Below are 136,387 nucleotides of genomic sequence, written 5' to 3'. Positions count from 1 at the left end.
GTTACCCCTAAAAAGTGCATTTGGATCTTACACAGAATGATTTAGAAGACTTAACTGCTATTTAGGGTCAGTTAAATGAAGAAATAAAAGAAAATTTTTGTAAAAAGTACGGGCAGATTGCGTCCCTTATTTTGATAGTGATGGATGAACAATTGATTTAGGTAGCTATACAATTTTGGGATCCATCCTATAAAAGTTTCACTTTTAATCAGGAAGATTTGATATCAACTATTGAAGAGTATTCGATTTTACTTGGTATAAAACTACAATATCTAGATAAAGTGTTTACTCGAAAGTTAAAATTAAGTTATTGCAAAAAGTTGGCCAAGCTTATGAGGGTTAAAGTGAAAATCATTGATTCATTCGCAAAGCCTAAAAGTGAACATCTCGACATTCGTTGAGACTTTCTATGAAATTTTATTCAAGAGCATTTAAATAATGATCACGACATGGCTGTGTTTGCTCTATCATTGTAGGGCTTGGTGATCTTTTCGAAGACTTTAGGTTACATTGAGATAATTGTGGTAGACTTTTTTGAGCAAATTGAAACCCAAGCAATTAATCTTGCACCAACAGTTCTAGCAAAAACCATCTGATCATTGAATTTCTATCGATGAAATGGAAATAGATGATTTATAGGATATACACCTCTATTATATATGTGGTTTAGAAGTCATTTCAAATATGGGAGGAGCGCATTCTCGAAATCGTATCTTCAAACAAAGCACCAATCAAAGAGTTCTATAAAAGTCAATGGCTGACGTTGAAGACCAAAGAAGAGTGGGTAATTTTCTTGCGAAGGCTTACTGGTGATGAAATTGAATGGATGGTACGTTGGATGCCTCATGTGCCTTTGTTGTATTGTGGAGAAAACGAGCCATGGATACCGTTGTTAGGGTTATGGGGTGTTGTGAGTTATGCTCTATTGATGGTACTTAGGCAATTTGGTACAAAATAGTTTGCTTTTGCCACTCATGGCTTGGTTTAGGTAGAATTCATTTACGGGGAACCAAATTCACCAAGAACCTCGAAGCAGTTGATCCAAACATAGAAAAAAATACGAAGAATGAGATTGGGGCCTCTTATTGACAAAGTCACCCCGATTATCAAATTTGAAAAGCAAAGTGACCTAGAGATATAATACTCCCTTTTGATGATAGCTCACATTGATTAGCTAATCTTTCAGAAAAAGTGTAATTATCATAAATTAAGCTTGTGAAGAAAGAATTAGAAGTTGAAAAAGAAAAAATAAAAAAAGAAAATTTGAGACTTCGCGAGAAGGTGGGACAATTAAAATTGAAGCAGAGATACATGGGAGCAGATTGGAAAAAGCCATAAAAGAATGAGATATGGCCAATAATAATTTGAAAGATCTGCATCAAGAAAATAAGAGGTTACGAGTTCAATTCAAAACTGAAAAAGTCACCAAGTATTACATTAGTTGACAACATAAAATGGATGAGCTCCAAGAGAAAATGAACTAATAGAAGGATAAAGCTCAAGAAAAGTAAGAGGATGCCACCATAATTTCTTAAGAATGTCAAAATTTGAAAGGGTTGTATACTATAGCTTCAGCAAGATTGGTGAAATATCAGAAAGAAAAAGAAAGGTTAAGGGCTATAATCACAAAAGAGAGAAAAAAGCACTTAAAAGTACTAAATGAGAAATAGTCACTTTACTGGATGATCCAAGGGTTGGAGCTACAACTGTAAGATCACAAGAACCATATTTCAGCAATAATAGATAGCTGGCAGAGAAGGGAAAAATTAGATCTTTACATGTGATTCAGAAAGAAATGCTCGCATGATATGAAAAACAGAAAGTTTAGGGAGGCAACAGTAGATAGAGCACATAACTGGTCAAGTTTATAAGACGATAAAAAAGGCATGAGAGATGGTTGAAAAGGTAAAAGCATTAAGACAAGAATTCAATCCTGTAAGAGAATATAGACAATGCATAGTAAACTTTCTAGACGAGGCGAAAGACCATTATGAGCAAGTCAAACGCTTCTATGGATATAATTCTAGGATAATAAATCTTATGTAATTAAAGTTGTATGGAATCAATAAAAATTTTTAATGTTAAAATTTATCCAAGAGCAAATATTTCTCACTTGCATTCCTGCATCATTTGCACCATTTTTGTTCACAAAAATAAAAATTTTCGATACATGACATTTTAATTTTTAAAAATTTATGGTAATAAAGGTTCAAGAATAGCTCGTCTTTCAAAAATTTTGATTCAACCCACTCACCATTCATACAACACCAAGACTTAAACAAGAATCATGAAGCAAGAACAGGCTAGTTGATTTGAGAGAATCGAGAAAATTCAAGAAGAACTAAGAGGGGATCTCAATACAATAATGGATATGTTCAAAAAACTTGACAAAAAAAAGTAGTAGAAGAAAATCTTAGCTTTTAAGAGTAATCGTCAGATATGGTAAATCCTGTTTACCCTCTAGGATTTGAGCCATGACTGACCCAACCTTCTCAAAGAATTAAAGTATAAATTTTTACTCTTGGTGGATATCCCAATCATTATCTAGGAATGACATCCACACCTGTTCCAAGATAGTTTCAAAAATTTTCTAATCTTATTATGACAGTAAAACCACCTGAGCCAATTTTGGTTCCTGATTTGGATGATCCCAATGAGAGAGAAAAGCTAGGGATGAAGACACTCAAGAAAATAGAAGATACCAGTGCCCAACAAAAGATAAAAGTATTAGAAGAAAGACTTAGGGTCGTAGAAAGAATGAATTTTTATAGTTCCATGGATGCAATCGACCTTTGTTTAGTCCTAGACGTAGTTATTCTACCTAAATTTAAGGTTCTTGAATTTAAAAATATGATGACACAAAATTCTCGATGACCTATATCACTATGTATTATCGTAAGATGATAGTACATGCTCGTAATGAGAAGCTGTTAATGCATATATTTCAGGATAACCTTATGAGATCTGTAGTTAGATGGTATGTCCAACTAGATAAGAATAGTATTCATTTCTGGTAAGAGCTCATAAGGACACTTCTTACACAATATCAGCATGTTATGGATCTGGTTTTAAATCGTCTATCTTTATAAAGTATGAAAAAAAAGGCAACAAAAAGTTTGAAAGAGTATGCACAGAGATGGAGAGATGTGACTGCACAAGTTTAATCTCTTTTCATCGAGAAAGAGACAACTATCTTATTTGTAGGCAATGCAACTAAAAATTTTACAGATATGGTGATATCGAGTGAGATTATTAAAAATACCATAAAGAATGGCAAGCTTGATGCAGGAAAAATAAGTGGAGCAAAGAAAAGTGGAGTTTCAAAAACAAAGAGAATAAAGCTTAAGCAATGAACTATGTGGGGTAATAGTTCAGAGGTTTTACGCCCTACCCTGTACCAATCTACCAAATCCATTACCCTTCCATAAATAATATTACATCAACTCCTCATCCATATTAACCATACCAGTCATTACTACAACTAGTTTATCCACCTCAATTTCAATCATCTTTTCAGACACCCACCTATTCGTACAATCATCTTGCTGCACTTACCAGACCAGAATGGAAACCTAATAATGGTCCAAGCGCCTCAAAAACTACCCAAGGAAAAATCACTTTTGATCTCATTCCCATGACATACACAAATTTGTATCCCCGACTTATTGAGAAATATTTACTTGCTTCTGTTATTGTGGAATCCTTGAAACCTCCATTTTCTAAATGGTATGACCCCAATACGGATTGTGATTATCACTATCAAAATCCAAGTTATTTCACTGAGAACTGTACTGCTTTGAAGCATAAAGTGCATGGGTTAATCAATAAAAGGATGTTAAATTTTGATACCAACCAACAAGAGACTTCAAATGTTAATGGAAACCCTCACTGAACCATACCAAACCATCAATAAATGCCTTAATTGATGGGCAAAAAAACCACATGAAGAAAAAAATAGATAAAGTTAAGACTCCAATGGCTAAGGTGTTTGAAGTCTTGGTTAAAGCTAACATATTGAAATCAATAGAACTTCAAAATTGTTTTGAAGTGATTAACTCAACTGGAGCTGTAATTATCACAGAGGTGCTTTCGAGCATTCAATTTATAATTGTCACCAATTTCATCAAGAGGTGCAGAAATTGATGGATATAGGCTAGATAGAGTTTTATGAAGAAAGAAAAGAGTTAGTGAAAACTGAAGTGTTTACCATTGATTCAAGGAATAAGTTTATGCGTAGACCAGTAACAATTTATTATGATGAGAAGTCGACACCGAGGCTAGAAAAACTCATATTCTAACCAATAGTGGCAATTAAAGTTTCTGGCTTTTTTTTTATATCAGAATGACAAAATAGTACTATAAAAGTATGATTGTGATGTTGTAGTCAATTCAGATACTGTAAACATAACGGGCGTAAGAGGTATGACTAGAAGTGAAAGATGTTATACTCTAGAAGCTTTAGAGAAAGTCAAAAAAAGAAAAAGCCAAGGTAAGAGAAAAAAAAGTTAGAGTAATCCTGTCATAGCCCCAAAAAAAGAATGTCAAAAGCCAATTTCTGAGAGTGAAGCTTGTGAATTTCTAAAGTTAATAAAACATAACGAGTATAGCATAGTAGAATAGCTTAACAAGATGCCAACTAGAATTTTGCTATTATCATTATTGCTAAGCTCAGAGTCATACCGTAATGCTCTACTCAAAGTGCTTAATCAAGCATATGTGTCTCATAATGCTTCTGTTGAATATGTAAAACAACTTATTGGCAATTTGATAATTTCAAACTATATCTCTTTCAGTGATGAAGAGATTCTTCCTGAATGTTAAGAAAGTACCAAAGCATTCTATATTACTATTAAATATAAAAGTTATATAATGGTTAAAGTTTTGATTGATAATGGTTTATCCATCAATGTTATGCTTATGACTACTCTGACGAAACTCACTATTGATGGATCTTATATGAAGCCTAGTCATATGATAATGAGAGCCTTTGATGAAACTCGAAGAGAGGTGCTGAGAGACATAAAAATGTCATTGTAAATTGGCCCGTGCACTTTCAACGTGAAATTTCAAGTTAAGGACATCTCTCTTTCATACAGTTGCTTATTGGATAGGCCATGGATCCATATGGTAGATGCTGTTCCATCCTCATTACACCAAAAAGTCAAATTCATTATTGAAGGAAAGCTAACATGTATGGCAGGAGAAGAAAATTTATTGGTAACTTAATCGATAAATACTCCTTATGTGGAATCAATAGATGAAGCACTAGAATGCTCTTATAGATCCTTCAAGATTATCAATGCAACATATGTGGTTGAAAGATCTAAATTGTATTCGTCACACTTGTCTACGATAATTGAAATGATTGTCAAACAGCTTACCAAAATGAGATGACGACTTGAAACTAGACTAGAAAAGAATTTGCAAGGAATCATAAAGCCACTAGCAGTATATGACAAGAAAAATAGATTCAGCTTAGGATATAAGCCAACAAGAGAGGATAGGATGAAAATGGTGAATCAAAAAAAAGATAAGAGAATAGTTAATCTTGGAGGATATGAGCTGGAGTTAAAGCCTATGGTCATTCCATATCTCTATGATTCTTTTCATTCGGAGGATATATATACCTAGATTTGCCTGAAGCCCTAAGTGCATGATTCGTGAAAGAATTTTTAAAGCTGACCATTCAAATAGTGGATGATGGAGAAAAGAAAATTTGAAGTGAAGAGCTGTTCGTGTACCCTTATCCTCCAGATTTTGAGTTGAATAATTACAAAGTTATAGTACTGCTTGTTGCCTTTAAAACTTTTGAAAAGTAATGTACTGTGAAACTTGAAATCTCTAATTGCACTCTACAAGCATTAAGAGATCTTTTGTGATGTCTCTATGTTTGTCGTTTTGATAAAAGGCTTAGAAGATGCATCCACATTTTTTTTTATTTTCACACTCATTTATCTTTCACCTTAATCATTTTCTTTTCATTATATTTTTATGTGCAATATTCTCTTCATCTCACCCTTTGTAAGGTCTCAAATAATGAACACGCAGATAATCATGACAATAATCTCATATTCGATTTTGAAAACTTAATTCATGTTGACGAACTTGATAATGAAAAAGATTTAGATAATTATACACTGCCTCTTGATTTGTTAAAATTAATAGAACATGAAGATAAGCCAATAGAGCCCCACTAAAAAATTACTGAATTAGTAAATTTTGGGGACGATGAAAATAAAAGAGAGGTTAAAGTTGGTACATCCCTTTTACCAGTTGAAAGGTAAAAACTAGAAGAGCTATTCTGGGAATATGTGGATGTGTTCGTGTGGTCTTACCAGGATATATCAAGGCTCAACACTGATATTGTAGAACACAAGTTACCTTTGAAATCAGAATGCAAGTTGATACAGTAAAAGTTAAGGCGCATGAAGCTAGAGATGCTACTGAAAATTAAATAAAAAGTGAAGAAGCAATTTGATACAAAATTTTTTGAGGTGACAAAATATCTTAAATGGGTAGCCAACATAGTGTCAATTTCTAAAAAAGATGAAAAAATAAGAATGTGTGTCGATTATCGAGACCTGAATAGGGTGAGTCTTAAGGATAACTTTTCCCTGCCCTATATCGATATTATAATGGATAATACTACTAGGCACTCCACATTTTCCTTTATGGATGGCTTTTCAAGCTATAATCATATCAAGATAGCTCGAGATGATATGGAGAAAACTACATTTGTGACCATGTGGGGGACATTCTGTTACAAAGTCATGCCTTTTGGGTTGAAAAATATTGGTGCCACTTATCAAAGAGCAATGGTGACTCTCTTTCATGATATGATGCATAAATAAATAAAAGTATATATAGATGATATGATCATAAAATCTTATAAAAAAGGAGGATCATGTAGTCAAAAAGTTATTTGATAGGTTAAAAAAATTTTAATTGAAGTTAAATCTTTCAAATGTACATTTGATGCCAAATAAAAAAAACTATTAAGCTTTATGGTTAGTGAAAGAGGAATCAAAGTTGATCCAGATAAGATACATGCTATCCAAAACTTATCTTCTCCTTGTACCTTAAAAGAAGTGTGATGTTTCCTAGGAAGATTGAACTATATTACTCGTTTAATCTCTCAACTCACTTATAAATGCGATCCTATTTTCAAGCTTCTCAGAAAAAATGATCCAGGAGAATGGAATGACAAATGCCAAGAAGCTTTTGATAAAATCAAAGAATAGTTATCAAATCCATCTGTGTTGGTGCTCCCAATCCCGGAGAAACCTTTGATTTTATACTTAACAGTACATAAAAATTCAATAAGGTGTGTACTGAGGTAAAAAGATGAAACTGATAGGAAAGAACAAGTAATTTACTACTTAAGTAAGAAATTCATTGATTATGAGTCTAAATATTCACCATTAGAGAAGATGTACTGTGCATTGGCCTGGACAGCTCAAAAATTCTGACAATACATGCTTTATCATACCACTTGGCTCATAGTAAAGTTAGATCCTATTAAGTATATCTTTAAAAAACCTTCATTGATAAGAAGAATAACGCGGTGGTAAGTTATGCTTTCAGAATATGATATTGTTTATATGATTCAAACAGCTATTAAAAAAAGTGTGATAGTCGAGTTTCTTGTCAATCACAAAATCAAAGATTATGAGCCAATGAAACTAGATTTTTCTGATGAAGATGTGATGGCCATTGAAGAAAATGAATCTGTTAAAAAGTCTTAGAGGATGTATTTTGATAAAGCTGCTAATGCTTTGGGTCATGGTATTGGGGTAATTTTAATATCTCCCGATGAACATTATTATCCCATCACAACTAGGTTGAATTTCAATTGTACAAATAATGTGGCTGAATATGACACCTATATTATGGGTTTATAAGCAGCAATTGAAAAAAAGATCAAAGTGTTAGATGTGTTTGGGGATTAGGCTCTAGTTATTTATCAGTTGCAAGGAGAATGGAAAATAAGAGATTTCAAGCTGATACGGTACCATAATTACAGCTCTAAGTTGGTTAAGAAATTTGAAAAAGTTTAATTTGAGCATTTGCTTAGAGAGGAGAATCGAATTGCTAATGCATTGGCTACTCTAGCTATAATGATTAGAATAGATGCAAATACTGAAATCCAACCCATCACGCTGAATATGAAGGATGAACTAGCACATTGTTTAGGTGTAAAAAAAAAAGTTGATGGAAAGCCATGGTATCATGACATCATACAATATATTAAAAGTCAGCAATACCCAAAACATGCAATAAAAAATGATAAGAGGACTATCAAAAGATTGGCTATGGGTTTTTTCCTGAATGGAGATATCATCTACAAAAGAGGTCGAGATCAAATGCTCTTAAGATGTGTGAATGCAGCTGAAGCAAAAAGAATTATTAAAGAAGTGCATGATGGAGTTTGTGGGGCACATGTAAATGATCATATTATGGTTAGATAAATTATGAGGGCTAGTTATTATTGGTTGACAATGGAAAGTGACTATATTGATTATGCCAAAAGATGTCATATGTGTCAGATCTATGCTGATAGGATCCATGCTCCACCAATAGCATTACACATTTTGACTTCTCCATGGCCATTCTCTATGTGAGGGCATGGATGTCATCAATCTCATCACTCTAAAAGCTTTGAATGGGCATAAATTCATCTTTGTGATGATTGATTACTTCACCAAGTGGGTGAAAACTACATCATATGTTAGCGTGACCTGATCTGTGGTATACAAGTTCATAAAAAAAGAGATGATATACAGATATGGGCTTTCAGAGATAATTATTTTTTATAATACCAAAAACATGAACAGCAAAATACTGAATGAAATATACACTCAATTCAAGATCCGTCATCATAATTTTACACCGTATCACTCGAAAATGAATGGGGCAGTGGAGGCTACGAACAAGAATATCAAAAGAATCCTGAAAAAAATAACTGATACTTACAAAGATTGGCATGAGAAATTACTTTTGCTTTGCATGCTTATAAAACATCAGTCCAAACATCTACTGGGGCCACCTTGTTCTCTTTGGTATATGAAATGGAAGTTATACTACCGATCGAAGTGAAAATTCCTTCGTTGAAAGTCTTGATGGAGGTAGAGTTAGAGGAAGCTGAATGGATTCAAATCGCTATGAGCAATTGAACCTCATTGAAAAAAAAGACTAGCAGTATTTTATCATAGTCAATTATATCAAAAGAAAATGATGAGAGCATATGACAAGAAAATTCATCCTCGTCGTTTTAGGGAAGGAGACATAGTGCTGAAAAGATCTTCCCAAATCAACATGACAATAAAGGAAAATGGATACCAAATTCGAACGGTCCGTACGTGGTAAAAAAGGCCTTTTTCAGTGGGGCATTAATTTTGACAAAAATGGACGGAAGTGATTTACCTATTTCAATAAATTCAGAAGCTATGAAGAAATATTTTGCTTAAAAATAAAGAAAAAAATTAAAAAAATTAAAAAATAAAAAATAATGACTCATCTAAGCTGAAAACTTGAAAAAATAGCTTGGATGTACTTACAACACTGGGGCAAGTGTAGTTTGACGAACTCTGACGAGTCAAAAAAGTCATCTGATTTAGTTTTAAAAAAAAATCTGAGAATATTTTGTTCATAATTATCTTCTGATCATTATTTGGGCATCTTTGTTTCAACTCAAATACTTTGCTATACACTTATTATCAGTCTAATGAAATATGTTATCTTTCTTTTGAAAATAATGCCTAACTATTCCTTTATCCTCATCTGATATTTTTGTTCACCATACAAATGAATGAGAGAAATGTGTGATTGCATTTTGTTTGTCTTGAACTTAAAATGATGAAAAAAAAATAAACACAAAAGATCTCAACATTACTTTTTTTAAAAATTGACAAAGACAAATGAAAAAAGATGGGAAAAACATGACAAGACATTGATGTTACAGACTTTTGAAGAAGAAAAGTATTGTTAAGGAAAAACACAATGGTCAGATGTTAAGAGCAGATTGGTCATATGGTAATTATTAAGAATTCTAATAAAAAAAGTAAAAACGATAGATTTTGAGAACCTTTTTACTATAATTGCATTACATGCATTGCATTTAGAGTACTTAGTACATGCATCCATGAACAGTTATAATAAAGATAGAGACTTTCCATTTCCTAATGAAAAACAAGATTTTGATATTTAGATGAAGATAATAATCAAACAAAAGATTTCAAAAGAGAAAAATTTACTTATTCAAATATGAGAACTCAATTTCGAGAACAAATGAAATTTTAAAGTTGTTGAGCCTCTGCTTAGAGGAGCTTTTTCAAGATGAGATTTTTAAAGTTGTTAAATCTCTATTTAGAAGAACTTTTTTCAAAATGAGATTTTAAAGTTGTTGAGCCTCTACTGAAAGGAGCTTGTTTTCAAGATGAGATTTTAAAGATATTGAGTTTTTGCTGAGATGAACCCTTTTCAAGATGAGATTTTAAAAATATTGAGCTTTTGCTGAGATGAACCCTTTTTAAGATGAGATTTTTAAAGTTGTTGAGCCTCTGCTAAGATGAGCTTTTTAAAAAATTTTAAATTTGTTGAGCCTTTGTTTAGAGAAGCTTTTTTCAAGATGAGATTTTAAAGTTGTCGAGCTTCTGCTGAGAGGAGCTTTTTTCAAGATAAGATTTTAAAATTATTGAGCCTCTACTGAGAAGAGCTTTTTTCAAGATAAGATTTTTAAAGTTGTCGAGCCTCTGCTAAGAGGAGCTTTTTCAAGAAATTTAAAGTTGTTGAGCCTCTGCTTAGAGGAACTTTTTTTAAGATGGATTTTTAAAGTTGTTAAGCCTTTATTTAGATGAGCTTTTTTAAGATGAATTTTTTAAAGTTGTTGAGCCTCTGCTCAGATGAGCCTTTTAAATTTTCAAAAATATTGTTGAACTCTTGGAGCCCTAAAAAAATTTTTTTTTTGCTCAATGTCTCTTCTTTCAGAACAAAATGGTTGTTTGTTTATTTTTGTCTTGTTCCTGATTCTCAGAAATAAACAAAGAAGGGCAGCTGTAAACATTATTTTTTTAATTTTTTTTATTATCATTATTATTATTTATTATTTTTCTTTCTATTTTTCTATTATTTTTCTTTTTTTTCTTTCTTTTTCCTTTTTCTTCTTCCTTATTTGATTCAAGTTGACTAAGGTATAAGTGCATTAAATGCACTGCACATCACCAAAGTCTAAAATGCCAACGGTCGCTACCATTGATAACCACCCGACATGCTACCTAACTTGACAGGGTGGATTTTAGGTTGAAAAAATGAGATTCGAATCTTAAAAAATTTAAGATTTGAATCCCAAAAAACTCTATAAATAGAGCTTGTTACCTGTAAGAAAATAAGGAGAGAGGGATAAAAAAAACTACAAAAAAATTTTTTAGAATAAAAAAATGTTATGTCAAAAAGATACCTTGCAAAATAAAAAAAAAAAGAAAAAAATCTAGAAAAACATAGTCCTCCCCAAAAAGGAAGGAACCCAACGCCAAAAGCTTTCCTGCAAAAAACAAAATCAACTTAGCTGTTAAAAAAAAAAAGAAAAAAATAGGTTTGACCGAACCTTTGAAGTTCGATCTAGGGCGTTTCAGTGAGTTTCGAGTAAAACTAGGCCTAGATCTGTGTTTAGTGAGTTAAGGAAAATTTTTAAAGATTTTTCAATCGTCGGATACTACGACCGATGATTGGAGCGACGGACAGCCACCATCCAGCAGGCTCTAGAAAGAGAGGGTCTGAGAGTGTAAAGAGAGAGAGAGGGATAAGAGAAAATGAGAAATTTTTTTTGACTTTTATAGAAAGCGTCAAAACCAAAACAACGTTGTTTCAATAATTCCTAAAATGACGCCATTTTGAGTCTTAATGATCCGTCGTCAACCCATGACTCGACCCGGGGTCCGTGCATCCGACCCGATGACCTGTTTCTCTTTCACCCTCTAATCGATTCAGTTGAACCGACCCAAACCAAGCCAAACCACTGAACTAGACTGAACCGTCGGACCAAACTGTCCGTTAACCTATCTAGTTTAGGTAATTTTTTTTTAAATTTTTTAAAAGATTTTTTATGTATTATTTTTGTTATTTTAATTATTATTATTAATATTTATGCATGTTAAAATATTTTAAATTTACTAGAATAAATTTTTGTTGTTTTATAATAATAAATAATAAATAATAAAATATAATAAAAGTTTTTGATAATTTTGAGTAAACCTTATAAAATAATCGGTAAAAAAATTTTTAATTAAATAAAAATAATACAAAATTAATAAAAAATAAGAAAAGGAAAACTTTTACCTGATGATGAGATTAAAAGGTATTCCGAGTAGTGATACCTACGAATCTCTTGGTGAAAAGATATTTTTTAAATACTATCAGTATATTAGAGTATTTATAAAAAATTTTCAATACAATAAAATTTTTTTTCTTCAATAGAATAATAAAAATTAATTAATAAATTAAGAATGAGTAATATAAATAAGAAAAAAGAAAATTTTACCCAATGATGATATTCTAAAAGTATTCCGAGTAGTAATGCTTTATGAAATTTTTAGGTGAAATTTTTTTTTTAAATATTACCAGTGTATTGGAATATTTATGAAAAATCTTTAATATAATGAAAATTCCTTTTTGTTTAAGATTTAAATTAAAAAAATTATAAAATTAATAAAACAATTAATAAAATTTCTAAAAAAGAGAATAAAATATGTGCATCAACATGGTAACATTCTGCATTACATGCATGACATAAATTTTTTACGAAAAATAAATTTGAGCCTCCAAAGTTGAGATCCTAAGGTATTCCGAGAAGCGATGCCTAAGAAAGCTCTAGGTGAGAAGGAGTTCTTCTAATGTTACTAACGTATTGGAACATTTTAAGAATTATTTCAATAAAAAGGTTCTAATTTATTTTTCTTGAATAATAATAAAAAATAATTTCTAATAAATAAAAAATAAAGAAAATTATTTTTCAAACACCGAAAATGGTACTATTTTTTATCGAAATTAAAGGATAACACGTAGTTAATTGGTATCATTTTTAAATGGGTGCTGTGGGAGTGCTAATCATTCCCCACACATAATCGACTCCTGAACCTAGACTGTTACGTAGACCATAAAATTATTCTTTTAATAAATTTTAATTAATTTTAAGATTTTATTAAAAGGATATATTTTAATAGGTGGCCAATCGCACCTAACCAAAAAAAATTGGTGGCGACTCTGTTATTTTTTATTTCATTTTCAAATTCGTCTGGCAAACAGAAAATCGTTACGTCAGTAAGATATGTCACTAACTGAGTAGCTTGAGTTAGTAAAAATTATATATTCCTTTTGTAATGTTTAGGTTCAATTCACGTTATCAATAATTTTATTTAATAAGTAAATTATAAATCTAATATAAATACTTGTTAATACTTATGATATATTTTAATTTTAAAATGAGATAATTTCTCTCAAAATTTTTAATAAAAAAATAGAACATGTCCTTAAGCGTCCAGATAGAAAGCTTATCATGTACGTTTAGGACGAAATTTATATAAAATTTTTAGATAGAGGTTATCATTCACGTTTGGGACAAAATTTATATAAAATTTTTAGGTGAAATTTGTAAAATTCTTTCTTAAAAATGATTTAACAAAAATTTTAATAAAAAATTTAAATCAATAGATTAATAAAATTTAATGTGAAGATTGATAATATATAAAAAATTTATTAAAAGTATTGTTTATAATGAAATTTGATCAAACTTATTTAACAATAAAAATTTTATTAATATTTTTATTAAAAATATCTATATAAAAAATATATAAAATTTTTTTTTTTTTTTCAAAATTTGCAAACTGAATCTATGTAACAAGATATTTTAATTTATTGGTTTTGATTTTAATTTTTATTTAATCATTTCTAACAAAGAATTTTATAAACTTTACTTAAGGAATTTCATCTAAGTCTTTCCCTTACATATTTACTTATTCTTTCCCATTTTGAAGACTTGACCATTAGGTGGTCGTTTTGGGATATTCTTTTACTTAGAAATGTAGTTGGGTATGATGGGAATTTCATGCAATCTATATAAAAAAAATCATGTTTAACAATAATTTGCTATCTTAGTTAATTCAATTTTAAGCATTTAACAATATGTAAGATGAAGATTCGAGAGAGAATGTTTTTGACAAATACATGTTCAATTTTTGAAAGAGTCGAAATAACTATATACTCATCCATTTCATAGATTAGAAAAAAATGAAAAGTAAAAACAATATAGCTCCAATGCTTAGGTAAGAAATTGCCCATTCATTCAGCCTTTCTTATCGATCAATGAATATAAAGTTAGATAGGATCGAAATTATCTCTCAAATAATTAACCAGTAATTTGCATGCAGATATATCCACCATGGCTATCTCTCTTTTATGCTTTCCCTTTTCACACATCTTGACCCACATTAATACGTTGCAAACATAGACAAATGGCTAGGTTTATATATAGCTAATTAAATACCAAATCAAAAAACCATTTTCCTTTGCCCCTTCCCTGCTCCTAGGGACCAAACAATGAAAAGGACTACCATCCATGCTTGTGGAAATTAAGAAAAGGGGAAAACCCTATCTTTTCATTAAGAAAAATAAGTAATAAAAGGGTTTTCTAGCCCTCTCCAAAGCTATTGCAAAAGCGGGAACTCTCGTCTGAATTGCATTTGCATTTCGTGTAAAGTTCTTGATGTTGAAATTTGCAATTCTGATATAATTATTTACTTTCTCATCATTTTTTTTTTACTTTACTATCCATTAAAGATATATATATCTTAACTATTCTTCTTTCTAGTCATCTCTTTTGGGTTGTTTAAGATATGCTTGACCAAAAATTTTAAGTACTATATTAGATGATTAGATGCTTCAAATTTAGATTTAGATTTTAACCGTATCCATAATTCTTATAGATAATAAAATAAAGATGTTTGTTGTGAAATCACAAATCAAAGATGTATTGATATCATATATAATTAAAAAATAATCATTTATTTTAAAAGTTTAAACTGTTAAAAAAATACATGATTAATCATGAAATTATCTAATTATTTTTTTATCAAAGCTATATTTAAACCTAATTAGTTGAATTTATGATTATATATGTAAGTGGTAACTAGCTAGTTCAACATGAAAGAACAAATTTTGATTGTGAAAATCATGCTTGCATATTTGGGATCTATTTTTAAAATATGGAATGTTTGTCATTGGGTCTTTTGGTATTTGAAGTATGTTCTAGTTTAGGTTTCATTATACAAACTTGTCATAACGTCTAGATCCATTGGCCTATTGTTAGATATTGACTTAAGGAGTCACCACAAATCTTTTTTTATTTAGGTGCGATTGGCCACCTGACTGAATCTATCCCTTTTTAAAGAGAAATTATAAGTTTGACTTAGGTATCTTTGTAAGGTAAATTCAATGTCTGCGAAATCAAAATTAGGTTTGGGAGTACAGTTATATGTGAGAAAAGTTATAGCACCCTCACAACATCCATCGAAAGATGATATCAGCTCGATTTCATGTTATCCATTAGCCTTAAAAATTTTACCAAATAATTAATTATTGAAAATTATTCTTAATTCACTCTAATACTTTTAGCAAAAAATTAAGAAAATTTTTTTACTTTAAGAGTATTTAAAAAAACTACTGTTTCTCTTGTAGAGGCTCTTCGTCGGATTATTTAACATTAAAAAAATTTTCAAGAAAGGAAAAGAAAAAAAAGGAATAATGCTTCAACTTTTGATAGAGATTTTTTTTTATTATGTTGTTTTATAAGAAAAAAAACTCATGCTTTTATACAAAAAAAATTGATACTTTCAACTTTTCCTTAAAGTATTTTGACATCTCTATTTTAAAAAAAAATTGATACTTTCAACTTTTCCTTAAAAATATTTTTCTTGAGAATTTTATTTTCTTTGAAAATTGATACTTTCAACTTTTCTTCAAAAATCCATTTTTGAAATATTTATTTTTAAGAAAAATTAATACTTTCAACTTTTCCTCAAAAATAATTTTTTGAAGTTTTTATTTTAAGAAAAATTGATACTTTCAATTTTTCCTCAAAAATATATATTTTTTGAAGTTTTTATTTTTAAGAAAAATTGATATTTTCAACTTTTTCTCAAAAATATTTTTTGAGGTTTTTAGTTTTAAGAAAAATTGATACTTTCGACTTTTCTTCAAAAATATATTTTTAGAATTTTTATTTTAAAAAAATCATTAAAAATTTAAGGATGTTTAATTAAATAAAATAAATTATTTCAATTTAATTAGTAAATAAATAAGAAATAAATAAATAAATAATAAAACTAAATAACAAAAAAACATTTGGCAAGGCTCAGCTGAGCTTGATCGGGACGTGGCTCGAGAGACAAACCGACTGAAAAGGGTCAGTGTACAACTCGGTTTAATGGCTTAATAGGGGCTGAATGAAACAGGTCAGCAAGTCAATGTGCTGTGGGTCGGGTCGGACCTTAGGTGACGTGCGGATCCTGCCTACTATTGACTTATCAAAACGGTATAATTTCGCGTTGGTATAAAAGATAGAAAATTTTTTTCCTTAGATGCTTCTCCATTCTCTCTCTACCTCTGCTGCTTCTCACTTTAGGTGATTTTCGATCATCGTTTGCCATTGAATGCGTTGAAAAAATCATTGATTTTTGGGTTTTGCCACTAAAAACTATATTTTTGGTCGAAAAGTCATCGAAAAATTTAAATTTTCACCAAAAAATTCAACAGATTTTGAAATTTCTAGAAAATTTTCAAAAAACTCGAAAAAATAATTAAAACCACGAATTCCCTAAAAACCTTCTACTAAAAAATCTTGATTCTGATTATTCCTATTTCTTCCCCTCTTTTTTGTGTGTTGCTTTATGTGATTAATGGAGTTTATATAGGGTTAATTCAAGATTGAACGAGGGTTTAAAAATTAAAATTCCTTTATCCCCTAATCTATTATTCTTGGTTTTAAAATGGGATCCCTTTATCCAGTTTCAAACTTCAACTTTCGATAGAGTTTCACTAGAACTAGAACTCTATTTTTACTTATTATTATTTTTATTCTATTAACTTTATCCAAAGCCTATCGAAAAAATAGATTAGGAAAATGGGTGTCTACAGTTGCCTCTCTTTGCATATTTTTTATGAAACATATATTATGTAAAGACGTAAACACCCATTATGACCTTATTTAAGAAAGACAACACTTTGGCATAGATTGGATCGAGTCCAAAATAGAATGACCCGAAAATGGATCTGACATAAGTCAAAACCCGAAACCAAAATGACCTAGATGGAATCGAAGTCTGAAATGAATAATCTGGACTAAACCAAAGAAAGATCTAGTATAGGTCAAAATCCAAAAATAAAATGATCTGGATGAAATCGAAATCTGAAATGAATAATGTGAACTAAGCGAAAAAAAGATCTATCATATACCAAAATCTAAAACAAAATAACCTAGACTGAACCAAAGTCTAAAATGAGTAATTTAGATTGAGTCAAAAAAAGATCTAGCATAGGTCAAGATCTAAAACAAAATGACCTAGACTGAATCGAAGTCCTAGACTAAGTAAAAATAAATCTGGCATAGGCTGAGATCTAAAACAAAATAACCTAGACTGAACTAAAGTTTGAAATGAATAACTTAGACCGAGTCAAAAAAAGATCTGGCATAGGTCGAGATTTAAAACAAAATGACCTGAATTGAATCGAAGCCTGAAATGAATAACTTGGACCAAGTCAAAGAAAGATCTGGCATAGGTCGAGATCTAAAACAAATAACATGGACTGAATCGAAGTCTGAAATATTGGACTAAACCAAAAAGATCTAGCATAGGTCGAAATCCAAAACAAAAATGACCTGGATGAAATCGAAGTCTGAAAAGAATAACTTAGACTAAGCTAAAAAAAGACTTGAAATAAGTTAAAACCTAAAAATAAAATGGCCTAGATGGAACCAAAGTCTGAAATGAATAATCTGGACTAAGCCAACATACATTAGTACAGGTTGTATCAAAAGTTTAAAACATCTACCATTTCATTCTTGATAACTCCAACCATCTGTGATGTTAAACATTTTCCTGTAAAAGCAAATGACATGTATACATGAAGTGCTATGAAATGCCAATTTTCCTGGAATGCCTACATGAAATGTTGTAAGATTTTGGGCTTATCTGATTATGGTAAAAAGATTCTCAAGCTCTTTGTTATTTTTATTTTTATGCCAATGATGGATCTTTTGACTTCTGAACATATTCAGTTAAGGAATTAAACTATAATTTTTTTTTAGTTTTGACCAAACCGATATCCCCATTTCACTAAGTTTCAATTGCCTTTGCTTACCCATGCCACTATTAGCTTTTTAGAGTAATGAAGAGAATTTTCATATCATTATTTGTCCATTCATCATTATTTCAATATAACGATAGATGTAAAGCAAATGCACATTTCTTCTGATCTGAGTAAAGGGTAGACAAAAGAAAACAAAAATAATAAAAAAGGTTAGAGTTGACATCAAAAAAGAAATATATTTTATTGATTGAATGGGATTGAGTTACAAAGATAGGCCAAAATGGGCTATCAGATAATCATGATCAAAGTAACCTGGAGCTCTTCTAAAAAATCATCCAACTGAAATCCTTAATCTTTTCGAGTTCATCAAACCACACTTGCCCATTGCGCTAAGAAAGTAATGTCTTGAACCTCTATGCTGCCTTTTCAGGCTTTTACCTCAAGTTACTATTTGTGAGTTTTCAATTTAAACTCTCTTTTTAGAACTCAAACCACCATTTATGGGTTTTCAATTTGAGCTCTTTTTTTTTTTTAACTCAAACCTCCCTTTACGAGTTTTTACTTTGAGTTTTTTTTCTTTTTTTTGTTAAGAAAAGTACTTCTTCATAGCTCTGAATTTATTGTACTAGGTAAGTCTTCTCCATCCATTTTTGTTAGGATTAAAGCTCCTCCCAAAAATATTTTTTTGACAACATATGGACCTTCTCAATTTGTAGTCCATTTTTCTCTATTGTCATGTTGACTTGGAAAAATCCTTTTTCAAAGCCAACTATCTTTCATGAAAACATCAGGGTCAAATTTTCTTGTCATATGCCTGCATCATTCTTTTTTGGTATAACTAACCATGACATAGTGCTGTCAATCTTTTCTCCTTAATAAAATTTAGTTGCTCGTAACGCTCTCAGATTTATTTGGCTTTTTCCAAATTGACTTTCTTTAGGATTCTCAAAGAAGGAATTTTACTTTTACTAGTAACACGACTTCCATCTCATAGACCAAAAAAAATAGGGTTACTTCGATAAAAAATATGTACTGATGTCCGATAAGTGTGCAAAGTAAATGACAACTTATTATGTCAATCTTTATAGGTCTCGATCATTTTCTCAAAAATCTTTTTAAAATTCTTATTTACTACTTCTACTGCCCTATTTATTTTCTGACGGTAAGATATCGAGTTGTGATGCTTGATCTTAACTAGGCACATATCTCTTTCATTATCTTGCTATTAAGATTCTTGGCATTATCTGAAATAATTCTTTTCGAAAGCCTATATCTACATATTACTTCTTTTTTAATGAACTTACACAGCATCGATTGTGTCACACTGGCATACGATGCAGCTTTAACCCATTTGGTGAAATAATTAATTATAAAAAAATAAACCTATGTTTATTTGAAGCTTATAGTGCGATGGGTTTGATAACATCCATGCCCCACATAAAAAATGGCCATGAAGGCGCTAGAACATGTAGAGCATTTGGAGAAGCATGTATTTTATCTGTCTAAATTTGGCACTTATGTCATTTTCTAGCATAATCTATGCAGTCACTTTTCATGGTCGACCAGTAACACCCTACCCTCATAATTTATCTTACCATCATGTGGCCACTTGTATGAGCTCTACAATTTTCATCATGAACTTCTTTCATAATCTTTAGTGCTTCTATTACATTCACACATCTTAAAAGAACTAGATCCCGATTTCTGTTATACAAAATATTCTCGTTAAAGAAGAAACCCATGGCTAATCTCCTAATGATCCTCTTGTCATTTTCAGTAGCATGCTTTAGGTATTTTTGATTCTTCAGATATTGTAAAATGTCATGATACCAAGGCTTCCCATTAACCTCATTTTCGATATTTGAACAATGCGTTGGGAATTCTCTTACATCAAGGTTTATGGGTTGAATTTCAATATCTATTTTCATTTTAATCATAGCTACCAATATACCTCTGTCTCTCCAAGTTTTCCCTTTTACCACACCATACTTGGTATGATAATTTTCTATGCTCTCTGGCCAATACAGCGATATATTTTTCTTGTTCATTCAACCTTTGTCATAACCTGCTTATGTAACTATTTAGCACATTATTTTTTGTTTGCACTTGGTTACTTTTTTCCTCCAATTCAACATATTCTTGCTTCAATTGCTCATTTTCATCAGTAAGCTCAGTGATTGTTATCTCTTTGGCTTTTACCTTTACACATAATTTTTTATGTTCTTGGTGTAGCTTCGTTAGGTCTTTAATAGCTGTATCACATTCTTTAGCAATCTTACAAACTTTGATTTCATGTTTTTCAACTTTATCTTTCCATTGATCCTTCTCCTCTTAAAGTTTTTAGATTTCTTACTTTAGCTTATCTTTTTCAATATCAAACTCTTTTTTCGTAAGCTCCACTTCTAATGGTATTTCTTCAAGCATTTCTCCTATTGGTCGTTGAAAATCTTTAGGAGTGAATACCACTTCCTATCCTCGCCTTGTTCTCCAAACCAAGTACTCATAAGTGACCTTATCAGTGAACGGTCCAAGCTCACCCTGTTGGGGTTTTTCCTTACTTTAATAACATCATTCATCTTCTAAAATGCTTTTAGCTCACTGTAAGAAAATTTTGGTTGATGAAGTTTATGTGTCAGAGGAATGAACTGTAAATTTGGTTGATAAAGTTTATGTGTCATAAGAATGAACTGTTTTACCTCAAACTGTCTTCTCACTAATAATGGTGCATAACTTGTTACTCCTCATAGACCTAAAATTGAAACCACGATGTTGTCTCCACACTGATATAGCATGAGTTTCCTATTCATCCATGGGACCAACCATTTTACCTTAGTGCTAGTCAACTTTTGTAAAAATGCTACCCATTCTTTTTTAGACTTTTATTTTGGCCACTCGCTTTTATATAATTCTTTAATTAGAGCTCGATTGTGAAAATATAGTTTTGAGAATGCATTTCTTTTACACTCAAAATGGCTTTTCGTCCATAAATACAATAACTGTATATAGCCTGTAAAACACCTTTCATTTTGACGACAGTAACTCAATGATCTGATAGTCTCTACCAATATCACCATTCAAGGGTTGTAGCCATTGATCACACTTTCAAAAAAGTCAACCATTACTATTTCAATATAACCCAAAACTTTCAAAAAAATCACTATTTTGTATATGGCTAAGGCAAACATGTCTAACCCCCGCTTTTCGTCAGCATATTGTACTAGAAAGTTATGAAAGAACTTTTAAGGTAAGCAAACCTATTCTTATTTTTTCTTTGTATGAGAATTCACAATTTCTTTGTTTATCCCTATAAAATGGGCTAAATTTTTACAAAATCCTAATTTGCATTTTTTAATATATATCTTATCAAAATTCTTGAAGTATAGAGCCAATAAAGTCGAATATTCTTCAATAATTGATGTCATATCAACTTTATTGAAGATGAAATACTTGTATAAAAGATCTTAGAATTGTATTGCAACTCTAATTAATTAATTCTCAACATTCACTACAATAAAGTGTGCTATATATTCATGTCTCTGGTAAAACTCTTCTTGTCTTAATGGACTCATCTTCTTTCATATATCAACCAAATCCTTTAGATTGTTTTATTTAAGAAGGATGGATATTTCTTGAGACAAGGTAGAAGCATCACCAATGGGTAGACAATCTTTCTTTTTTTGTTAGATCTTTTCTGACTAAACCTTTACTTCATTGGGTGACTCACAATGAGCTAATATCGATGATGAGTAGACTAGTTATTCTGTGAAATTCATGAAAAACTCTTTGTTGAAAATTATTTTTCAGGCAAATATTCTTTATGCAACTTTGTGATATGAGCATGAATCAGGCAAAAATGAATAAGAGAAGAGGTTAGTACACTAAATAAAAAGAGATAAATAAATAAATAACTAAATAAATTAAAACATCATACACAATAAAAGGAATGAATCTTATGCTTTTGGTCAATTCTAAAGGGAATGAGATGACTCTACCTATAGGTTAAGCATTTTTAAGGTTCATTTTATGTGGTTTAAAGGTTAAAAATCTAAAGATTCCCAAATTGTTTCTTATATCATTGTCCATCACAAACTAATAAGATACCCCAATCCTCACCCATTATAGGCTGCAAGTGAAAAAGGTTCAATTTGAGTGAGAGTATTTCACTAGCCACTACAGAGGCATTAAAATCTCACGAAAGCATAGGTACTTTACTCTTTCCTAAAAAGACAGAGCTTAGGTATAGAGCTTATGTTATGCACATGCATATGAATGACATAGTTAGCAACGTAAATAAATAAAATGAATGGAAAAAAATCCTTACAAAGAATTCAATTTTATTAGGCTTTTTGAATAACACGAATTTATTTACTGGCTTGACTCTCGATTTTTTCTTAGTGGAGTCATCAAACTGTCATAACGTCTAGATCCGTGGACCTATCGTTAGACATTGACTTAAGGAATCGTCACCAATATTTTTTTATTTAGGTATGATTGGTCACCTGATTGAATCTGTCGATTTTTAAAAAGAAATCCTAAGTATAACTTAGGTATTTTTGCAAGGTAAATTCAATGTCTGTGAAATCAAAACTAGGTTCAAAAGTATGGTTACATGTGATGAAAGTTATAGCACACCTATAATGCCCATTGAAACATAGTACCAGCTTGATTTCGTGTTATCTATTAGCCTTAAAAATTTTATCAAGTAATTAATTATTAAAAATTATTCTTAATTCACTCCAATACTTTTGGCAAAAAATTAAAAAAATTCTCTCACCTCAAAAGTATGTAAGAAAACTATTGTTTCTTTAATAGAGGTTAAGTCGTTAAATTATTTAATATTAAAAAATTTTTCAAGAAAGGAAAAGAAAAAAAAAAAGAATAATGCTTCAACTTTTGATAGAGATTTCTTTTTTATTATGTTGTTTTATAAGAAAAAAAAACTCATGCTTTTATACAAGGAAAATTGATACTTTCAACTTTTTTTTAAAGCACTTTGACATCTCTATTTTCAAAAAAAATTGATACTTTTAACTTTTCTTCAAAAATCCATTTTTGAAATCTTTATTTTCAAGGAAAATCGATACTTTCAACTTTTTCTCAAAAATCTTTTTTTGAAAATTTTATTTTCAAAGAAAATTGATACTTTCAACTTTTCTTTAAAAATATTTTTTTGATAATTTTATTTTTAAGAAAAATTGACACTTTCAATTTTTCCTTAAAAATGCTTTTTTTAAAAATTTTATTTTTAAGAAAAATTGATACTTTCAACTTTTCCTCAAAAATATTTTTTTGAAAATTTTTTTTCAAGAAAAATTGATACTTTCAGTTTTTTCTCAAAAATATTTTTTTGAAGATTTTACTTTAAGAAAAATTGATACTTTTAACTTTTCCTCAAAACCATTTTTTTGAAGTTTTTATTTTTAAGAAAAATTGATAGTTTCAATTTTTTCTCAAAAATATATGTTTTTTGAAGTTTTTATTTTTAAGAAAAATTGATACTTTCAACTTTTTCTCAAAAATATATTTTTTGAAGTTTTTAGTTTTAAAGAAAATTGATACTTTTAACTTTTCTCCAAAAATTTTTTTAAAAAATTTTTGTTTTAAAAAAATCATTGAAAATTTAAGGATGTTTAATTAAATAAATAAATTATTTCAATTTAATCAATAAATAAATAAGAAAATAAATAAATAAATAAATAATAAAACTAAATGAAAAAGAAAACCTTTGGCACGGCTCGGCTGAGCTCGATTGAGACGTCGCTCCAGAGACAGACGCGACTAAAACGGCTTGGTGTGCTGTTTGGCTCAACAGCCCACTAAATGAAGTGGGTCGATGCACTGTGGGTCGGATTAGACCTTAGGTGACGTGTGGATCCTACCCATTATTGACTTTTCAAAACAGCATTGTTTTGCATTAGTATAAAAGGCAAAAAAATTTCTTTTCCTCATATGTTTCTTCTTTTCTCTCTCTTACCTTTGCTGTTTCTCACTCTAGGATATTTTCGATCATCGTTTGCCATCGAATGTCGCTGAAAAAATCATTGATTTCTGGGTTTTACAATTAAAAACTGGATTTTTCATCGAAAAATCACTAAAAATTTTGAATTTTCATTGAAAAACTCAACAGATTCTGAAATTTTCAGAAAATTTCCAAAAAACTCAAAAAAATCTCTAAAAAAATTAAAACCATAAATTCCCTATGAACCTTCTACTAAAAAAAAATCTTGATTATGATTAATCATATTTTCTTTCCCTCTTTTTTGTGTGTTGCTTTATGTGATTAATGGGATTTATATAAGGTTAATTTGAGATTGAATAAGGGTTTAACAATCAAAATCCCTCTATCCCCTAATCTTTTTTTCTTCGTTTTAAAACAGGATCCCTTTATTCAGTTTCAAAATTCAACTTCGATAGAGTTTCACTAGAACTAGAACTCTATTTTTACTTATTATTATTTTTATTCTATTAACTTTATCCAAAGCCCATCGAGAAAACAAATTAGGAAAGTAGGTGTCTACAAAACTCAAGTGAAGAGAGAGATAATTAATATGCTGTATAGTTGCACAAGGTGGCCATGCATATAGCAGTTGTTATTTACTAATGCATGCTTTTTTATACATGATTGCCACTAAGCAGATAAGCATTGAGAGATGTGGGATATGGTTGGTTGGAAAAGATTTAAATGAAGTTTTTTGGGTGAAATTTCATATTAAAAATGAATAAATAAAAACTAAAATCAAAAATCAAAATCGACAGATTGAAAGGTCTTGTTACATAGATCAAGTTTGTAAATTTTAAAAAAATTTTAATAAATTTTGATATATTTTTTATATAGGTATTTTTAATAAAAATTTTGATAAATTTTTTACCTTTAAATATATACCAATCAAATTTAAATTATAAATAACGTTTTTAATTTTTTTTATATATTATTTATCTTCACATTAAATTTTATCAATTATCGATTTATATTTTATTAAAGTTTTCATTAAATTATTTTTTAAAAAAATTTTTAAACTTCTCCTAAAGAATTTCACCAAAGTTTTGTGGTGGTTTCTTTACTTAAAAAAATCCCAACGCCATTATCATTAATAATTAATAAAGATATACCAACTAATCAAAGCACCTTTTGAACAAAATGAGTTCCTGTAGATGTACTTTCCCTTGTTCCTTTGTTAAGCTAATATTATGGAGAAAGGGAGAGAGAGAGAGAGAATCTGTGGCTGTAGAGATAAAGACATCCACCATAGAAATTAGGTCATTGAGAAGTGACTTCTCTTTTTCTTTAATGTCATGGGGGAAGTTTCGGATTCTTTTCTTTGCTTTTTTTGCATCCCTTTTCTATACCCTCCCATTACTCATAGAATTAATCTAAGTGATCTTTTATATATTATTGCTTAACAAACATAATAACTTCAAAAAAATTGGTGAAATGAATCTCCTTTGAAACAATTTGATTAAAAAAAGGCAGTTTAATTTCTTTGCACACACAAGTTTCTGCTCCAATATCATTAATTTGTTAAATGGGTAAATTAATAAATAAATATATACATGTATATTTATATATTTTAATTATATAGGCAAAACATCTTCACTAAGTACCAAAAATTTGCATGCTTGGAGGACTCTTGGAATCCATGATATTTCCAAGTGATAATAACAAACTCATTATTAGAGGGGGAAAAAGACAAGAAATAAATGAAAATATTAATTTTTAACACCAAGAAAAGGGAACATAAATCCAAATTTACCTTGTCACCATCTTCCAAAGTCACCTTATATCGGCACCTTTTTCTTTCCAACTTGATTACACTCACAAAATATCACATAATAGATTAATTCACCTTTAAGTATAGTTAATTTATTCTTTTTTATTTATTTAATTATTAAAAATAAAAATAAAATTTTAATTTTTAAAATTTTGATAAAAAAATATATGCGTTTACGTATAATGTTTAGGTGTAAAAATTCATTTTTAATACATAATATAATTTTTAATTCCGCAACCAAAAAATTATTAGTTTATGTAATGTATGCAAATTGACTTATAATTTTTGTTTATGTTTTCTTTTTAAAAAAGAACTAAAGTTGTGCACAACTTTGTTGTACGCAATCTTTTGTGCTTGCATGGCAAAACTACGGAAACATTTGATGTTAACTTGTTCAATAATATCGGTGATTAGACCATAGAATTAATAAGATAGGATAATTCTCATGAAAATTGTTTTAATTAAAACCTTTTTAAAGGCTCATCTCCTCATAATTAACTTCTTCTTCTGGTACAATTCTTCTTGCTGGAATTGCTTCTGGGAAATGAGCTCCCAAGGCCCAGAGAGTTAACAATAGTAATGGGAATTTTGTAATGGAGTTCTTTTAGGATATTTTTAAGATTAATTAAGTTATTATTTATAGTAATATTTTATATTAAATATAATAATTGATAATTAATTTGATAATTTTTTGTTGAATAATAAGAGGCTTTCAGGTTTTACCCAATATGTCTCTTTTTTATATTGATTTAAGTAAGTTTATCTATACCAAACATAATGAATTTACGAAAAAAATTATTGTTTTTATAATTTTTAATAAATTTAAATACATACTATACATTGAGAATCAATATTACCTAATATGATAATTTTAAAAAAATGAAGAATGTGCTGGTATCACTCCTTAACAAAACCCTAATTAATAAAGCATTGATGATCGAAAGAAGATTGTTGGCTACCAAGAATACAAGTTTCAGTACTTTTCACCAAACAATATTAAAACAATTTCGAAGAAAATTCTCGTCAAAGAGCTTGGGAATCACTCTTTTCTTATACTTCAGCCAACAAAAAGTTTGGCATAGATAGACTGGTGCTTAATTAAAGCAATATAATTAAACAACTAACCTTTCAATGAGAGTTATATATATGTTCACAATGTATATTAATAAACAAAATAAAAAAAAGTAACTTAACCATTTCTTTTTTCCTGTTTGATGGTGAAAAAGTACAGAATATAAGCGGCCGTACAAATATTTCGACAAGGTATGAAGTTTAAAGAAAACTATGCTGCAATATGATACATTCAGGCATGGAATAAGTAATCAATAATTATGTTTGGTTTGATTCTGCATTAGGGTTTGTTTTTTTTTCATCTTTCAATGTATTCTTTTTCATGTGTCCTGGTCTTTGGATGTGTTCGTGGATTCTATGCTAAATTTGATGGCTTCAAAACAAGGAAAGATTTGAAGCCAGTCGAATTGCAAATGTAAAGTGAGAAAACCACTTAAATTCCCATAGTGGGGTATCTCAGAACTGGAAGGGGATTCTTAGTCTGATGTAACCATCTTAACAAAAGAAACCCAAAGTGGGAATATTCTCACTTGCGAATGTGAATGGTGGCTCTGGATTTTGCTGTTTATAGGGCTATAATCAACGAAGGTTTAGCTATATAGTACTAAGAATTTGTCGATTGTCACCTCGTTATAGGGCAGCCCCTGGAGCATTTGTGCGGTAAAAGTCCTACCAAAAATTATATCAGGATTCGTCAAACTGATATGACACTCTCTCATTCAGGGCAAATTTGAAGGGTGTCATTCGATTGAAATGTGACCTTTCACTTCTGTCAATCTTGATTAGATTTCCTTGCCCCATTCCAAAAGCCAAAAGGCTACAAGAGAGAACTATGTTAGAAGAATTTTAATATTAAATGTAATTTTGAACGCGATATAAAAATATAATATGAAAAAAATTATATATGAGTTTAATATAATTATATTTTATGTTTTAATTGTATTGATATGTTTAATATATAATATTATTTGTGTCGTATTTGTATCAAATAATAAAAATAAATTTAATATATGTACTATTTATAATATAAAAATTTTTTAATTTTATTTTAATTTATTTAATAAATAAATTAATAATCGTATTTATCATATTATTATGGTGTTTAAATATATTATAAATATTTAATTTTTAAATATTTTTATTTAAATACTAATTTAAATGATATATTTTGTTTAAATAATAAATTAATCATATTTAATCATGTTATTTGTTTATAATCGTGTCATATATTTAGATATAAATTAATTTTAAATGTATTAATTATATCGTATTGTGTGTAATATGTATAATACACATATCATGTTCGTATTTAAATTATTTGTGTCATTTAAATATTCGTATTATATTTGTGTCATATCTAAAATTATGCTTAACATAAAACACGATGTGACGACACAAATTACCAAATCTAATGTGAAATGTCCCTATTGCCACTCTTTCCATTTTCACTTCATCAATAAAAGCTCATAACAATTTTGCTTTTTTTTTTAACTTTCATTACTTATAGGATGATTCTATTACTATCAATACTCGAATCTAATAAGTTAAATTGAATAAGGATATCAAATTAGATTATACATACTTCATATGCCTTTTTCATGACAAAATGTATCACTTATCTATATATTCGGGAAATTTTTAAATGAAAATGCACATTTTTTGAAGACTTGAATTTGAATTATAATCATAAACATAGATATAAAATTTAAGAATTTGACTAATTTTAGGCATGCTCCCGTATCATTTTGCCCAAATTTAAACTTCATTTATTAAATGTGTGGAGCCTAATTATTGTCTGGACATTGATTATATCTACGCAAAGTTAGTACGTTGATGAATTTTTGCAGTAAAAATTTGCAGCGATTGCAAGTGAATGTAGGTCTCACGTTGAAAATAAACTATTATAAATCTCATGTATTCCTTGTATTCTTTTTTTCTCCACATTTGTTTATTATTTTTTTATGGAAATAAAAATAGAATTTAATCCTAAACTTTGTTTGTGCCGGTGAAAATATTATTCATTGTCTTGAATCCTGTAATCCATACAAAAGATGAAAACTGGTGATTTACTCTTGAACTGGGCTTGGCTGGGAAGACAGCAAAGCTAAAGTAAGAGTTAGTCTACAAGAAGTGGGCTTAGGCCCAGAAGAAAACGATGGGTGAAATGGCAAGATGTCTACAACTGATTGGCTCTACAGTACAAGAGAAAGCTCCTTCCCCGCCAGGAACTTCCAGATTTAACGACTTTAACGGTCAATCAATTGTTCCTTTAATTTCCCCCTCTCAAAATGGAAACAGCACCCGACTAATCAAACCACCGGGAAAAATATAATATACAAAGTAAACTTAACAAAGAGAGTGATGAAAATGAACTTGATTGTTGTTTGGTTCTTGACTTTTTTTTTTTTTTTTGTGGGTCTCATCTCATTTATATAGATATCCCACCAAATTAGCAAGGAAATCAGGCCTCGCTGTTAAGACGAGTAATCTTTTCTCTCAGTCTGTCCTGCACAAACTCTAAAAATAGGATAACAAATACACATCTACCAGTGCGGTCTTCCATCTTTCTGGCTATTCAGATTTTACTCTTTAGATGCCTTTCACCTCTCACCCTCCATCTACTCTCACCATTTTGCTTTTTCCCTATATTTTCTTGAAAATTTGATATAAACACTTTTTTGGCTGAATGTCTTTATTTTTCTTTACGTGAATTAGTTTATAGATCCCTTTTGAGTCCAATGTTTTACTTTATTTACGTTATACTGTCTGATTAGTCAACTCAACTCTGATCTGAATTGGATCATTAAGATTAAAACTGTTAATGGTTTGAACTGGTAAATCTGTTATTGATCTAGCCTCTAGGAAGTTCTCTTCCTCGAAAATTTTGAGAACATTGTGATTTTATTGATTGATTGGTGAATGGGAGATAGATTTATGATGTCTTCGAATAGAACTGAGGGGCAACAGTTTCCGCTTTTGACTAGACAGAATATTTCTCTATATAACCTCACTTTTGATGAGGTATAAAGCCAGCTGGGAAAGATAGGCAAGCCTTTGAATGCTATGAATTTGGATGAGTTAGTGAGATGTGTGATTGGAGTTGAAGAAGGAGGATTGGAGCAAAACCCTTCTTCTTCTGCATCTGCTTCTTTCTTTCGTGGGAATTTTAATTTGAATGGAACATTAAGTAAGAGAACTGTTGATGAGGTTTGCAAGGAAATTGTTGATCATGGCAGTGTCAATGCAATGGATAAACAATTTGTTCAACAGCAATTGACGCTTGGAGAAACAAGGCTTGAGGATTTTCTAGTTCGTGCCGGAGTTATCAACACCCTAATCCACAACAATTTATGGCAATTGATCCAATGGCTGTAGTTTCACAACAGGCTGATTGGCCGCAGTTCCAAATGGCTGCTGTTCAGCAGCAGCAGCAACAACAAATGATAATGATGGATTCAAGTTTTAATGTTCCAGAGTCAGCTTATGAAAACCCAGGTGTAGATGTTGGGTACCCAGAGAGCCAACTGGCTATTACAATGCTAATGCCTGCAGTGTCAGCAACATCTTCAGATCCTCAGCCAACTACTGGGAGGAAGTACATGTATTCAGCAGTGATGGAGAAGACTATCGAGAGAAGAAATAAGAGGATGATCAAGAACCGTGAGTCAGCAGCAAGGTCGAGTGCAAGGAAGCAGGTTGGTATAAATTTTATATATGAAATCTTTAATGAACTTTCTGTTTCATATTGGAAGACTGAAAAACAAAGTACATATAGATATGTGGTCTCAATAATGTGTATCTGTTTGTTTGGTAATGGTAGGCTTATACCAATCAATTGGAGCTTGAAGTAGATCAATTAAGGAAAATGAATAGCTGCCTCAAAAGGGAAAAGGTACCCTACTCGAACCATTTTCGTAAAGAAAGAATATGATTTTGTTAGCATTGTCTTCTTGATTCACTTAGTGATGGAAACCAATCTGTTTTTATTTTTTATTTTTTTTTTGTTAACCATTGATGAAATTAACAAAAAAAAAAAAAAGAGAGATAATAAGGTACTCCTTGTTTTCGAAACAATTTTAAGTTCTTAAAACAGAAAGTAGTTTGGAAAAACAAGAAAATCCAGTTTGATTATGTGCTTTCAGAACTGTTTTAAAGAAAAAGAATTCTCAAAACGTTTTCAACTCTTTTAAACAAATTTTCGTGTTCTTCAAGGAATTGTTATCCCTAGAGCTTTGAGAACATCCAGCAAGTTTTCATGACTTCAAGTCCATTTCAAGTGTCAACTATTTCAACCTAGTTTAAGAGTACTTCAATGAAGGGAGTTTAGATCAATTAATGCCCCATTATATGGCACTAACTTTTCAAAGCCATGGATTCCCCTGTAACATTTGGCATATTAGCAGTTTATCATGAATAGCGTAGAATCATATATTTGTTGATACAATATAGAACATCAGAGGGAGCTGCTAAATCAAAGGCAGCCGTTAATGAGTTCATATTGCGTGCTGCCTATCAGTTGAATGGTGATTAGCTATACCTACCAGTCAACTGATTTATAAGAATTACTCAACAGCAGCATCCCCCTCCTTTAGGTTGATTGTATGGCCACGAAACTTATGAGGATCCTTTGAAATTGGCCCTGCAGAGGTGAAAGGGGTAATCCTTGAAGATTTGTCATAGTAATATTTGGACAGTCACTACTCACTAACCACTTTTTTTATCAGGAGGCGGAGATGCTCTTGTCCTCCAATGCAAATCCTCTTTCCAAGTACCAGCTACGGCGTACCAGTTCAGCTTCATTTTAGCATCTTTCTCCATGGCCTAGGCTATTTTTAATCATGATAATAAGCTATTCTATTTATTCATTCTTTGGATTAAGCTGTCCTTTTCTTGAAATTTACTTAGACATCTAAAGTTGGACATTTTACTCATTCATCTTTGCTCCAATAAGGCTCTTAAGTTTCTGCTTTGATGGATCCTCACAGAATAGCATATATCAAAGCATGATGGGTTTCCTTTTTAAACAGGAAAAATGGAACCCAAAAACAAAGAAGAAAAGACAGATTATATGTAAGGAACGCGTGGAGCAATCTGATTCTCATTCATAGGGGAGCCCCTGGGACTGAGAAAGTGTGAATGGTATGCCACGAAGCTTATGGGACGTGTGGGTCCAACGAAGAATCATATCGTCCGACAATGTCTTCAGAACAAATGCCAATGGCATTTCTATTTCATCAGCAGTAGGGGGCTAAGGCTACCCTCCTTTTTCTTTTTACGTGCTTTGCTAGCTTTTCATCTCTCCTAAGAAACAACAGAGAACATTACAGAAGAGGGAAAAACTTGATTACTTTCTCTAATCTAATCAAATTTCACCACTTTTAACTCTATTTCTATTTGCATGGACCACCCCTGCATAAAGAAAAAAGAGTTTTTATAAGAGCATAATATGTACATTTTTATTAACCTTATATAACCTCAATTGATTCATTTTTAATTAATTAATGGATATTTATGCATAAATAGTAATGTTAAAATCATTTGTTATTGTAAGAGCATTGGAAAGAAAGAAGAGAATAACAAAAGCAAGTAAAGAAGAAAAAAGCAGCAAGAATGGTCTAATAGCGAATCCAATTCGCAAACAACAAATAATAATAAAATAAATTAACTAGACTTCCTTTCTCTCTCTCTTCAGTCCAACCTTAATTTCCTACTGTACTCGGCCCATGTGTTCATCTAACTTAACGTTGACTTAAATCTCTCCTACTCCACACGATCATAATCAGGCGGCTAACATTGAAACAAACACCCTAAGCTAAACCTTTTTAATGTTTGTACCAAAAAGAATCCTTAGATCTATATCGTCACCTGTTCTTCAAGTACCCTTTTTTTCCTTCTAACCAAGCAACCCTGCCTTTGTCTTTCTCTCTCGAAACTTCCCATTTCCTTTTCTTTCCTGTACTTCACGCCCCAACTCTTAACTTTCTCTTGTTTTCTTACATTTTCCTCACCTTTCCTGGAAAATTTTCCAAACCACCCAGAATTTTTCAGGTATATATTTTTTGTCGTTTTTAACTCGCGTTAACTGTTTCCGGCAGAGACATATCCTCTGTCTTCTGTCGTATTCTATTATGGTAACGTTGTTAAAAAAACCCATTAGCTTCTTTTTTCCCTTTTTTTTGTAATATGGAACTTTATTTTTTTAGTAAGTAAATCTTTTTGCTGTGTAGATCTGACGGTTGACATAACGGTTATCAGATCTAACGGTCATGTGATTGATGTTATTGATTTTTTTGTCCCTACGCAGATTTGTTTTGTGTTTGCCGTACAAATGGAGAACAAAAAAAGTAACGTCGAGTTGATGTTTAACCAGGGTTTGCTAACGTGCGCATGGGGAACCCTACTAACTCTACTCGCCTCCTCAGCTACGCTTCAAGCTCAGCTCTTTTCCCCTCAAGTGAGTCTTAAAATTAACGTTTTTATTTTTGAAGACTGTAATTGTTACATTGGAAATTTTTTGGTTAGTACTAGGTTTTGCTTTGGGTTGCTAGCTTGCGCCGTTGGTTGAGTACAATGTTCGGAACTGAAATGGGAACATAGATTCGGTTTATGTAAAGTTGTGTTGAGTTCCGGGACTTTGGTTCTTTGTGGGCCCACCATACACTATCTTATCTATTTTTTTAACGTGACTGAAAATTCATTTTGATGCCAAAAACAAAACCTTTTTTTTTTTTGTAACAGTAAAAAACAAAATCTTTTATTGGTGTAAAGGAAAAATCTTAGTCAAAAAAAAAAAAAAAAATCTTTTTCATGTATGCAAACTCTATTGAGAACAATCCATTAATTATGGACTGTGCCAAAAAAATTCCATTCATGGACCACGTTATAATAACTGTGTGTTTAAAGATTATTGGGCTCGGTTTTACATGGCCATGAATCAAAGGCCTAAGGCTCATTTAATATTAGCCATCAAGAAAGAAGAAGAAAATCTTAATGAAACCAACATGGCCAGATGGCCCAAAAAGAAGAACCCAATAGGCAAGGATTATTCACTTATTGTTGTTTGTTTTGTACATTTTCTTGGTGTAAATTGTAATGCATTTGCTAAGATTAAATTGATTTAATAGTTTCAGGTTCTTCTTAAGCTGTTAATAGCAACCAAAGGTGAAAATCAAGAAAGTTATTTGGGTGGACATGAATCTGAAGCAGTTGATGCAGAGGGAGATGGAGATGAAGACAATGATAAAGATGATGATGATGATGATGCTGATGATGATGGTGGATATGGAGAAGGTGATGCGGACCCTTCTGATGAAGATGGAGGAGCTGATCATGGGAACAATCCCAATGACGCTAATGGCAACTCCAAGAAGGGAACTGAAGAAGGAGGAAATGGAGATGGGGAAGAAGATGGAGAAGAGGAAGAAGAGGAAAATGGCAATGATAATGGCGGTGATGATGATCAGCCGGACGAGGGTGACAATGATGAGGAAGACAACGAAGGTGGCGATGAGGAGGAGAAAGAAATTGGAGCAGAAGAAGAGCCTGAAGATGAAGAAGATGAAGAAGAGCCTGTTCAGCCGCTAAAGAAGAGGAAGAAGTAATTAATTATAGAATTTTGAGAGCTCTCTTTTTTTTTTTTTGTTGGTTCAATAATGCAAACCAAGTTTTTTAATCACAGTTTTATGTAATTTAAATTGTGACGGAGAACAGTTAATGATTTCAATTTTAGTTCTATGCATGTTTAGGGAAATTTGAAACCTTTTTATTATAGTTTTGTGTTAATTGGATGATTGAAAATCTTTCATGAAAAGCAAAGCTATAACCTTCATAATAAATTAACAATGTAATTTTTGTTAAACAAATTTTTTCTTCTATTTCTTTTTCCATTGAGAATAGGAAAAAAGAAGATTCAATCTACCTATAAATATAATTATATACATAACATGTGATAGACACATGATTTCTTCAACTCAAAACCATGGTTTTGTCTGGTTTAAAGCTATGACTTGAGGAAATAAGCATCGGCCTAAGATACATACAGATAATAACACTATTACTTGAGACTTTACTAGATTATATATGCAATCTGTCACTTTCAAGCACTGGTCATCTCTTTGTGGCATCAATAAACATGGCTCGAGTCCAATGCTCAACATCTTCTGTTTGTGATGGTGGAGGGGGTAATGTAGGATGCTCCACAAGATCCCATTCATCAATAAGGCTTTCGTTCTTTCCAATATCAGACATCTCAGTGGCAAAAAGAAAACTGGCAGCTGAACTGCGAAGGTTATGATCAGAGAAGTTTTTCTGCAAGGCCGGCACAAAACAAAATCACAATGATTTATTCAAATTGTCAAGCATCCAAGTTAAAGTCCAAAAATCAATCTCATCATCATGGTTATTAGAATTTCTCTAGAAGTGGAGATAACAATGGGAAAAGCATATGAATTCACTATTGAAGCTAGAATGAAAATCAAGAAAGGATCCAACCATGCAAATGACTTCCAATTGAGTGGCAACAGCTGAGTAGTAGAATATATATATATATATTAGTGATATTTTACCAGGACTTCTACCTCTCCAATGATAACAGAAACATAAGACAGAAAAGTAGATAGAATAGAATGTATATATGTGCATGCTGGTCCAAAACCACACAACAGAATTCCATTGTTAATCTTGTAAATCAGAAAAGTCGACAAGTTAAAATCTCAAAAGTTTCAGTTGAACAAAGTCATAGGCAATTTTATACCATCGAAGGAAGCATGTGTGCGCTCTCCAATAATGTGCTCGATGAGATGGCAGAATTCAAATTCCATACAGATTTGTTAATTTGTTGAACTTGCTTGCCTGACCTGAAAATAATAAAAATAAGCACAACTAGGATTGTAAATAAACCGAATATGAACGAACGAATGTATGTTTGTATTTGTTCATTTGTTTTTAAAGATGTTTGTGTTCGGTTCGTGTTCGTTAAGAAATTTGCTCTGTTCGTTCATGTTCGTTCGTTTAAATAATAGGTTGTTCGTGTTCGGTTTGTGTTCATTCAATTAAGTTAAACAAGCTCGTTCGTAAACATTAAACGAATATGTTCACGAATATATTCACGAACATATATAAATGAATAATTCATGAACAATAAACAAACCATAATCAAACAAATTTAAACAAACAAACCTTAAACGAACATAAACAAACCCAAATAAACATAAACGAATCTTAAATTAGAAGTAGGGTAAAGGATAAAAATGTAATTTTATTAGTATTATAATAAATGAATAACAAACAAACAGTAAATGAACAATAAACAAACGAGTTTTAAATTAACCGTAAACGAGCTTGTTCGTGAACATAAATGAACGATCAGACAGCTGTTCGTGTTTGATTCGTTTAATAAACGAATGCACAAATAGTGTTCAAAATAATTTGTTAAGCTTAGTAAACGAACATAAACGAACAGAAACCGAACATGTTCATGAATGATTCGTCGAAAGCTCTATTCACTTACACCCCTAAGCACAATGAATAGATGTGAAATACAAAATAGATTCATACATGTGCACCTGTATAAAGAAAACAGCAAATAGAAAATAAACAACAATTCTTCTCATCTTCATCATGCCAACATTTTGCATAGTAGATTGAACACCAGCCAGAAATTAGGATTTTAAACTTATAGATAAAACTCTGTATAGTGCCAGTTCGATTCAGCTCCCTCTATGGTACAAGAGACTCAAAACAGGTCATTTTCAAAGTCTTATCCTTCACACTTGATTGTCAAGAAGAAAATTTCTATTCTGACAAGACCAAACAAAAAACAATTGGTGAAAATTAAATTACAAGCTGTGAGTAGGTTTGACAAATGAAAGAACTAAAAAACAAATGAAATGCAGTAATATGAAAGCGAGAAGGGGAAAAAATTAAATTCACATCCTACCCAAGAGACACATTTCAGACCATTTATTATCAATATGTTAGTGATCTATTCACTTGAAGAAAGTTAGAACAGGGAATAAGGTGCAACTTAAAATCAAAGGGATACTAATAAACTGATATTGACATTGGATACGAAGCACAGTAATTTGGTTTAAGTATGTAGGGTGACAGCCAAACTCTTCCCAATAATATGTTACTGTGTTCTCATTGGAACAAATTCAAATGACTCATTCATGAATCCAAATCCTGAGATTTCCAACTTTAAGTATGTAGGGTGACACCCAAACTCTTCCCAATGATATGTTACTGTGTTCTCATTGGAACAAATTCATTCATTCATGAATCCAAATCCTGAGATTTCCAACTTTAGCTATAATTTTCTCAAAATTTATTTTGTAAAGAAAACCCAATCTAAAACTTAAAAGTACCATCTGAAAGATAATTAAAAATACTCTTAAGAAATACCAAACCAAAGTTGTTTTTATACTTCAAAATTTGCCAAACAGTAAAACTTAAACATGATTCAGCTCATAGATCAGAAATAGAAGGCAGGATGTACCTTGAACAAGCCATTTTTAATGACATAACAGATGGAACTTCCTTGGTTGAAGATAGCGCAGCCAATAATTTCGAAAATGCTTCAAAGGTAGATGCTTCAGCAGGAACATCTAAACAGAGTGAGTTGTAGCAGTAAGCGGTTATGCATGCCACACTTTTCTTCAGAAGAGATATCCCTTTCTGCAAGTCCTTGTGTGTTTCAACAGTGTGTGGAGAGGCAGGAGAATAATTAAAGCTATTACTTCCAGATGAATCCAGGCGGAATCTTCTCTCAGATTCCATTGAAGCAACACCAAAATTACTAGAGCTTCTATCTGTCCATGAATTATCCCCACTAGTCGAGCAATAATTTTGGCGTGGTATAAAAAGCGGATATTCATTGCTGCAAAACACAAACTATATTCAGTTCCACAAGAGAAAAACCTTAGTCAGCCACGTTGAATAACATTTCTGGTGAGATACCTTCGAGAAGAAGGGCGTGCATTCCAATAAGAATCTCGTTGCCATATTCGTGAGCAAGACCCCTGAGGTGAAACTATAACATGATGAGTATAACAATAATGGAGGTAAAATAGATCTCACATTCGCTTGACTTTGTTGCTTATCATTATAGAAACCAACATCCTCCTCCTATGTGAAACAGCAGAACTTCCAAAAGGGGACATATTTCAAAAAGATTGTTGCTAGTACACATTTCCAACCACCAGAAGCACAAAATGAGAAACCAACAAATTTAAAGAAAAAATCAGAGGAAAAAATACCAGCACAAAAACACAAAGAAGCAAAAAACTTTTTACCATTTTTAAAACCAGAATTGATTTGAAGGATGAACAATCATTTTAATGCTTTTCAGCATAAAAAAGACACAAACTTTGAATTCTTTGATAGTCATTCTGGAAACCAGAAAGGTTGTTGAAAAATGAAATGCAAATTACTTTTATACTAAAATCAATAAATTTTAAAGATGCAAGTTATCCTAATAGAAATGAAGAGATATTTGAGTAGAACTGGTAAAAATGAACTACATTTCAAACTTTAAAAAAATCTAAGAAATGCTTAAGAAAATAGATAAGAAGGATGAACTATTCTTATACTAACACTGTCTAAAATAATTTTTCTTTGGTAATAGTCCATTATGATTTACATTTTTAGACCTCTTTAAGATTACCCACAGGAAACCCAAATGACCAAAAACTAAAAAAATACAAAAAATCCAAAACCAGAAATTTCAAGAAATTTTTTAGACATAGCATTCGAGTATAATCAGTTCTTAGTTCTTACCGCAAAACCTGAGTTATGAAGTGCAGGAGCAGCCAAGTTATGAACAACAAGATTCAGAAGTTGCACCATGTATCTAATTTAAAGTGGCTACCAAAGTGTCAGAAACTGGAACATAAATGCTCATTAATAACTCAGTTAACGAAGAACATTTAAAACTAAGGGAAGGGCCGTCCCAATGTCATATTACCCAAAGAGGTGGAAATAATTGTAGCAGTGCTACGTCATATAGCCTTATAGAAATAAGCAAAAACATTACCCCAATGACGCAGCAAGCTCCTCTGATGGAACAGAGTGGGGATCAAGCCCTCTTGGCAAGCGAGCATTGCAAATCAGATCATACTGACCACTAGATCCATCTCTTCTCTCCCCCTCTAAATTTACCTGTGAAAATAGAAACAATTTAGCTTACTCAAAAGCAACATGATTTAAACTAGAAGAGTTAGTGCCTAGAATAGGAAAGCTGAGGGGCAAGGGAAGTGAGCCATTTAAGTTTTGGGCTAAATATCCTCATCTTATCCACATTAGCTAAATCTTTAAGTTCTTATAAAAGCAAAATGTCACCCTAGATTTTTGGTTAAATCTCTGTAACATGCATAATCAATTAAGATTGTAAAGATACAGCTCATAACTAGAAGAAGCATATCAAGCACGCTTACTAGTCAACAGTCTCTATCCGGGATCATAACAAATTTAACATAGAAGCACTTACATGACGTTGGGGAAACAATTTGCATATCTGTTTTATAACCACGGACTGCTTATGAAGACGATCAGAGGTAATTGCCCTCTGCAACTCAGAAAATGTCTTAAGTCACAACTTTTAGATAAAATAAAAGACATTCTAATTAGAAAAAAAAAAAAAAAACCAAAAATCCGACATAAACATAAATCTAACTCCTCAAAAATAACACAAACATCAAAAACAGTGAGTCCTCACATGCCCCGAGCTTAGTGTGACAATAAGGTTGGGATAGAACTTCTCGAGCTGTTCGACACGATTCTTTTCCAACTGCAAAGAGAAAAAACACAATGCATATAGTTAATGTTCATACAACTTCCAATTCTCGCAAAGAAACCAAAATGGATCAAAGTTAGTACCGTGCCACGAACAGATTCAAGCATTCCATACTTAACCTTTAAGTCATGAGACACTCTCTCAATTTTAGCCTTACCTACAAATAAAGCATCATTTAGGATAAACCTAATGAATATAAACATGAAAAAAAATAGTAATAGTAACTAAGGAGCAAGCATCAAAACCTTGAGCTAATTGTTCTTTACTGCGACGAAGCTTCTCTTTCAAGTTAGTTAGCTTCTCGTTTTGACGAATTTTCCAATTCAGTTGATCATCAGTTTTCCCCTAATAATAACACAAATTAAAATTAAACAAAACTCAGGAAAGTTCTTAAAAAAAATTTCAAATTAAGTGAAAGAAATCAAACCTTTGCGGCAAGCACTACGGATAATTTTGAATATAAAAGATCACGACGGCTTTCCAGTGATTTTAAAAAAGAATTATATTCATTTAATCTGCAAAGAAGAGTTCATCAGAACAACAAAAAGTTAACAGCTTAAAAGTTTAAATTCAATAAAGTTTTTACCGACGATTTTATAAATATACCTGTAATTGACGCAAACGGAGCAGATAGAAGCGCGATTTGAATTGTCACAAATAGCGCAGTTGCTGGGTTTTTTGGACATCATAATAATAACAATCTAATCAAAATCTTCTCCTTCTTCATCAAAAGAATCGAAAATCGAAATCCCTAAGAAGAAAATTAAAAAGGAAACCAAAAGGTCGTGTTTGACAGAAAAATCTAATAGAGCTGATTAAAGTGGAAGGATTTCTTACGTCATTTGTTTTGACAAATTTTTAACGAGATTTCAATTATTGAACTTCCAGGGTCTCACTTTTGTTATCTGAAACGGTGTCGTAATTAGATAGCTTAGTGGTAAAATGGTCTTATTATTTATAACCGGCCGTTGACCGACATTTTGAAAGCCTCATGGTAACTAGAGCAAAAAGATTGGAAACTGGGCCTTTTTTTTCGCGGGAATTTTGAAGAAAGCAAAAGCTATAACCAATGCTTTCGTTAACGTTAATCTCATCGCAAGTTACAGTCTTTCAACAATCTTCCTTTTTCACCATTCAAAATCCATCATTACATTATTCAAATTCCCGAAACGAGTTCAAACCCAGAAACACCAAAAACCCACCCCAATTTTCTTGCATTTCTTCCAAGGACTCATGTTCTTTACCCGAATTCGATAACTTAACCAATATTTCAACTTTCCGTGATAACCTAGATGCCTATTTTACGGATATAACCCCACCGTCGGTTTGTCGAAGAGTCGACTCTGATGAGCTGTTAGCTTTGCTTCAATCTTGTAATAATTTCAGACAAGTTAGGAGAGTTCATGCGGTTGTTTTGAAGCGTTTAAAGAACCCGGTGACCTATGTTGAGAATAATTTGATAAGTTTGTATTTAAGATTTGGGAAGTTAATGGAAGCTCGAAAGGTGTTTGATAAAATGGCTGAGAGAAATTATGTTAGTTGGACGGCGATGATAAATGGGTATTCGAAGATGGATTTTGATGATGAGGCTTTGAGGCTGTTTGGGGATTCGATCTTGAGTGGGGTTCAAGGGAACGGGAAGATGTTTGTTTGTGTGATGAATTTGTGTAGTAGAAGGGTGGATTTTGAGTTAGGAAGACAAATTCATGGTTGTATTCTGAAGGGGAATTGGAGGAATTTGATTGTGGATAGTGCCATTGTTTATTTTTACGCACAATGCGGAGAGTTGTTGAGTGCTTTTCGTGTGTTTTGTGCAATGGAAGAGAAGGATGTCGTTTGTTGGACAACTATGATATCTGCTTTCTCCCAACAAGGGTACGGGAAGGAGGCTTTTTCAATGTTTTCGAGAATGCTAAATGATGGTTTTTGGCCTAATGAGTTCACAGTTTGCAGTGTTTTGAAGGCTTGTGGAGAGGAAAAGGCATTGAAATTAGGGAGACAATTACATGGTGCTATAATCAAAAAGATGTTCGAGAATGATGTTTTTGTTGGGACTTCTCTTGTGGATATGTATGCAAAATGTGGGGAGATTTTGGATGCTAGGGTTGTGTTTAATGGGATGAGGAATAGAAATATGGTTACATGGACTGCTATTATAGCAGGGTATGCTAAGAAGGGGCTTGGTGAGGATGCCATTAGTCTTTTTCGAGTAATGAAGAGACGAAATATAATTGCTAATAACTTGACCATAGTAAGCATACTCATGGCTTGTGGTTCAGTTGGGGACTTACTCATGGGCAGGGAAGTCCATGCACAAATAGTAAAAAATTATATCCAAACTAATAAGTACATAGGAAGCACTCTAGTATGGTTCTACTCTAAATGTGGGGAGTACAATATTGCTTCCAAGGTCCTCCAACAGATGCCACTGAGGGATGTTGTCTCATGGACTGCCATGATTTCTGGCTGTGCAAGCTTAGGGCATGAGGCCGAGGCTCTCGATTTTTTAAAGGAAATGATGGAGGAAGGTGTAGAACCCAACTCTTTTACCTATTCTTCAGCTCTGAAAGCTTGTGCTAAGCTTAAAGCTGTTTCACAAGGGAAGTTAATTCACTCCTTTGCAAATAAAACTCCCGCCTTATCTAACGTGTTTGTCGGTAGTGCTTTAATCCATATGTATGCCAAATGTGGTTTTGTATCAGAGGCTTTTCAAGTTTTTGACAGCATGCCAGAAAGGAATCTGGTTTCTTGGAAGGCTATGATCATGGGTTATGCAAGGAATGGAATATGTCGAGAAGCTTTGCAGCTTATGTATCGGATGGAAGCAGAAGGTTTTGAGGTGGATGATTACATCCTCACTACAGTTCTTAGTGCATGCGGAGATATTGAGTGGGACAAAGAGCCTTCCTCAGAAATATTATTGGCGACCTAATTGGCCTAGTGCGCATTTCAGATGTAAACTTGTTTGTGGAGGCATAGAGTTGCACTTGTCAAAATTACTTCCCTTAATGCAGGGTATATATAGGATGGACAAGCATAAAACTGTTTAAATGAATGTTATACTGATATCTGGTTAAGCCATGGCCTGCCCCTCCTCTTGTATTAAGAAAGTTATGCCAGAAGAATAGCAGAAGATGGAAAATGATGGCACCGGTGCTGTTCTTGGGAGCTTTATATTGGCACAGGCTTTGGATCATCGTGCTGAGCAATGAGTATAACTTCAGCAACAGGAACATATATGTAATGTATGTTCTTTGTAAATCCCCTGTAAATCTACATTCATACTCCGAACTTAAAAATGATTTTGTTTCCAAAACGTTCTCAAAATTCATCCTCTCCTTGCACATTATTATTTTTTGTGCTACTGTTATTTGTCATGTATTATAACTATTCTACTCAGCCAACCGGGTCATCCTCCTCTTTTTTTTCTCTCTTTCATATGAATTTTGAAATTTCCCAATGGATTATTTATGAAATGAGTAAAAAATCTAGCGTCCTTTCCCATTAGACGGAAGAGAGGAATTTTAGATCATTAATGGATTCGAAGACCTGTTGAAGGACCATATGCTAGGAGCCTGCCTTAGTGCCTTTCATGTAATCGTCACATGCATTGCCTGAGAAACCCATTGGTACTTTTCATGAAGCAGTTGCACTCAAGATATTTTTCACGTCTTTGACAGATACTTCTACAATTATTCTAGACGACAAACTTTTGTCAACTTCATAATGGTAATCCAATCTCTTGAATGACACAAAAGTACTGTGGATACAAAGTGATCATTTTAAAAATCACGATATTTATACATAATAATTAAATCATTATGTTTGATAAATATTTGATGATTTTACGTGATAGTAATTTTAGATCATCAAAAGTAATTAAATCATTATCTTAAAAGTGAATTAATTTCCACATAAAATGATAAAAAAATTTTATTGCCCAAATAAAGTAATGTAAAATTAATAATAGTAAATTTTACTAATTTAATATGTAAATAAAAAATTTGTTGCATCATAAAATTATAATTATTTTATATTATAAATTTTATATTTTTAAATTAATATTTATTATAAAAAAATTAAATTAATTTACGTATTTTTAATTTATTTTAATATTTTATATATAATATAATTTTTTTAATAAATTTAACAGATTGATTTTATTTTTTAATTTAAATAATTTTTACATAATTTATATTATAAAAACCAATTTACCTATGAATAAATATATTTATTAATTTAATAATTTAATTATTTTTATTATAATATAAATAAACATTACTAATATTTTACAAATTATTATCTTTAAACAATTATATAATTGTTAATTTGTATAATTATTACAATATGTATGATTATTTTTATACCTTTTAAATAAATTAATATTTGATTTTTAATAATATCAAATACAATAATATTTATTTTTTAGAAATTAACAATTATTAACCAAATAAAATAATTTAAAATCATAAATATTTAAATCACTTTAATAATAAAATTACTTTGATAATTAGATTATTATAATAATTTTATAAAAGATATCAAATACTACCAAAAAAATATATTAAAAAAGCAAAACATTGACATATCGCATTCAAGATGATTATTAAGAGAAATTTGAATTATCATATTTATCGTGTCAAGTGTGAAATTAATTTTTGTGCGTCATATGACTTTTCATTTTGAACATATCTTTCATCAAATTTTCATGAATTTTTAATTTCATCTAATAAAATTTAAAATATACTACTATTTAATAATGATATTCTCGATATTTGTATTCCTAAATTAATTTAGACCGTAAGATTTTTTCCATTAGAAACAAAATTTCATAAAATGTGTCATTGTCTTTGAAAATTTCCACAACTTAAAGCATTAAATTTACAAAAACAAAAAAAACAAAATCAAAAGTTGTGCCATAGTCTCATCAAGTTGGGTTGAATCGGTTGAACAGTACACTCTATATAACCAAGTTGTGTCAAAGCTACATCTAATCCAAATTGACTTTCAAAACGTGGATTGATTTTTCATGGCAATTAAAAAAAGAAAGTTAGGTCGATCCGTAATAACGTGAACAAGGAGGGGGTTGATTGCAAAAACGCCAAAAGAGTTGGGTGTCCAAAGTAGACAAAGAGGATAAGGGGTCCTGAAGTCTAAAAACAAAAAAGTGGTACAAACAGAAGGAAAAAAAAAAAAAAACCAGCCCACGGACTTCCCGCTTCTCCCGCTTCTCCCGCTTGAGCTTGTCTCCACTCTCTGAAAACCTCTCCCTACTCCTTCCTACGCTTTCATTTCCCCTTAAAAAAAAAAAAAAAAGAGAGAACCGTAACTCCAGAATTTATTTATTAATTTCCTTTTTTTGTTGTGAAACCCTCTCCAGATCTTTTCTTTTCCTATATCTCTTTCTCTTAAGCCAAACACCTTCTTCACTCTCTCCAGATCTGTAAGCTCTCTCTTTCTCTCTATTCCTTTCTGTTTTCCGATTTTCATCTTTTCCTTTACGACTAACTTGCAAAACCCTAATTTCTTGTTTATCAATTGACGATTTTGTAGGGTTTTTTTGTCATTTTTTGAGAGCTAAGTAGTTTGATAATGAAATGAAAACTTGATCAAGTGTTAGAGTTTAATCTTTTTTTTTTTTTTGTTAGCTTGATTTTCAAAAATCTGAAGTGGAAAAAAATTCTTGGTTATTTGATTTAATCTTCTGTGTTCTGGTTAGATGAGATGCATTTGTCTGCTATTGTTTTGCCTTTGACCTTTATGTTTTTAGTATTATATTAGTATGCGTAGTTATTCCTGCTTCTTACATCATGGTGGGTTTAGGATTGACCCATTCGTTTGACTAAGAATGGGCCGATAATCAAAGCTTCATGGCTTGACTTCCTTGCTAGATTTCAGCTAATGGTTTAAGACAATTTCTCATCATGACTGCTTTGTGAGTTCAATATTTGGTTAAATTTGTCTGCTTGTATTTATGTTTCTGGTGTCAGAATGTTATAAGAAGTTAATGTCTCTAGGAAGATCAATGAATAAGCACCGACATGCCCAAATTCAGATGCTGATTATTTTGTAAGATTGATCTTGATAGGCCATCCCGGTTTTATGATATTTTTTCCTGTTTGCTCTGATTAACAATTTAAAACTGTTTAAATAGCTTAAAAATGGAAACTTGAGATCTTATTGTTTGACAAGTAGTTTTGGTATGGTTGTCTGCTTTCAAATATGACTCTGTCTATGAGATCTTGTATTCAAATTTTATACCTAATGGAATTGGTCTTCTGCGGAATTTGGCTAAACAGGAATCTGCAAAGAAATCCTTGAATTCTAGTGTGCAACAAGTACTAGAGCAATTAAAAAGTTTAAGGGCCATGTTTTAGCAAGTTGGATGACAAAATTTGTGTAACTGACCCTATGGAAAAGGACAACACCAGTGATAAAAATATAACAGATTCTTCCATTGATGAAAAACTAGAGGGAAATACTGATGGAATTCACAAAGAAGATCAGGGGAAACCCATGGAGGAGGTGCAAAGTCTGAACATCAGAAAGGACGATGTTAATAAGTTAGATGATTGTAATGGACAAGACAGATTGGGTGACAACAGGGATCAGAACAGAGTCTCGGAATCTAGAGATGTTGGGGACAATTTAGACAATGATGATAAACATGTTGAACAAGGTGACAAGATGAATAAGGATTGGGTTTTAGATTCTAAAGCACAAGAAGAAATGAATGAGACTACAAAAGAAGTTCTTGCTGAGGAGGAGCCTGAGCCTATCTTTGATGGCACAGAAGTTCCTGGGATGGAGGCTAACCGAAGTTCGTCAACTCGTTCCTTGGATCCGGATCCAGAGGAAGAGGGATCTGTGTGGCCTGAGAAAGCAGTGGCACTTAAGAATTTTGTGAAGGAGAAGGGTACAGTTGCAGTGAGCAGTGTCCTGCGTCGCCTTTCTTTTAAGAGATATGAAGTTGAACAGGCCCCTGTTGGTGTAGATAAGGACACTTCAGATTATGGTAAGCTTGGGGAACAAACTGCAATGTCTCCAAAAACTGCAGAAAGATCTGCTTGGAATCCCCTAAACTACATTAAGATGTCGCATGATGGTGATGGAGAAAGCAAAGCTGAGCAGGGGGAGAATATCATTGAAGAATCACTTCTACCTATTGTCACAAAAGGAAGAATTATACTTTACACAAGGTTAGGATGCCGAGATTGTAGAGAAGTTAGGTTGTTTCTGCGCAGGAAAAGGCTTAGATATGTTGAGATCAACATTGATTTATATCCCAGTAGAAAGTTGGAGCTAGAGAAGTTCTCTGGGTCTTGTGTTGTTCCTAAGGTCTTCTTTAATGAAGTATTGATTGGAGGCTTGAGCGAACTCAAAGACTTAGACAAGTCTGGCAAGCTTGATGAGAAGATTGATTTTTTGATTGCTGAAGTATCATCTGCTGAAGCTCCTTTACCACCTCTTTCTGGTGAAGATGATGTGTCCAGTAATGGGCCTGTTGATGAACTAGCTCTAATTGTCCGCAAAATGAAAGCAACTATTGTTGTTAAGGATCGGTTTTACAAGATGCGCAGGTTCACTAATTGTTTTCTAGGTTATGAAGTGGTGGATTTCCTATCAGAAGATCAGTACTTGGAAAGGGAAGAGGTTAGTTGGGATTTTTATTATGTTTTCCCAGACTATTATAGTGAAAATCAGGTGATAATTGTGATAATTGTTTACCGTATGGTCTTGTTCCTCTACTACTACTATCATTGTTCTCCATTTGGAGTTAGGACCAAAGATTTCCTGAATCAGAACACTCTTGCAGTGGTTTCCTATGGTGAATGCAAAGTTAAGCCAAAAAAAAATTGTTTACATTGTATTAAATGTTCTTCCTTTGAACTTGACAAATGGTATGAACTTCTCATTATTGTAGATGCTTTCAATTTAATCCTTGCACATCAAAAAGTACTCTTCACTAGACCTTTTAGTGATATTTATTCTAGTCTGATTAAAAGATGCAATAGTAGACCTTTTACTTAATTTCTGAAAATGCCTTTCCCTTCTCTTTTCCCTTTCAAGCAGTCAGATGAAAACCTGGATAATGAATGATAAGTAGGCGTATTGTGGATTATGGATGTCAATTTTATCTTTACCATCATATCTTACGATACTACCATATCATAAAAGTTTCGAAGAAATAGTAATACATATCGCAATAACAACTCCTCTCTTTCCTTATCCTCTTTTTTTTTTTTTGTTTCAAATGGATGGTTTTGGAATATTCTATTTATTGCATAATTCTTAGTTTTTTACTGATTGAATCATACTACCGCTGGTTTTATGTTTAAAATTTGACATATTCTGTGCTTGCTCTGTTTATACATGTTTGGATGTGATTATATCACCATTGACTCTCCCCTTCCTTTCCTTTGTGCTTGCATTTTGGAGTAGGCTGTTGAATTTGGAAGAAAGCTTGCCAAGGAACTCTTCTTTCAGCATGTTCTTGAGTGAGTCCACATCCTCCCACTTTATTCTGTTGTGTAACACTTTTAATCTATAGCTGAAAATCCTTATTTTTTATTCTATGATGCTTTATAATAGTGAGAATCTATTCGAGGATGGTAACCACTTGTATCGGTTCTTGGACGATGATCCTACTGTGTCATCTCAATGTCACAACATTCCAAGGGGTATAATTGAACTGAAGCCTAAGCCCATCACTGAAGTTGCATCAAGGCTGAGATTTTTGTCCTATGCCATTTTTGAAGCCTATGTATCAGAAGATGGTAGACATGTTGATTATAGAAGTATTCATGGAAGTGAGGAATTTGCAAGGTTTGACGCCTCCTAGCATATGATATTGCTAAATCTAGTATCTTCAAATTTTTATTTGCTTTTCTTTTTAACACTTAAGTATTCATTATTAATGGCAAAACATTTTTAGGTACTTAAGAATAGTTCAAGAGCTCCAAAGAGTAGGAGTGCAAGACATGCCAAGGGAGGAGAAGCTCGCCTTCTTCATAAATTTGTACAATATGATGGCCATCCATGCAATATTAGTGCTGGGTCATCCAGCTGGTCAATTGGAACGAAGGAAGCTGTTTGGAGACTTCAAGTATGTTGTTGGTGGGTGCACATACTCACTTTCATCTATTCAGAATGGCATTTTAAGGGGCAATCAAAGGCCGCCATACAATCTTTTGAAACCGTTTGGTGTAAAAGATAAACGTTCACAGGTAGGACACTGGGTAAAATTGATGTTTACTGTTACACAATGATTCTAGCCACTGTTATAGGCTTGTATTTCCGGCTTAACTTATTTACGTGTTTTGATGTTAATTATGAAAACCAGTGAAAATAAAAAGCTTATATTTATCGGTGAACACTATTGAAATGAATAGAACCTTTGGAATCTGTGCAGAATATTTACCCATATCTTTAGAATTTGGCATTCTTTTCAATTTACCCATTGTTTCAGAAGGAAGAACCGAGGATAGTGCATATGAAGTGACCTCACAATGTTGTGTTGGGTAGTTGATTAGGTTGACTTCACGTCACAATCCTCTCCTGGGCAGTTAATTAGGTTGACTTCAGGCTTTAGGAGATTAGCCAGAATAAGTTTTGTTAAAACATATCTCATCATCACGTACCAAAAAAAAAAACATATTTCATCATCAAGATTTGAATGTCTCATGTGGAAATTCAGTCTTGCTCATTCCGTGATATATGTTTTTATCAGGTGGCTCTACTCTATTCGGAGCCTCTAATTCATTTCGCCCTGGTTTGTGGCACCCGATCTGGGCCTGCTCTTCGATGCTACTCTCCTGTGAACATTGATGAAGAGCTGATGGATGCAGCTCGGGATTTCGTAAGAGCTGGTGGACTTATTGTTGATTTGTGTGGCAAGGTCGCATATGCTAGTAAGATCCTCAAATGGTAAGTTATTTCAAGAGAGGTTCTGAGTGCACAAATTCATATTTCTCCCCAGAGACCTTAATTTTCTGTTCAGGAGATGAAATCAGATTTTGAATTTTCTCTAGACACTAGCATGCAGAGATGCAAACTCCCACTCCCACTAACATACACATGCATGCACTCTAAAACTCTTTGGCATAGGCAAAAAGGAACTTCCAAACGTGATGCCTTCTTTTCAACTTATATAGCTTCACAGAAGTTCTTAGTCGTAGAATTATGTAAGTTTTTGTTGCCTAAGTTGGGTTCAGAAGCAACAGAAATGCAGGACAATGTTGAATTTTAAACCTTAAAAACCTATAACAAGAAAAATATAGGGATGAAAATAAGGAGTTACAGCTGCCTTTTTCCTTGAAAGAGAGATAGTAGAAAAGTGGGAGTTGATAAAGATTTAATTCAAATATGACCTTAATGAGACCAATATACTCGTAACATAATATGACTTGTTATTGTCTTTTAGAACTTTTTGGTAAATTAAAATTTGAGTAGGTAACAGTGGATACGAGTCAGAACCTCCCTTTATATATTAATATAAGATGAAGTTCACTTCAATGACAAACAAAAGATATGAAAGATACCATGCATACAGCCACCAACCACTATGCTTTAGTAAAGTGATATTCTTAGAATTAGTAAAAGATAGGATGATGCAAATGCATACCACTTGGTTATCAAGAGATTTTCTAAATGTAGTCAGCTTGTAAACTTTTGTTGCTTTATTTATACATTTCTTCTGGGAAAATAATTTATGTTGCATGATATTAATCAACAAACAGGTTTAGCGTTGACTTTGGCAAGAATGAGGTAGAGGTATTGAAACATGTCTCAAATTACTTAGAGCCAACTGACTCTGAAGCTTTGCTGGGGATGCTTGCTGATGTTCAGTTGAAGGTGATATACCAGCCGTATGATTGGGGATTGAACTGTTAGGGTTAGACTACTTTTTTTCTATAGTCCTTATACTTGATCATAAAGGTTTCCCTGATTTACAAAATTTTCCCGAGGGAATTATCAATTATTATGTTGCAAAAACTTGAAGATACATTCAACTTTAGATATCTGTCAGGCTACAGTTTTATGGAATTAAAATATGGTTCAAAGTTTCTTGTTTTATTGGGTATGTAGAATTCCAATGTGATTACTTTTACCAAATGAAAGTATCAAATCCATAGTTTAACTTACATGTATCTTGGGCAAGGATAGTCTGGAATGGATCATAGTGCATTATCATTTAGCCTCCTCCATGTCTCTTTGGTTCAGAAGTATTACATTCAATTTCATTATCTAAGATGGTTTTCACTGGCATCTACTTGTGCAATTTCATTATCATATTGATAAACCATCTATCTATACTTTTAATTTTACTACTACCTCCCACTAAAAGAAAGGCATTTTCGTCCACAAATAATTTTTTAATTCAAGCGTAAAAACGCTAGGAAGGACATTTAACTTGCTTGGTGCAAATTGATCGGGCCTCCTTGGCCCAAGAAGCCATTCTTCTATGTTGTATTCCTCTGCCTAACTCTTGATAGCCTCAGGATATTCACACTTTGCAGCAGCGAGGTACGTAGGCAGAAAAAGAGAATAGCATTAGGTGCTAATGGGGATTAAGTTGGGCTTGTTTGCATGAGATTCGAAAAAAAGAGATAGGGATATCAAAACAAACTTGATAAGTCTAAAATCTGTAAGGAGTGCACGCCTTTTAGTTACTCTCCAAAGCTTGATTGCAACCCAAGTGCCTAACTGACTCACTGACTTATATTCCCATACAATATAACACATGTTCTCCTCAAAACCCTTGCCTTCACCATTGCCATTTACCACTACTAATTTTCGTTTTGGACACCCAAAATGTGGCCTTATTCTCATTTACTTTTGATAGAACATGAAAATGAAAGAAAGAAGATAGTTTGGCGTGGTTTGACCCTTTCCTTCCATGGAGTTTATGCATAAGATGGCTCTTCTTCTTCTTAAATGTATGTATTACCTACCAACTAATATGACACTGACTCAGCTTGGCAATTTTTGAGGCTGCTCATTGAGGGAGATTGCAGAAAAGCTGATAGCCGATGGTGGCCTCTGGTTGACTCTCAATAAAATAAGATAGGTTGGCGTCGAACACATCATAATAAGATCTTAGATGGTAAGTTACTCCCAATAAAACCCTTTGATGAATTCATCTACATCTCTCTAGATCATTTTATGCATACTATGTTCGACTTATTTCATTATAATAATGTCTTTTTAGGTAAATTTTATAAAATAAAAATAGAAGTGAGTGAAAATTATGAATATTTCAGTTTTTATATGATATAATTGAGATTCACCACTTATTTAAGATTCACAAATTGTGTGATTTTTATCAGAGGGAGGTGAAAGTGAAGGAAACATTTTCTTTTCCAAAACTGCATCAGGGCAGTATTGATCACTGATGCACCATGTTCAGCAAACTGTCAAGTACTTGGACTCTGCTTAATTTCTTCCGATCTGCAAAATTACTTTCATAAATTTATAACTGTTATTGTGCTATCCATTGATAATTCTTTTCATCAAACATCAAGAAAACTACAACACATCGCGTATACAAATGCACAATCATCACATACAAGCATGCACAATAACTAAATCTGTACTTCATTATCCTAATAAAGTTCATTATTTTGATTGTCCAAGCCTATTCTGATCATGCTTGAAGCTCTCATCCAATGAACTCGATCATAAGTACTTCAGGGGCTTATGGTAGCTACTGGTTTAGTGTTATAAACAGGCAACTTGTTTCTCCTGGAAACGTTTTCTGCTCAAATGAAAAACATTTGACCTATACGATCCCTTCATTACCTGCCAAGATTGCATACTTGTCTTTCCTTGTAAGATCGGTACACTCAAATCCTAAAGCTGTTGCAATCTGATTCTGCACATGATTGGCAACTTCAAATTTTGATTTCTTTCCACTATTATGTGTTTCGCAACTTGGTAACTTGTTGATAATCTTGACCAAGCACTTAGGATTTGGATTCATGAGGTGAAATGTTGTGTCAAAACATTTAAGTCCGGTAGCTGTTGATCCGAAGAACATGCTAACCTGCAATTTTATAGCTACAGGAACTATTTCATCAGTCATCTCTGTCAATAATGGACTAAATCTTAGCAGATAAGGTTCTCTGCAATTGGTTCCTTCAGGGCAAACCACAAGGTCACCTTGGCTCAAAAGCTTCTTCATCATTTTCCCATCTTTCTCTCGATCTCTTGTTAACCGGGCTGTCTTGATAGGGGAAGTTACCTCACTGAACCTGCTAATGCTGTAGGTAACAGCAGAGACAGACTTCCTGAGAGCCATAGTTACATAAATTGGGCCCAGCAAAGTTCTGTGGTTGCACACGTAGAGCATGCCTCCTGGTTTTCCTTCACCATTGATTGAAGCAACGAGAGGTTCTGCTTCCGATACGGTAGTTAATCACCCCATACAAGGCCAATAAAGGTGCCGATAACTTGTAAGGTAATGATATGAAAATAATGGTTCTGGTGATGTTCAAGAGGAAGCCAAATGGAAGCCAAATGAACATAACTAGGGCGGCTAATGGGGTTGGCCTAAAAGCCAACCTCCCATCATGGAAGATTAATGGCTTTGGGTATTTCTTAGTTGGAAGGACTTGCCAATTCTTCTTTTCTGCCTCTGTCACCGGGTAAATTTCCTGTTGCAACAGAGGTTTTGTTTACTCTCCGTCAGTAAATAAATTACTAATCGAAATCAATGAGAGACAGAACAGTAGGGAGAGCTTTTACCTTACAATGTGAGAAAATTTTCAGGTCTGGAGATTTTCTGAAGCAACCTAAACCAATTTGATGAGTACACATTTTCTGGTTTATAACAAGTCCAGCATCCATCTTTTCCTCCATTAAACCCAAGAAGTATTCGTGAAATTCCTTCAACTCTCTTGCAACAACAGCATCAATTCCCAAGTTGTCTCTTAAGAATCCTTAAACCATGATTTTAGGCATTCCAGTCACGGCGACCTAGATTTTTATAGCTCATCACCATATCAAAGCCTTCACAACCGACGTCTTCCAGGAAGAACTTGGGCAAAATGGTAGTCCCAGCTCTAAACTTCTCCTTCCTAATACCAACAAAGCTCATAAAAACCAGAATCCTCAGTCCAAGCTCCCTTCCAACCAACAAAACAAGAGGGTACAAAAGAAGCAAGATAAGAGCTCTAAAGAGCACTCCAGCTTCGAAAGCCACCAGCATGAAGTAAGGAAACTGTGAACATGACTTCAAAAGTGCACCCTCTAGGTGAAAAACCAATGTTCATCTGTTATCTGCACAAATGAGGAGTGTTTAAGAAATTTGAATTGGGTTGCAGGGCCGCCATTGCTAACCTTGAATCCAAGGTAGTGCTGCTTCCCTGATGTTTTAAGCAGGATTTCAAACAACAAGAAAAGAACTTTTAGTGGGAAGAGCTTCTTAATCTTTGCCATTTTTGCTTACAATGTGACAGAAGGGCTGAAAATTTATAGTAAACGAGTATTGTTATTTGTTAGCTGCATGGTTTAAAGACAGAGAATGGCTCATTAATTCCTCTATCCGTCGCCATTCTTGATTCGTTGATCCCTTATTGACAAAAGGTTTAGATAATTGGCTAAATGTAAGTGAACATTTACGTACTTACCAAATTTTGAGCACCCAAAATTGTCCCACAGCACTAATTGGCCTTTGAAAATTGATGTAAACCAGCCAGCTGTCCTGCTCCTGCCTTATTGAATTGAGTCACTATTTTCATGTTCTAAAGAATTGAGGCACTATCATTTCTCACGTCATTAACTAATTAGGCAACTTCGGGTGGGTTAAGGAATAAGCATTTGCTATGTGTGGTGAGTCTTGAATAATGAAGAAAGGCAAGAAAAACTTGAATCATAGACAAATAAAATATATATATATATATGCTTTTTCTACACTCCAATCCCTGTATTTTATTAAGTTGGTTAATAATTCATTTTCGACAATAGTTGATGGAGTAGGGATGTTATTGCTGAATTGCTACTTGCTTGGTTCAAGAATTGGGTGGTAGATGGTACTTAAGGCCCCCATAACTGACAAAATGGTACGCCTGCTTTCAGTCATGGCTAAATATGGCATAACAGTTGGCGCGTACTCTCTACTCATAGCCAACAGTCGAACAACATTTGAGGTAATCTTGACTTGACCTTTCGCTGTTTTTTAAATTTGTATGATACTGGAAGAAAGAGATTTTAGCTCTTCTCTTTATAATTTTTCTCACTTCTCTTCTCTTTTTTTATTTTCTTCTTGATAGCCAGCCATTAATTTCCACACAATCAAAGGCATTGAGCAATGAACCTCTAACCTCTATGGATTATTGCAGTTGAGACTTAATCTACTTAGCGCATGCTGTCATCGAAGTTAATGCCATCACTTATAATTTCTTTTCCTATCCTTTCATTAAATTACGATCTTCTTTGTAAAAAAGAGACCTAAATTCTGTTTACATGTCAATTTCCATCCATCAAAATTCCTAAATAGAGGTCTTGCTCTTAAGTATTGAAGTGTTACAATTGAACAGCAAATTTAACTCCTAGCCAAAAATAAAATTAATGTCTCTCTTCTCCCATTGAAATTGAGTCATATGTTATTAGCTCTGGATTATTTTTTATCCTTGTTCTACACCATCATTATTAATGTTATTTACTAAGCCAGTTGAATTTTTCTATATATGGGAACAAATATTGAACTACTAGCCAGAGCCAGAGCCAGAGTCACCTGTGCATGGAAAAAAAATTTTATCAAACACATTATGGTTTTTAAACAAAATTAAATGAAATTGATATTTCTTGCCAACATGCACCTCTTATTAATAATTTCTTGGCAACTAGATAGGAATTAGCTAAAAAACTCCCCTACTTTTGGTGTTAGGAAACAATTACATGTGACAACTGACAAGCAATGTCAGTTGCTGGTTTCTTGTCTTTTTAATGCATTCTCAGTTTGCATGGAGAATAGATGAACAACTGAAGAGCAGGGGACAATTTTGATCCGAGACGAACTATTAACTCACAATCTGACACCTGTAAACAGAATTTTTCGCTGATGTTCCTCATTTAGGAGAGAAATATATGCCCTAGCAATACCAACACATTGTATATGGGGAAAAAGGTTGAGCAATTATCTCTTTGGCTGCACCTCTCAACTTCATCTTTTGCCACATTGATGAGCACCTCTGTTACTATTTAAGAGATGGTGAAGTATCGTTAACCAGCAACTTTTTAATCTCATTCTTCATATTGCTAAAACCAAATTCAACCATGAAGAGTGTGCAAAGGCTGTCACTGAAAAGCAACAACCAATTTTCTTCAATACTAATTCCATTAAGATCCATTGAAGCAACACAGTTCTTTAATACTTATAATGTTTTCTCAAGAACGACACACCAGTTTGATTTGTCATAAAACTTATCAACGATCACAGCATTATCCATTCCAGATACCAACCTACAACAAATTTATGTAAAAAAAAATGAGCAGAAAATATTTATCTACAAGATGTATATGGCAGTAGGTAATTTCCATTCCAATCATCAAACCTCAACATCGTACTCTAAAAGCAACAAAGGAACTAATTGATTTTAGTATGATAAAAGTATGGGCTTGAACAGGTTCTTTCTTAACCCAAATCATCTAAATCCCTTTGACATCACCTCCCAATACAATTATTTACTTCGAATTTTGACTGTTTTAAACCATTTCCATCCCCTAGTGTAAAGAAAACATTTACACTGAGCAACTCTTACTGGGAAAACATAAATTTCAGCCACATCTTAAGTTCATGGTAAGCAACTTGGTCTTGAACCAAGGGAGAAGATAAAACAGCTGTTTGCTATAAGCACTTACTTGACATGGGCCAGTGGTTCAAAAAACTTTCCACTATTGATTCATGGTATCATGCCCAGCTAGCTTAGTAAAATTAAAGTACATTTAAAATGCCAGTTAGATAGGTAAAATTCTTCAGCAATCAAATCATCTATCTAGATCAGAAGCCACATTCACACCAATTTTGAGCCAATTGAATGGGGGAGGAGGCTTGACCCATGTGCAGTATATTTCAATAAATAAATGGGCAAATAGAACTGCAAGCATTTGCAAAGAAGATATTACATACCTCTCAAGCTCACCTTCACCAAACACATGGTAATATCTGTTGTAGACTACAGCACCCTTCTTATCATCTTTCTTTGCCAAACCAGTTGCAAGAGCAACAGCAGAAGCACCACTAACTTCAGCACGATGATAAGGTAAGTGCCAAGGGACAAAATATTCCTGTTGACTCCTCCCATCTTTAGAAACCAATGAATCATCTTTATTTTGGGGGTTTAAACATGCTGATTGTTGCATATCCTCCATTAAACTCTCCCTAGAATCTTTCATATGCCCACTCAAACCATTTTCCTCAGTTTCAGGAATGCTTTCTAAAGAGAAGGATGAAGGGCAACGAACACAAGGACTACGTGGTCCTCTCCACTCTTCTACATGCTTTTCGGTAAGTGGAGTCCATTTTGTTAGTAATGACTTATCCTCTTGTTCTACAGCCCAGACGGTTATTAGAACTAAACCACCCTTTCTGACTACTCGCACTAATTCTTCAATTGCTTTCTTTCTCCTATTCTCCGTACTTAAGTGATGTAACACAGCAATAGAGATTGCTGCATCACCAAAATTAGTTCTGTAAGGAAGATTAACTGCATCTGCAACCAAAGCTTCATGCCCTTTATCAACACATATTTTGATAAGGGGAGGACTTATATCACATCCAATAAAATAGCAGCTGGAATTTAACCCTAGATATTTCCCATTTCCACATCCTGCATCCAAGACAAGAGAGCCAGTAGGCAAAGATTCCAAGAAAGCAGCAACCTTTGGCCACTTAGCAAAACGGGTGGAACTAAAATGGGGGGCAATAGCATCATAAACACGATGGACGTATTTCTTTTCTATTTCAGGGGTAGATTTCACACTTACAGATGAACACTTATGGTCCTCACATACAGACTGGATATGGGGTTCTCCATCAGGTACAAGAGTACACCAAGTAGAAGCATCTTTTACTTTGATTTCCTTCATACGGCTGCAAATTACTGGATAGCCAAATGCACAAAAACTATCAAGGGATAGAGTGCTTGTACCCCAAAATCGATGGATGTATCTACCAGCTCTCAGAGAATTAAAAACCATCAGCCTTAAGCATTGTGCCTAAGCAAGTTTGACCTTCATAGAAACCATACATCAGAACACACTCAATCAGCCCATAAGAAACTGCGTGAACTGTAAACATAGTTTAACACTTCCAAATCTTAGAAGAACATTTTGCATCGCCAATCTCAATCTGCTATCTACAGCAAGGGTTTAGGACACATTATTAAAGGAAACATAAATGTGATGGTTCTAAAATACTAGTGAAACACCGAAGCAACATTCAGGCAAGAACAGATGCCGGAGTTTTACTAACTTATCTGTTTGAAATTCAGCAATGTAATTTCGTGCTTTTCAGCTGATTAATTCTACCTAGTTTAATACAGCAGAAGAAGCCCAGAAATGCACTGGGATAAAATCAATTACTTGAATATTTCTTTGATTGAAGCACTTTTAAACTTTAATTAAAACAAACACTAATTTCATATTTAGCAAACTAAAAAGGGGCATTAAACCAAACCAGCAATAACATCATTCACCCACATTGATATACAGAATTTCAACCAAATTACGATTCTTTTTTTCTTAATAAAGAATGAAGAAAAAATTTCCAATCTTACATTTTCGTGTATATAATTAAAAAGACAAAACAGAGCTTAAGAAAAATATCAGTATTACTGAAAAACACTAAAAAAAAAACATTAATTATTCAAGAAAATTTAAGAAATCAAGAGATTATGGCGGCTTACATGATCCATCGGAGATGGAGAAGAGAATGATGAGAGCGATGGGGATTTCATTTTATTTTAACGGATTTTGGGAATTAGGGTTTTGAGAGGTACGGAAAATAAATTTATGGACAAATGTTAAGAAGAGGACAGGTCTATAGTAACCAATGTGAATCCTTCAATAATCGCCGTTCGATTATTCTATTTTACCATTCTGCCAATTAAATCTATAACGTAAACAGAAAGTAGTCGTTCAGGTTGATAACGTAAACAGAAAGGGTTAACTTCTAATTTATTTATTTTTTTACAAAAAAAATGCACAATACCAATAAATAAATTGTGGAATTTTTTTTTTTTTTTGCCTGAGACTTTTTAATGTTCGATAATTATTTTGAGTTTTAATTAATATGAAATTTTTGATTAATCTAGAATAGAAAGAAGGTAAATTTTTTTAAATATATTTTTTTATTTAAAAGATTCAAAATTAAAATTTTATTAAAAAAAAATTAAATTTTTTATTATTCGGATCATCAGATGTTGATGTTGTCGAATTTAATTAATGTTTAGTTTCGTACACAATAACCCGCCTACAAGACCACGAGCATGTATTACCGCATATCAATTCCAAAAATAACTAATATTTAACTCTGTTCTTTTTTAGCAGCCAAGGAAAAAAGAATTATAATTGACAGCAGAATTTTGATGAGAAGACTATGAACGATATCAAACATCCTCGATATATTATAAATGTTTGATACTCCATCATTTTCAACTTTGTTATTTTGAAAAGATTGCCTACCAACTTGCAGAATAGTTTTGATATCAAACATGTTGCATTGTAAGTATTTGATACTGCATTATAATAAACTTTTGTCATTTTGAAAACATTTAATATACCATGATTCGCTGTTGTTATTTTGTAAATAATTCTTATAAAGTTGTAAAATACACGAATGGTATTATTTAAAATTATAATTATTAAAATTAATCATTCATCAACCAGGTAATAATTTTGGTATATATGTGTCAAAATGTGCATACTCGTTACATCAGAAGTATACGAGTGATTAGCCACTTGTTTTGCTCTAGCTGGCTTTATGTTAGATGATGTAATTTTTCTTGGCTTCTCCCATGCAGATGCTTCTGGGATCCAATGTGACAGTGGCTGTGCAGGACCCTTCTTTTCCAGTAAGCTTATCCGGGCTTTCGTTTACTAATCTGTCTTCATTCGTCGTGAAATGCATGAAGTTCCCTAGCCTAATTTTATTTCTGGGTACCATGCACCCACTTGGCTTGAACGTTTTATGGTGGCAGGAATGCGCCTTATATATACATATATATATATATGGGTACATTTTCCAGGATTGAGTTCTTGGAATGTAAGTGAAATTCTTGAGAAAACAAACATAGTGACTGTTCCAGGAAAGGGATTTGGTCCTGGTGGCGAAGAGTATATCAGAGTCAGTTCATTTGGTCGAAGAGAAAGAATATTAGAAGCTTCGAGGAGACTGAGAATTTTCCATAGGTGAATTCATATCCGTCACTGACTAAAAGATGAGGAAAGGGTTTCTTTTCCAATTTTCTTTGAAGAATAATGTCTAGATAACAGTGGCTTCGTCCACCTAATGTTCCCGGAATTAGTTGAATACTTGAAGCTTGTATTCTTTACTGGTCAGTAGACTAGGAATATGTTCAACAGTTTTGAGTGCAGCAGGCTAAATGAACTTCAAGAAAAATAAACTTTTTTAACTGAGTGCAGGGTTTTAGAAATTGAATTTTGTCCGAATTTTTTAAGTAAATTAAATTGGATCTCGGTTTTATCAAGTTCAAGGGTTGAAACCCAATTTCTTTTTCCAAGCCTGGGCCCATTGTTTTATTTTTACTTTTATTTTGTTATACAATTATATAAAATAATATTAATTAATTAATTAATTATTAAACACAAAAAATAATTAATCCAAAAAAACACAAAAGAAACAAAAAAACAAAAAAGACTAATGACAATGGGCATCGTGCATAACACCACCACCACTCACTCTTCTAATCCCCCCCCCCCCCCCCCCAAAACATTCTCCCATGAGCACTGGCTACCAAACCCATCTGAGCCCCTAATTACCTTGCATCATGCCACACTCTACCAAACACTTGCTCCCATATCTAGTCGCACGTGCCGCCATCATTTGGCAGCTGAAGTTACAGCCGAAACTCTATAAATAGAGTTTCATGAACACCAAACAATGAAAGACGGAGAACTTGCTTAAAAGCTTGAAAAAGAAAAAAACAAAAAAAATCACTGCTAGAAAGAGCAAACAAAAAAAGAAAGGAAACCTTACCCAAAAAGGTCATGTTAAAAAAAAAAAACCCACTAAAAAACTTTGCCAAAAAAAAAAAAAGAAGGGTAAAAAGCCCAAAAAAAAAAACCTTTTGAAAGTAATAAAAAAAAAGTTCTATTGAAAATACAAAGAACGATAAAAAAAATTACCCAAAATAAAAAAATTTCCACTGCCACAAAAAAAAAGAATAAATTAACACAAAACAATATATATATATATATATATCACAATCCCTTGGGAATGGGAAACTTAGTGTCAGCTTAAAAAAAAATCAATAACAAAAAAAAGTTTTCGGAACCGAAGGGTTTCAAGGTGAATCAAGGTTGTTTGGGGCATTTTGGATGAAAAGGATGTTAAAATGGAAAAGAGAGAGGTGAGAGGATCGTTTTGGGTGCTTTTTGGGTTTTTTGATCACTAGCGGCAACTGGTGATGACAACCAACACAATCGACAACAATCTGCTTTCGAAGATCAGTCGACCCCTCCTGGATTTTGTTTAAGAAAAGAAAAGAAGTTTTTTTTTTTTTTTTTTTAAGGGGAGATGAAATGGGTTAAAAAATATAGTTTTATATATAGGCAATGGAATAAAAAAACGAGGTCGTTCTGAAACCCCAAAATCCGCACATAGACCTGTGACTCGACCTAGGGTCCACATGCCTAAGCCACTAACCCGACTTCATCTCCTATTGATTGAACCAATTGAACTAGTCTTTGACCATTTTTGAATTGCCCGACGTTGATCGGTCCAATTTGAGTTTTTTTTGTAATTTTTAAATTTAATTTTTATAATATTATTTTTATCTTTTTGAGTTGTTTTATCATTATTTATGCATGTTTAAACTTTTAAACTTGATAGAATAAATTTTAATAATAATAATAATAATAATGAAAACAAAATGAATAAATAAATATAAATAAATAATGAGTAATAAAGTTAAAGTTTTTGACAATTTTGTAAAAAATTTTAAAACAAACCTTATTAAATAATATAAAATAAAAAATAACTAAAAATAATAACAATAATAAAATTGAAAATGATTTCAAAATTTTTTTAAAATTTGAAAAAATAATGAAGAATAATACCCAAAAAATATAATTAAAAAATTAAAAATGTATAAAAAAGTGATAATGAAAATAGAATAATAAAAAAAGATTTTTTTTCCTACCTAGATGATGGAAGGAATAAAAATTGTCTTTTAAAAAATAACAATAGTAAATAACTCTACCTAGATGTTGATGAATTATTAAATAAAAAAACAAATAAGTTATAATAATAATTTTTTATAAAAAAGGAAATATATGAAAAATTTTAATAAATTTTAATAAAATTATAAAAACCAAACTTGCTTCGAAAGTTCGTCTAGATATTAAAAATTTTTAGAGTTGTTCGTGTTCTTATAAAAACCCTCCAAACTCTAAATCTTGAACCCTAAACCTTCCAAACTCAAAATCTTAAATTTTCAAACCTTAAAATCCAAACCCTAAAAACTTCCAAACCTTTGGAACCCTAAACCTTTAAATTTTAAAATTTTTAAACCTTAAACTCTCAAAACCCTAAAACTTTCCAAACCATAAACCATTGAAACCCCAAAACCATCAAAACCCAAAAATCGTCGAAATCCTAAGATTTTTAAACCCTAAACCTTGAAACCCTACAATTCAAAACCTTAAAACCCTCTAAACTCTAAAAGCCTTAAAATCCTAAACTTTTCAAACCCTAAACTCCAAAACCCTAAAATCTAAAACCCTAAAACTCAAAACCTAAAACTCCAAAACGCTAAACGCTAAAACCATAGACCCTTAAAATCCTAAAATTTCAAAACCTTAAAATTTAGAACCCTAAAATCCAGAACCCCAAACCCTAAAATCCAATACTAAAAAATCATTCAAACCCTAAAATCTTGAAACCCCAAAAACCTAAGCCTTAAAGCTTTAAAACGCTAAAACTTCAAAATCTTAAAAATCCATCAAGGCCTTAAATCTAACCTAAACCCTAAAATCAACACACAATCTAAAATCATCACCAAACTTTAAAGTCTTGACCTAAACCCATACTCAAAATCATTCCAAAATTTCAAGGATACATTTGAATATATCATGTGAAGTAATTTATTCCTAAATATCGCCTAGAAGATGGAGTATATAGAAAATTTTATTTCACTAAATTATTAGCACGACTTTGTGATTATAATAATATCAAGATTAAAAATAAAAAAAATAAAAAATAAAATCTTAAATATAAATAGTCATACCTAAACTTTGCTTAAAGTGGGGGAGTCTGAGTAGTCTCATTATGTTTAAGAACCCAGTTTCAAAATTGCATATTATCATCAAGCATATCATCCATTGGCATATATGCATTTGTTTATTATTATTTACATTCATTTCGCATGTTTAGACCTTTTACTATTGTTTCTTAGTTAATTGTAACTTCATTAGTTTCTTCGCGTAAAATGTTTTAATGAAAAGTATTATTCCAAAAAATAGATTTTTAAAATAAAATAAAAAAAACATCTTAAGGGAAATAATTCTTGATACTCTGCCTAGATGTTGGAGAGTCGCCAACAATTATCTTCTACAAAAAATGTTATTTTCATTTTTAATTAATGTCGTGGTGAATCTTAGTCAAAGAGTTATCTTTAAAGCTTTGCATAAACATTAAAGAACTTTAAGGTAGTTTTTTAATTTAAAGATTTCTACAATATTCCTAAACAAAAACTTTCAATAAAATTGATTTTTTTTCAAAAAATAAAGAGAATTGTTATTAAATTTCAAATCAAAACTATTTCATCTAACACCAAAAATAACATATGATTAATTGATACCAATTTATGAGCATGGTAGGGTGCTAATCCTTCCTTACACTTAACCGACTCTTGAATTCAATTTGATTATTTTTGTAGATCAAACTTTATTTTTTGATAAACCTTAAACCTATTTTTATGGTTTTATTAAAAAGATAAACTTTTAAGTGACCAATTACACTTTAAAAAAGATAGGTGGCAACTTCTTTTTATTTTTCTTGATTTAAAAATATTTTTCATCTAACGATCCCAAAACCATTACAACAATTTAGCAACTCTACTAGAGAGACTTTTAAGAGTCATGCTAAAAATTAATCATACGTTATCCCATGTTTTGGATTTAATGGTTCAATTGGTATTTAATTTTAATTTTTTATTTTAATTTTTTTGAAAAATAGTGCATGTTACTTACATCTGTACTTTGATTTTATCATTTTTTGCCTTTACTTATATTATTTTATTTGTTATAGTTCTCCATACACTTTGCATAGGTACTTGCATGCATAAGCTCTAAACTCGAGCTCTTTTCCTATTAGGAGGAAGTTAAGTAGCTATGTTCTTGTGAGATGATAACATTTATATTTGCTAATGAAACACTTTCACTTAGATTGAACCATCTTATTTGTAGCCTATCATGGGTGAAGATCAAGATATCTTACTAGTTTATAATGGATGATGATGTAAGGAATAATCTGAGAACCTTTAGATGCATAAATTTCCAATCCAGTATATAGTGAACCTTAAAAGACCAATTTTAGGTAGAGCTATACCGACCCTTTCTATAGAATTACTCAAATTAAGACACATAAAGAATACTCTAATACAACCTATACTTTGGGGGTCATAATAATGCAAAAAAAAAAGAAGAAAAAAACGTTTCCAATAAAAGTTTTCTTTTGACATGCTATTTGGTTTGTTTAATATTTGTCTATGAATTGCATCTTCAAAGAAAGTACTTTTGTTCATTTTTTTTTCAACAAAGAGAAAAGAAAAAACCATGAAAAAAGTAAAAATTAAAAAAATTAAAGGAATTTTTCTTAATTTCTTTGCTAGCCAAATAAGGATTAAAAGCGTAAGAAGTAAAAAGTATTGAAAAAAAGAGATTTTACCCATTTTGCTTTAACCCAAATATTTTTTTGAATGAATTTAAAATTAAGTCGTTTTGTATTTTCAATGTACCGACATTTTAAAATAAAAAAAAAAAGCTTTGGAATTGATCAAGTCAATTAATGGAGGTTGCAAAAAATGATCTGGTAAAAAAAATCTAAAAAAATACAAGAAATAACAAAAAAATTTTTAAAAAAAGGGAAAAATAAAAATTTTTCTTAATTTCTTTGTTGGCCAATAAAAAATAATAAAAAACACTTTTGAATCATGATCATTCCATGTGAAATAAAATGAATATGTGTGTTTTTGAATTTTTTTCCTTTTTAAAAAATAAAAAGAGAGTCAATGTTATTTCATTTCTTACATTTCATTTGATTCTATTTGCATACATTCTCATATTTTTAGAGTTGGAAAAAATAAGATAATATATACATTTCATTTCATGTGCATATTAATAGATAGTAATATATGCATTTCATCTCATACACATCTTAACTAGATAGTATTTATATTCTATCTCATGCACATCTTAATAGATAATACATGCACTCAATCTTACATTAATGATAGTGTCAAATTTTTAGGCTTGCATAATACATGCATTGTATTTTGTATAAACATATCTTGTCATGCTATGACATACCAATACATTACATATAAGTATGCTTCATCAGTTATATACATACATCTCATTACTTATGTAATGTGTCATTGTGTTTTATGTTTATACATTCATAAATGATATGATTCTAAACTTGTATTATACATGCATTGCATTTTATGTAAACACATAATGAAATAGGACATTACATTTCATGTGCATATACTCAAAAATGGTACAATTTCTATCACACTATATAGTAGACACATTTTATTTCATGTAAATACGTCTGGTTATTTGATGTACATACACGGATAAACAATGTGATTCTCATCAAACCTGAATGGTAGGTGTATTGTATTTCAAGAAAATATGCACCACCTTTATTGCACACGTTCACAAAATTCATCATAAAAACATTATGTCATTCATGCATTTATTTAATTGTTCTCTATGATATCCCATCATTTGTTGAATAAAGAACATTCCCTTTGGTAAAAAAAAAAAAATTCTAAAGTTCTTGCAAGAGAAAATCATGATCATGAAAATTTGATAGAGCCAAAGTCATCCTCCAACTAGTTTACTTTCTTTTTTGTCTGAGTTTGGCAAAAACTTGGAAAAGTTGAATATTGGAAATGATTAAGCATGTCAAACTGAATGGGTCTAAAATGAAAAACAATATTGTGGAATGGATGGTGTAATCATTTATTGCAAATAATCTTTGGCCTCTCTAGTGTTGTGCATAATTTTTTTTTGAAAATTCTAGAAAGTAGACTATTATGTTTTCAAAAAAAAAATTATTTTTAATTTTTAGACTTTTTAACTATTAACACATTGACTGGTTAGATTGGATTTGTAAATTTTATTTTTATATACTTTCTAACTCCTATTTGAAAAAGATTCAAAAACATTGATTTGCAATGATTTGAGAATAAAGCCTCATATAAGCAGTTTTCAAGATTATGAAGGGAAACTAGGATAAAAATGAAGCAAAATTTTGAAAAAAATAGATTTTTTCAAAAACAAAAAGAAGAAAAAATTTATAAAAAGTGACAAGAGTCTTAAAAGAATTGATGATTACTATTAGAAATAAACCCATTTAATACCTTCATAATTCTCCAAACGCTTTTATGTTCCAAACCATTTGCATGATTTGCTTATCCACCATAATCCCTTAAGAGATATAAATTGGAATTCATAAACCTTATCTTTACTTGATCATGTTCCTAGGCAATGATTAATGAGATGTTTGATTTGAAAAATAGAAGAAAAACTTTTTGGATTTATTGAAAACCAAGCAAACATGATATTTTTTTTTTACTATCCAGATGTGGGTAGTTTGATGTGTCAAGATTATGCCATAGTCTCAAATGTGCCAAAACCAAAATAACCAAATTTTATCAAATGATTTTGAACACATAAAAGCCCTAATTCTCATCCTACCTTATTCCATGTTTTTGGGCAAATCAACTAAAAGAGTAAAACCACCCATTGACCTTGAGACAACTTGATTTGTGCCACAACCTTCTCTTTCATTAAATGACATAAACCGTTTGAGACCTATTTTGAGTTCATCGATGTCATTGTCATTTAAAATGTCACATTGAAATGGGACATTGAAATTAATCATGCTTGGCAAAGTGGATTGATATGTGAGTTATAAGGGCATGAAAAAAAAATAAAAAATGATTGTGGCATCATTCACTTAAGAAGTTTAATCAATCTAATCAAAAACATAAAAAACATAAAAAATAAAAAATAAAATTTGTAAAGGCAACCAAGATAAGCCAAAATAGAAATAGACCCAAAAGAGAAAGGAAAAAAATAGAAAAATCCTAAGGAAAAAAATCTTTAAAAAGCCTTTCTTTTAAATTCATTTTTATAAAAAAAATTACTTTTTAACTTAAGTGATTATGCTTGAGATGACAAATGGTCATATTTCATTATTCTTTCACAAACAAGAAAATTATTCCCTTGCTATCCCTTTAAGTCTAATAAATTCTTTTTAAAAAAACTTTAATCAAGGATCACACTCTATGTTAAGAACAAAAGAAGGACATATTTAAGAATCACGTATGGTGAGGTTCTATTCTAGATATAAAGAAACAACCCTACATGCCAAGGGATAAATGTCTAATAAATTGAGTTCCTAAAAAATTTTGAACTCACAAAATCAAAGGTGGATGTGTGCAAAGAAATGTAAGAAAAAAAAGGTAGAAAAAAAAGGCCAGAAAAAAAATAAAGCAATATTGAATAAAAGAAAAGGCAAAAAAATGATTGAATAACCAGTGTGAAAAATGAAAAGACAGAAAAAAGAAATCCTAAAAAGAATCTTATATATGAAGTGAAATGATCCTTAATTTAATCACCTTTAAATATATTTTGGGCCTATTTATCTTTTTTTTCGATAGCCCCAAACCTTGGCCTATATTACATCATTAAAAAGTCCATATTGGATTAGGCATGAATGCTTAAATTGAGAAGCTCTTTTTTAATGAACCGTTATAAAACTTGTGAATTCTTTGTTTGCTTTCATTGCCAAGACACCTATTTGATCTAACAACTCATTTTAAGATAAAATCAGAATTCTAAAGTGCATGGTGGAATGATCAACAAAAAAAAAAAGGTTATAGGGTGAAAACCTTAAAAAAGATAGTCTAGAGGAAATTTGAAACCTTTAAAGCCAATCTTGTGCATAGGAAGTAAGAGAAGTAAGTATGAAGCTACTTTGATTTTTGAAAGATCCAAGAATGTTGATGCTTTAAAAATTTAAAACCTATCGAGGGATTAATTTTGAAAAATTAAGCCTTTTTCTCTCATTCCTAAATGACCTTTCAAAATTTCAAGCCCATCATAATTGACCTTGACATTTATCAAACTGTCACATTTGAAAACTAAAGAAAGTGTTGAAACGTATGGTTTTTAAAAGATTCCTACTTTAGAAAAATTTATATCTCATTTGTGAGCCCAAATGAAAAGTATACATCCCTTTTGTTCTCTTCAAGTGGTGAACCTTTCTTGAATAAACTAAAACCTTGGCATGCTGAACCATTCAACTCATCATCACCTTTTTCATTTCTAATAGGGAACACCAATTTTCAAGAAACTCTAAAATCATATTTGCTTGGACATTTTATTGTTTGTGACCATAGAAATTTAATTATATGGGAAAATTTTGTTAATCATTTTAGACAAATTTTGAATAATTAATCTTGTATTTTTGTGAAAAATAAGAAAACCTTGTTTTGGTGTTAAAGAAAATTCTTAAATTGTGAGAACCTTTAGACTAGTTTGGATTCAATAAAGGAAAATGTCTTCATTAAAGAATTAACAAAAAAAAAAGAAAAAAGATTTTTTTAGAAAGAATGTAGTGGTTGTCTTTTTGATTTTGTGATCAAGTCTAAAATATATATTGCATATTGTATGAAAATGAAAATAAAAAAGAAAATGTGTTGAAAAATGAAAGGAAAATTGATAGAACATGTTTGTAAAAAAAAAAAAAAAAGAGCATAAATTCCTGAAAAAATAAAATGAAAACAAGTGAAAAGATAAGAAAATGATAAGTTTGAATCCTTTTAGAAAAAAGTTGAAAGATTTGATTTGGTGGATAACAGGGAATAAATAGAATTGGGAAGGAAAAATTTTGAAGAAAGGTATTTTTTAGCAGTAGTATCTTTTAATGCTCATCTGCATCACTATCGTTATACAATGGTGTTTGTAAAAAAAAAAAAAAGAAGAGCAAAAATTCCATAAAAACTAAAATGAAAACAAGTGAAAAGATAGGAAAATGATAAGTTTGAATCATTTTAGAAAAAAGTTGAAAGATTCGATTTGGTGGATAACGGGGAATAAATAGAATTGGAAAGGAAAAATTTTGAAGAAAGGTATTTTTTATCATTTGCATCTTTTAACGCGCATCTACATCACCATCATTATACATTGGTGTTTGCATTTACGTTAGGGCATATGCATCCTAAAAGTCTTTACATTTACATTAGCACTTTTGAAATGAAATTTCATAATTGTAGGCAGCATTCACATTATTGAAAAAAAATTTTGAATTTGTAAATTTGTGTTCATACATTTGGGTTATTTGTATCATACATAAACATTCACATTTGTATTGGAAAAAGGGCATTTGCATGTGAAGAATTTGTTATTGCATCTTTGTTGGATGTATTTGTGTCATAAAAAAATTTACATTTACACCATTATAAGGGCATTTACATGAAAAAATACTAACTTATGCATTATAGGAATAAGTTGGGCATCTGCATCTTTATCAGGTATGTTTGCACCATAGAAAGTCATTTGCATTACAATCACAAAAAAATTTTTGCACCTATGATCAGTTGCATTGGTGTAAAGATATTTATATTTTACCATCTATTTTGGGATCAAACGTTTGTATTGTAACTTCATTTGTCAATTTTGCAAACAATAAAAAATTAAACAATGTAAACGTTTTTTTAAGTTTTGAAAAAAAAAAGAGAAAATGAAATTATCAAGGAAAATGTTTGTCAAAAAAAAAAAAAGAGAGAAAGTCTATAAAAAAAAGAGAAAAAAAGGGAAAATAAAACAAAAAAAAAGAAGATAAAGAAGCCTATCATGGAAAAGTGAAAAAGAAATTCAAAAAAGAAAAAATAGTTTAACAAGAAATCAAAATATCAAAAAAGTTTGAAAAGTCGAAAGAAAAAGATTTACAAAAAACAAATAGATTGTTGAAACAATGATTAAAAAAGATGAGATAAAATGCAAGATAAAGTGTAAGCCCAGTTTAGATAGCATGTAGGTTCTTAGTCTAGTTTAGTTGGTACTAAGATTTAAGTTCAGTTTAGCTGGCACATGAATTTGAAGCCCAATTTAGATGGCACTCAGATTTAAGCCAAGTTTAGATGGTACTTAGATTTAGGCCCAATTTAGTTGATATTCAGATTTAAGTCTAGGTTTTGCTGGTATACAAATTTTAAGTTTAGTTTAGCTGGCAAACAGATTTAAGCCTCAAAATAACTTGCACGCAAGCTCATATTGGAAGCCACCTTATTTGACCTGCAGTTTAATCTCGATCACCTCATTTAACATGTGGTTTAACCCTAGTTATCTTTATTCTTTGACTTATGGTTCAGTCTTAGTCATTTATATATTTTGACTTGTAGTTTAATCTTGATCATTTTTTATTTCTCAACTTGCAGCTCAATCCTGATCATCTTTATTCTTTGACTTATGGTTAAGCCTCAATCATTTTTATCTTTTGATTCATGGTTCAGTCGTGATCATTTTTATTTCTCAACTTGTGGTTCAATCTTGATCATTTTCACCCCTTAACTTGCTGTTTAGTCCTTATCATCTTTATCCTTCGACTTACGGCTTAGTCTTGGTCATTTTTATTATTTGAATTGCTACTCAGTCTCGATCATTTTCATTTCTCGACTCGTGGTTTGGTTTCAATTATCTTTATTCTTTGACTTATAGTTTAATCCCGATCATCTTTTATTTTTTGACCTACAGTTTAGATCAGATCATCTTTATTCGTTGACTTGTGGATTATTCCTAATCATTTTCATTTTGCTAGCTTACGGTTCAGTTTCAATCATTTTTATTCTTAACTTACAGCTCAGTTCTGGTTATCTTTATTCTTTGACTTACGATTCAATTTCGGTTATTTTATTATTTGACTCATGGTTCAATCATTGTTATTTTCATTTTTTGACTTATGACTTAGTCCCAATCATCTTTATTTTCTGACTTAGAGCTCAATTTTGATCATCATTATTCTTTAACTTGCGGCTCAATTTCAGTCATCTTTATTCTTTGATGTGTAGTTCAATCCTGATTATTTTTATTTCTCAACTTACGGTTTAGTCCTAGTCATTTTCATTTCTTAACTTATGGTTCAATCATGAACATCTTTATTCTTGACTCGTGGTTCAATTTTGGTCATTTTTATTTTCAGACTCATAGTTCAATTTCGATCTTTCTATTTTTCAACCTACGTCAATTTATATCATCTCCAACATATCATGTTTTTTATAAAAAAATTGAAAGAATTCTTGAGTTGGCTCTGAATAAAATTATTGTCTTTGTCTTTGCCCTATTCTTAATTCTTGGTAATGTGCAAAGAAAAATAGCTATAAACATCGAATTTTGTTTGAATTTTTTAAATAAACCAAATTGGGTTTCGATTTTAAATTTACTGGTTTTATTAAGTTCATGGGTCGAAACCCAATTTTTTCTAGGCTTGGGACAACTATTTTATTTTTACTTTTATTTTATTATATAATTATATACAATAATATTAATTAATTAATTAATTATTAAACATAAAAAATAATAAATAAATAAAATAAACAAAAAAAGAGGTCAGTGGCAGTGGGTGTCGTGCATGGCACCATTACCACTTATTCCCCTGAACCTTTTTGGCACTCTCTTGGCTACCAAACCCACCTAAGCCCTTAACTACCCTGCATCGTACTATACCTTGCCCGACACCTACCTCTTGACTTAATCTCACTTGCTATCATCACTTGGTAAGGGGAGTTGCAGTTGGAGCTCTATAAATAGAGTTTCATAAACACCAAACAAAAAAAAGGAGACTTGCCCAAAAGATTACCAAAAAAACAAAAAAAAAGCAAAAAAAATCATTGCTAGAAAAGACTAAACAAAAAAGAAAGGAAATCTTACAAAAAAAAACCACCAGAAAACTTTGCAAAAAAAAAAAAACGTAAAAAGCTAAAAAAAACCCTTTTAAAATAACAAAAAAAAAGTTCTACCGAAAATACAAAGAACCATAAAAAAATCTACCAAAAACCAATAAAATCCCACTACCATTAAAAAAAAAAAGAAAAGAAGAAACCAACACAAAAAAAATTATCGCAATCCCTTGAAAAAAAAGAAACCCAGTGCCGACTTAAAAAAAAATCAATAAAAATTTTTTTTTGGAATCGAAGAGTTTCAAGTTGGATCTAGGCGATTTATGGTGTTTTTGGGTGAAAAAAGGTTGAAATGGGAAAGAGAAAGGCGAGAGGATTGTTTTTGGTGTTTTTTGGGTTTTTGATCTACCGACTTCTGGAGATCAACCGATCCCTCTAGGTTTTGTTTGAGAGAAAAAAAAGTTTTTTTTTTTTTTAAGAAAGACGAGGAAATGAGTTGAAAAAAAATTGATATATATATATATATATATAGGCAAAGGGGTCCAAAACGATGTCGTTTTGGAATTCTAAAATCCGCGTGTGGACCAGCGACCTAACTTGAGGTTCACGTGCTCGACTCACTGACTTGACTTCCTCCCATGTTGATTGGTCCAATTGAACCGATCTTAAATTGCTAGATGTTAACCAGATCATTGACTGGTTTGGTTCAAGTTTTTTTAAAAATTTTTTGATTTAATTTTTTAATATTATTTTTATCCTTTTGTGTTGTTTTATCATTATTTATGCACGTTTAAACATTTAAACTTACTAGAATAAATTTTTTTTAATAATAATAATAATGAAAACAAAATGAATAAATAAAAAAATAAATAATGAGTAATAAAGTTAAAGTTTTTGATAATTTTGTAAAAATTTTAAAACAAGCCTTGTTAAATAATATAAAATAAAAAATAAAATAACTTAATAATAATAACAAAAATAAAAATGAAAATGATTTCAAAAATTTTGTTTTTTTTTTTTAATTTGAAAAAATAAAGAAGAATAATAACCAAAAAATATAATTAAAAAATAAAAAAAGTATAAAAAAGTGATAATGAAAATAGAATAATAAAAAAGAATTTTTTCTTACCTAGATGATGGAGGAAATAAAAATCGTCTTTTAAAAAATAACAATAATAAATAATTCAACCTATATGTTGGAAAATTATTAAATCATAAAAACAAATAAGTAATAATAATAAATTTTTATAAAAGAAGAAATATATGAAAATTTTTAATAAATTTTCATGAAATCATAAAAACCAAACTTGTTTCGAAAGTCTGCCTAAATGTTATGGATTTTTAGAAGTGTTCATGTTCTTTTAAAAACCCTGCAAACCTTAAACCTCTAAACTTTAAACCTTCAAAACCAAAAATCCTAAATTTTCAAACCTTAAAACCCTTTAAACCTTCGGAACCCTAACCCTCGAAACTTTAAACCCTTGAAATTCTAAAATTTTTAAACTAAAAAACTCTAAACCCTAAACTCTCAAAAACCTAAAACCTTTCAAACCTTAAACCTTCGAAACCCTTAAAGCCATCGAAACCTTAAAACCCTTAAAACCTTAAGATTTTTAAACCCTAAACCTCAAAACCTTAAATCCTTTAAACCTTAAACCCCTTCAAACACTAAAACCTCTAAACCTTAAACTTTAAAACCTTAAAACTCAAAACCCTAAACCCCAAAACTTTAAACCTTAAAACCAAATACCTTTAAAATCCTAAAATTTCAAAACCTTAAAATTTAAAAACCCTAAAATTCAGAATCCCAAACCCTAAAATTTGAAACTTAAAAATCATTCAAACCTTAAAATCTTAAAATCTCAAAAACCCAAACCTTAAAACCTCGAAATCTTAAAAATCCATCAAGGTCCTAAATATAACCTAAACCCTAAAATCAATACACAACCCTAAATCATCACCAAACCTTAAAGCCCTGACCTAAACCCATACTAAAAACTATTCTAAAATTTCAAGGATATGTTTAAAAATCTCACGTGAAATAATTTGTTCCTAAATGTCACCTAAAACATGGCATATTTAGGAAATTTTATTTCACTAAATTATTGGCACGAATCCTTAATTCACAATAATATCATATTTAAACAAATAAAAAAATAAAAAAATAGATCTTAAACATAAATAGTTGTATTTAAACTCTGCCTAGAGGTGGGTGAGTATGAGTAGTCTTATTATGTTTAAGAATCCGATTTCAAAATAGCATCTCATCATCAGGAATATCATCCATTGACATATATGCATTTGTTTATTATTACTTGCATTCATTTTGCATATTTATGCCTTTTACTATTGTTTCTTGGTTAATTATAACTTCATCAGTTTCTTTGCATAAAATGTTTTTATGAATTATTTTCCAAAAAATAGACTTTTAAAATAAAATAAAAATAACATATTGATAGAAATAATTTTTGATACTTTATCTAAATATTGAAGAGTCTCTAATAATTATCTTCTATAAAGAATATTATCTTTATTTTTAAAGAATATCGTAGTGAATCTTAGTCAAAAGAGTCATTTTAAAGTTCTATCTAAACGTTGGAGAACTTTAAGGTAATTCTTTAATTTAAATATTTCTACAAAACAAAAACTTTCAATAAAATTAATTTTCTTCAAAAAAATAAAAAGAATTATTATTTAAATTTCAAATCAAAACCATTTCGTCAAATACAAAAAATAATATATGATTAATTGATACCAATTATGGGCGTGGTGGGGTGTCAATCTTTCCCCACATGTAACAGACTTTTAAACCAATTTGATTTTTTTTTGTATATCAAAATTTATCTTTTTAATAAATCTTAAACTTTTTTTTATAATTTTATTAAAAAAATAAATCTTTGGATGACCAATTACACCTTAAAAAAGATTAGTTGTGATTTTTTTTTTATTTTTCTTGATTTTTGAAAACCTTTTTCGTCTAACTGTCCCAAACCATTATGGCATATAGTAAAAATTTTCAGTTTCACCATCAAATTTTTTGCAATTATTGATTTTAGATTTCTACAAAATCACTTCAAACAATTTTCAAAGAACTGTAATTTTGGATTCAGGAAAGTAAGGTGGAGCAAAAAACCAAAACAGTGTATAAGAAAATGCCAAGATTGCAAAATTCCAAACAGCATGGCAACAACTAAAAAAAATTTAAAATGTCACAAAATCAGCAAATCTAATATTATGCCTTGCGCACCAAGGCTAATCGTCAACCGTCCAACAAAGACAGCACTTTACACGTTCCTTTTTCATTTTCTTGTCCTTGTCTAAAAACATTCAAAGCCGCCATGAAATAGTCAGCAAAAAGAAGAAATATTTATGCTAGTAGTCAGCTCCTGATTTTGTGCTTGCTTGATTCCCAAGCTGATACAAACCGCTATAAATTACTTGCCCTCTCAATCTCATCATTTGCATAAATCTGAGCCTCTAGGCCATGGCAACTCCTGGATACGAACTTGCTGAAGTTTACGTGATGCGGAAGCTCCATAAAGATCAAATGAAGAGAAAGGAAGAAGATAAGAGCAAAGACAGATTTGCAGTGAAAAAATCTAGTGGTTGTTTTTCATCACTGTTCAAGAAGATACATCCGAATCATGCATCAACATTGGAGAATGGGAGAAAAGAAGTAGAGAGTTGTGACCAGAAAAAAGGTTAACTGGAATTATCATACTGTAACATCAATCGGAGGATTCCTTTGAACTTGCAATTAGCCTTGTATTAATCGTATGACTATGTTTATTATGTTTCGCCTGCAGTCAGGTTGGGGTGATCGATCTTGCCGGATCATGCTTGAACTTGTATATATAGCAAGCAGCCTTTGTATAGTTAAAATGGGTTGTTTATATTTATCCGCCCCCCAAAAAAGGAAATTAAAAATAAAATGGTTTGTTTGCTTTCTTTAATAATTTCTTCATCTTTATTTGCAATGTTTATGTCAAAGTATTGGTTTCTTATATTCACTTGATCAATTGCAAAGAAACAATATGGATTTGAATTATTTCATTATTCAGTGCACTTTTAAGGGTGCAATTGGACTTAGAAGCAACCCCAGTGAAACTGCGTTTAACGAAAAAAAAATTTTCTATAGACATTAGCATGTATTTGAATGCTATTAATTTTATTAATTTTTACTTATTTCTAATAAAATTATTATTTGATATTAAAATAATTTAATAATTTTTAATAATTTATTAATTTTAATATTAAATAATTTAAAATTTTTATTATATATAATTTTTAATTTAATATCCTTAATAATAATTTTTTATTATAATTTAATTCATTATTATTATTGCATTTACATCTGAAATCTTTTCTCACCATTAATTTTAATTTTATTATCACATTAATTAATTTTACTTCTATCATTATTTTTAATCAAACCAAAATTAATTTTATCTAGACACAAAAACGTGAAACAAAAAATTTCTGAAGGCGTGACCATCCGAAGAAAATGCATGATCCACATTTATAGTCAGCTGCAACTAAATCAATCGAAAAAATCACTCAAATAAAGATTCATTTAAATGGATGATAAATTAAAAATAACAATAAAAATTATTATAATTATAATTAAAAAAAATTAACAAAAATTTTTACCAAATAAATCTCACCATAATTAATATTTAAATTTAACTTTTAGTGATTAAAACTTTAAGGAATACCTGCCTTGCCTAGAGGTGTAGTACATCTAAACTCTCACTAAATCTAAACTCCAAGGAAAGTGCAAAACAAAACCAAGCATGCCACATCATTGCTGACGCACGCCAACTTCAGTTAGTTTTTACTTCTTACAGTTTTCTGTAACACATTCGCTGACATCACTCCCGCAAAAAAAGGTAAACGAAAATGGAATCCAACACGTTCTCAGAATCGACACCACACAAAAGAATTCAACAATTTCAGCCCTATCGAGTCCTTAGCCACCAAGTCACGGCAGCAGCCTATAAATTTCCCAAGCTCCTCAGAAAACTTCTTTCCAATCCCAATTGTGCTCTCAATTCTCAAGGACAAGCCTAGCAGAATACATCATCAACTGAATCCTTGGTTCCATAAACAAGTTTTTATCAGTTTAGCAATGGCAACGGCTGGAGTCGGTTTAGCAGGAGTTGGTCTAGCAGAGGCTTACTTGATGCGATCTTTACATAAGGAGAAATGAAGAAAATGAAGAAGGAACAGGCTAAGAGTGATGATAAGGTTTTTGATGAAAAGAAAATCCCTGCTGGTTGTTTCTTCTGGGTATCTAACAAAACCCTTTCTGCCAAGGTTTCTTCTGCTGATTCTTCAGAAAAACCCATTTAAACACCATATGGAATGACAAAACTTGTCTTAAGTACCATGTTGTTGTTCTTTTAATCACGGGCTTGGTCCTTAGATACTTGTTATTATTATTATTTTTTTGGTTCTTGAAACTTTTAGTTTGATATCATGGCCAAAAAGAAAACCTTTTAGCTTGATAAAGTAGGCAGATTGGGCAAAGCATGGCATTTGTGTGGTGAGAAACTGATGATTATGTACCCTTATGATTCTTATTTGTACCAAAAAAAGGAAACAAAACAAAAGCTAGATACTTCAAAATTTTGTTTATGTATATAAATTCAGCATCAATGTATAGTTTATATATACTATTAACAATATAGGTGTGCATATTTTTAATATTTATTTATTTATTTTCATAGTACTAATTTTTTATTTTAATGAAACGCAGTTACATTTTAATTGTTTATGAGTTATGAGAATCAAAATGGGCCCACAGTTAAGTTTGGGCCTCTTTGTGTTGGGCTTAAGAGTAACATTATGAATTCTTGTTTTAACAATGAAGTTACAGTAAAAAATAATAAAAAAAATTACAAAATTGAGATTAAAATTCAGTTTTATTAAATGTTATCATTTAATAATAATTTCATAAAGAAATTAAATTTCAGATTCAATATCATTGCAATTTACGAACAATCAAGTCTTTTCATAAAAAAAATAAAATAAAAGTAGATAGTCTAACTAATCATCTGTTCATCTCACATTTAATCATGTCAAAGATTGATAATTTTTAGTTTATGAAAAAATGACAATTAGAAATAGATCTCCACTTTAACCACCAAATATTGTCTTTTTTTACCTCTTTTTTTTTTTTTACTAATTAAGGTCAAGGAGATTATTAATATGATAACGAAGTTAATATAGAATCATGATCTAATAATAAATACCATTGTTTCTAATGTAAGATCTGTTCATGTGAAGTTGGCTTGACCTAAACCCATAACATGAAAAAAAAGTAATACTACAACTATCAAATCACATGCTAATCCATAAAAAATGGGGCTATCACGTGCTTCTTGGTGTATCACGTGCAATGACCACGTGATGATGAAGTGTCTATAACGTGATAAAGTGGGTCAACAGCTTTAGCTTGGGTGTATGACAAAATATCATGAAAACTCTTGACTTGGATTTCAAAAAAAGAAGAGACTTAAACCATAGCAAAGGCAAGTGCATAAGGTCCATTGAGGCCACTGAACATGACCCCACGATGACAAATTTCCATGCCAGAATTCATGCACTCCTTGCTCTCCTGGACCAACCTAATCATGCATCCAAACCCAATGCTTCATCTCTACACATTTCTATGGCTGCTACTTTTATTGTTGGCTATCTCTACAACCACTTCACTTTGTTTGGAACCATATAGTAGACCATTGTCAATAAAATCATGCTATAGGTTTGAGCTATTAACAAATGATAGTCTCACCATATTCTCTTCTAGCTCATATTAAATCTAAAATTCTTAGAAGCATTAGAGAAACAAAAGCATTAAATTTGATCCTATTCAATTTGATGAAATTAAAATGCAGATAATGACAAAATTAGATAAAATTTAATATTATAATAATAAGATTAAAATTAATATTAAAATATTTATTCGGATATAAACACAACCATAATAATAAAATTATTTATGATAGTTAACTGTCCCATTAAGATAATTGACTGTCATAAATTTTTTTTATTTTTTATTTTTATACTAAAACAATCAAATGTCTTAAAATCTAATAATTTATTGAACTATTCTCTGTCCAATCAGATATAGAAGAGGCTTTGGAGTCACCTGCATCATGAGATGTTATAGTGTAATTAACCCCCTAAAAAGTGACTTGAATTTCAACGCACCCTTGATACGACAAAATCCAAATTAACCTTATATTTTAGAATAAAAAATCAAAACAAAAAAAAAAAACATGAAATTGAATTACTTTGTTGAGCTTTGGTAGAGCATGTGAAGCAATACAAGGAAATTATAGTACTAAATAAAACTTTATCAGGCTGTTTAAAAAATCCTTCAATTTTTGTTTTGCAAGCCAAGTTAATATAAAGTCAAGTTATGTTTCAATCACAAATTGAAAGTTCCAATCACTAGGAATAAAAAAAAAAAAAAGAAATAAAACATTATTAGGTATGAAAAAGCAAAATTTCCAAAGTAAGCATTGAAAAAAAAGATTAAAATTTCTAACCGTTTTGAGTAAGTCATTGTGGTCCAAAGAAATATTGATCCCCCAAACAACCATCAAATTCAATTAAATTGTAAATGCTCCAGCTATATCTGAAGTGGAAATCAGTCCAATAATCATTGCTGAGTCGATTAAATTTTTAAATATCCGAAAACTCCAAACAAAGCTTAAGCTAAATCTGTAATAAAAAAAAAAAAAAAACAAAAGAGGAGGATTTTTCAGTAAAATCAAAAGACTCAAAGCCCACAAAAGTATATTCATAACTGCTTTTTCTTTAAAAAAAAAATTAAGAAGGGTCTAATTCATTTCAAGATCAAAGAATTTATATTAGGTTTATAAATTATTAAAAAAATTATTAATAACAAAAATCAAATTTAAATTTGAAGTATTTTATTTTTATCAGTTCAATTAACGTCTTTGATGTTTATAATTGCCTTTTAAATTATAATAAATCTTTTTAATTTTATTAATTTACTAATTATGTGCACATTTATTACACACGGGAAAATAATTATTTAAAAGTAAAAAATATCAAACTAATTTTAAAATATTTAAATTTAATTAATACTTTTAAAAAATAATAAAAAATAAATATAATACAATAATAAAATATAAATATAATATAAAAAAACGTAAATAACGACTTAAAATTTTAATAATAATTATATATAAATTTATTAAAATTTAAAAAAAATATTTTATATTTTTATATTTATATTAATTATGATATATAATTTTTATATAAAATATTATATAAATATATAAATTTTAATATTTTATATGAAACGAATATATAAATTATCAGATCTAAAAAAAACTTAAATACCTTTAAAATTTTATATATTTTATATTATTTTTCTAATCTTTTGATAATTTTATAAACTCAAGACTTTTAAATGTAGTATAAATTATAATTAGTATAACAATTGACGACTTCAATCTTTGGCGGGATATGTCTTTTCTACTAATATAAATCAAATCCCATGCTTTGAAACCTGGAAGCTGATGTTTTACCTGCAAACAAACCTCCATTTTACCTTATTGATTCTCTTCTTAATCTCTTTCTTTGCCTTTGTTTGTTTGTTTTTTCTTAAATCGAAGCAAAACCCCAACATTTTCCCTTTACTTACGCCAACTAAAACACGCTCTGCCAAAAATCCCACCCGACAATAAGTTTTCAACTCACAAAACACCCGCACAACAAACATTAAAAAAGAAAACCCAACAGTTCAAAACTATAAAAAAAACAGCGTTTTTCTTCTGTCTCTCTCGAAACTTGCTTTTTTTTTTTTTTTCCTACCCTTGTTCGCTTTGTTTTCGTCTGAAAAACACCTTCCTTGTCAAGATTCCTCTACTCTTTCTTTCGGCTTAAGCACCTGCAGATCCGCTACTGAGTACCTACCCTCATTGCTCATCTGCATTATTTTATTGTGTATTTGTTATTCTTTTCTTTGAGTGGTTAAATGGACTAAAAATGCCAACTTTTTACATGGATTGTTTTTCTTTGCATTTATTAACGTTTTCTCAATTGGGTCAGTTTTGGTTTCTGTTTTTCCATTGATAAATCTGGGTTTTTTTTTGTTTTGTTTTTTCTTTTGATGTTTTCTTAAAAGAAAAAAAAAGAGGAAAAACTAGAGTGGTGATGTTTTGAAGCTTTGTTATATGTGCTATTCCTTTCCCTACATTTGGCTGTGGCATTTGTTTTTGGATTCTTTTACTCTATTCCTTTTTCCTTTTTGCGTCAGTCTTTTTGAAGGGGATTTTTCGCTTCTTTGTTTCTTCTAAGTGTGTGAAGTGGCATTTTCTCTTCTTTGCTTTTTTGTCTTTTTTTGAGGTTAAAAAAATTTGAAATTCACTGTTTTTTTTTTTTTTTAATTAAAAAGGGTTTGGATCCGAGAATTTTCGAGTCAGCATTTTGAAGTTTGTTTCTGGGGTTTCACATTTTGGGAAAGTTTTGCCTTTCTTTGAGCAAGGTATGTTCTGGAATTAGCGATTTTCTGTGTCTCTAATCTGGCTTTTAGTTCAAATATTCTCTTTATACTATCTTCTATTTGGATCTTCTATTGGTTTCTGAAGTAATGATGAAGTCAAACTCACTAGACCAGGTCATTGAACTAAGCATAGTTTAAGGTTTTGATTTTTTAGTTGTTAACTTGGAATTGCGTTTAATTTGGATTCCTGTTAACTCAACATAAACCTTGATGTAAATTGATGTTATGTGCATTTGGGGGTTTATAAAAACTCTGTTGTTTGCTCTTATATTTTGCTGTGAAGTACAACACTTAGTCATGGGATCTCAATGCTTCCAGTAGGCTTTGGATTTCTAGCGTGTTATACTTGCAATTGAACTAGTTTTAACTGGTCTCAGCTGTCTAAGTGAAATGATATAGTCCTTTTTGGGTTGTTTTGTTATAAGCAGGGACAGTTTAATCAGAGGGAGATTGTTATGTCATACAGCTGGTGATTGATTTGCTGGTAATGTCGAGGATAGCTAAGTGGAAGATCGAGAAGACGAAAATAAAAGTTGTATTCAGGTTACAATTCCATGCTACGCATGTAAGTTGCATTTTGTAATTTTCAAATTTTGTGGCACATGTTTTTTCTATTTGAAGTTAATCCCTTATTGTTCTCCTCAGACATAAGATTAAATTAGAGGTTGATGAATTGGTATATTAGAATTGATTTAACAACAAATGTGTACCAAATTGAACAATGTGGCTTATTAAGGTGAATCGCGAAATCTGATGACAATGCATTGAATGTATAACTTCAGTTCTCTTATATGAATGTTCTAAGATGCTCTCAACTCACATAGATTGTGATTTTATCTACTATGTTACTTCTATCATTTGACTACATTTTCATGTAAATTGCTTGCATTTGATAGGAAATATGTATTTTAAAAGCAAAATATTGCTGTTGAGTCTTTGGCTAGTGTTTGCCGTTAAAGAGTCTTGGGTCAACCTTGTTAACCCTTCAAAAATATTTTCCATTTCCCAAGGAAAAAATAGGAACGAAAGTTTATAAAATGGTTGTAGATTGTTCAATATCCGGGAGTTTTAGAAGGTCAACTGCTTGAGAGATTAATTTTTATGCAGTAGCCATGAATTTAGTCTTTTCCAGAACCTGTTCCTTGACTGCAGATTTAGTTTATAATATAACCACCTATGGATTCAGTACCATCATTGCTATAAGAGAGTGATATCAGTCCTCTTGCTTCTGCAATTGACACGTGATCATCTTGAGTCCTGCATTTGGGCCATTGTGTATTAAAAAATTATAAAGATTTTAAGAAGGTATAAGACCTACAGTGGTATATATGATATCATCCATGTAATGAGAGAAAAAAAAGCAAGAAATTTATTGTAACATCCATCCATAAGATGGAAATTAGAATTTAATGCTTTAATTGGTAATAATGTCAATGCTTTAAGTTAATGCTTCTTTTAGCTTTGATGATTCATGTTAACCATCCATAATGCCTGGAGAAGAATTAGAAGGTTTAATGTTAGTCCACTAGACTTCAATCCTAAACTACTTGAATCAACCAAGTGAGTACTTTTCATCCATCATATCCGGTCTGTGCTTAAATCTTATGTTTCTTGTTAATTTGTAAGCTTTGTGTTGTATGCCATTTTTTCGGCATTTAGTTATTCATATCAACCACAATATAGGGAGAAGAATATGATGGTTTGACTTTTGTCAACTACACTTCAGTCCTAAACTGGTTGAACCGTGTAAATGAATCTTTTCCTCCATTATATCTGGTCTGTGCTAACAGCACTCTGAAGTTCCTACTATATGTATTGCTAATCTAGTATTTGATCATTTGTCCAATTTTCATCGCTGGAAAACATATGCTGATGCATCATTCATCTTGATTGCTGCAATGACTGCATCCTATGTATACTTTTTTTGAACAATTCAGATTTCACAAAGTGGATGGGATAAACTGTATATATCCTTCATTCCTGCCGATTCTGGAAAAGCAACTGCAAAGACAACCAAAGCAAATGTGAGAAATGGAACTTGCAAATGGGCTGATCCAATCTATGAGACTACGAGGCTTCTCCAAGACATTAAAACTAAACAATTTGATGAAAAACTCTATAAGCTTGTTGTGGCAATGGTTAGATCCTAATCCTTACACTGCAGTTGCAAAACTTGAGGACACACATGCACTCTTAATATGATCTAAATGTGAATTGCAAATTCCCGTGATCTATATACAGTTTATTCCACACCCGTAGTTGTGGTCAGAAGTCAGAGAAGATTTTTCTTACCACCTTCTTGTTTTATCTGAGTTTAACTATGCTTTTCTCTTAATCTGATTGGCATCAGGGTTCTGCACGATCCAGCTTTCTTGGTGAGGCTACCATCAACCTTGCTGATTATGCTGATGCATCAAAGCCTTCTGTTGTTCCATTACCACTTCATGGCTGTGATTCTGGAGCTATATTACATGTGAGGACTTTTGATTTTCTCAGACCATTCTGGGGGATTTTTTTATTGCTTGTTGGATTTCTTGGGTCATACATGTAGTTAGAGGCTAAAATGTTTTTGTGTAGCTTCCGCTGAAAAGTGTGGAACTCTTCCTACTTGCTGAAGTTTCTTGTCTGCTACTGGAGATTTGTATTTTTTATGTCTAAATAATCTTTCATTTGTATTCAATGACAGGTTACTGTACAACTGCTAACCTCTAAAACTGGTTTCAGGTATTTATTGAAAACATGTAAACTTCTTGCTTCAGCTGATTTCAAACTGCTTATCTGTAATCATGCTTGGTCTCAGGGAGTTTGAACAGCAACGAGAACTTAGAGAGAGGGGATTGCAGGTGGGGCCACATCAAAATGGTCCTGATCAGTTGTCTTCTGGAAAAGTGTCAGTTTCTGAGGTGATCGCCAACAGTTGTATGGATAAGGTTCAGTCCTTTGTTTCTTTTGGATTCCTAGATATTACTATATGTGTTGTATTGTAGTTAAGGTTGTTTGCTTTTGTTTCATACTTATTGAGCTCTTTACACATATACTTACAGATACACGCTCTTTGATGGAGATGCTCAATTAGTTATAATTCTTTTCTTTCGCTTACAGTTCTTCATTTATTGAAGAATTGAGATTGCAACATATATTCTTCCTGAAAAAAGTTAGTGATTTTAAAGTCTATGGGATCACTTATTGAATAGAAGCGTGGGCGTCTATTCCCTGTTTGAATTTAGAAGAATATTAAAATCACAGAAATAATGATTCTATAGAGCTTGTTGTTATTAAGAATGCCATCAATATTTGCATGGATTTTATGGCTTTGCTGTAGAAACCATGGAAGAAGTGTGGCTTATGAGCCAATGTGAAGATGTTACTGAAAAGTCAAGAGGGTTAGATGAGTCGAAGATGAGTAAAATTCATATTATAAAGCTCCTTAGAAGTTGCATGCTATATACCAATATACTGCAAGTACTTTCAATGTATCTTTTAAATAAAATTTTCACACGTGTTCAGGTTTTTCTACATTTTAGGCTCTCTAGTTGTTCCAAGCTTTTTTATGAATGTGCAGCACTTGCGTTCCTATTGTCTTCTAAAATAGGGGATAATCTAATCTTTGTCACCTTTTCTTCTGTATATAGGTCAATTCAAGGATTAGATTTAAAGAAAAATCTAAAGAACACCCTTTGCTTGAAGAAGATATTGACTTGAATAAAGACTTTGGAGACACAGCCGTTGGGTTTGATGGCTCTTCAAATACCTCAGAAAGTTTATATGCAGAGAAGCATGATACGCCCAGCACTCATGAAATTGACAGCCTAAAGAGTACAGCCTCCGGTGATTTGGCAGGACTTAGTCGCAGCCCTCAGCGAGAGAATGGGGATCCCTCTGATCATCGGTTTTTGACACATGGGACTAATGATTGGGTTCAGGGCTGGAGTTCAGACTATTCTGGGGATAATGACTTAACTGTTGCTTATGAAGAGAATAGTAGACTCAGAGGATGCTTGGAAGTGGCGGAGTCATCTATTCAGGAACTTAAGATGGAAGTATGCTTGTTACAAAATCATGCTAGTCAAATAGGTGTTGAAACAGAGAAGTTTGCTGGGCAACTTGTTGCTGAGATTACTTCAGGAGAAAGGTTGGTGAAGGAGGTTTGTGCTTTAAAATCGGAGTGTTCAAAGTTGAAGGATGAGCTTGAGCGGATGACAAGTTCTAAATTATGCCCTCCATTGACCAGCAAAGAGGCTATTAAAAAAGACCAGGATCACTTATTTCACGACTTTGAGGTGATATGGTCAAAGGGGCTTTTAGTTCTGGAGGATAAGATAAGGGAACTTCAAAGCAAGACATACCATGAAAGAGACCATAGATTCCTTCATGCAGACTTGGAGGTATTGCTTGGCATTCTGCAAGATCTCAAACAAGGGACTCAAACAGAAATATCTATTCTCAGATCAGTACCAGTTGACAGATGCAGCATGGAGGGTACCAAAGAAACGAGTTTAACTAATGGTGAGCCTTTTACGCCAGAAACTAGTTTTGATGCAGAGCTTTATCAACCAGAACTAGGCATGGTTCCATGTGTTAGTGTGCCTGGTCTTATGTCACATGAACCTGATTCTGTGGGCGCTACTAATGCAATGCAAGGCAAAATTGTTGAACTTCTGAGAGAGTTGGATGAATCAAAAGCTGAGCGGGAAAGCCTTGCAAAGAAAATGGACCAGATGGAGTGCTACTATGAAGCTCTTGTTCAGGAGCTTGAGGAAAACCAAAGGCAGATGCTGGGAGAATTTCAGAGTCTCAGAAATGAGCATTCTACTTGCTTGTATAAGGTGCAATCCACTAAAGCTGAGATGGAGACTATGCGCCAAGATATGAATGAACAGATCTTGAGATTTGCTGAAGAAAAACAAGATCTGGAATCTCTTAGCAAGGAACTGGAAAGAAGGGCTATTATTGCAGAAGCAGCACTCAAAAGGGCATGCCTTAATTATTCAATTGCAGTGGGTCAGTTACAAAAGGATCTTGAGCTGCTATCTTCCCAGGTTGTGTCTGTGTTTGAGACCAATGAGAATCTCATCAGGCAAGCTTTTGTAGATTCTTCACAACCGAACTCCCAAGGATACTCGGAGATGGTGCAGAGTCATGGACTAGATTCAGAAGAATTTCAACACACCAAGTCCTTGCGATGTCAAAATCAGTATGTAGGGGTGAAGAAACAGCTGTTGGGTGGAGATATTCTTTTAGAGGACTTGAAAAGATACCTTCATTTACAGGAAAGCCTTTATCGGAAGGTTGAAGAAGAAGTTTGTGAAATGCATTACCAAAATGTTTATTTGGATGTGTTTTCAAAGACTCTACAAGAAACTTTGCTTGAAGCAAGCACTGATGTCAAACCTATGAAAGAAAGAACAGATGAACTTACACGGCAATTGGAACTTTCAGTTGAGTCCAAGGAGTTATTGATGCAAAGGCTGCAAACAGCTATGGATGATGTTCATTCCCTTAATGAGTACAAGGCTACTTGCATTGCCAAGTATAATGACATGGCTCTGCAAAAACAAACTATGGAAGCTAGTGTAGAAAATGTCATCCATGAAAATCATCTTCTCTCTGAGAAGATAACTGAATTGGAGTGCCATTTGCTGGAATACAGAAATTACAAGAGCAAGTATGATGCCTGTGTCATGGAGAAAACAGAGTTAGCTAATTTATTGAAGGAGGAAACCTTGGAAAATGGTAATCTTCAAAACAACAACTCATCTTTGCAGGAAGAGTTGAGAATGATCAAAACTGAGTTTGATGAATTGGTTATTGTGAAGAAAAATCTGCAGTATACTGTTGACTTTCTGCGAAACAGATTGCTGAACTTATTGTCATCCTATGGCAAAAGTTTTGACCAATTGTCCCTCTCAAGTGACTTGGTTGGTCAGGATATTGAGTTCAAGGACTTGACATCTATCATGGTGCAGTTAGAAGAGGTCCAAAATAATGCACATGAAGAATTTCTTCATCTCTTAATGGAAAAGAAAGATCTGATGGGTGAACGAGATAAGGCTCAGGTGTCTTTAAGTGTGGTGGAATCAGCCATGATGGAAATGAAACAGAAGTTTGAATGTGATATACGATCCATGGTTGATAAAATAGATTTATCCAATGTAGTGGTTCAAAAGCTTCAGTTAGAAATTGAAGCTGTTGCTCAAAAGCTCAAGGTTAGCTCTGAAGTTGAAGAAACCTATGCACAGCAGCAGAGAGATCTTTTATCTGATATTGAGCATTTTGAAGCTGAGCTGCAACATCTTACTTCTAAGAACAGGGAGATTGCTGAAGAACTCTTGGTGTTAGAGTCTGTCAATGAAGAACTTGGAAGTTATAAGTTGACTGTGGCTGAACTTATGGAAGAAAACAAAGCTTTGACGCAATCTTTACGGGATAAATCTGATGAGTCATCCAAGCTTGCTTTGGAGCTTAATGGTTTGAAAGACAGTTTGCATTCTTTGCATGATGAGCTGCAAGCTGAAAGAAGCTCCAAAAATAAATTAGAGAGTTTGGTTACAGATCTTACTTCCCAAATGATTGAGAAGCACCATCAGTTGTTACAGTTTGATCAGCAGAAATCTGAACTGATCCATCTCAAGCAAATGTTATCAGATCTAGAATCAGAGCAATCTAGAGTTTGCAGTCTTTTACAGCAGTCTGAGGAGTGCCTCAACAATGCTCGCAAAGAAACTTCCACTATTACTCTTCTGGAATCTCAGTTGTCTGAAATGCATGAACTTTCAATAGCTGCAGATGTTAGCCTCATTTTCTTAAGAACTCAGTTTGAAACCTGGACCACTGACCTTGTTTGTCAACTTTCCATCTCTGAAAGGCACCTTGTGGAGCTTCAAAAGAAGCATCTTGATGTTGAGAGCATACTCAATGGTTGTCTTGCTCGTGAAGCGCACTGCATTGAAGAAAATGGAAGATTATCAGCAAGTCTTGACTCCCTAAAATCCGAGTTAGAAGCTTCCATGGCTGAAAACAAGGTACTTCTCAATAAAAATAGCTCTGTAATAGCTGAGCTTCAGGACTACAAAAGTAGGATTGAAAAACTTGAGTTTGGTTCCTGTGAGGATAAGAATCAGCTTACTCTTGAAGTTGAAAGGCTGAAGCAGTTGCTAGCCAGTGCCCGAGAAGAGATTGATAACCTGCTGATGTTGAAGGAAGAACTGGAACTCAGTGTCTTAGTACTCAAAGCTAAATTGGGTGAACAGAGCACTCAGATAAACTTACTGGAAGGGCATAATGATGAAGTGCTTCTGCTGCAGAATCAGTGTAATGAGCTTTCTCAAAGGCTTTCTGAACAGATTTTGAAGACTGAAGAGTTCAAAAACTTGACCATTCATTTGAAGGAGCTCAAAGATAAGGCTGACGCAGAGGCCACCCAGGCCCGGGAGAAGAGGGAATCTGAAGCACCACCAACTGCTATGCAAGAGTCCTTAAGAATTGCGTTTATCAAAGAACAGTATGAAACACGGCTACAAGAACTGAAGTACCAGTTGGCTGTCTCCAAAAAGCATAGTGAGGAAATGCTATGGAAATTACAAGATGCCATTGATGACATTGAGAATAGAAAGAAATCTGAATCTTCTCATTTAAAGAGAAATGAAGAGCTGGGAGCAAGGATCTTGGAATTGGAGGCCGAGTTACAGTCGTTGATATTGGACAAGCGTGAAAAAATGAGGGCTTATGACCTGATGAAGACTGAACTGGATTGCTCAATGATAAGCCTTGAATGCTGTAAGGAAGAAAAACAGAAACTTGAAGCTTCTTTGCAAGAATGCAATGAGGAAAAATCTAAAATTTCAGTTGAACTTAGCATAGTGAAAGAATTGCTCGAGACGTCCACATCAACCATGAAATTTCAGAAGGAAAGAAATGACAAACTGAAAGATGGTAGCATCTCTGATGAGCTGGTTGTCAATAATGCTCCAACTAGGGATGCAGATCTTAAATATTTGGACCAAGATACTTCAGCAAACTCCAAAGAAGCAGAACATTCATGCTTAGTTCCCATTGATGAAGGTGACTGTGCAAGTGCACTAATGAATTTGCAACCTGAGCAGGTAACTTTTAACATTTTGTTTGGAATATCTTCTCTCACTAATTGATTCAATAAGTAATTCACTGTTTTTGAATGAATTATAATACAAAATTTTTTATCTAGCGGATGATTCTTTTGTTTCTGTTTTGTTCCATATATTTGTTTTGTGTTATCTTAGATTTAATGATATAATGTTAGAGAATTTAGTATGTTGATCATCAACTTAAGTGCTAAGTGTGCTTATCTTTCTCTATAGGAAAGAACTAAAAATGCATTTCATCCTAAGAATAAATATTGAAAGACAATTGCATTATATTTTACTTAGATGCTATCTATTCTGTCTGACTATTTACATAATTGTATGATGTATTCAGTGATTTTTCTCCTATTTTACATAATCCTCTGTTTTGTGCGTCATTAAGTTGTTTCACTTCCCTTTGCTAATGCTTGATATCCTTATGCTTTTGATTGAGACTGCTGTGAGGATTTTTTTTTTGGATAATTTATCATGATGGTCAAAGAGTTGTGTGGAATCGCATCGAAGGTAAAGAGGAAAAAGACAAGGAAATGCGTAAATATATGCACGGGCCATTGGTTTTGAAGGAACAACAATATTCGTTTCTTTCAAATAGAATATGAATGAATGCATTCTAAATATGTTTACCTACAAATTAGTTTCCTTAGTGATTTGACTTTGTTAGAGGGTCCATGCAATTGCTGAGTTTTTATTGTAGATGGAAACGCAAAATATTAGATAAATTTATTACATATTACTACTCTTTTCTGAAGTGCTTTAGAACTGTGCAAGTAGTAAATTGGTCTTACGATTTCAATTTTTTCTTTTAAAATATATAACTCTGTAAGTGATATTGCAACTTGTGAATGGGTCTTACATTCCTTTATCCTACATTCCTTTCACTTGGATACTAAAGGGTGAATTTGGGGGGAAATTGTGATGCATAGTGTGAGTTATCTAGGAGAGCATGCTTTGGTCAGCACAAACTAATTTGTACAAAACTACTTTCCTCTTTCCTATTTATCATGCCTTAGAGTGGGAGGAAAAACCTTGCTCCTTTTAAGTAAGTCCTGTAAATATGATAAAAACGTACTGGTGCTAGGCTTCACTTAATGTCCGTCAAAATCAGCGCTTAACCTTCCATTCACGTTCCTTTAGCTTCATGGTAAGAAATTTTCCAAACATTAACTTAGAGAATTTTAGATCAAAATAAAACAGGTATATAAGCTCTGACATAAACTAACTTTAAATATCAGTTTTTGTCTTAATGCTATCTCCCTGGTAATCTAGTTTCTAGCCGGCTGCTTGGCATCTGCAAATTAAGTGTTAATCTTAAGGTCTGCCTTTCAGTTCTTTTGATAAGCTATCTTGCATGTTTGTGCTGGACTGCTAAGTGATTAATTGATGCTAACTGGTAAAAAAAAAAAAATCAAATTTATTCTATTTCCTTAAGCAAGAATCTTGGATGAAGATTTCTTTGAAAAAAATGTTAATCTACTTCCATTTATCCTTCCTCTGATATGTGCAATCATTCTATTTACATAATGAAATTTCTTTGTAATGATAATTTGCTTAATTGTTTATCAGGATCTTCTTGTATCTAATGATGGAAATGGAGTTCAAAGTCCTGCACTTGCCAGCCAAGAGAACTTGCTGAATGGTGATGCAAAACATCTGGCTTTAATCAATGATAGTTTTAAAGCCCAAAGTTTAAGATCTAGCATGGACCACCTAAATAGTGAGGTATATATATGTGTAAGCCTGTAAGGTGCAAGTTAGTGAGAATCTGACCAGAATTTAATTGCAATTCCTTCTTATATTGTTGAGCATGAGGAAATTTTATGTAATTTTCTGTCATCAGTTAACTTCGTTACAGTTGTAGCATAAAATTTCCTCAGGAATGGTGATTAATATACTTCTTTTTATGTGCTTGTAGCTGGAAAGGATGAAAAATGAGAATCTGCTTCTTTCAGAAGATGGTCATCATTTCGACCCCAAATTTCCAGGTTTACAGCAAGAATTGATGCAGTTACATAAGGTGAATCATTATGGATCTCTTACTTCCATAACGTTTTGATGAAAGCCCTTCAACCAGGCTCTCAATGTTTGCCCTTGCACAGGTGAATGAAGAGTTGGGAAGCATATTCCCTTTGTTTAATGAATATTCAGAAAGTGGAAATGCATTAGAAAGGGTACTTGCATTGGAACTTGAGCTTGCCGAGGCATTACAAACTAAGAAGAAATCAAGCATCCTTTTTCAGAGGTATGCTATGACCTAGAAAAGAACTCTAGTCTGCTTTTCTGATTCCTTTTCAAACTTAACTGACAAAACCTTTTGATTAAGTCTCTCATTACTTGTGAGAAGCTTGTGCTTAAGGGAAGCAATTTGCTTCGGCCTAAGGGCCTTGAATAGCTTAGGCCTTGAAGGTCACTTCAAGGAATTTGCTGTGTCTTACATGTTTAAAGTTCTAAGTCTACTGCATATTAAATCACTAGAGTGTTGCATTAATGTTTGAGTTTTACAGATACAAGTGGACATTCATGTTTGACTCGAGCATCTCTTTGTCAACCTAGTTTCCAACTAAGAGAACTGGCTCATATGAAAATAATTTGTTACATAACTCTATTATGATCTACATCTTCCCTGTCTGGGTTCAATTTATAAGGGGATTAGCAGCTGTTATATCTTTGTTGCTGTCTGCAACCATTGTGAGCTAACTATAAGTTAATTTTTCCCCTCCACCTTGTCTGCATTCATATTCTCATGTGTGTCTTTTATTTCTATGCTGAAATTGTTGGCTGTCACACACACTAATCAGTAAGTTACTACGAATTAACAGAGAGGATGGATCTACCTTTCGCAATTTCTGGTGTGGCATTCTGGAAAACACGTGTGTGTACATTGTGTGACTCATTTTTTGTTAACAGATTCTTGCTTTGGCCAAGTTTTATTTGGCTGCAAAGATGACTGAAATGACCTGTTTGGTGGCACTTTATCTCGTGTACCAGTAATTTGGGTGCAGCAATCAAACCTATTACTGGTCCCCAGTTATTTCTTTAATACCATTCACAGGATGCATCTTCATAGACATTTAATTTGCTTGTTCTTTCCCTTCCAAAAAAATTTTGAAAACAATTTGCAGTCATGTCTAATGTCTCCAATGAGCTAAAAGAAAACATTGACCGGGAAAGATTTCGTAGGCTGTATATCTTCTCATACCTAGAATCCCCGCAAAATTATCAACCCTCTTTCACTACTGTTCATACCTATTAGTTGTGCTTTCCTCTGGACTTTCCCTTTGCTGCTTTGATTTCTTGTTGAACCTCATTGACTTTTGAGCCGAAAATCCAAATTTCATTATGCATTGCTGTTTCAAAATAGGGACATTAGGACAAGGGTCGTTTAAACTCTAGCTGAACAAATGAAACACAAATGAAACACGGGAATTTGACATAATATTCTCTTGTGGTTCAGCTGTTTCTTGAAACAGCACAATGATGAGGAAGCAGTGTTCAAAAGTTTCAGGGACATCAATGAGCTAATCAAAGACATGTTGGAGATAAAGGGAAGATATGGAGCTGTAGAGACTGAACTGAAAGAGATGCATGAGCGATACTCTCAGCTAAGCCTTCAATTTGCGGAGGTTGAAGGAGAGAGACAGAAACTCATGATGATTCTCAAGAATATTCGAGCATCCAGGAAAGGCCAAAACTTGATTCGCTCCTCATCAGCCTCACTTGGGGACCATTCCTGAGCCACAAGAACAAGCTTGGCACTGGATATTCTGTTTGCCATGTCCCAGAAATGACCCCTTCAAAAGGTTAAGTTAATGCCTGCTCCTTCCCTGTCATTAAGTTATCAAATTTCTTGTGGATTCAAAGGCTATTGATCTATTGAAAGATACAAGCTTTTCAAGCATGGTACACAATATCAAAGAGCAAAGCAGCTTTATTTTATGTAAATAAATATATATTTCCCAGTCTTTGTCACCGGTTCACTAGTATCATAAGACATAGATAGATGTATCAACACTTCGACCTTTTTCCCCTGGTCCTAGTGATGTAATTCTTCTTTTGTACAGTGAATTAAATTCTTTGCCCTTTCTTTCACAAGCAACAATGGGAATGCAAGTTTTTTCAGTAAAGCTAACCACATCTTTTTAAAAATTCTTTTTATGTTTCTTCTGCCACCGGAATTGATAACATGCCTAAAACATGTAATGTTGAAGAATTGCAATCGCCACAAATATAACAGGAACGCATTGAAAATGAAGGAAATGGCATCGGTAGAATAAGCATCAGCAGATCTCATTAGACAGCTGCTTTTCTTAGGAGAATCATTCTGTTGTTTCTCTGTTGGATAAAATGTCAGGAGTTCATTAGTACTTAACTAGGGTTATGGCATGCTGATAGACAAGAGTTAGTACATGAAACAAAGTTCATAATGTAAATATAGTATACTAAACAACATATACTTAAACCCCACTTTTCCAGACGAGTTAAATAGGTATAGCATGCTGATAAACAGCAGCAAGGACGCAGCTTCAATGAAAGAAAAATGACAGAAGAGGAAAACAGGCATGGATCTTATGAAAATGAACTAAGAACCCTCTTTTTTTTCATCGATATGGAAAACTTGATGGAACACTTTGGCGAGCTGGGGAGAAGGAATAGGCTTCATAAGTAACTTTTACACTTGATAGAATCAGAAAAGATCATGTGCTACAGAACACAAATGGGGAAGAGAAAAAAATGTTATAGCAGAGTTATTATTATTGCTCCCACAGTCTAAAGAAATTTTGATGGTTAAAAATGCATAATGTGCCTTAGCCATCAAATCCCTTACATATGTAAAGAATCAAATGCATATGTTGTGGATTAGTATTACCATTGTTATTTGACAAAGGAAGACGCAGGACGACATGCATTGTAGTTACACCTCCTGGAAGTTCACCAACCTGGAATCTGCACTCTGCAAGTGCCCTGCAGTTTTCAAGTATCTTTCCAGCATGAATTAGCTTCACATCTTGTATCGACTTTGGGCAATTTTTTATGTCTGGGAAACAGAGAAGAGTATTCCATACGCAAATAGAAGCCAATTATATACCAAAAAGGCACAATGTTATATCAACAAAAAGGCACGGTATGGGAGGATTAAAAGCAAAATGCTACCTCAATGTACTAAAAAACTTTGCTTGTATTCATTATGGAGAAGCAAAATTGAAGGATAGTTAATGGGAAGAGACATAATAAGTCGAAATCAGTACCTTGCTCATACAAGTAACTGAACTTTGTCTGGACATCTCAATTCGTGTGCCTTTCAGGCATGTGTCAAAGAGTACAAAAGGTTAAACAAAAACACAACTCAAAGCCCATTTTTTGTCACCTAAGAAGAAAAGTAGCTATAGTTAAATTATGCAAATTGGAAAAGAGTAGAACCAATGACTCTTCACAAACTCAACTAATTTGCAAGCATAAAGAAAAAGAGAAAAAGAAAAAGAAAAAAGCAGCAACTTCACTCCTGATACAGATATTTTTTATTTTGAAACGATAAAAAATAACAAAGACAAAGACAACCACAGTCTTAGATCTATTGATGGAGTATTGGACTCTTAGTTTCAGTGGTTAGGAATCAAATACTCGCAGCCTTAACTTAAAAAAAACAAAGGCAAAGACAAAAACACTTTACACACAAGATACAGTAATGAGAAAATTCATGATGCATACAATTAAACAGGTAAAAATGAAAAAAGTTGAGTGACCTTTAGGCCACTGAACAGGTATTTTCTCCTTAGAAGCCACAGTTGTAGCTGGACTATACTTGCCTGGACCAATGTCAGCTCCATCTGCAAGCCTGAATTTCAGCTCCACTAAGTCTTCTCCAGCCATAGATTGAAATCTCTCACCAATAATTCACCTTAAACTCTCATGGTAATCTCTAAAAAATATCAGCTTTTTTCTCTATCAGATTGATATAAACTGTTCACTATAAATCCTCCTTTTTTTTTTTTTTCTGCGCAGAAGATGTTTAACAAAGAACAGAACGTTCGCTTTTTGTAAAGGAAAACCAACATTACAGAAGAAACTATCAACAACCCGGATTTTTTTTTCTTTTGCAAAATTCACTGAAAAATTAATCACTTGAAAATTGAGGAGACTTCTAACTCCAAGAAAAAAAAAGCAATATTTTTAGTTGTTTGACATCAACCTAAGATCTGGGACTGATCAGAAATGTAGGATCAACAGGCCAGAGAATGAAGAGAGAGAGATAGAGAGAAACCTTTGCAACTTGATGTGGAAAGAGAAGAATGAAACCACCCAAATAGGAACTTTTCAAGTGGGATTTTTACCTGAGTCTAGTAAAAATCTAACGATATAGAAAGTCACACTTTTACATAATCACCAGTAAATAGCCCACTCAAATGAAAATAAATGTAATCTATCTGAAAGGGATGACATGTTGTTACTAAGCAGTTCTAACTTTTAACTAAATTTCATTATTTTGACTTAGTTATTGAATTTTTTTTTTAATTATAATTCGATTTTGTATGACATGAAACTTTGTGGAATATAAACAAAGTCAATTTCATGTAACATGTTCAACACAAGCAAAACTCATACTTCTTGAAGGGAACTTTAGAAAAAAAATGGTACAGCAGAAAATTTGAACAGTGAAATTTCATGAAAATGAAAGCAGATGTGAAAATTTCTGGAGTTTACTTTAAAGTGACGAGTGGAAATCACGTTTTCTCACATTATAACTATGATTTAATATAATTTTTTAATTTTTAATATAATTAATTCTAAAATTATGAGATATAAGATTTAATTTGTTACATTATTATATAATTAACGAAATCTAACTTGATAATTAGTTTTTTCTAAGTTCTAAATTTGCAAGTTGAATACTGACAAATCCCACTAACACCTTTTTTTTTTATTTTTTATTTTTTATATGCGTGTGTTGAGAAAATTTTCTATTCAATGTCATTTCAAAAAAAAAAAAAATCTTCTCAACACATAAATAGTCTCAAATATGATATTTTCGCGGAATTTCCCACTCTTGTGAAAAGCGGAAACTACCAAGAAATTTCACTATTCAAACAAAATAATGGAGACATAAGAAGTATTATTATTGCAAGAGCCATTATTATCATATTTGTCTACTGGTTCTTTCTGATGGTGACATTAGAACATTAGCATAATTATTTATGAGCAAGCCTTATTCGACTGCCTTACCAGGACCACCTCCTGCGGACTGAAAAAACCTAAGTTTGGCACAAATGTTCATGTTGATTCACTGCCAGATTTAAGGCCTGGAGGCTAGAACATAACAATTTCATGTAAATTATGCAGAAATTGATGGCATATAAAATTAATGAAGACCACTGTACATTTGATTCTTCCGGGAAAACAAAAGTCTAAACTAATAATATAAGAATGTAGAATCATTGCCATTAAGATATAAGTTGCTTTGACACCCAATCTCGAGATATTATGAATTTATAAGTAGATATTTAAATTATATTTATATTTTTTGTGTGATAAAATTATGAAATTTTTGAAAAAAAAAATAATATCTCGTAAATTGAGTACGGATTTTCACAAATATTATCATAATAAAATCTTATAGAAATTAAATACTACATGGTAAAAATCATCTTTAGAATCCCTAACATATGTCAAGTTTTAATAAGCCTCATTGAGTTATTTTGAAGATTTATTATATGTGTATATATATATATATATATATATATATATATATATATATAAAGATTTAAACTTACATTTATGATACATCTTTTATAAGATAAAATTATGAGATATCATCTATTTATCTATCTGTTTATTTTTATATATAAAAGTGTAAACTCTAAAAACATTAATAATGATTGACTTGAATGTCCTTATAAAATTTCAAATTAATAAATTTATCTTTATATATATAACTTTTATTAATTTATTTAAGTTTAATTTAAATAAACTAGAATTAAAAACGGTGTTTAACATGAAATTAAATTACTTACAATTTTTAAATTTTAATTTCAAAGGTGTTAAAAGTGATTGATTAAAATATTCTTAGTAAATGTTTTTATAAATTTTAATTTAAATGAATTTTTTATTAGTAGACTTTTTTATAATTAGACTAAAATAGTATTCAATATAGTTGACTAAAATACCCTTAATAAAAATTTAATTTCAAAAATATTAAATGTGATTGATTAAAATATCATTAGTAATTCTTTTATAAATTTTAATTTTAATCTTTCTTTTACTATTAGACTATTTTTTTTTTATAAGTAATGATTTTTCACATTGAATGAAAATATAAGTAAAACAAGTTAAAAACTTAATGTGTATAGGAACAAAACAATTATATGGAGTTTATTTCTTTAGCTGTTGTAAAAGCAATTGTATATGTAGTTTATTTTGATAAATAAATTCATTAAAAATAATCATAATTAAGTCAATTAATAATATTTTTTTTATTTTTCACCTTTCAATTTTTTGTTTTAATGTATTAACTATATATTTATGTTAATAATTTTATTATTTATATGTTTTATGAGTTGATCATTTGACAATTGATAACATAATTAAATTTTTTTAGTCTATTGAAATAATTCTTTGATATAACAATTTTACAAGTTAAAATGACTTTTATAAATAATTTCTCTTTTGTATTTTCTTCCTCTAGAATTTTGTAATTGTTATTCCCATGAATAAAAATCAATATCAAATCAAATGTAAATCAATTGCACCATCTTTATTAACAATTAGCACTTTGTGATTTATTAAACATATTAATTGGATTTTTTACCAGTAGAATTAGACGATTTAAGAGGTGGTGGTGCTACCAGAGCTCAGAATTGGATTCTGTCATATTGCCATAAGAATTATCACTTGATTGAATTAATAATTGATTTAATTTTTTCTCGACTTTTATCTTAATATGTATATATAATTAATTTTATATCTCAAAATTATTTAATTTTTTTTAATTGTATTAAATTGTTCATTTTTTTTTATTGTCATTCGAGTGGTTGGACGATCTAATGTAAATTATTATAAGTAAAAAATTATTAAGTGAAGTAAAATAATTATTTTATAATGGGAAGAGATAATGACCATTATAGACATTAGATTAAAATTTATATTTAATAAAAATTTAAATTATTTAACGTTTATAGAATTATTAAATAATTGAAAATTTATTAAATTATTTTTATGTCAAATAATAATTTTATTAATAAATAATTAAAAATTAATAAAAATAATAGTAATATATCAAATGATATGTTTATTTTTATTATTTATGTAGTTATTTATTTTTAGTTAAAATAATAAAATTTATTTATATAATAATCATCAAATTACTTTACAATTTTTAAATAAAAAATCATAATAGAAAAAATTGTTAAGTTTAGTGAATAGAAACACATTTCAAGGCAATATAAGAATAATAAAATTTTTTTGGAGGTAAAAAGGTCCAATTCGAACACTGGTAGTCCACTTGACCCTTAACCTCAGTCTAAAACTAACTTTTTAGTACAATTAAAAGATTTAAACACAACAAATGTGATGTTATCCAATCAATATTTACAATGTGATAGTGCTAAAAAGTTAAGCTATTCACACCTCATTAGAGGTCTAGTGGCATCCAAATAAATCCTAAGTTGTTGACATTTTATAATAAATTAAAATTAAGTTAAGTTAGTTTATTTTTATAATTACATGAATTATATTATTTTTAATTAAATTAAAATTTAAAATGATTAGAAAATTTATTTATACTTAATTTGAGTTGTGAATTATTTCAAGTTTGAGGTGATTAATTCATATTATTTTAACTATATTTTTATGAAGTTGGTAATAAATTTAAAAATAAAATAAGAATACAACACATTGAAAATTTAAATGCAAAAGTAATGAAAATACTAATACTAATTATAGAAAAAAATCTTTATGTCTAAATCTTACAAAGATTAAAAGATATCATCTTTTGAGAAATTTAAAATTCGTATTATAGAAATATTAATCTAGATCAATAAGTTTATAATTGTTTATTTGTTAACAATTTGCTGCTATGTGGGTTGAGGGAAACAATTAAAGTATTTCATTTGAAAGAGATATCATGGTTTATACTCATTAAAAAAGACAGCATATAGTTAAACATTATTTGGGTTATTATAACCTCTTATAATATTATTTACTCTTTCTAAATGGAGAAGTTGATTGGTATCAAATATTAAAAAGTCATTAAGGGAGGCTTTGACATGGTCAGTAATGTAGTAAATAGCAGCAGCTCCAACGTTGTCAATCAATGTTGCCATGGCTCCAATGTGCCAATTCCCATATCTACAATCTATGGATAAAGATGTATATATATAAGTTATAATATTATTTTATTTTACCTTCTGGCTAAAATAGAATGAAGATAGCAATATAATTGAAAGAGATTGATCAGATTTATTTATTGATGCATGACTGGGTACAATGAAATTATAACGTATGAAACCTTTTTAGCCATGGAGAATCTATAATCCTTCTAGAGTTAATGCATCTAGCTCGTCGCTTATGGTTTTCTTTTGATAGACCTTTCAACCATTTTAGGGATTTTTATAGGGAGCCATCCTCCATTTTTAGACCCTCTTTCTTTTGCTTTCCCCTTTTGTTACATGGGATTGACTCATTTACTCAAACATTTGTGAGCAGCTCTGAAATAGCAATGAAAACCCTAAAACAAAATACATGCAAAGAGAAATTATTAAAAAAAAATATATTCAAAATAACATGCAACTTTGAGAACCACAAAACCTAAACCCTATTCAATATAAAAATGTCTAACATGAAAATCACCTCAAGAAAACCCCCCCAAAAAAAAACCCACATTTGATTAAACAAAAAAATGACAGATTTTACCCAAAATCACCAGAGGAAAAAAAAAAGGAAAAAAAAAAAACCAACAATCACAAACCATAAAAAGTTCTCTTTCATGTGACAGTTAGACTCTTTGCAACATCTTTGAAACAACAATGAAAATTCAAAAATAAAAGTTTCAAAATTCAAGTTTAAACACAGTTGTTGAAGTTAAACACTACTATCAAACATAAAACAGCATAAAAAGACACTTGTAAGCAATGAAAGAAGCTTTTGCTCCATGGTCTCATCCTATCTAGCCTTATAAAAATGACAACCATTGCAAAAAAGCCAAAAAAAAAAAAAACACATGGCAAGAAAAGATCTTTTAAGGGATACTTTTTATATAAGGGTGTAGAAAGTTAATATAAAGCTAAATAAAAAAATAACATTATAACAACTATCTTAAAACATTAAGACTCAAAACTACAATTGATGTTATAGCAAAAGAAGAGCCAATTACTAAGAAGTTGGAAATTCAGACCCAAGCCAATGGTAATGAAATGAACCATATAAGAATTAGCGAAGAAAGCATCCAAAATAGGTGCAAAATTGCTAAAAGCTTGCCAAAGGTTGATAAGATTGTGTTTTGTAGCAATAGTCATGTGATAGTTACTCTTTAAGTATAGCATCATGGGTGGCACCAATGCATAGCTTGGCACCTTCTCAAATGCCTCATTTGCTATAATTGAAACATTTAAAATCAATGTTCAGAACAATATCGCACCATAGACCATGAATAATGCAAAAAAACATTCAAGCTAATATATATGCATTATTTCTTAGAATTTTGAATAATTTAAAACTAAAGAATACAAATGTTAATTATTCATCAATTTAAACTAAAACCCACAAAAAACAACTCAATTGGCAAGTTGTTTGCTCATTTGAATGCCTTTAAATGAACAAAAGCTGAAAAATCAATACATGTAAAGAATAAAGAAATAAGTCTTAAAGCTTACTCATTTGGCTTGCTTTCATACTATCATTATTTGAGGCCACCCAAAGCAATTAGCTCATTCTTTCTTTTCTTTTTGAGCTTCACCACCACATGTGTAAGCTTTCCATTCTGCCCTATAACCTTTGCCTTTATCTCTACATTTTTTTACCGCTAAAACTTATCCTATTTTTAAATCATAACCAAAAGAAAAAAGCTTAAGATTTACCATTATGAGAAAACTAACTTGAATCTTGGTAGTCGAATTAAATGAAATGTTGAAATCAAGGGAGGCTTTGACATTGTCAGCAATGGAGTAAATAACAACAACTCCAACATCATCAATCAATATGGCCATGAATCCAATGTGCTAATTCCCATCTGCATCCTATAGATAAAGATATATATAAGTTGCAATATTATTTTATTTTACCTTTTGGCTAAAATAGAATGAAGATAACAATATAGTTGAAAGAGATTGATCAGATTTATTTACTGATGCAACTGGGTACAAAGAAATTACAACGTATAAAACCCTTTTAGCCATGGAAAATCTACAATCCTTCTAAAGTTGCTGCCTCCAACTCGTGGCTTATGGTTCATTTTGAAATACCTTCTAACCATTTCAGGGATTTTTATAAAAGCCATCCTCCATTTTCAGACCCTCTTCCTTTTACTTTCCCTTTTTGTTATAGATGATTAACTCACTTTACAATGTCATCAATCAACAGTACTATGGCCCCAACATTTATAAGTAGCTCTAAAATAGCAATGAAAACCCAAAAACAGAAGACATGCAAAAAGAAATTATTAAAAAAAAAAAACACATTTAGAACAACATGTAACCTTGAGAACCACAAAACCCAAATCCCATTTAATATAAAAATGTCTAACATGAAAATTACCTTAAGAAAAAAAAACCTACATTCAATTAAAAAATAAAATTTTTTTTTTTACCAAAATCACCAAAGGAAAAAAAACCAACAATCATAGACCACAAAAAGCTTTTTTTCATGTGAAAGTTAGACTCTTTATAATAGCTCTAAAATAACGATGAAAACCCAAAAGAAAAAGCTTCAAAATTCAAGTTTAAACAATTGTTAAAGTTAAACACAACTGTCAAACATAAAACAATATAAGAAGACACTTGTAAGCAATGAAAGAAGTTTATGCTCTATGGTCTCATCCACCTAGCCTTAAAAAATGACAAAGCATTGTAAAAGAACCAAAAAAAAAAAAAAAGAGACATGTGGCAAGTAAAAATCCCTTAAGGGATACTTTTTATATAAGGGTGTACAGATTTACACATGAACAAAGAATCAGTTAGGTTTATAAAAAGTTATCATAATGCCTAGATTCGAGGATCCATTGCTAGACATTGACTTGAAGGAGTCCTCACCAATCTTTTTTATCTATGTGCGATTGACCACCTAAGGAATCTATCCTTTTAAGGAACACCTAAGCCTAAAGATTTCTAAAAGAATAGGTTCAGGTCTACTAACCAGAACAGGGTTCGGGAGTACGGTTACGTGTGAGGAAGGTTATAGCACCTCACAACGCCCATTGAAAGATGGTACCAGCTTAATTTTGTGTTATCCAATAAGCCTTAAAAATTTATCAAGTGATTAATTATTGGAAATTATTCTCATTTGACTATAATACTTTTAGCAAAAAATTGAAAAAATTCTCTCACCTCAAGAGTATGTAAAGAGACTATTGTTTCACTTGCAGAGGCTCTATCGTCAGATTATTTATCATTAAAGAAAATTCAAGAAACAAAAATGAAAAAAAATGGTTCAGCTTACGATATAAATCTTTTTCTCTTCAAAAACTCATTGCTTTTGTTAAAAAAAAATTGATACTTTCAACTTTTTCTCAAAAAAACCTTTTTTAGAAAATTATTTCTAAAGAAAATTCATACTTTCAACTTTTTCTCAAAAATATTTTTTAGAAAAAAATTATTTTCGAGAAAAATTAATACTTTCATCTTCTCCTCAAAATTTTTTTTTTAGAATTTTATTTAAAGAAAATAAAAAAACAAAATAAAAAAAAATAAAAACAAAGATAAAAATAAATAAATGAAAATAAAATAAAATAAGAAATACTAAATAATTCTAATATAATCAATAAATAATAATAATAATAATAATGATAATAATAATAATAATAATAATAATAAGAAAATAAATAAGAAAAAAAACCTTGGAACAGCTCGGCTTGTGGAAGAAAACGGCTTAGGAGTACGTGGCTTAGCTCGGCTCGGCTCGAACCCAGGTGGAGAAGCAGGTCGTTGGATTGGGTGTGCTACGGGTCGGATCGCCCAAATGGGAACGCGCGGATCCTGGGGTGTTCTTAAGCGCAAAACGACGTCGTTTTGGGGAGCTGTAAAAGGCTAATTTCAGCTTTTCCCAGTAGAATCCTCTTCCTCTTTCTCTTTTTACTTCTCTTTTTCTCTTCTTTTCTCTCTCTACCCCCTCAAGAACACCAATTGATATTTAACCAGATTCTGGAAATTCTCGTCGAAATCTACGTTTCTCATCGGAAAGTCATCGAAAAGTTGATCGATTTCTAGGAAGTTATGCCAAAAACTGGGTAACTTGTCAGAAAGTTCAAAGTTGGCTGGAATCTCGTCGAAAAACTTGAATATCGCCAAAAAATTTTGCCAGATTCTAAAAAATTTCCAGATTTTTCAAAAAAAACAACTTCAAAAATTCTAAAAAAAAAATTCCCACAAATTCCTAAAGCTGTTTTAACACACCAGAACTTTTTTTTAGCTTTTGTTTCCTCTTTGTGTGTTTTCTGTCCCTTTCTTGTATGCTTCAGCACCTATTTATAGGGATTGATCAAAAGAATTTCTGATCAATCCCAATTCCCTCTGGGATTTGGATTCAATCTTTGAATCCAATCCCAACTCTGTCAGCCCCAAATTCACGTTAGAATTCTAATTTTTTCTGATCCTAATCCCAATCAGGAATCAATCAAGAAAAAAAGATAAAACAAAAAATATATATTAATAGATAAATAATAATATATGAATAGATAAATAAAAAAAAATATTAACAGATAAATAATAAAATATGTTAATAGATAAATAGTAATAAAAAATTATATATTAATAAATCATAATAGTAATAATAAATAAATAAAGAAATATTGAAAAAAATAAAAAATAAATAAAAATAAAATTACAAATGGGCTTACCCATTTGGATCAGGCTCAATTGATTCGGGCCTGGACCAAATTGGGTGTCTACAGTTGCCCCTCTTTACACATTTTCTGTGAAATAGAAATTATGCAAAGACGTCGACACCCATTCAAGACTTCACTCGCATTTTCTTTTTTTTCGCCTTTTTTGTGTTAAAATTTTGATCAAAGTTCCTCTAAGTAGAGGTTCAACGACTTTGAGAAACATAAACAAAGCTCTTCTAAGCAGAGGCTCAACGACTTTTGAAAAATAAATGGCTCATCTCATCAGAGGCTCAATGACTTTGGAAAATAAATGGCTCCTCTAATCAGAGGCTCAACGACTTTGAAAAATAAAAGGCTCCTCTAATCAGAGGCTCAACGATATTTGAAAAGTAAATTGCTCCTCTAATCAAAGGCATCACAACTTTGAAAAATAAATTGCTCCTCTAAACAGAGGTATCACAACTTTGGAAAAGTAAATGCTCCTTGATGATCATATCTAAATGAGTTAAAAATCGTGTTTGAAGGAATTTCAAGAGATTATGCTCAAAGGTCTTACAAATCAATCCTGATACTGAGATATATCCTATTTCAAGGATTAAAAACTTACCTGACAAGTTTTTTTTTTCAAATTTGAAAATATCTTCACATCTGTCTTCTCTCTGTGGGATTTTGGAATACTCCTGCTTTTTGAATTTATGCATTATATTTTCTTGAATGTAGTATATGCTATGCAATACATGTGAAATTCAATGCATGTTACGCAAATGTTGGCTAATTAATTCCTATTCAATTGTGGTACTCAAGTTTCTTAAGCTCTTTTCTTAGGCATCAAACCCTTTGTTCTTCAAAGACTAAGTTACACTGTTCTTCTAAGATCGAGCAGTGTAACTCTAAATCATCTCTTCCATTTAGTTCTCACATTTTTTTTGCAGGCAATCTCTTTCCAAATTCAATGTCCTTATCAGGAACTGAATATTTCAAATTTGCCTTTATCACTTTTAACCTTTCCAATGTAATGCAAAAATCTTTCATGCCATTATTAATTTATCAATCATTATTTCAAACTCAAAAAGTAAGAATGCACTTGCACATTTATTCCATTGTAGGGTATAAAGAAGAAAAGAATAAGAACGATTGAGAAACAGTCAATAGAAGAGGTATACAAAGAGTGAAATAAAATGTCTTTTATTAGCAAAATATTGGCAAACTTTGGCTAAGAAAGAACTACAAGGATAAGTATGGGGAGACAAAGCCCAAAAATGAACAATCAGACAATCATGATAACACATCTCAAGGTTTTTCTGAAAACCCAACCATATGATGCACTTAACAACTTAGAGCTCCTCCGAATTTGCTAGTCTCCATGCCAACAAATTTTTAAATTTGATGCTGTATTCTCCTTATCTAAGTTGCCTTTTTAGGTTTGCAACTTAGATAAACCCCCTCATGACTCAAACCATCCTTTTAGGGTTTTCGCCTTAAGTCCTCATTTTTCATTCAATTTTTTTTCTTTTTTTTTAATTTTATTTTTTCTCTTTTTTTTTTCAAGCATATTATTTTTTCACAGCATCAGAATTTATAGGATGGGATAAATCATTTCCATCCATCTCAGTCAGCATCAGTGCTCCACCCGAGAAAGCCTATTTCACCACATACGGCCATTCCTAATTTGGAGTTCATTTTTCTCTATTATCATGTTGGGTTAGGAGGATTCTTTTCAAGATCAACTCTCTTTCTCGAAAGCAATGGGGTCAAATCTTTTTGTCATGAGCCCTCATCATTTTTTTTTATATAGCTGACCATGGCACAATGTAGCCAATCTCTTTTCTTCTATGAAATTTAACTGTTCATAACATTTTTGAATCCATTTAGCTTCTTCTAATTCAACTTCTTTTAGAACCCTCAAGGATGAGATTTGCACTTTCACTGGTAGTACAACTTTCATCCCATAAACAAAAAAAAATGGGGTTGCCTTAGTAGAGGTATGCACTGACGTTCGATATGCATGCAGTGCAAATGGTAACTTCTCATGCCAATCTTTATAAGTTTCGATCATTTTTTTAAGAATTTTTTTTTATGTTTTTGTTAGCTGCCTCAATGCCCCATTCATTTTTGGACGGTATGGTATCGAGTTATGATGCTTTATCTTATATTGAGCACATATTTCTTGCATCATTTTACTATTTAGATTATTGGCATTGTCTGAAATAATTCTCATCGAAAATCTATATCTACAAATGATCTCTCTTTTTATGAACTTACAAATCACAGATCATGTTACATTTGCATATGATGCTATCTCTACCCATTTTGTGAAGTAATCTATCATCAAAAAAATAAATTTATGCCCATTAAAAGCCTTTGGGTGATAAGACCAATGACATCCATGCCCCACATTGAGAATGACCAAGGTGGTGCCATAACATGCAAAGCAAATGGCGGAGCATGAATCTTATCAGCATATATCTGGCATTTATGACATTTACGAGCATAGTCAATGCAATTACTCTCTATTTTCAACTGGTAGTATCCTGCTCTCATGATCTATCTCACCATCATATGTTCACTGGTGTGTACCCCACATATTCCATCATGTACCTCTTCAATGATTTTTCTTACTTCAGTCTTACTTACGTATTTTAGTAATACTTGATTATGACTTTTTTTGTACAGAACATCCCCATCCAAGAAAAAGCTCATAGCTAATCTTCAGATGATCATTTTATCATTCTTTGTTGCTTGAACTGGGTATTGCTAATCCTTAATATACTATAAGATATCATAATACCAGGGTTTCCCATCTTTTTTTTTTCTACATTAGAGCAATGAGCTGGCATATCCTTAACATCTAGCCTGATGGGCTAAATGTCAGTATTGTCATTAATTCAAATCATTGCAGCCAAAATAGCCAAGGCATTGACAATCAGATTCTTTTCTCGAGGTAAATGGTCAAACTGGATATCTTCAAATTGCTTTATCAACTCTAAAATATACTTATGATAGGGAATGAGTTTTGAATCTCTCGTCTTCCATTTTCTTTTCAACTGATATATAATTAGAGCTGAGTCCCCAAACACTTTTAATGCTTTCACTCTTTTATCTATAGCAGCTTGTAAACCCATGACACTTGTCTCATATTCAGTGATATTATTTGGTAATTAAATTTTAACCTCGTTGTTACAGGATAATATTATTCTTCTGGAGAGATCAGAATCACCCCAATTCCATGTCCCAAGGCATTGGCAGCTCCATCAAAATATATTCTCCATTTTTCTTCATGCTTCCCTCTCTCTAGTTGGGAAATAGTCATTAGATCTTCATTAGAGAATTTCAATCTCATTGGTTCATATTCTTTAGTAGCACGATCTGCAAGAAACTCAGCTATAGCACTCCATTTTATTACCTTTTGGCTTACATATATAATATCATATTTCGAGAGCATTACTTGCCATCTAACAATTTTTTTAGACAAAGAAGGCTTCTCAAAGACGTATTTAATTGGATCCAATTTTGTTATGAGCCATGTGGTATGATAGAGCATATACTGTCTGAGTCTTTTGACAGTCCATGCTAATGCACAACACACTTTCTCTAATAAAGAATACTTGGATTCATATTCTATGAACTTTTTACTTAGATAATAAATAGCTCTCTCCTTTCGGCTAGACTTATCTTGCTACCTCAGTACACATCCCATTGAATTTTCACACACTGTCAAGTATAGAATTAAAGGTTTTCCTGAAATAGGTGGCACTAATGCTGGAGGGTTTGACAAGTATTGCTTAATTTTATCAAAAGCCATTTGACATTCCTCATTTTATTTTTCAGGATTATTCTTACGGAGAAGCTTAAATATGGGATCACATTTGTAGGTAAGCTGAGAGATGAACCGAAAAATATAATTCAATCTTCCTAAAAAATCTCGAACTTCTTTTGGTGTATTTGGAGATGATAAATTTTGAATGGCCCGTATCTTATCTGGATCGACTTCAATCCCTTTTTCACTGACCACAAAGCCTGGTAACTTATCTGACTTTACCCCAAATGTGCACTTGGCTTGGTTTAACTTGAGCTGAAACCTTCTCAATCTTTTAAATAACTTTTTAAGGCTGGTGACATGATCTTCATTCTCACAAGATTTTGTAATCATATCGTCTACATACACTTCAATCTCTTTATGCATCATATCATGGAAGAGTGTTACCATGGCCCTTTGATATGTTACCCCAGCATTCTTTAACCCAAAAGGTATGACTTTGTAACAAAAGGTTCCTCACATGGTCATGAAAGTGGTCTTTTTCATATCATCTGCAGCCATTTTTATCTGATTATACCTTGAAAACCAATCCATAAAAGAGAAAATTGAATGCCTAGCCGTGTTATCTATCAGTGTGTCGATATGAGGTAAAAAAAAGTTATCCTTTAGACTAGCCCTATTCAAATCATGATAGTCTACACACATTCGTACATTTCTATCTTTCTTAAAAATTGATACTATATTGGCTACCCACTCTGGATACTTAGCCACTTGTAGAAAACCTGTATCAAACTATTTCTTCACCTCTTCCTTAATCTTTAATAGCATTTTAGGCTTCATTCACCTCAGTTTCTGTTAGATTAGCTTATATTCTGGCTTTAGAGGCAATCTGTGCTCTACTATCTCCGTACTCAGCCCTGGTATATCTTGGTAAGACCAAGCAAACACATCTACGAATTTTCAAAGTAAATCTACCAAACGTTGCCTATCTCCTAATGAAAGTGAAGTGCCAATTCTAACATCTTTCTTATTCTCTTTATCTTTCAGATTCACTAAGTTAACTATCCCCTGATGAGGCTTAATTGGCTTATTTTCTTGTTCAATCAATCTTATTCGATCCGGAGGCATAACATATTCCTCAGAATTCTCTTCATTGTCAAGTTCATTAGTGTTAATTGAATTCTCAAAACTAACATTTTGATTGTTATCATAATTATCTTCATGGTCATTTAAGGACTTGAAATTGAATGAAATGGGATATGTTGGCAAGATGTGTTTGAAAAAATGGCAGTAATGAAGACACAAGAAGAAATGAATGAAAATGCATCCTTCCTAATCTTTATTAAAATAATAAAAGATAAATGACCCAAACAAGAAAGATCACCCCAATGCCTTAGGCAATAACTATTGGGATGTACAATTACATTGAATTAGTTTCAAAGGTCAAAGGTATTTCAATTGTTCAGCTCATAATTTGGTGGACAAAGACGGACCCACCTTTCTTGATTAAGCCTCACTTCATCTTCAATAGCATGAATGGTTAACTGGGTAAAAGCTCTTTCTATACTTTTTTCTATATCTGGGTACATGAATCCTCCAAGTATGAAAGTCACGTACAAGTGTGGGATAACAATTAGGCTTACTGTTTTACCTGCTGGCCTTATTTTAATCTCTCATTTTACTACTTTATAGCCTAAGCCTAGCCTTTTACTATTGTCTACTACTGTCAGAGGCTCCCTTATTCCTTGTAAGTTCTTACCCAACCTTAATCCTGGATATCAGCCCTTATTGATGACTTGGCTCATCACTATTCTTGAAAAAGATTGATTTTTAAATCCTTCACCTACATAATTAACTAGTTTAAAAGATCGATAGGAGCATTCTATTACTTTTTCGGTAGCCTTTACATACGGAGCATTCAACGGTTGGGTCGCTAGTATGTCTTCCTTTCCAATTATCACTATCAATTGACCTTCCATATTAAACTTGATCTTTTGATGCAAGGTAAAGGACACAACACCTGTCATGTGAATCCATGGGCTTTCCAGTAGACAACTGTAGGATAGAGAGATATCTATCACTTGAAACTTTACATTAAAAGTGCATGACCCAATTTGCTAGGGCATCTCGATATCTCTCAGAACTTTTCTTCTGGTCTCATCAAAAGCTCTCACGATCATTTGACTGCCTTTCATATGAGAGTAGTCAATAGGTAACCTTGTCAAAGTTGACAAAAGCATGACGTTGATAGTGGAGCCATTATCAATAGGGACTTTGGCTATGATACGGCTCTTGCACTTGATCGTCATATGCAAAGCCTTGGCATTTCTCTTTTTTTCTGAGGGAATCTCATCATCGTTGAATAAAATATAATTTAGAATAACTAGATTTCCAGCCAGGTAGTTCACATATTCAATCGATACATTATGTGCCACATAAGCTTAGTTCAATACTTTCAACAAGGTATTTTGATATGGTTTCGAATTCAATAGCAATGATAATAATGAGATTCATGCTGGCATCTTGTTTAATTGTTCAACAACTGAATATTCACTATGTTTTACTAACTTCAGGAATTTACAAGCCTTTTTTTTTTACATCGACTTCAGGCGATTTTTCTCAGGTTCTACTTCAGGTTTATTTCATCTTTCTCTTACCTTGGCTTTCTCTCTTCTAGCTTTTTCTAATATTTTTGAAGTGTAACATCTTTCACTTCGGGTAATACCTCCTACACCAGTTATATTAGAGGTGTCAGCTTTAGAGACATCCTCTTCTTGCCCCTAAATTATTGTATCGCAATCATATTTCTAAGGTATAGCTTTATCATCCTTATATGGGAATGGAGTCAAAACTTGAAAAGTTACCGACCTGAGAATGAGTTTATCTAGGACTGACTTTGGCTTTTTCCCATAATGAATCATCATCGACTTTGAAAACAGCTTTGTAGGCTTATCAGTCATGGATACTTCAACATTTTTCTAAGTCTTCTCCCTTTTTGTAGACCTTCATCTGGTATGAATCCAAAAGCTTTTACACCTCTTAGTGAAACTACTAACAAGTTTCGATAGAGTGACCCATTACCCTACTATGATATTTACAACTAGTGCCTGTTATATATACTTTATGATAGTTGTGCGACCTCACTAGTTGTATCATGTCAGCTTTTCACAAAACATCAAATAGTTGATTGAGAGGTGTTTTAATATCTTCCACTTTTTTCTTCAAATGACACTCATGTTCTTCACTTAAAGCATTCACATTATGATTAGGCAAAGGTTTACCACTAACATTTGGTGCAGTCACCCTTTATGTATCAAAGCTAATCATTTCATCCTTGATCAACCATTGCACTTTATGTTTCAAGACGGTGTAATTTTTAGTGGAGTGACCAGCAATCCTATAGTGACAGTCATAATGGGTTATGGGATCATACCACTTAGGGTAAGGTGGCTTGAGGGGCTCTAATTTACTAAGAGCAATCAGATAACTATTGTAATACTCATGATATAATTTTGTATAGGTCATTGGGATTGGGTTAAGTACAGGTTTTTTGTGAGTAGTTCGTTACTTTTGAGAACCTCCCATTGGGCTAGCTGGACAGTCTGAGGCCTTAAGGTAGGTTGAGTGTTAGGACTGTATATGACATTCTGGGGCCTAAAAGAAGGTTGATATGTTTGTGGGTAGGATGGTTGTGAGCTGGGTTGGTATGGATAAGGAGAGGTGTTATTCATAGCAGGATAATATGGGGGGTATCCTTATGATGGATAGGGTTGATAACCCTTGAATTGTTGCCTATCAAAGCTCATAGCTTGAACTTCAGTCTCTTTCTTTTTTGGGGCTTTTTGTTAGATATTTCACCTCCTTCTAACTTGCCATTCTTGATGGCACTGTCAATAATTTCTCTCGAAATTATCATATCAACAAAATTTTTGGTTGCATTCCCTATCATCTTTTCATAATAGGGAGGTTTTAAAGTGCTAACAAACAGCACTGTAGTCTCTTTCTCAGTTAGAAGAGGTTGTACCTGAGAAGCTACATCCCTCCATCTCTAGGCGTATTCCTTAAAAGACTTATTTGCCTTTTTTTTCAAGTTCTGTAAAGACAAATGATTAGGAGCTAGATCTATAATATGTTGATATTGACTAATGAAATCATGAGCCATATCGCTCCAAGAATGAATACGAGTTCTGTCTAGCTGGACATACCACTTAACAGCAGAGCCTGTAAGGCTATCTTGAAAAACATGCATTAATAGTTTTTCATTATGAGCATGGGCTACCATCTTCCGGTAATACATGGTGATATGAGTTTTTGGGCACTTCGTTCCATCATATTTCTCAAATTTTGATACTTTGAACTTTGGTGGAATGACTACATCCGGGACTAGGCACAACCCAATCATTAACAAAACTATAAAATCCAATCTCTTCTACAGCCCGTAACCTTTGTTCAAGCATACTAATCTTTGGATCTTCTTGAGACTCTGCCACTTTTGCTTTTTCTTTCTCTTTCTTTTTTAAGTCATCTAGATAAGGAATCGGTTCTACTATCTTTTCAGTAAAGACATAATTTATATAGCTATGGTAATGCCCTGGATTTGAAGCTGATGGTATTTCAGGGCATACAGGATATGAGAACTATTGTGATGGAATATCTTGTATGGGCTGGGCTTGTTATAGACCAAAATCTAAATGATACAAAAGGTCGGCCACTTCTTGTGATGGGAGGCCTTGTTTGGCTTGTATTTTCTTCTATTCATTTTCCCTTGTTCAGCTTATTGAGAGAATCTAAAATCTTGCTTAACTCATTCTCAATCTTTTCTTATACTTTTTCCAGTTTTTCAAATCTATGAGAATTTTCTTACTCAATTTGTCTGGCTCTAGTTCTGGCTTTTGTATTATATCAAATGACAGGGTTTTTGCTAGATGGAGCTATCCTTGAACCTTGAATACCATATCTTAGAATTAGCAAATTTATATGACTATCTCATGGTTACTTTGTTAAGTGTAATGAGTGAGAATGAAATGAATGAAAATGCATGTATGCAAAAAATATTTGCCTTAAGATCGTATTTAACTAAAAGATTTCATTTATTCCAAAGAACTTTTATTTACATTGAGTTTATCATCCTAGAGTTATAACCATAAAATCATTTGATTTGCTCATATTGGGCATTGGCTTCTTCGATGAAGTTCAATAGACGCTGTCCATGTTCTCCTACTGGGGCCATCACTTATTTTAATGCCTCTATCTTTTCTACCATCTCTCTTACCTTGCATACCTTTTTACAAATTTAGGTTGCTAGGTGCTCAATGTACTTCTGTCTTTCTAAGTTTTTTTTTTTACCACACCAGACTTGGTATGATAACTCTCTATGCTCTCTAACCAATGCAGCAATATGGTCTTCTTGTTCATTCAACTTTTGTCTTAACCTGCTTAGGTAGCTATTCAACATGTTATTCTCTGTCTGTACTTGGATACTTTTTTCTTCCAATTCAGCATATTCTTGTTTCAATCTTGCATTTTTTTCAGTTAGCTCAACAATTGTTATCTTTTTAGCCCTTTCTCTCACACATAACCTCTTATGTTCTGGTGTAGCTTTACTAAGTCTTTAACAGCTGTATCATGTTCTCTAGCAATTTTGTAAACTCTGGCTTCATGTCTTTCAGCTCATCTTTCCACTGATCTTTTTCTTTTCGAAGCTTTTGGATTTTTTACTTTAACTTATCTTTTTCAGACTTAAACTCTTATGTCGTAAACTCTAATTCTGATGGTGTCTCTTCAAGCTTTCCTCATGTTGGCGGTTGAAAGCTTTCATAAGTGAATACCATTTTTTATCTTCATTTTGCTCTCCAAGGTAAATACCCTAGAGTGACTTTATCAGTAAACGGTCCAGGACTCACTCTTCAGGGGTTTTTTCATACTTTAATCATCTCATTCATCCTCTAAAATACTTTTGGCTCGCTGTAAGAGAAATCAACTGATGAAGCCCATGCGTCATAGGAATGAATTGTTCTGCCTCGAACTGCCTTCTCATTAGGAGGGGTGTATAATTTGTCACTCCCTATAAACCCAAAAATGGGACCACTATATTATCCCCACACTGATACAATATAGGTTCACGATTCATCCATGGGACCAACCATCTTACTTCGATACTGGTCAATTTTTGTAGGAAAGCTATCCACTCTTTTTTAGACTTTTGTTCTGACCACCCATTTTCACATAATTCCATAATCGGAGCTCGATTATGGATATAAAGCTTCGAGAAAACACCTTTTCTCCATTCAAAATGGCTTTTTATCCATAAGTATAATAACTGTATGCAGCCTATAAAGCACCCTCAATTTCGATGACAGTAACTCAAAGATTTGATAGTCTCTGCTAATATTACTGTTGAAGGGTTACAACCATTGATCACACTTTCGAAAAAGTCAACCATCATTTTTTCAATGTAACCCAAACCTTTGGAAAGATCAGTATTCCGTATATAACTAAGGCAAATACATCTAACCCCCGTTCTTCGTTGGCAAGTTACACTAGAAACTCATGAAAGAACTTCTACAGTAGGCAAACCTATTCTTGTTTTTTCTTTGTATGAGAATTCACAACTTCTTTGTCTATCCCTATGAGTTGAGCCAAACCCTTACGAAATCCTTACTTGTGTTTTTTGACATATATCTTTTTAAAAGCTTTGAGGTGCAAACCCAATAAAGTCAAATATTCTTCAATGGTTGGTGTCATATCAACTTCATTAAAAATGAAACACTTGTATACAGGATCTCAAAATTATGCTACAGCTCTGATTAGTTGATCGTCAACAACTACTAAGAGAAGGTGTGCTATATGCCCGTGTCTCTGACAAAATTACTCTTGTCTTGACGGACTCATCTTTTTCCATATATCAACCAAATTTTCTAGATTATTTTGTTTGAGGAGGATAGATGTTTCTTGAGACAAGGTAGAATCATATCTGATTGGTAAACAATCCCTTATCTTTAATTAAATCTTTTCTGACTGGACCCTTACTTCGTTAGGTGACTCGCAAGGAGCTAATACAGATAAAGAACAAACTAGTCGTTCTGTGGAGTCCATGAAAAATTTTTGTTGAAGACCTTCTTTCAAGCAAATGTTCTTTATGCAACTTTATGATATGAGCATGAACCAATGCAAAAGAATGAGAGAAAAGGTTAGTATGCCAAAAAAAAATAAATAAATAACTAAGTAAATTAAAACATCACACAGCATAAGAGGAATGAACCCTATGCTTTTGGTCAATTCTAAAAAGAGAAGAATGATGGCTCTATCTATAGGTTAGGCACTCTTAAGGTTCACTATATATGGTTTGATGTTAAAGTTTGAAGGTTCCTAAATTGCTCCTTACATCATTGTCCATCACAGACTAGTAAGGCACCCTAATCTTCACCCATTACAGGCTACAAGCGAAAAAGGTTCAATTTGAGTAAGAGTAATTTGCTAGCCAATGCAGAGGCATTAAACCTCACGAAAGTAATAAGTACTTTACTCCCTCCTAAAGGGAAAGAGCTTGGGTATAGAGCTCATGTTATGCATATGCATATGAATGACATAATTAATAAAGTAAATAAACATGAATGAATAAAAAATATATATATACAAAAAGGTTCAATTTTATTAGGCTTTTGGATAACACAAATTTATTTGCTGGCCTGACTCTCAGACGTCCCTAGTGGAGTCACCAAACTGTCATAACATCTAGATCCGGGGATCCATCACTAGACATTGACTTGAAGGAGTCGCCACCAATCTTTTTTATCTAGGTGCGATTGGCCACCTAAGGAATCTATCCTTTTAAGGAACACTTAAGCCTAAGGGTTCATAAAAGAATAGGTTCAGGTCTACTAACCATAACAGGGTTCGGGAGTACGGTTATGTGTGAAGAGGTTATAGCATCCTTACAACGCCCATCGAAAGATGGTACCAGTTTAATTTTATGTTATCCAATAAGCCTTAAAAATTTACCAAGTGATTAATTATTAGAAATTATTCTCAATTGACTCTAATACTTTTAGCAAAAAATTGAAAAAATTCTCTCACCTCAAGAGTATGCAAGGAGACTACTGTTTCACTTACAGAGGCTCTATCGTCAGATTATTTATCATTAAAGAAAATTCAAGAAACAAAAATGAAAAAAAATGATTCAGCTTTAGATATAAATTCTTTTCTCTTCAAAAACTCATTGCTTTTGTACAAGAAAATTGATACTTTCAACTTTTCCTCGAAAATATTTTCCTGAGACTTTAATTTCGAGGAAAATTGATACTTTCAACTTTTTCTCAAAAAAACCTTTTTTAGAAAATTATTTCCAAAGAAAATTGATACTTTCAACTTTTCCTCGAAAATATTTTTTAGAAAACTTATTTTCAAGGAAAATTGATACTTTTAACTTTTTCTCAAAAATATTTTTTAGAAAAAACTTATTTTCAAGGAAAATTGATACTTTCAACTTCTCTTCAAAAATATTTTTTTTAGAATTTTATTTAAAGAAAATAAAAAAATAAAATAAAATAAAAATAAAAATAAAGATAAAAATAAAAAAAATAAAAATCAAATAAAAAAAAATACTAAATAATTCTAATCTAATCAATAAATAATAATAATAAGAAAAAATAAATAAATAAGAAAAAAAAACCTTGGAATGGCTCGGCTTAGCGGCTTGGCTTGAGGAAGAAAATGGCTCGAAGAACACGGCTTAGGTGTACGCGGCTCGACTCGGCTCGACTCGGCTCGGCTTTGGCTCGGCTCGAACCTAGGTGGAGAAACGGGTCACTGGATCGGGTGCGCTATAGGTTGGGTCACCCGAATGGGAACGCGCGGATCTTGGAGTTTTCTTAAGCGCAAAATGATGTTATTTTGGGGAGCTGTAAAAGGCTAATTTCAGCTTTTCCCAGCAAAATCCTCTTCTTCCCTCTCTTTCTACCCCCTTAAGAACACTGGTTGATATTTAACAGAATTCTAGAAATTCTCGTCGAAATTTGAGTTTCTCGTTGGAAAGTCACCGAAAAGTTGGTCAGTTTTTTAGAAGTTATGCTGAAAACTGGGTAACTTGTCGAAAAGTTCAAAGTTGGCTGGAATCTCATCGAAAAACTTAAATATTGCCAGAAAATTTCATTGGATTCTGAAAAAATTTTAGATTTTGAAAAAAAAAAAAAACTTCAAAAATTCTAAAAAAAAAATTCCCACAAATTCCTAAAGCTGTTTTAACTTACCAGAACCCTTTTTTAGCTTCTGTTTCCTTTTTGTATGTTTTTTATCCCTTTCCCGTATGCTTCAGCACCTATTTATAAGGATTGATCAGAAGAGTTTCTGATCAATCCCAATTCCCTCTGGGATTTGGATTCAATCTTTGAATCCAATCCCAACTCTGCCAGCTCCAAATTCACGCCAAAAAATCAATTTTTTCTGATCCTAATCCCAATCGGGAATCAATCAAGAAAAAAAGATAAAATAAAAAATATATATTAATAGATAAATAATAATATATGAATAGATAAATAATAATAAAATATATATTAACAGATAAATAATAAAATATGTTAATAGTTAAATAGTAATAAAAATTATATATTAATAAATAATAATAGTAATAATAAATAAAAAAATAAAAAATAAAAAAATACAAATAAAATTGCAAATAGGCTTACTTATTTAGACGAGGCCCAATTGATCTAGGCCTGGACCAAATTGGGTGTCTACAAAAGTGTTACCCCAATATGATTTCCTTTGCTTTCTAAGAAATTAAAAGCCAAACCCAAAATTAAATCTCTGTATAACATCTACTTTTGTATTAAGTTTTGAATTTTGCAATGTTTGTTTGAGAAATCCCAAACTATAATAAAATTACTATTTGATTTGGTTTCAAAAAAGATTTATAAACTACATTTTTTCTTCCATAAATAAAATTTTTTTTCAAAAGTACATAGTAGAAGTTAATTTATTGTCACGTCTCGAGACTAAAAAATAATACAGTCATATTACTTGAAGTATAACCCTAATGTATCATGAAGCTTTTTTTTTTTTAATTATTCTAAAATTCTTTAATAAACTAATGATAAATCTCCATATATCTAAATGAAAAGTAATAAAAATACAAAACCATTTCATAAGATCTCATTGGTTAACATTTTCTCCAACGACTTCAACTACTAAGTAATCTTTCTTATTTGATCTTCCAGCTTTTCACAAAACTAAATAAATTTATCATTTACTCATCTGTAAAGAAAAGTAAAAGGGGAATGAACAAACTACATCTTAGTAAGTATAGACTCATACATTTTACTGAATCAAGCATTGTTTTCATGCATACCATATAGATCATTCAAAATATTCGTAAAATCATAATGTCAAAACGTTTAAAAAATCATCATTATGTCAAAGATTTCGTAGTTTGTAATCAATATCAAAACATGTCAATTCATAAATCATTGTGACATATGTTATCATTCAAATATCGTAATTAAATCAAACCATTAGTCAATCTTTAAAAATCATCATAAATCATCATAAGTTCTTTCATAATATTTGTTTATACAAATCATGGATCAATCTTTTAAAATTGTAAATTCAACATCACAAAATCTTCATCATTAGTTATGATCACTGTTATAACTTGTGACATTAGCTATATCAATAATTTTATCCTCATGCTCATTGCTAACTATTATAACTCGCTAGCCAAGGCCTTCTGCTAACTACTATACTCATTAGCTAGGAAGTATGATCATGGCTATGCTAACTATTATAACCCATTAGCTAAGATCATAGAACTAGTTTTGGTGTCAATGATCTCACTTTCCAAGGATATAAATTTGTAACTATCATAAAATCACTCTTTAAACATAAATTAATTTCTCATTTTATTCATAAGTATGGTCCATTATTTATATTGCAAAACGTAAAATAATCATATGCTTGATCCTATTTTCATATATCGAAAATAAAAAAAATAAAATCCTTATTCATTTAGAAACATACATATTTACATAGGTTTGAAAACAAGCAAATTGTGTGTAATTACCTTTTTTCGATTTCACCACTTAGTTTTTTTCTCCAAAATAATTATTGGCCTATTCAAGATCATTTCAACATATCAAAAATTAATCAACCCTTTTTGAGACTATTTATACTAAAATAACTAAGTTACACAAGGGTTAACTCAACTAATTAATATTGGTAGCCTGAGCTCCTTTCATTAAAATAACCCTATCTCAAAGCATACAGCTCAGAATTAAGATATTTTTAGTGCATTAGAAATTAGACTTGATGAGCTTTCTAATCATATGTAGCTCACCTCTTAATTTCTTGTAGATTAATTGAAATAATTTTTGCACTCCGCATCATATGCTATTACTAGATTCATGTATACCTTCTAATAAAAATTAAATATTTATTCATAAGAGACTCAAAATTCAGTTATACTTATTTTATTTAAAGGTAGACCTAATAGCCTTTTCAAATTAATTTATTGTATAAAAATTAAGAGAAATTTCATAATTTCTTTTTGCTGTTGTTGCTACTAAGTAGCTTATACATCCTTAAGTGAAAATTAGCCAACTTTTTATAGAAAACTTGGAATCAACTTTCGTTTGTTCTGTTGGAAAGTAGTTTTAACAAGCTTTCTAATGATACATAATACTTATAGTAATAATTTATCATTAATATAGAATTTCATTTGGATTCATTATTATAAATAATAGCATCTCATCCAAAAACATAATTTCTCTTTTAACCTTTTAAAATCTAAATCCCCACTTTCAGCATTTAAAATCCATTTAATAATCATCATTAAATCTTAATGGCATTAAGAAAACAAAACCTAATAGTTTACCCAAGTAGATCATGAATATTAATTAGTGTTTTCAGAATTTTTCATAATTTTTCTATCATAAGCTTCAACTCCAAATAATAGCAATCTATATGATATTTTTTTTTAAAAAAAAGACGTATGCTCACCTTTTAGGAGATTAAATCAATTATAGCCTATGATTTCGGATCTTTAACTTGAATTTTCACACTTTCTAACCTTAAAAAAATGAAAAAGAACTTTCTTGTTCCTTTTTGTTTCACAATTATTAGATTTTCTTTCATAAAATACCACAACCACTTTTCTTTAGTAGTTAATCTCTTAATTAAACTAATAGGCTTTCATAATAGTATAGCCCAATTATCATTTAGGCTAGGGTATTGCATTTATAAAATATTGCATAACGTGTAAGTTTGAAAACTTATCATTAGAACAATAAGATGAGTTGTCACCAATATATTTTTTTAGGTGCTATTGGCCATCTAACTGAATCTGTCCCATTTTAAAGAGATATCTCAAGCTTGATTTGGGCATCTTTAAAAAGTATATTCCAATCCATGAAACTAGAACTAGATCCCAAATTATGATTATACGAGAGAAACGTTATAGCGCCCTTACACTGCCTATTCAAAAAATGATACTAGTTAATTTTGTATTATCCAAGCCTTAAAATATATTTATAATTTTACTAAGTAAAATTAATATTAAAAATTAATCTTAAAATTACTCCAATAGTTTCATAGCAATTTAGGAGAATTTTCTCACTTCTAAAGTATTTATAGAGACTAATGTCCCACACTTAAGAGGCTCAATTATCAGATTGCTTAACATATTTTCTTTAGGAGTTAATTATTTTTAAAAAATCAATAAAATCCCCTAATAGTTTGGTAAGATTTTATTTCGATGCATATCTTTAACAGTTTGGTAGGATTTTTATTTAAAAGTTTATTCAGGAAATTTTTAGAAAGAACCATTAAATTTTTTAATTGTTTAGTAAGATTTAATTCGAGATTTAAATCCTCCAATAGTTTGGTATGATTGAAAATTTTATTTTTTCATAAAAAGTTATTAAATCTTTCAATATTTTGGTTAGATTTAATTTAGCGATTTAAATTCTTCAATAGTTTGGTAGAATTGAAAAATTATTTTTGATGAAATTATATTATGAAATTCTCTAATAGTTTGATAGAATTTAGAATTTTGAAATAATTTTTAACCCATAAAAATCCTTAAATAGTTTGTAAAACACATGAACTTACTTATAAAGACATTTTATAGAAAAATAAATTAAAATAAATAAATAAATAAATATACCAAAGAAATGGTGTTGGCTCAGCTTGGCTTGGGAAAGTGCTTAACTACATGAAGAAAATGTAGCTAAAACAGCTTGGATCGTGGCTTAACTCGATTTGACTTAAAAGTGGTTGCTGGAAAATGGGTTGCCAAGTTGGGTTGTGCAATGGTTTGGGTCAAATCTTGGTAAAATGCGTGAATCATAAGAATTTTTACACTATAAAATGATGTCATTTCACAGTAGTATAAAAACCCCAAATCTTTATTTTTCTCTCAGATTTCTTTTCTCCCTTTCTCTTTTCTCTAGTTTTTCTCTCTTGAGAAGAATACCAATGGCAAGATTTTGTAGTTTTTCGTTGGAAAAATCGTCAGTGTCCAAAATGTTGTCAAATTCTTACTAGAATCTAGATTTGATCATCGAATTTTAGGAATGGTTGTTGAAAACTGGGGATGTTGCTGAAATATCGTAGAAAATGGGAGAATTTGTTGGAATCTTATCGAAAAATTTGAATATAGTTGGACAACTTGATGGAATCTGGAAAATTTCCAAAAACTTCTAGAAAAATTAGAAAAAAATTCTTTTGACTAGTTTTGATCTTCCCAAATGATTTTTCACTCTATTTCCACTAGATTAAATAAAAAACAAACTTCAAATATTTGGAAATAACTTTTAAAAACTTGGATCAGAATTGAAACTTTTTCTTTACTGCTAACCTACTATCTAATTTTTTATTATTGCTTGATTATTCTCCCTTTATTTGTTCTTCACTGTCAATTGCAAGTCTATTTATAAGGTAAATTAAGAGAGTTCTTAATCATTTAGTATTCAAATTTTAAAATTTATGTATTATCACAAAGAAAAATCAACATTTATCTTTAGAAATTTAAATTCAAATTCAAGTATGATAAAACCAACCTTATCACTTAATTTTATCATCGGCCCCTCCTCCCATTTGATTTTTGGCCATTTAATCTCTTTTTTTTTTTAATTTTAAAAGCTATCCCTTTTTTTTTTTAATCCAAGAAATAAAAAAAATAAAAAAATAATAAATAAAGATAAATATAAAAAAGTATAAAACAAAATAAGATAAATACATAAAGTAAAGATTAATGTATATAAAAAATGAAGATAAATTCAGTAATAAAGATAAAATGAAAAACAGAATAATAAAAGCTAAAATTTCATAATTGGGCTTGAAAATGTTCGAGTCCAACCGATTTGGACCCCATATTAAATAGGGTATCCACCAATATAAACCTTCAATTTAGGTTAGATATTTCCTTTATATTTTTAGGTTTTTTTTGTGTTTCTTAGGTAATATTTGGTACCGTTTGCACTATCACCATGGTAATGTAATTATCGAGATGATCTTATTATTAAGGTAATCTTAACACTTGTGATTTAAAATCACTTTGTTTGGTTAATAATGATTAATTCTTATGAATTAAAATCACTATATTTGGTATTACTTAAAATCAAACATTATTTTGTTTAATAATATAAAATAACTATGCATATTATAATAGTTATACAAATTAATAATTTTATGGTTGTTTAAAGATAATAATTTGTAAAATATTAGTAATATTTTTATTATAAAATATTATTAAATTAATAAATATATTTATTGATAGGTAAATTAATTTTTATAATATAAATTATGTAAAAAATATTTAAATTAGAAAATAAAATCAATCTATTAAATTCATAATAAAAGAAAATAATGAATTTATGTTGTAATTGTTTTTTCATGTCACTAGATGAATTTGAAAACAAAAGAAAAAAAAAGCAGAGTCGCTACCAATCTTTTTTGGTTAAGTGCAATTGGCTATCTATTAAAATATATCCTTTTAATATAAATTTAAATAAATTAAAATTTACTGAAAAGATAATTTTAGCATTTGCGAAACAGTTTGGATCTAAGAGTTGGTTATGTGTGGGAAATGAGTAGCACCTCCATAGCATCCGTCTAAAATGGTACCAATTAATTACATATTATCCTTTAATTTTGACAAAAATGTTCTTAGTTTTGGTATTTAAAAATAATTTTATCGACTTTTTTTATTTATCAAAATTATTGTTTTTTTCTTTTTTATTATTTTATTTTATTTGAGAAAAATAAATTAAAACCCTTTTATTAAAATAATTCTTAAAATATTCCAGTATGTTAGTAATATTTAAAGAAATTTTTCTCACTTAGAGATTTCTTAAGTATCATTTCTTGGAATATCATAGAATCTCATCTTCGGAGATTCATATTTACTTTTCGTAAATTTAAAATCATGCATGCAATGCGAATGACAAAATATCAATGCACATATTTGATTTTTTCTTTAAAAAAATTTATTGGTTTGGTTTTTAGTTTATTAATAATTATTTTTTTGTTTGAAGAAAAGAGAAATTTTATCATATTAAAATTTTTTATAAATACTCTAATACACTGGTAATATTTAAAAAAAAATTTTTCACATAAAGATTTTTAAGGCATCACTATTCAAAAAACCTTAAAATTCTATCATTGGACAAAAATTTCTTTTTTCATCATTAATTTAGTTAATTTTTATTTTTACTAATAATTTTTAGTTATTTTTTATTTTATTTAATAATTTTTAGTTATTTTATTTTATTAATAAAAAAAAAAGAGAATTTTTATTGTATTGAAAACTTTTTATAAATACTCCAAAACATTGGTAGTATTTAAAAAAAATCTTCTTACCTAGAGATTTCATAGGTATCATTATTCGTAGTACTTTTGAATCTCATATTCGGATAAATATTTTTTCTTACTTTTTTTACTATTTTTTTATTATCTTTCTTATTTTTCAAAATAAAAAATTATCCAGTTTAGTAATCATTTTCATTTTTATTATTGTTAGTATTATCATATTATTTTATAAAGCTCACTTTAAATTTTTAATAGAATTATCAAAATTTAAACTTTATTTTTCATTATTTATTGTTATTTATCTTTTTATTTTTATTTTTATTAATTTCATATTTATTATTATCAAAGAAAAGCAATAAATGTTTATTCTAGAAATTTTAAAGTCCTAAACATGCTTAAATAATAACAATAAAAAACTAAAAAATAATAAAAATTAAATAAAAAATTAAATAAACAATTTTTTTAAAAAATAAACCTAAACTGGACTAATCAATAGTCTGACATCGGTCCAACTGGACCAGTTAGAGGGCAAAAGGAAGAGCCGAGTCAAAGTCTGTGTCAGGTGCTCGAACCTTAAGTCAACGCGTGGATTTTAGGCGATTGAAACGTCGTCATTTTGGCCATAAACCCATTTTTTTCAATCCATTTTTCCTTTAAAAAAAAAATAAAGAAAACTCTTTGAAACAAAAACACTTAAGGCCGGTCAGTTCCAAAAATCGATTGCCTTGCTGGTGGTCACCAATGATCGAAAAACCTAAAAAAAAAAAACTCCCTATACTCTCTTCTACCTTGATCTAGCCTCATTTTCACCAAAAAGAGTTTTAAACTGTGTAGATCCATTTGGAAACCCTTTGTTTAAAAAAAAAAAACCCTCTTTTTTCTGTTGATTTTTTGAAGCTAGTGCTGGATTTTTTTGTTCCCAAGGGACTGTGATTTTTTTTTTTTATGTTAGTTTCTTCTTTTCTTTGTTTTTTTTGGTGGTAATGGGGTTTTTTAATTTTTTAATTTTTTCATTTTTTTGGTAGTTTTTTTTGTGGTTCTTTGTATTTTTAGCAGAACTCTTTTTTGATTATTTTCAAAAGGTTTTTTTTAGGCTTTTTGCTTCTTTTTTTGCAAAATATTTTGGTGGGTTTTTTAGCTTGTTTTTAAGGTGGTTTTTGTGTTTTGGCAGAGTTTCCCCTCTCTTTTTTTTTTGGGTAGGTTAAGAGAGACGAAAAGATGGTTAGTGGCTGGCTTTTAGGTGTATGGTCTGGTGAAATGGGTTTGGTGTTGGGGCTATCTAGAAGAATGGGTGCTGCGGATTGAGGGTCTTTACTGGGACTGAAGGCAGTGTTTTTTAGTCTTGAGGATTGAAATGGAGTTGAGGTTGGCTTGTTTGATGCTTAGGGTGAGGTGTCGGGGCTATGAAACATGGGGTTCTGGCTAGGGAAAATGGTGATGAGGTCTTAAGTGGATGCAGGCTGGAGCTTGGAGATGGTTTGACATAGGCCAAGGTTGGTGCCTAGTTATGCAAAAGTGTTTGGGATGGTGTAGAGTGTTTAGGGTTAGTGCGGTAGTGAGTTTTTGAAAATGGTGGCTATGGTATGTGGAAGATATTGGTGCTTGGGTTGAAGGCAAGGGTTTGTGGGTGCAATGGGTGCTCTCCTCTTGCTTAGAAAAAAATAGATCCCCCATTTATGTGAAAACTATATAATAAGCCCCCAAAAAATTCTTTTTTTCCACATATTTGCAACCAATTTGGTTGTATTGAAAATTTGGCTTCTTTTAGTAGCAGATGGTGCATGGTAGTGGTGTTTGCCAGCCACTACTTGCCTTTACTTGTTTTTCTGTTTTTTTGGCTTTTTGTTGTTTTGTATTTTTGCTTTTTTTTTCAAATTTTTGTAATTTTTAATTTTTAGTAAATTCAATTAATTTTAAAAAATAAAAATAAAAAATAAAAAATAAAAAATGAATATAAATAAAAGTGGACTTAAAAGCTTAATTTGGGCATAAAATTAGAGCTTGTGGCTCGAAAAATCGATTTAGGCTCCTATTGGGCCTTTAAGCCCAAATAATTGAATTTTGACTCAAGACTAAAACTGTTTCAAGAATATTTAATCCAAGGTAAGTTCGAAACACATTAATTCAATTATCACACTCAAATAATTATTCAAATTAAATTATTTGAATTAAACATAAAAATTGAACAAAAGTCGAATAAACTTGGATTAAATTTTGTTGAACTTCAAATTATGCAAATTGATTCAAAAATGATTAATCTGGGACAAACCTGAATGTGTTTAACTTAATTAAATCCCATTTAAGTTAGGCCCAAATTGAAATGTTAAAATTAAATTTAAAAATCAAACAAATTCGAGTTGGGCAGGATAAAATTAGGTGTCTAAAATTTATATTTACATAAAATATTTAAAAAGTAAAAAAAAAAGGAAAATTATTTTAAACTTGTTACGATGAATATTAGTTTGAAAATATAAAAATTTATAATATAAAATAATTATAATTTTAAAATGCAACAAGTTTTTAATTCACATATTAAATGAATAAAATTGACTATTGTTAATTTTATATATCACTTTACTTTTGTGATAAAAGTTTCCACCCTTTTTTATATGAGAATTAGATCATCCTCCAAAGCAGTGATATGATTACTCTTAGTGATCCAAAATCATCATCCGGAAGATCACCGAATGCTTACTAAACATAGTAATATAATCATCATGGTTTTTGGAGTGATCACTTCATACTAAATACTACCTTATATCTTTATAATGCAAATTAACTATTTGATATAAGGGTAAAATACATAATCTGTCACCCAACTATTTATATGGGTATTTTAAAATGGTCACTTGACTAATAATTCTTTTAATTTAGTCCCTTAAATTTGAGTAAGTATTTTTTTATATCATTCAACCATTAGTTGTTATAATGGTTTTGGGGATTGCTATATGAAAATTTTAAAAATTTCAAAACAAGAAAAGTCTTCACCAATTTTTTTGGCTATGTGTGATTGATCATCTAAGAAAACTTATTTTTCTAATAAAACTTTAAAATTAATTAAAATCTATTCAAAAGATAATTTTCAGGTCTACAAAAAACAAAACCAAATTCGAGAATATGATTACGCATGGGGAAGTATTAGCACCTTCATAACATCTATTTTAAAAATAATATCAATTAACTATGTGTTATCCTTTAACTTTGACAAAAGTGATCTTATTTTTTATATTTGAAAATAATTTCCTTAATTTTCCTATTTCAACAAAAAAAATATCTTTTTGTTTTTTTTTTTATCTTTTGCTTGAAAATAAATAAGAACCTTGTATTGAAAAATTCCTAAAGATATTCCAATGCTTTGGTAATATTAAAAAGAATTTTTTCATTCAAAGATTTCTTAAAAATCACTACTCGAACTTTTCAAGGATTCCATATTTGATGATTCATTTTTATCTTTTAAATCAATGTTTATAATACATATAATATGATAATTGTAATTTAATTTAAACAATATCTTATTTTTTTTATCCTTTATAAAAATTCATTTTTTATTTTTTTAGAGAAAAGGTAGAAGAAATTTATTAAAAATTATTACAAATACTCCAATACTTTGGTAGTATTTCATAAAAATTTTTCACTTAGAGATTTTTTAAGAACCACTACTTAGACTTTCTTAGAATCTCATCATCAAAAAAATATTTTTTTCATTATTATTATTTCACCTTAAAAGTTATAGAGTAATACAATTATCCATAAATAAAGTTATTTCCTAGAAAATGTATATCTTTATAGATATTTTTATTTCTTTTAAGAAAATTATTCAAATTATAGGAAAGGAAAGAAAAATAATTAGAATCTTTATATTGAAAAGAGTTTCTAAACATTCTAATACTTTGGCAATTTTTAAAGACTATTCTGACCTAAGGAGTTTTTGGGAATCGTTAGTCGAACTTTTCAAAATCCCATCTTCGAAAAAAATTTCATTTACTTATTAATATTTCACAATAAAATCTTATGCTAACATAATTTCCCATTAATTCATTTATTAGAAATGTATATTATTTATTTATATACATTTTTTAAGTCACTAACTCATGTTAACAAGCATTGAAACAAATAAATGTAAAGACATAACCAAATAAAAAAACATACCCAAACTAAACTTTTGAACTTAAGCCTAAAACATCATAAGCATTGGACTCTATATCAGTAGCCTAAAATGGGCCTACTTAAGTTCGGTCTCCCTCTGGTCGAGTTAGTAATGCTAGGGTGGGTCATGTCAGTTTAGGTTGATTTAACTTACTATTTTTTTTGTTTTTATTTCTTTTAAGCTATCAATTCTTAAATTTTTTTTATGCATTTCATTTTCTTCTCCTAAAAAAATCCCATCTCTTTAAAGAAACAAACTATTCAACCCAAAATCGATAGTATTTTTGCCTTTACCACCACCTCCTCTCCACTGGTTGCCACCACCTCTTCGTCGGTGGCCATTGACTGATGTCATTTTCGCCCTCAAATTTTTACCCCTAACTCATTTCAACCCTTGAATACCATTCCAACCTCCGTATTTTCAATAGCATTATTTAGAAACCTAGATCTGAAATAAAAAATGAAACTTTAAGCCCCAAAATCTCTTCTCTCTACTATTCGATCTACGTAAGAATTTATGATGTTTCTACTTTCTTCTTATTCTTCATTTCCACTGTTCTTGATCACCTAAAAGATCTGCATTGCCATATGTCGTCATGTGCCAATATGGGTTATGTCATTTCTTGTAACCTAAAAATGGCCTCCCTTTCCTCTTCCTACAAAATATCTCGAAATCACTCAACAATCCTCTAAACTAATACCTCATCCCACTTTCTATTTTGATTTTTTTTGTTGGCTTTTTCTGGTGCTGTTTCTATCTATTGGGGATGTGATTTTTCTTACTTTTTGTGTGTGATTTTTTTGAACTATTTCTACAACTTTCTTTTTGAACAATTTGGTTTATTATGGGGATGGGTTGGTCTCAAATTAATGATGGCTAGGGCACCAGTGGTTTGGGAAGTGGGCAGTGAGGTCTCAGCTAGGGTTGACAGTGGTTAAAGGATTTCATTTCTGCAGGTGTCGGTAGCTTTTTTTTTTTGTTTAAATTTTGTATGTGTTGTTGCTTGGTAGGGATGAAAAAATGATGGTGAGTTTTTTGGGAGTTGAAATTAAGAATTTATGGTGATGGATTGGTGCATAGTTTTTAAAATTGTAGGCAGTGGTGGTAGGATGTGTTAGGGTGATATGGATGGGGAAATGGTGTTAGTGATTCTGAATTAGGAGTCAGGTTAGCTTAGGCGATGAGTATGGTAGAGGGAGTTGTGGTATTTTATTTGTTAAATAATTTTAGTTTCAGCTCTAGCAATAAAGAGGTAGAGCAATGTCGTTTCTAGTTGGGATGGTTGTTTTAGGAAAAGTGGTCAATAACTAATGATATGAAAAATGAAAGTGGTGGTGTGGGTTGAATGGTGATCGTTTCGAATAGAAGTAGGGCTTTAAGTTGTTGACGCAATGGTAATGGTTCGATCAAAGGGGAGGCTAAATTGGTGAATTTTTTTGTTTTTCTATGAACCTCATTCCTTTGTTGTGTCTTCCCTTATCCATTTTGTTAGGAATTAGAGACTCAAAAAATCTTTTTGCATTTATTTTGAAAAATAGATTAAGAAATTTAGATTCTTGTGGCATGCAAGATGGAAGCAGTTTAGGTTTTGGAATGTTTGCTAAATTGGCGTCAAAGGTGAATAGGTGAAATGGGAGGTAAAAAAGATTGTTGAGAATGGTGAGATAGTTTAGGAAAGAAAGATTTGAGAAAGCTAGCTGGCAAATCCAACTTCAGTTTTTTTTTTGGTGATTTTTAATATTTTTAATTAATTTTATTAATTCTAGAGTTAATAGTACATGTGGTCCCTAAACTATGGGTAAAATTTTATATTGGTTCTTAAACTTTAAAAAATTCTAATTAAATTCTCAATTGCCCAAACATATGTTAATGTGATTCCTTCATCTGCTAGACTATCTAAATTGACGATAAATCCTATATGGCATGACACATAATCTAAACAAGTTGTATTATGTGAAAATTTTTAAATGCCATAAATAGAAAAGGCAAAAAGAATAAAAAAATGTTGACCAGACAAAACCCAAAAATAGAGTAAAAAAAAAGCAAAAGACTAAAAAAAATTGTGAAAGAGATAAGAGTTTGTGAAACAATGTGAAAAAAAAAGAGCATGTAGGAACAAGGGACTTTGTGAAATGAAAATGATGAACCAAGGGGGATTGTTTCTCAACGAGAGGATCGACCAAAAGGAGACCGCGTGGTTTTGGGGGGTCCAAAAAGAGAATATCATGAGTTAGAGTTTGGAAGATGATGATAGTGACATTGTTTATGGTTTTTTTTTTTCTTGTTTCTTTATGATTTTGGATAATTTTGCATTATTTATGACTTGGGTTGTTTGTTATTCCTTTTTGCTTTGGGAAGTTTTTCAAGGTTTTTTATGCTTATGGTTCCTATTTGATTAGTTTAGGGTTTTCATGTTTGGGAATTGTTTGATTTATTTTTTTAATCCTGTTTGATTTTTTATGAGTCTAGTTTAGATTTATGGATTATTTTAAGGTTTACGTTTTGGGGTTTCATTATTTTAGGATGTTCTGCTACCTTTGTAAATGACACAAATTGACAAAACTCTAAACATACACTTTACATCTAAACCATTTGTTTGCTATTTTGAATTTACATACACTTTAAATATGCCCCTCATTTGCATAAACCATTGACCAAATCTCATAAGTAACAGAGCAAATAACAACTAATATTATATGTTGACAAGATCTAAAGGAAAGATTAGATTAAACAAAATAACTGGCAGGATAAAAGGGAGTGATCAATAACTGTCACAACTAAATTAAAAACAAAGTTTCATTGATAACTTTCACAACTTTAAAGTACCAATAATAATAAAACAAAACTTGAAAGGCAACAAAAATGAAATTATTTAGTTGATCAGTCATTTTAAGTTAGGACCTATCAATAAGATCACCATTGTTGTCAAGGCATATGCTATATTGACAACTGTGACCTGCATACATATTAAATACAATTTCAAGGAACTATTTCAACATACATAGGACATCATTCAATCTAGAATTATATTTTGCATAGTGGATTTCTCATCATATAGTATAAACAAGAATAAGTAATACTTTCATACATTAAAATCATACAATAAACAACATTCCCATATAGGATTAAACATAAAAAAAACTAAACATATTGATACGATATCACTTAATAATGTTACAATTTCTTTAGACTCAATTCGTATTTACATAATCAAACATTAATTCCTATTTACATATTGATGCAATATCACTCATAAACTCTGACAATTAAATTACATAATCAAACATTAAAAATTAAATTGTTAATGGCACAAGTGGTTTTTAAACTATGTGGTTAGATTCTATATTGATCCCTAAACTTTGAAAAGTTTTAATTGAGTCCTTAATTGCGTAAAGTGTCAATGTGGTCTAGATTGAGGAACCAAATTGACATACATTTATGTAATTGAGGATCTAATTTAGAACTTTTTAAAGTTTAAAAACCACTATAAAATCCGACTCATAGTTTAGGAACCATGTATACTATTAACTTAATAATATTGTTTTTTAATATTCTATTGATTTCGTTTTTTTAATATTCTATCCTTGATAGTTATGTTTTTAACAATATTATTTTTTTGTTTTTTATGCATAACAAATTATTCTTCCCCTTACTTCACTATAATTTTGCTTCATATGGGCTATTTTTTAGGTGGTTAATATATAGAAGGACAAATAGCTTATTTTGACTTGTGTGATGTTAATAAAATATATTTGTTTGAACTTTATAGTATGGCATATATGATATGGCATATTGGAGTTAATATGTATTTCTATAAAAAGCCTGATAGAGAGCATAAATTAGTAAAAATTACCACCGATGCTGATGTGATAAAGATGTGTGAGCATATGCCTTATTGTTGTTTACCAATAGTCTAGGGTATATATTGATTCTAATGCACAAAAGCCTAATACCAGTGCAAAAAGGTCTAGTGTAGAATAATTTCATGAAAAATATATATAATGAAAATGGAACAGAGAGTGAGGAATCGACTATAGGTATAGTGAGGACTTTGACTATAGGAATAGTAAGTATGAGTTAGATGAGAATGAAAATGATATGAATTTTAAAAATTATATGGATCTTGAAAGTGATAGAGATACTACTCATGAGGAGACAGAAGAAGAATTAAGAGTCGATTCTAATGATAATCTTGATAGTATTGATGGATCCAATGATGATTAAAATAAGAAGAAATGACTTAAATTTCAAAACACTAACATGGATGACCCTGTATTCTTTGTTAAAATATTATTTAAAAATAAGAAGTAGTTAAAAGATGTTATAAAGAACACTAGCATTAAGGATAGAGTGAACATCATTTTTAAGAAAAATAGCAAACTAAGACTGAGGGCTATATGCAAAGAGCAGTGTGAATAGACATTATAAGGTAAGAAATTTAAGCCTGAACTAGAAGATCCTACTTTTCATATTAGAATTTACAAGTCCAAGTATTCTTGTTGCAAAGACTATACGAATAGGAATATAGATTATAGGCGGTTGGTAGATATATGAAATGTTTCCTTACTAATCCAAATTATTCTTTGTTTTTGTTTAAGAGGCAAATGCAAAAAGACTGTACGTTAATTGTGCCTAAGTCAAAGATATGGAGAGCAAAATAGTTGGCTTTGAAAAAACTCAATGGGACTTACTTGGAAAAATATTCTAAGATTGGGAGCTATGCGAAAGAAATTAGAAAAATTAACTAAAGATCTATTATTTTGTATAAGTTAAATGGTGGTCTATTCTAAAGAATGTATGTTTGTTTGAAATCATGTGCTACTGAAGTTGATTATTGTAGGCTAATAATTAGTGTTGATGGTTGTCATTTGAAAGAAGAGTATGGAGGCCAACTGCTTGCTATTGTAGGGATTGATGCTAATGATTGTATCTACCATATTGCATATGTTGTGGTATAAATTGAAAATATTGAAACATGGATCTGGTTCACTGAAAGATTAAGGGATGATTTGAAGATGGAAAATTAATATAGTTGGACTTAAATGTTTGACAAACAAAAGGTAAATTATATGCTTTTGGTTTAACTTCTAGTTTAACTATTCTATCTAATCAATTGTTTTTTATAATAAGGTTTGAAAGTTTCACTCAAAAGATTTTTTCCAAAATTAGAGTATAAATATTGTGTGTAAGGATAAGCAACTAATTCAACCAAATTTACTCAGTTTTGATCGATCTAGTCGATTCAAACCAATTTTTGCTCATCTCTAGTTATGTGAGGCATTTACACAACAACTTTCAAAATGATGGGCATAGAGGAAATGCTTTAAATAATGCTTTATGGGTTGCAGTTAGAGAAAGTCACATACTAAAATTTAATACAATCATGGATAAGATAAAAGATAAGCACCTAAAAGCATATGGTTGGCTTTTAAAAAGGCTAGCACAGAATGGTTAAGGTCTCATTTAAGCACAGTCCCTAAATGTGATATTCTACTTAACAACTTGTATGAATGTTTCAAGAAGTACATTTTGGATGCTAGAGACAAGTCAATTCTGACTATGAGCAAAACAATTAGATGCAAACTGATAAATAGATTCTATGTGTTGTGGAAAAGTATTTTGGATTGATTTGTCTAAGAATTCAGAAGAAACTTAACAAGAACAAAGAATTATTTGGAAAATATTGGCCATAACCATTTATATGGAGAACATTTGAAATAAAAAGCCTAATGGATCAGTACATAGTTGACCCAAATGAACAGTCATGTAGTCATAAAAAATGGGAGTTATCTGGTATTCCTTGCCATTTCTACAATTTTGTTCAACAAGGAACAGGCTAAAGATTGTGTGTATGAATATTACTCTGTTGACAAGCAAAGAAAGATTTATAAGGAAGCCATTAATCCAATTAGGGGTAAGAATTGTTGGCTTCCATGTGACTATAAGCCAAAACCTCTAAAGGTGCAAATGAAACAACCTAGTAAACTTAAGACCAAGAGAAGAAAAAAACTGATAAAGTAAGAACCAAGGATGCTAAGGTTAAGAAAACAGGTGTCACAATGTCATGTTCCAAATATAGATAGAAAAGTCATACTAAAAGGTCTTACAAAAACATTTTTTAGGTACAATCAATTGCAGTTAATATTTACAATTTCAAAATTTTGTGTAATCTTGTTGAATTGATATTATTTATTTTAATTTTTTTCCTATTCAACACTAACAAATTCCCTAATCAAACAGCAGCAAACCACCAACAATAGCAATAACAGTCAGTTCCAATTAGTTCCAATTCCAACAGCAAAGAACAGCAACAAACCATCAACATTAGCAACAATAGTCAATTCTAGTTAGTTCCAATTCAACAGCAAGGAATAACAATAGCAATAAACCATCAACAACAATTAGTTCCATTATATGATGTAATACTCAGATGGATGCCTGATGTAAGTATTTATATTTATATTGGTTAATAATGACTTATATATTAATTTTGTCTAATCATCATGGCTTGTTATATTTAAGGGTTCAAGTCAGATTGTGTATCATAACAATCCATAATTAGGTACGCAACATTCACAAAGTGATACATAAAGTGCAATGTTGAATCTTACTCCACCTCTTTCTCTAGTTTCTAATGAAGTAAATAAACTAAAATTTTAGCTTTAGGGTTACTGCCAGATTATGTTTTTTTAGTAAATTTTATCTTTGTGTGCAATTTAAGGTTCAACATCTTTTTCACATAATCTAGTTTCCATAAAAACCTTATTCAAGCATGTTGCTCGGAAGCCTATGGCCAACCAGCAAAAGGTTAAAAAATTTGCATGATGAATAAAGTTTGCAGTGTGAAAGAAAAGCTTGTTTTGTCTAGGATTGTATTTTTTTTTTTAGAACATTGTATTTGATTGTGCTAGCAAATTTCAGTATAGTTTAGAACATTGTGTTTGATTTTGTTAGAACTTTTAGTCATTTAAAGTTTACAAAATTCTATAAAATGTACAAAACTTACTGGCATTGAAGTATACCAACTTATATTTTGTTGTCATTTGAAATGAAAATATGAAATTATTACTTATGTATGGAAGTGTTATACAAACTTGTAATCATTTCTATAAAATAGAGTTATTATTACTTATGTATGTGAATAATAGTCATTACTTATAGAAGTATTCTACAAACTTATTGCTACCAAACAATAGTCAATTGCTTACTATTCTGTTCTCAAGATCATTCATTTGATTTTGATATGAACATAATCATATTACACAAAATTTGTAGTTTACAATATGCAACTTTATGAATAAATTTGCATTAATACCCATGAAACATATTCATATTACAGAAAATGTGAAAGTTTACAAACATAAACAACTTCCAATCGACAACATACTTATTACAAGCCAATTACCTTAAACAATATACTAAATTTTGTTCAATTTCTTTCCAACAACGTAAAATAACTATAATTAAACTCATTGCAATCCATTTCCAGTTTTTATTCTTGCAATTATTTTTGTTTGCATTATCTGAAGGGACTTGATTTTAGTTTTTCATTCTTCGTAGCCCTTTTAATAAACCTAAAATAACAGCCTTGATGTGTTCATCTACTAGAGGATCACATCATCGCAAAA

At 31.2% G+C, this 136,387-nt stretch overlaps 6 protein-coding genes, 1 long non-coding RNA gene and 2 pseudogenes across 16 annotated transcripts; 5 read left to right on the top strand and 4 right to left on the bottom strand.

The window, feature by feature from the left end:
- Nucleotides 1-30,054: 30,054 nt before the first annotated feature.
- LOC111299821 (ABSCISIC ACID-INSENSITIVE 5-like protein 3) lies at nt 30,055-32,106 on the top strand (annotated as a pseudogene).
- Nucleotides 32,107-32,826: 720 nt separating this feature from the next.
- Nucleotides 32,827-34,947, top strand: LOC111295633 (uncharacterized). Of its 2 annotated transcripts, none has more exons than XM_022889307.2 (3): nt 32,827-33,245; nt 33,502-33,651; nt 34,328-34,947. In XM_022889307.2, the coding sequence occupies exons 2-3, from the start codon at nt 33,526-33,528 to the stop codon at nt 34,796-34,798; spliced, it is 597 nt and encodes a 198-aa protein (XP_022745042.2). In that variant the 5' UTR covers nt 32,827-33,245; nt 33,502-33,525; the 3' UTR covers nt 34,799-34,947. The 2 variants fall into 2 exon arrangements, with proteins under 2 accessions (XP_022745042.2, XP_022744966.2); XM_022889231.2 differs by having other exon boundaries at nt 32,887-33,245; nt 34,322-34,947.
- Nucleotides 34,948-35,112: 165 nt separating this feature from the next.
- On the bottom strand, nt 35,113-41,022 carry LOC111295446 (uncharacterized). 3 transcript variants are annotated; one of them, XM_022888974.2, is made up of 12 exons: nt 40,594-41,022; nt 40,415-40,502; nt 40,233-40,332; nt 40,071-40,144; nt 39,910-39,981; nt 39,682-39,759; nt 39,229-39,353; nt 38,973-39,045; nt 38,154-38,215; nt 37,693-38,073; nt 35,950-36,052; nt 35,113-35,504 (listed from the first exon to the last, which is right to left on the bottom strand). In XM_022888974.2, exons 1-12 carry the CDS (start codon nt 40,674-40,676, stop codon nt 35,304-35,306), a joined length of 1,440 nt encoding a protein of 479 aa, XP_022744709.1. In that variant the 5' UTR covers nt 40,677-41,022; the 3' UTR covers nt 35,113-35,303. The 3 variants fall into 3 exon arrangements, with proteins under 3 accessions (XP_022744709.1, XP_022744855.1, XP_022744784.1); XM_022889120.2 differs by lacking the exon at nt 35,113-35,504 and having other exon boundaries at nt 35,950-36,047; nt 40,594-40,839; XM_022889049.2 differs by lacking the exons at nt 35,113-35,504; nt 35,950-36,052 and adding an exon at nt 36,761-36,994 and having other exon boundaries at nt 40,594-40,839.
- Nucleotides 40,982-43,314, top strand: LOC111295367 (Pentatricopeptide repeat (PPR) superfamily protein). The gene has a single exon (XM_022888864.2). The coding sequence runs from the start codon at nt 41,057-41,059 to the stop codon at nt 42,917-42,919; it is 1,863 nt and encodes a 620-aa protein (XP_022744599.2). The 5' UTR covers nt 40,982-41,056; the 3' UTR covers nt 42,920-43,314.
- A 1,844-nt stretch (nt 43,315-45,158) lies between these two features.
- Nucleotides 45,159-51,063, top strand: LOC111295288 (uncharacterized). The gene is made up of 7 exons (XM_022888752.2): nt 45,159-45,430; nt 46,287-47,640; nt 48,430-48,485; nt 48,580-48,813; nt 48,923-49,214; nt 49,718-49,914; nt 50,727-51,063. Exons 2-7 carry the CDS (start codon nt 46,399-46,401, stop codon nt 50,878-50,880), a joined length of 2,175 nt encoding a protein of 724 aa, XP_022744487.2. The 5' UTR covers nt 45,159-45,430; nt 46,287-46,398; the 3' UTR covers nt 50,881-51,063.
- Nucleotides 51,064-52,585: 1,522 nt separating this feature from the next.
- Nucleotides 52,586-54,426, bottom strand: LOC111294970 (putative glycerol-3-phosphate acyltransferase 2; annotated as a pseudogene). Its single transcript, XR_016340890.1, has 2 exons — nt 53,734-54,426; nt 52,586-53,642 (listed from the first exon to the last, which is right to left on the bottom strand). The product of XR_016340890.1 is annotated as a putative glycerol-3-phosphate acyltransferase 2 (transcript).
- Nucleotides 54,427-55,726: 1,300 nt separating this feature from the next.
- Nucleotides 55,727-59,029, bottom strand: LOC111295045 (tRNA (carboxymethyluridine(34)-5-O)-methyltransferase-like). 5 transcript variants are annotated; one of them, XM_089758310.1, is made up of 4 exons: nt 58,896-59,029; nt 57,119-58,221; nt 56,392-56,451; nt 55,727-56,289 (listed from the first exon to the last, which is right to left on the bottom strand). In XM_089758310.1, exons 2-4 carry the CDS (start codon nt 58,186-58,188, stop codon nt 56,187-56,189), a joined length of 1,233 nt encoding a protein of 410 aa, XP_089614436.1. In that variant the 5' UTR covers nt 58,189-58,221; nt 58,896-59,029; the 3' UTR covers nt 55,727-56,186. The 5 variants fall into 5 exon arrangements, with proteins under 5 accessions (XP_089614436.1, XP_022744309.2, XP_089614438.1 ...); XM_022888574.2 differs by having other exon boundaries at nt 57,119-58,346; nt 58,896-58,991; XM_089758312.1 differs by having other exon boundaries at nt 55,727-56,451.
- A 21,974-nt stretch (nt 59,030-81,003) lies between these two features.
- On the top strand, nt 81,004-94,128 carry LOC111294876 (uncharacterized). 2 transcript variants are annotated; one of them, XM_022888217.2, is made up of 12 exons: nt 81,121-81,315; nt 81,805-81,894; nt 82,341-82,477; nt 83,850-84,050; nt 84,263-84,385; nt 84,599-84,636; nt 84,713-84,842; nt 85,545-90,014; nt 91,596-91,751; nt 91,945-92,046; nt 92,129-92,271; nt 93,484-94,128. In XM_022888217.2, exons 3-12 carry the CDS (start codon nt 82,400-82,402, stop codon nt 93,761-93,763), a joined length of 5,721 nt encoding a protein of 1,906 aa, XP_022743952.2. In that variant the 5' UTR covers nt 81,121-81,315; nt 81,805-81,894; nt 82,341-82,399; the 3' UTR covers nt 93,764-94,128. The 2 variants fall into 2 exon arrangements, with proteins under 2 accessions (XP_089614435.1, XP_022743952.2); XM_089758309.1 differs by lacking the exon at nt 81,805-81,894 and having other exon boundaries at nt 81,004-81,315.
- On the bottom strand, nt 93,716-96,188 carry LOC111299815 (uncharacterized). Its single transcript, XR_016340889.1, has 4 exons — nt 95,834-96,188; nt 95,276-95,394; nt 94,897-95,064; nt 93,716-93,853 (listed from the first exon to the last, which is right to left on the bottom strand). It is a non-coding gene; the product is annotated as an uncharacterized LOC111299815 (long non-coding RNA).
- Nucleotides 96,189-136,387: the final 40,199 nt, after the last annotated feature.

This window comes from Durio zibethinus, chromosome 3, assembly GCF_047325235.1.
Source record: "Durio zibethinus cultivar Kanyao isolate XHJ-2024 chromosome 3, ASM4732523v1, whole genome shotgun sequence".
NCBI lineage: Eukaryota > Viridiplantae > Streptophyta > Magnoliopsida > Malvales > Malvaceae > Durio > Durio zibethinus.
This window is presented reverse-complemented; position numbering and strand designations above follow the sequence as displayed.

Bases quoted from the DNA above. Each gene is read 5' to 3' on its own strand.
- LOC111295633 (XM_022889231.2), top strand. From the start codon at position 33,526: ATGGAGAACAAAAAAAGTAACGTCGAGTTGATGTTTAACCAGGGTTTG. The intron at 33,652-34,321 runs GTGAGTCTTAAA...TTGATTTAATAG, and splicing joins CTCAGCTCTTTTCCCCTCAA to TTTCAGGTTCTTCTTAAGCT.
- LOC111295446 (XM_022888974.2), bottom strand. From the start codon at position 40,676: ATGATGTCCAAAAAACCCAGCAACTGCGCTATTTGTGACAATTCAAAT. The intron at 39,354-39,681 runs GTAAGTGCTTCT...CTATTTTCACAG, and splicing joins AATTGTTTCCCCAACGTCAT to GTAAATTTAGAGGGGGAGAG. The intron at 39,046-39,228 runs GTAATGTTTTTG...ACTTTAAATTAG, and splicing joins GAGCTTGCTGCGTCATTGGG to ATACATGGTGCAACTTCTGA.
- LOC111295367 (XM_022888864.2), top strand. From the start codon at position 41,057: ATGCTTTCGTTAACGTTAATCTCATCGCAAGTTACAGTCTTTCAACAA.
- LOC111295288 (XM_022888752.2), top strand. From the start codon at position 46,399: ATGGAAAAGGACAACACCAGTGATAAAAATATAACAGATTCTTCCATT. The intron at 48,486-48,579 runs GTGAGTCCACAT...GCTTTATAATAG, and splicing joins TTCTTTCAGCATGTTCTTGA to TGAGAATCTATTCGAGGATG. The intron at 49,915-50,726 runs GTAAGTTATTTC...ATCAACAAACAG, and splicing joins GCTAGTAAGATCCTCAAATG to GTTTAGCGTTGACTTTGGCA.
- LOC111295045 (XM_089758310.1), bottom strand. From the start codon at position 58,188: ATGGTTTTTAATTCTCTGAGAGCTGGTAGATACATCCATCGATTTTGG. The intron at 56,452-57,118 runs GTATGTAATATC...AATTTGTTGTAG, and splicing joins GGTGAAGGTGAGCTTGAGAG to GTTGGTATCTGGAATGGATA. The intron at 56,290-56,391 runs GTGTGTCGTTCT...GTTGCTTTTCAG, and splicing joins TTTTATGACAAATCAAACTG to TGACAGCCTTTGCACACTCT.
- LOC111294876 (XM_089758309.1), top strand. From the start codon at position 82,400: ATGTCGAGGATAGCTAAGTGGAAGATCGAGAAGACGAAAATAAAAGTT. The intron at 84,051-84,262 runs GTTAGATCCTAA...GATTGGCATCAG, and splicing joins ATAAGCTTGTTGTGGCAATG to GGTTCTGCACGATCCAGCTT. The intron at 84,637-84,712 runs GTATTTATTGAA...GCTTGGTCTCAG, and splicing joins ACCTCTAAAACTGGTTTCAG to GGAGTTTGAACAGCAACGAG.